The sequence below is a fragment of the Populus alba genome, chromosome 16 (assembly GCF_005239225.2).
Source record: "Populus alba chromosome 16, ASM523922v2, whole genome shotgun sequence".
NCBI lineage: Eukaryota > Viridiplantae > Streptophyta > Magnoliopsida > Malpighiales > Salicaceae > Populus > Populus alba.
The window spans coordinates 873704-1017882 of NC_133299.1; the positions used below are offsets into that span (position 1 = coordinate 873704).

The 144179-nt window shown below is 33.7% G+C and overlaps 5 protein-coding genes, 1 long non-coding RNA gene and 5 pseudogenes across 8 annotated transcripts in view; all 11 read right to left on the reverse strand.

Annotated features, from left to right (window-relative positions):
* Window positions 1–502: 502 nt before the first annotated feature.
* On the reverse strand, window positions 503–4544 carry LOC118030952 (inositol monophosphatase 3-like; annotated as a pseudogene).
* Window positions 4545–5892: 1348 nt separating this feature from the next.
* LOC118030953 (uncharacterized) lies at window positions 5893–8076 on the reverse strand. Its single transcript, XR_012168132.1, has 2 exons — window positions 7545–8076; window positions 5893–6806 (listed from the first exon to the last, which is right to left on the reverse strand). It is a non-coding gene; the product is annotated as an uncharacterized lncRNA (long non-coding RNA).
* A 1400-nt stretch (window positions 8077–9476) lies between these two features.
* LOC118030949 (probable LRR receptor-like serine/threonine-protein kinase At1g53440) lies at window positions 9477–19641 on the reverse strand (annotated as a pseudogene).
* An 11462-nt stretch (window positions 19642–31103) lies between these two features.
* Window positions 31104–111857, reverse strand: LOC118030946 (probable LRR receptor-like serine/threonine-protein kinase At1g53440; annotated as a pseudogene).
* LOC118030947 (inositol monophosphatase 3) lies at window positions 48382–52376 on the reverse strand. The gene is made up of 12 exons (XM_035035216.2): window positions 52128–52376; window positions 51951–52006; window positions 51815–51865; window positions 51101–51181; window positions 50863–50966; window positions 50674–50758; window positions 50160–50214; window positions 50014–50057; window positions 49354–49422; window positions 49165–49265; window positions 49036–49092; window positions 48382–48770 (listed from the first exon to the last, which is right to left on the reverse strand). Exons 1-12 carry the CDS (start codon window positions 52138–52140, stop codon window positions 48674–48676), a joined length of 813 nt encoding a protein of 270 aa, XP_034891107.1. The 5' UTR covers window positions 52141–52376; the 3' UTR covers window positions 48382–48673.
* LOC118030920 (uncharacterized) lies at window positions 53556–56496 on the reverse strand. Its single transcript, XM_035035193.2, has 6 exons — window positions 56479–56496; window positions 55887–56034; window positions 55722–55852; window positions 54854–54913; window positions 53991–54059; window positions 53556–53829 (listed from the first exon to the last, which is right to left on the reverse strand). The coding sequence occupies exons 1-6, from the start codon at window positions 56494–56496 to the stop codon at window positions 53755–53757; spliced, it is 501 nt and encodes a 166-aa protein (XP_034891084.1). The 3' UTR covers window positions 53556–53754.
* On the reverse strand, window positions 57889–61598 carry LOC118030950 (probable LRR receptor-like serine/threonine-protein kinase At1g53440; annotated as a pseudogene).
* On the reverse strand, window positions 62452–70068 carry LOC118030951 (uncharacterized). Of its 3 annotated transcripts, none has more exons than XM_073405123.1 (12): window positions 69910–70068; window positions 69275–69416; window positions 69095–69169; window positions 68936–69007; window positions 65311–65385; window positions 63576–63647; window positions 63397–63468; window positions 63234–63305; window positions 63034–63114; window positions 62880–62951; window positions 62656–62730; window positions 62452–62582 (listed from the first exon to the last, which is right to left on the reverse strand). In XM_073405123.1, exons 1-12 carry the CDS (start codon window positions 70031–70033, stop codon window positions 62504–62506), a joined length of 1011 nt encoding a protein of 336 aa, XP_073261224.1. In that variant the 5' UTR covers window positions 70034–70068; the 3' UTR covers window positions 62452–62503. The 3 variants fall into 3 exon arrangements, with proteins under 3 accessions (XP_073261224.1, XP_073261226.1, XP_073261225.1); XM_073405125.1 differs by having other exon boundaries at window positions 62453–62582; window positions 69275–69411; window positions 69910–70007; XM_073405124.1 differs by lacking the exon at window positions 69910–70068 and adding an exon at window positions 69572–69592 and having other exon boundaries at window positions 62453–62582; window positions 69275–69411.
* Window positions 85536–93302, reverse strand: LOC118030919 (probable LRR receptor-like serine/threonine-protein kinase At1g53430). The gene is made up of 10 exons (XM_035035192.1): window positions 93251–93302; window positions 92685–93046; window positions 92396–92615; window positions 92166–92294; window positions 91963–92084; window positions 91742–91875; window positions 87450–87529; window positions 86526–86760; window positions 86291–86441; window positions 85536–85965 (listed from the first exon to the last, which is right to left on the reverse strand). Exons 1-10 carry the CDS (start codon window positions 93300–93302, stop codon window positions 85687–85689), a joined length of 1764 nt encoding a protein of 587 aa, XP_034891083.1. The 3' UTR covers window positions 85536–85686.
* An 11449-nt stretch (window positions 111858–123306) lies between the features above and the next one.
* LOC118030945 (probable LRR receptor-like serine/threonine-protein kinase At1g53440) lies at window positions 123307–129672 on the reverse strand (annotated as a pseudogene).
* An 11133-nt stretch (window positions 129673–140805) lies between these two features.
* Window positions 140806–144179, reverse strand: part of LOC118030918 (probable leucine-rich repeat receptor-like serine/threonine-protein kinase At3g14840) — a 3761-nt gene continuing 387 nt past the window's right edge. Inside the window, exons 2-5 of the mRNA XM_035035191.2 lie at window positions 143629–143770; window positions 143449–143523; window positions 143290–143361; window positions 140806–141079 (exon numbers count right to left, since the gene is read on the reverse strand). Of these exons, the coding sequence (XP_034891082.2) occupies window positions 141001–141079; window positions 143290–143361; window positions 143449–143523; window positions 143629–143770 (368 nt within the window). The 3' untranslated portion in view covers window positions 140806–141000. The remainder of the gene's footprint in view (window positions 141080–143289; window positions 143362–143448; window positions 143524–143628; window positions 143771–144179) is intronic.

The following is a 144179-nucleotide window of genomic DNA, read 5'->3' on the forward strand; positions in this document are numbered from 1 at the left end:
CATGAACCTTTAAAATAATTCATAAATTCAATCAAAGAATTCCCTGTCTGCATTTTTGCTGCAGTCAGCTGTGGTCACTTTTTTGCCAATTCTGGCTGCAGAGAACTTTGCAGCTACGACGAAAAGATGCAAAATTCTTTTTTGGAATTCAGTTCTGTTTAGAGAAGAATCAAGCTAATAGGTTCAGGTACCACTGGGAGAGACAGAAAGAAGCAGCTATGGTTCAACAAGGCATGATCCTTGCTCAATGAGAAGTGTAGAAAAACTGGTATATCAACCACACAATCTGTGTAACATGGTGGTCTGCATGATCAACAATGGTAGTTGTCTTCTCAATTAGAGTATACATATAAGTAGGCATTGTTTAAAAACCACAACAAATTGGAAGACTCGTTATTGATGCTGCCACTCTCTCAGTTAAAGATGTTTCTTTAAGCCTTTAATGACGATATCGACTGAGCTCATCTGACTTTGCTATAAGAACAAAGGATATTGAATTGTCTCATTCTGATTGCTGCAAAACCTCAACAAATGCTTTCCTTCAAAAGCGGGTTTTGAAGCTGCGACTCTTTGAGTAGTGATGTCAAAATCTTTACCAGATCTGTAGCCGAAAGAGCAACCATCAAAATATCAGAACACGCATTATATTCTCAACAAAATGTGAGCATATGCTTATGTTCTTAATATCTTTGACCTATTGCTTGCCCGGATGACAGAGTTGAGGATGTCACAAGACGACGATTAAATCATGTTGACATTCGATAAACACTGTTCTTTCATGTCCATGCATGGGACTATCCTCTCTATATCCCACACTACCCCCACCTAAGTTGTGGAAGGGATGAAATATAAATAGCATCACTTACGGGTCATAAACGATTCCTCCAGCTTCTTTGACAATCACAGCACCACCTGCCACATCCCTGAGTTCAAGAGTAGATTATATCCATCATGCGTCCAGATGAACTTTTCTTGCGTCAATCACAAATACGTACCACGGGCCTCCATATCCGGTTTCATAAAACAAATCAATCCTTCCACATGCAAACTCCGCAAAGATTCAATGCACAGGAGCCCAGTCATCCTAAGGGATCTCACCTGATAACAAGATAATCAGATATGAATTTTAAGAAAACCAACACATTTTACCAAAGCACATAACTTCCACAGCATGTTCTGGTCTCACCTTGAAAAGTAAGCTGTTAATTCTGTTCGTTAGTGGCATCCACAGTAGACTTGTCACGTTTTGTTCCAGCCTGCTCTTAGAAGAATTTAGTTTGGTCAGTTTCCTAACATGATTCCTTATGAAACATAAAGGAGTGGACTTGAAGTAGAAAGGAGTTTTAACCAGATTCCACACAGAGCATAACAGGGGTGAACTTTTAAAGCACTCCTTTTGCAGGGTATTTGCAAGGGCAACATGGTAAAAACTAAATACATTCACAACGCATAGATCTGCATTTCAAATACAGGGAGTTGGATTTCTAGAGTCTACGAACAATATTTTAATATAAACGAGAAGGGTTAGCATGCCAGAAAAATCAATCCAGGGTTAAAAACAAGCTACCCTTACTCAGCACTTAACATTTCTGACACTATCTGGAGTTAAGACTGAAATTGATTGTGCCCAAGGCAATTTTAACACCCTTCAAACCGATCCAATAAGAAACCAATTGGAGATGTACAGTTAGAAGGATAGAATTGTACCAAAAAAATATGAGACAGTAGGGCACCAATTCATCTCAGGTTTCAAAAACTGATTCCGGTTATATTTCAGTTTAAGCTATCTAAACTGAAAAGCAATCTCAGTTTGCAAGTTTGGTCAGACAAAAATGATGCTGAAAAAGCATACCTCTGTTGCAAGAAGAGATTTTCACAAGCTCACTTTGAGATGATACTGCAATCGAAACACAAGTACATAAGCTGCTTAAGTTTCATGGAAAGATTAGCATGCAAAAGTATCAAAATATAGAAACTGACAATAGTCAACTCAGAGACACCTTTTATGGGTTTTCCATTCAGAAATGCACCTTTTCCATGGACGCCTGTAAAAAGCTGCATTTATAAATCTAAAATCTTTTAGCAAATTACTGGATCACATTTCAAATTCTATAAAATTTTGACAGAACATTAACTTCGATGTTAAATGGGACAATATACGACCACATATCTGAAGTGAAAGCAAGAAGTGTTCAAGAAGGCAGACAAAAGTTTGATGGACTAACTGCTTAGATATAGCTAGATACTCGTTTTCCCGATATTTAAATACTGGCAGACTCAACATCATAAAGCAGACATTTATCTGAGTAGAGGACCATGAAGCTGAAAGCTAGTGGTCACTGGCCAGTGTTCATTTTGTGAGGAAAGATGCCTAACATCCAGCATACATGTAGAAGATCACCACGCTATATGAAAGGAGGTAAAACGGTGCATGTTCTACATAAAATTTTAATCATTTAAAGTTCAAAAGTAATATCTGGCCACCTAAAAACTAACATGCAATATATAAAAATCTCACCTCTTCCATTATTGGGTTGTAAACAACACCTACTGTAGGAACTTTTCCAATTGTAAGACCGATAGAAATGCACACAAAGGGGAACCTACATCCAAACATGTTGCGACAAATTAAAGTGATGTTTACATGTATAAAAACAAGAGGAAATTGCCTTCACTAAACAATGTTAAAAAAAAAAAAATTGCATTTTACCCATGGACAAAGTTGGTTGTTCCATCAAGAGGATCAACTATCCATGTCGGTTCATCAGTCAGTTCCGTAATACCACAGGCAGCAGTAGTTTTCTTCCCCAATGAACTGAGAAAACCAGCAAAAGAGAACTTTCAAGAGAAAAACAGAGGCACTTTTTTAGGAGACAATATTCCCCGTACAGATCAATAATGCTCAAATTCATCACCTACAAAGTAGAAAAATACTAAAGTAAGTTGTTAACCTTATGTTAGGGGTGCTGCTGTTTGAGATAATTAAAAATAAGATCCTCACAAGCCTTGTCAGTCTCAGTAACTAAATCCACCTGCAATTGAGAAATAAAATAAACAATTGTCAGTAATTACACGCATATAGTGAAGTATGTTTAGCCACAGCACTTTTATCCGGGCTAAATTAACACAAATGGGTTGGCAACTTCTAATTTTTTAATTTCCTCCTCTGCTCCACAGTTATGATGATACAGTCCAATTAACAAAGGAAATATGCTAGCATTACAAAAATAGCAAAAGCACTTTCAATTTTTTTTTACAAACTCGATGACCTCAGCGTGAAGATCAAAACTTGTTTCCCAGCAGCTTTACAAACAAGGATTTTAGCACCTCATGCACGATGAAATTCAATTACCGTTAGCTTTACAGACGTTGATGCTAAATTCAATTGCCATTTTAAAGCTCCCCCGGCATGTTAAATTCAATTCCCAGTTTTGTTACAAAACAAGATCACCTCAATGCCAAGATTAAAACTTTATTTCCATTAGCTTTACAAACTGGGATCTTAAAGTCCCCCTTGCATTCTAAATTCAATTTGCAAGCAGATATAATCAATCACTGATCTGAATTCAAGATTATTTAGCAGCATTTGATCAACAATTCTCCTTTTCTTTAGGGGAAAAAAAATTGCTAAGCACTACACAGACTCTAACATTCAAGATCACATGATGCAACAAGAATGTCCAAGATAAGACTACCCTGATTAACGACCAACAAGAAAAAGAGATACAAAAAGAACCCAAGAAAAGCAAAGATGGGTACCAGGCCTTTATGCTCCACATGCTTGGTCTGGTAGAATCCTTCACGGATTATCTACAAGGCACACAAGAAATGGAAAATGAGACTAAATTTGAGACCCCTAAAAAAGGAAAAACAAAATCTAAAATTTATATCTCACCTCTCCAGCTCTCTTTGCTGCCTCAACAGCAGTCTGCAAGAACTCTGAAAGAGAATCTAAAACATCCCAAATAAAAAACAAAATGCAAAAATCATCAAGATCCCATACTGAAAATGAACCAAGAAATCAAAAACAAAACGAGAAAGAATGCAATAAAAAAAACTTGATGGGGTCCTACCATTCTGTGCCATGTTTTAAAATTTGTATGTAGAAAGAAGAGAGTGACAGAGGGAAGTAGATTGTGGTGGAGGTGATGGTGATGAAAGGCTCTGTGTCTCGAGTTTTTTTACGTCTAAAAGGAAGCAGCAGGCAAACCACAAAATGGACCGTTTGATTTCTGTTTTTTTCTCTCTTTATACATATATATGCTGAAGAATCTGCCTTTTCACCCAGTCTGTGTACTTTTTGCATCAAATTCCTGGTGAAAAAGGAAGTCCTTTAATGGTGCCTTTTGAGTCCTTTTAACCCTTTTTTATGGCTATTCTTCCCCTACGTCATATTGTTACTCTTGAGTTTTCCTATGAAATTAAGAAAATATTAACATCCAAATGATGGGGAAAGAGATTTGCTCAATTTTGAATGATGGAGGGCATCATTGGTGAGCCTAGGAAGATAGGGACCAAATTGAAACCTCCCTAATAACTTGGGGTATATTTGTAGTTTTCCTAGAACAAAAAATACCTAAAATCTTACATTTTTTTTAAAAAAAATAAATAAATAAAACCCAGCATCAAACTCAGTGATTGCTGATGAAAGCATTAAAATCAGATACCGTGAGAATACGAAATGAATATGGTGGAAAGTCAATTCGGATGATAAAGGCATCTCTTTTTTATGGCAATAAAAACATAGTTACAGTAACCAATCGAGGATCAACTTACTTGAAGGTTAATGTTATGGAGTAATCTATATTAATAAATAAAGTTTGAAATAACATTATTTTTTTATCAAAAAAAAAAAAAAGGGTTGTTCCATTCCACCTATTTAACTCGGATTACGAGGTTAGCCTATGTACTGAACCGGGTCTTAGAAGTAGGATAAAAAGTGAAAGCAGCAGAGAACATTCTGGTTTTGGAATTGAAGTAGATGCTTGGAATATGCTGGAGATGTTCACTCGTGAGTCGTGACTCACACATGGAAGCCTCATCTTTAATAATAAAGAAAATGACTCCTTTCCTAGCAAGAAGAAAAGAATTTTGGTGTGAATTCTCTACCCTGTGGCCCACCAAACGAAGCTTCCTATCATATCATCCTCAGTAGGTTCTGCTGAGGAATGTCCTTTGATACTCTGTATACGGTCAAATGGCGTCACGGAGGACCCCTAATGGCGGTGGGAATCTAGTAACATGCGACTGCTGCCTACTCTCCTCACTTGAGACTTGGTTCAGACTCCTACCATCGACAAGAGTTATAGCTACTTTACGTCCGCACTCCCTCGAACAAGGAATCGTAACTTGTACACAAGTCTGTGTACATATGGAGAGGGAGACCTATATGGCTTCAAGTAGGTTACCATGGGGAATGAACATACGGTGAAGCTGAATAATGACGGCTTCCAATAGAGGACATGGTTCACAAAAACATGAACATGCTCTCTAACAGGGTTCCTAAAAGCCGAGTATTGGATTGAACTCGATTCATGTCTCTTTATTTCTCTCTTCCTTTCAATACATGTAATTTTACCACAGATCGCTATGAGAGCTACAATTTATGTAAAATAATTACAATAAACAACCAAGCTCTTTCGTGACTACTCTCTAGGCTCACATATCGTGTCATCACAACTGCATTAGAACGATCCAATAATATATCTCCCAACAGCTGTCACAATTAAAGAAGCCTTTTTAATAAATAGTACAATTATCAATGACAATAACAAAGCACATTTTAATGAAAGCATTTTCCTAGGTTCAGATGCCTAGAGAATTGCTTCATTGAATGTTCTAATGATATATGAGCGGGATATAATTAAGTTTCCCTACCTTGACAGCTTGTCGTCTTGTAATGTAATTGGTGGATTCTAGCAGCTTCGAATTAAATTCAGCAAAAAACTGAAGTCCATACAAAGTTAGACAATGTCAAGCTCTGACCAACATTTAGCAAGCATGGCCGCAACAGGAAATAAAGACACATTTAGAATGTTGCAATTCATGTTTTTGTCATAGATATGTAGCTACCAACATGCAGTTTAAAAAAGCAAAGAAGAATGCTATAAAATTGAGGAGATAAAGCTGCTCAATTCATCAGAGAGTCAAGTAATAGCTTCTACTTTATATGCCCCATCATTGCAGAGCCACAATATCTTGATATTAATGCATTACCAGAAAAATAAATTTGCAAACCGTCTTTCTCTAATCTCACCAAAGGTTTTCCGGCTAACACTTTTGTTGGCCTTCAAATTCTTTGAAAAATCTATAGAGGATCAGGTATGCCCCATTATACAGTGTCAGTGCGTGCATAACTGAGGCAATATATGCGCACATATGTATCTACAGGAATATAGGATTTGAATTTAGGTGTTAAAAAAAAACCTTTAGAGCTTAAAACCTTTACATTGCTTTTATAGGATTTTGGTTTAGATTCTGCTTTATGTCTCCATCATTGCACAGTCACGATATCGTGTTATTAATGCATCACCAGATAATTAAATCTGCACATCATCTTTCTCCAATCTCAGCCACAAGTTTTCTCACCAAAATACTCGTCTGCCTACAAATTCTTTAGAAAACAAGAGGATTGGGCATGCCTATCAACCACCTTGTGTGTGTGGGATGACCTAAGGCATACATAGCAGAAACAAGTATAAACCTGTACAAGTATGCATCTAAACATAAGTGACAGCAGAACTCACCCAATCATAGTTCTTAGAAAGAAATTCAGCTACTGTAGATTTATGGCTTGTCAATAGTCCCTGCAACAAAACAATATAAAAGTCTCAGATTCACACTTCAACTAATAGCAAATACAAGGCCGAAACATAAAAACTTCATAAACATGCAATAAAGACAAATAATACAATTGTCAAATTCGAATTCCACAAATAAAATGCTTGACAGAAGCTTCAAAACCCTAATGCATGTTCATCGCAATCTTACATCTACACTCACCAAAATTCAACAACACTAATCTAATTCTTTTATTGTGAACAAACTAGTTGAAACAAATCAATGACACATATAGCGCCACAGATCACACCAAATTCACAAACCTACAATCAAAGTTTCCACTTTTAATCACTCCCTTGACTACTAAAGCTACTAAAAAGCTAAAACCTTTACACCCAACCAACTGCCAGTAATATCAGATTCCTCTCACAGCACACCCAACCACATTCAAGTTAAACTTGGCCAGCAAACTAACCTCTTTGCAATCACATTAGCACTCAGCAAATTAACTATTTCTTCCTATCTATGTAAATATCACAGCATATTATAGCATACTCTAATCCAAACCTCAATCAGACATCAAGAATCACCCTAAAAAACGCAATTTTTTCATAAAGATTGAACCTTTCTCATCCAAAGCAAAAAAAGAAAAGCAACCCAGACCCCAAACAATCTCAAATCAATCAAAATCCACCTAATTAAAAGAAAATAACAGAAAAAGAACACATAAAATATATAGAAATGATAAGAAAGAGACTGCCAACCTTCTCTTCTCGTTTTGAATCTGATAAAGAAGCTGAACTCTGATCGGCATAGATTAAAAGATCGCGAGTCTGTCTAACTATATCGACAGGAGTCCTCCGCACTGGATGTCCCGATTTCGAATTACTCAACAGCCCAGAATATCCCTTTGTCGCTACTGCCGCTGCCGGCGCCGGTGATTGTGGCGGTGGCGATACTCTCCTCACCACTACCTCCTCCCGGGCTGCTGCTGCTGCGGCAGCTGGTTTTGACACGCAGATTCCTATCTTTCCTCCCTTTATAAACCCCACAAAAACACAAGAAAGCGATTTTGCCTTCTATCTACGAAAAGGGTTCACGGTTTACTTGATTTCAGCCACCAATTTTGCTTTTGGATTATTGGGTTTTTATGGGATCTTGGTCAAAATGTGTGCTTGATTCGACGGTTATGGTTTTTTGGGCTCTGCATAAACAGATTGCCAGTCGTTACCGTGTCACTAACCGCTAAATACTTACAGTACAGTGCTATTTTTTCTTACGTCTTCATTTTCTCTATTATTATTATTATTATAAAAAAAATTACAAATTCACTATGACCGTCTCACAAAAGCACTGTTTATTATAGTTTTAAAAAATAATATTTTAATAAAAAATCCAAAAAATTAAAATTCATCAACGGTGTGATAGTTAGTTAAACAGGTCAGCTGATTTTTTTTTTTTCCAACTCGAATGGCTCCATTCATAGATTAGATTAACTGGGTCTAAGCTGATTTATCGGGTAGTCTAGGTTGTAAAACAATTTTGATCATAGTTCTAGATCATGAATTTAATAAATTAATTTAATTATATATATTATTATTTCAATTTTAAAAAAAAATTGTCATTTTAAAAAAGATTTTCAAAGTCAGTTTTTATCTGGCATTTAGGTTAATATTTGACCTGTCAAATTCATTATATTATATTAAATTAACTCTAACATGATTTTGATTTTAAATTTGAATTAAATAAAAAGAATTCAAAACTAAATCATTTCTCTAAATTTAATAATATTATCAGAATATTACTCGTTGCCTATTTTTTATACATTTTTTTTTTGTTCGGCTAGTAGCATAACGTAATTATCCAGTAATCGATCTAATCCATTTTAAAAAAATTTTAATATTAACAGCTATATGTGCAGGGAATATCAAGGGGTAAGTTCAGATTGTAATAAAAGGGACTTATTCCATTCAAACTTCTTAGGTTTGGAAACAATCATTGGCAAATTTATTTTTAATTAGTCTTATTCATAAAAGTATCCTAAGACAATCATTTAGCTTCGACATTGATGCAATATTTATATCAAAAAAGTCTCTTTAGATGTTTAATTTTATGTATCGTAATTTTATTTGTATTTATTTTAGTTATACAAAAAATAAAGTATACCTTTTAGATCTACCTATGTATCTAACTGGTCCAAGTTTAAGAGTTTTTCATAAATAGACAGTACAATGCTACTACTTGGATTACCCTATAGGTTGATCTGAAATCTAATTAATTCAGAATTTGGAGCGGTTTAAATTAAATAAATAAATAATTCAGTTGATTTGATAAAAAAAAAAATTTAAGTTAACTTATTGATCGGTCAACACCCGGCCCTCAATTTTTTTTTAAAAAAATTATAAAAAAAAAATATTATTTTTATCATATTAAAAAAAAAGATTTGAGAATTGATTCAGGATGATCTTTTTTAACTCATAACCTCCTGTATCTTATCCCGGTCAACTTCTATATCAAGTTTTACAATTAATGTTAGATTTATTGATCCTAACAGAATTATTTTAGATCCCAATATCCAAATAAATTATGTGATCCACTATATTTAATATTAAAATTGTAGTTGCGTAAATTTAATGAGTTTGTAAAGTAGATAATACCATAAAATTATCCTTTATATAGGCTATATATAAAAGATACCAAATAATAATATTATTCAATTCACGAAATTACCAGCAGCCATAACAACACAAATAAATCATAGCAAACAAAGCAAACACACATATTTTCTCATGGAGTCTCTCACGCACACATCACTGTTCTCTTGTCACCACCACATAATTAGACCAAAGTAATTACAAAATAAAGAAGAGAAGGCAAAAGGTTTTCATCATCAAACTTAACATTACCAATTATCTAAGAAAATAGATCCATTTCCAACTGCCTGGAAATCGTTCCGTACAGTCCTCCAATATTTACTGATCGAGTAGCATTGCCTTCGGAAATCTGTTGAGGGCTTTTCTCACTTTCAAGTACACTGACGACTTCGGACATTTTAGGCCTGAGAGTAGGAGATGGATTAACGCACTTCATTGCCACGTGCAAAACAATGAGAGCCTGCCTTTTGTCGTAATTGGATTCTAATTTCTGGTCCACCAATTCAATGATTTTTCCCTTATCGTTCAAAACAGCAGCCTGCAATTGAAAAGCAAGATTAGCTTAGCTCCCAGTATTAATGAAATAATCAAGTAATTATTACTTATTATTTTCTAATCAATTAAAAAAATCAAGGAATTAAATAACTCTAAGCAATCAAGAAATTATTTCTATCATCCAGTTAAAGGAGATGATCAAGCATATTTTTTATAATTTATTTTATTCTATTTACTTATAGGTATTGTTATATGACTATATAAACTCCATATGAGTTGAATGTAACATATATATTAAATTATCGAATAATAATATATATCCTCTCATATTCTTTTTTTTTTTTTGGTATCACAGCAGGTTGATTATATACTACTCTAAATATTAGCTTTTGTTTTTTTGATGGACAATTTTATGCCATCAATCCAATAATTTTAAAACACTTTGTTTTCAAACTCTTCATTATCTATCAAATATTTAATTTACTATTCCTTTTCAATGATAAATCAACTCATATAAGGAAAAAGCTTGTTTAGAATCACAAGTCATCTAATGTTGGCAGAACATGTTTGGTTTGAAAAAAAAAAAAAAAAAACTAAGAGGGTTTATCCTGTCAAATACACTTACTTTATCCAGAAGAAACTTAGCTTCTTGATTGGGTGTATATTCTGCACTAACTGTCCCGCTAACTATTTCGAGTAGGACAACTCCGAAACTGTAAACATCAGCTTTAACAGTATCTATTGCTTTTCCCATTGAATACTCAGGTGCCATGTAAACTCTGCAATAGAAGATTAATTATTGGTTAATTAGCTCTTAATTAAAAGAATGAAAGTAGTTGTCGATCAATGATCATAATACTTACCGCGACTCTTTTGCTTCGATGGTCATAAATGGATCTTCCTCACCACAAAGCGTTGCCAATCCAAAGGCAGACAACTTGGCCGTAAGAGAGTTATCAAGCATAATATTACTAGGCTCCATGTTTCCATGAACAATCTCTTTCTCTTCATGTAAATACTTCAAACCTCTTGCTATTCCCAGACAGATACCAAATCTAGCTTTCCAATCAAGTTTTGTCGTGGAATTTGGTTCTACAAATCAAGGTTATTGATATTAAGTTATTGATATTTGCAAGTACACAATCCTTGTACTAACAGAAGATTTAAATATACAATTAGAAGCTCTCACAAACATTAAGTGACGGAATTCTATTTACTCCTATGTTATAGTTCTCAACAATTATATGAATTTCGCAAGGCAATGCATTAGGTGAAAATTAAGATAAAACTTGAGAATCGAAAGAGCAGGATGAAAATTGGTTGATGGCAGTATTACCGAACAACGCACGTTGAAGGGAGCCTTTCTCCATATATTTATATACTAGCAGATGTAGGTCTTTATTTGAATAGCCATCCCATAATTGAACAAGATTCTCATGTTTCAAAGATTTCAGTTTGGGGATTTCCCCTTGTAATTCATCTTTTCCTTGTTGCTTTGAATTACGAGGAGAAATCTTCATCACTGCTAATTTTCTCTTGTTCGGCAATTCAGCCTGCATACACGTGAAATCAATTTACCAGAACTCTGAAAGAAAAAAGTGCATGTTGAGGAACAAATGTTTCAAAAAAGAAAATCTGACCTCGTATACTATTCCAAAGCGTCCCCCGCCAATCTTCATTTTGGGGCTAAATTTTCGAGTAGCATCGATTATTTCTTTGGGGGTGAAACGTTCTCCATCTCCTTATCTCTTTTATCTCCTTGATCTCCTTGATCTCCTTGATCTCTTGATCTCGTTGATCTCGTTGATCTCTTTATCTCCTTCACTTCATCTCCTTGATCTGCTTGATCTGCTTGATTGCTTGATCTGCTTGATCTGCTTCACTGCTAGTTCGAACGGTATAGTTTTATCTATTTGAAGAAAACATCAAAGTAAGAATTCTTAAGGTTGTATGGTGCATAATGATTTTAGATTAGCATAGAGAGGTACCATTCAAATCGCTTTGCTGCAGCAAGCCCATTATTTTTTTTCCACATGTAAGCCGACAGAAGTAGAGAAGCAAATACTGAACCTGCAATAATCCCTGCAATTTGTGAAGGAGATAGTTTCTTGCCGCCAACTTTGAAGTCTGTACACAAATAGTGGAAGACAGAAAGAATAAATTATTTATCCAGATAAAGTGTACCAGAAATCTTCGCGCAACAAAATTAAGAGAATGCAACTCTTTACTTGCAGTTACGGAAATGCCTGACACAAGGGGTCCATTTAGAGACAGTGCAGCAGGTGAATTGAAAAATCTTGGCTCCAGGAAAGTTCCTTTGCCAGCCCGGAAAAAATGGATAGTCAATAGATGATCATCTCCTACATATGCTGAGAAATCTTTGCTCCATGTCTTATTGGTGCCGCTGGCCATTTCTTTTATGTTGAAGTCTTTTAGTGTTCTGTTCCCCTATATCAAACAGTGGAGGTTTAACGATGGAAATTTTTTAAAGAAGCTGCAGAAAAATATAGCGGTTACCTGTATATATACATCAAAAACACGTTTCCCTAAATTCGAATAATCTTCATCACTTTGGTAAACAGTTTCAGCGAAGTAAAGTTTCACAGTGTAATTTCCTTTAAATAAACAGAAGCCGTAATATGTCAGAGAAAGAGGGCAGAGGCGAGTTGAGCTGTATAACGGTGTCGCAGCAGAATCACAAACTCCACAATCCACGTTTTTTATGTAATCACTGGAATCGTAAGTTTTCGATCCGAAGTCTCCAGAACAAGAATAAGCCCAATTTTTTCTTGGAGCTGAATAATAATTTGATGTTGCACTATCTGCTTCAAACTCTTTCCTATCAAAAACTGTGCCTTCTCCTCCACAATTTATATATAAGGAATCGTCTGCAAAAAATGATAATTAGTACAGAAAATCTGTCCTGCGCTAAATTAAGAGCTTCTCAATAGAACTTACACTTTGGTTTTCCCCGACATTTATCTGTCAAATCACGTATAGAATTCCTAGAAATAGCAAACAACATTTGTAAGAAATAGCTCAGGATTATTTGCTCTAAATTAATTGCACCATATGGAGGATATTACCATACCTGTTTGGTTCACTGCTTGAGTAGGAACAAAATGCAAGCAGTTGGTGCACATGATACAAAATGATCAGAAGTTGGAATTTCATAGACAACAATATTCTTGCAAGTGAAAAAAAAGGAGGAAGAAAATGAAGTAGCCGTTATTACATGTTCAGCTTTCCTTCTCCTTTCTTCGGACCATCACGTGGAATTTCAAAATTATTATATGACAAGTCCCTGCAACATTATTGTTTACATATCAAGATTTTATTGAGGAAACCTACAAAAGGGAAAACAACCCATCTGAGCAAAGAGCACAAAGCCATAACATACGCCTTGTCTTCAATGTTATCAGTAACCCAGGAAGGTACGGTGCCATTAAGCATATTTCCTGTGAGAAACCTAAACAAAACAAACCAGTATGAAAACCATCCCATGTACTTTTTAACAGAGTGGCAGAACGATCTTATTATAAGACATCGAGTTCAAGGAATCTCTTTTTCATACATCTTACTTAAATTCAGCTTTTCCATGGAATCTGGTATTCCACCCGTTAAGTTGTTAAAGCTCAAGTCTCTGCAGGATCAATAAAATGAAAGCAAACGTTATCCTACATATTTGATATATAGTTGTGCTATGGTCAATTATTGCATAGTTGATTCTGTAAACACATAGTCAAAATCATCAACACTTCCTATGCATGGCCTAAAGGCCTAATCAAAATCAAAATAGAGCGGATGAAACAAAGTAGCCATGAGAGAACTACAAATCTTTTACAAAAGAGGAAATGAAACTTACAGGTATTTTAACCTTGACCAATCACCAATGTACGGGGGGATTTCACCACTTATTGAGCAATTCCTTATCACCCTACACAAACCATTGAAGAAGTTGGTGTTTGGATTTATCCAATGCATCCATATCATTAAGAGTCACGTACATAAATATTGACAAAACAATATAAAAACACACTTCACATTGTTATGCCTACATCCAGGATAAATTTACCATAGTCGTTAATTAATATATATATTTTAAATTCTCAAACCTGAATCCCAGATACAACTAGTCTTCACAGCATGTAATAGCTCATACAAAAAACTCAAGATAATATAAAGAAAAATAGGCCTAAAAAAAATATAATCCAAATTCTACAACAATAACGCTCCCAGACAAATATAATTCCAAGTGTGCATGGTTTTTATTATTCAATGTGAAATTAATCTTTATACCATATCCACAATTCTACAACGACTATAGTAAATTCCAGAAAAACTCACAGGTATCTTATTCCCGTCATATTTGCATTTTTTGGGAAAGGGAAACCGGCCGAGCTTCTTACATCACTAACAAACCTGGAAGAAAAACCAGCCAGAATAAAACATGCATTTATTTCAACCATCCAGGTTAAAATTATAGAACACTTACAAGTATTGGAGATTTGACATGTTAAAAAGAAGTTCAAGAGGCAGCTGTCCTTCAAAATCATTCCCGGAGAGGGACCTGAAATCAGTACACACAAAGACAAATTATTGAATGATATTCATCGACAGTTTCTCTGCTCAAATGGTTGGAGGTAGACATTCAGCATTGAGAAATCAGCTCAATCAACTAATATTGTATGATTACAGAAAGTACAAGTAATTTCTTACAGGTAAGAGAGTCCATTCCAATTCGCAATGAACTTTGGAACTTGACCGGTCAAACGGTTCCCAGCTACGCTACTGCAGCCATAGTTAGTTACTTTTCCTTGGAACAATAATTAAACAGATTGTTGGTTGAAAGAACATGATTAGTTGCACTTACAACCACCGCAATTGATCCCAAGTACTAAAGTTGGCGTAATTTCCCGGCAGTTCTCCACTCAAATTGTTGGAGCCCACATCTCTACAACAACAAATCAAAAGGATTGTAATCCACCTTTTTTCTGTTTTATTTCTCCTCTTTCTATCTTCCGTGGTTTTACAAGGTGGTATGATATTATTATTCTTCTTCTTGAAACTTACAAATGATTTAGATATTTCAATTCTCCAAGTTGTGGTGGAAGCTGACCAGTGAGTTCATTGAAGCCCAAGTCCCTAATTAAATAAGAGATATGAACCAAACCAAACTAAATAAGTAAAAGGAAATTCAAGGAGAATGAAAGAGCGAGCGAGCGAGTTTCTATACATATATCGGAGACTAGAGAGGTTGCCCAATTCTTCAGGGATTTGATCTGATAACTTATTACTTGACAAACTCCTGAAAACACCCACAAGAATAAGAGCACAAAACTTGCATCAGCAATGGAAAAAAAATTTAATTAACATTATATGATACTGAAGAAATTGTGATTGGATGACACGTACATATGTTTAAGTTTCGTCAAATTCCCCATAGATAAAGGTATGGAGCCACTGAGGAAGTTTCTCGAGAGACGGCTATGCAAATAAGTTCATTATTACTCAAATAAGAACCAATAATATAAATTTTATGAAGACAAACTAAGAACTGAAATTAGTTATTATAAATTATCCTAAAGCTAAGCAGCTCTTTGCTCATAACCATGCATATATCCAAACAAGCATTAACACAATTAAGCAATTAGCCAAACAAGGCTACTATCCTAATTACATAAGAGAAGAGAACCAAACAGAACTAAGAAGTTAATTTTTGTGACCATTAACCATAGTTATAAAACCTGACCCGGGGTTGACCCAGCCAAAAAGTCGAGTCTCGGGTTACACGGGTTGACCCGGGTCGAATTAACCCGAAAAAAACAATATTTAAAATTTTCATATTTCATTTGAAATTTTTTAAAAACAATCAATTTGAATATAAGTTATACATGTTATAAATAATAAAATTTAAAATATTATTTCAAAATATTTTTTATCCTACATTGAAAAAACATGACTTAATTTTTTCTTATAAACATATAGTATATTTACTAAAAGACTTCAAATCCGACATTAAAATAATAAAGTATTTTTTTAGTATTTATATACTAAAATTTGAAAATGGTTAATAACCAACTAAAAAAATAAAATAAAAAAAGAGGAGTCTCTAACTAGGAGAAAAAACACATTTGGAAAAAAAAAAAAAGGATCTCAACTGGGTTTTGTCGAGTTTTTGCTCATTCCGGTCTTTTATCTTACCCGGACCGGTTCAACAACCGAGTCAATCAGGTCCCGGATCGACTAGCAAGTCTAGTCCGGTTTTAATAACTATACCATTAACACCTTCCCATGAACATTTATAAGTATCAAGACCTCATACGGCTTGCCCTTATTTTAATTTCTAACAAAGCTAATTTTACTGAAAATGTTTCCCCAAAAATTCTATTAAAAAATCTTTACATTTACAACTACAAGTATAATCTATCAATTGTCTATTCAGTAACTTCTTCTTTAATTTAATGAAGCAAATTTGAGTTCTTAACTCAAATTTTCACCATTATAATATAATTATGTAGTCCTAAACACTATATTCTCCGAATAAAAATGAGATCTTAACTATTATTTAATGGAATATAATTTAAAAGAAGTGGATTTTAGAAAACAAAAATTAATGTTAGATTTGTATATATATACTCTGAAAATGCATGCTGAGACTATAATTTCATAGAATAACAGAAGTTACAAATTGTATGCTATTTTCTTACCATTATATATTATTTTTTAAGAGAACAGCAATGGTATAAAATCAAACCCAAATATCCAAGATGTTCTCCTATAATTCATATAAAAATGGATGTTCTTCGATACCCAAGTCAAACGTTTTGGTTAGTGCCATTTTTTTTTTAAAAAAAATAAAATTATGATGGATAGTTTGCTTTTAACTATATTAGAAATAATAATTTAGTTTTGAAGCATGAAATCTAAATCCTTAATTAGGAAAAAAGTGAGGATCTTTAAAAATTGGACATGGAATGTTTCTGGAAAAAAAATCAATATTAATAAAATACATATAAACACATACAAGAATAAGAGCACAAAACTTGCATCAACAATGAAAAAGGAATTTATTTGAAACTGAAGATGATACTTACATTAACTATATGATACTGAAGAGACAGTGATTGCATGATACTTACAGATATTGGAGGGACGACGTCAAATTCCCCAAGGATGGAGGTATGGAGCCACTGAGGAAGTTTGTGGAGAGATCGCTATGCATATGTGTTACCATATAAGTTTATTATTACTCAAATAAGAACCAGTAATTTAACTTTTATGAACACGCACTAAGAACTGAAATTAGTTATTGTATATGATCCAAAAGCTAAGCTGCTCTTTTGCACATAATTATGCAGACAGCCATTAAGAAAGTTTTCGGAGAGATCGCTATGCATATGGGAAGTGGGAAGACATTCACCGTACATTAATGGAAATATAACGAAAGATTACAAACATCGAATCAATGCAAATTTCTTTGCTAGTATTTTTGGGAGGGCACTTATTTTTTATTATTTTTTTTACCTTTTCAAACACCATCTAAATTATACTTGTAATATATTTTTCCTCTTTAATGAAACAATATAAAAAAAATTATACTCGTATTTAATTTAACATATCTACATATATTACTATTAAATATTAAAAGATTATAAAATTATTTAGGATAATTATATATATATATATATGCCTTTTGAATTAACTATTGAAATTAATTATTTTAAATAAAGACTTTAATTTAATAATTAATGATCAACATCTGTTGTATTCTATCCGACCTTGGATTGCATCTGATGCAGCCATTGATAGGTTGTGATGGATCATAATTTCGAGATTGCCTTTACGGGCTTGATCCGAACAATGCTTTGATTTCTTTGCTGGTATTTTTGGGAGTATGGTTGGAATTCATCTACACGCTGACCAGTTTAATTGTTTATTTATATGTAAATTGACCCAGGATAAAAAAGATTCATTATCGGGTCTTCTCCTTTGAATGTTGCCTCTGGAATAACAAAATTAGTTAACACACGACTATGTCTTTTGTGATGTGCAATTTTTATGTTCGTCGTTTGTTATGTTATGTATAAATTGTTTTTTGTTTTTCAAAAATCAATTCAGGATAAAAAGATTTTTTGTCGGGTCTTATTCTTTTGTCTATCACGTAATAAAATCAATTAATAAAAGACTTAATTTGTCATGTTTCTACAGTTTAATTTTGATGGCATCATTTCTCCAAGAACAGGATTTATTTTTAATCATGTCTTGAAGTTTTTTGTCGTTTATACAAAATCAACCCAATTAATAAAAGACTTTAATTGTGTGGTTTTCCTGGGATGTTGCATTAACAATAGGCGAGTATTGATTAATGCACAATGCCTATTTAATTTCTATAAACAAAATGTTATAATTTGGATTCTATGTGTCCTTGACAATACCCTTCCAATATACTATTCCGATTATTTAGTCAAACAGTTGTCTAGTCAAACATAATCTAAGCATAGGAGTTGATCGCCCATAGTGACAATATTATTTTTAATTGTAAATATAAATATTTTAAGACATTAATATTATTTTTTAATTATAAATATTAATTTATCATTTGAATTTTCTCGTCTAGTTTGAATGTGTGTTAATAATTATTTATTGTTTTATTATATATTTTTTGGATCCAATAAATAAATTTGGGCCGTATCCATGCAATCCCACACAGGTCTGTTAAAAATAAATAGTGTTTTTCGTAACTATTTCAATAAATGTTACCTTTTAATTATAAAAGTAAATATTTTATGATATTAATATTATTTTTTAATTATAAATATTAATTTATAATTTTTAATTATAAACATTCATCAAAGTGGAGATTAGGTCATATTAATACTCCTTTCATTATAGAATTCTCTAACCATTAAATTATCTACCCGAACTTTTATATCGATTCTTTTATTCACGAAATAACACCTTTTTTAAAACATCTCGCCAGGGCCTAGACTTCTAGCTAGACAATAGATGTCAGACTTCTAGCTAGACAATAGCTTCCTCATATGTCATGTACTTCTAAACTTAAATATGTCTTCCTGCAATAAAACTAGTTTAAGAGACACTTAACACTATTAAGCATATATTTAGGCTCTAATTATAATTTAAAGTCTAAGAGTTAAATTTCAATATTTAAAAAGTTAATTTGATCAAATTAGGAGGTTTAAGTGAAAAAATAAGGGTTAAATTGAAGTTTTTCAAATTCTAAATTAAAAATTCTAATTTGTAGGGTTTAGCTTAAATGATATGTGGTTCAACTACTATGCATCCTTTTCTTTAATAATTTTTGTTGATCTAATAAATACTTTTAAATAAATGAATATAGTGGCAGAAACTATATTCTTCTATAGGCACTTTTGTTGTCCAAACTGCTGTAGTGGCAGTATATGATCATGGTACTGGATCACTTACAGACGGTTGAGTGAACTCAAGTTCCCCAAGATGGGAGGGATGCTACCATGAAGTTGATTCTTGGACAAATCACTGTTATGGTAATAGGATAATTATCAATGAATTGAAGTCAGCATAACTACTTCGAATTATTATCATCATATGTCATATGATACTCACATTGCATTTAGGTGAACGAGACGAGCCAAGGCTTCAGCATTTATTTCTCCAGTTAAGTCCTGGTCTGGGAGCGTTCTACCACCCAAAAATGGCGTCAACATAGAAACCAGTGAGTTTTAAAGAGGATGTATTGCCTTACAAAAATAAAAGAAAATTGGATGAAGTTGATGAGGAACTTACAGTTGGGTGACGTGACAAATTGCTGTTCTGCTCTCGTGCAATCGCATTTGATGTATTCAAAATTAGAGGAACAAGCCGAGCGTGAGATATTTGGATGAAAACCCCACTCTAACTTTATCAGCAAGTCTTCCAAAGCCTTTTCTGCCAAACGTTTTCAACAATGAAACATCATTTTTTTTAGCAAAATTCAAACAGGTAGTATGCATTAATTAGGTTGTTATTAAAAATCTCATTAATGATGTAAATTGAACTAATGCAAATTGAACTGTCAACAACAAGCATGAAATCGTGTGTACCTTCATCTTCAGGCAATTAAGGCATGTCATATAAATTTGTTGCTTTACAGACTACATAGCCAAATTGACAAAGAAGAAGAACGGCAAGAGAGGAAACAAGCTTAGGAAAGAGCTTAAGATAAAGCTTAGCCATTACTATAGTTTGCAATGCGACATGCATGGAATCTACACAAAAAAAGCCCTCTTTGTTCATAACTTATTATTAATTGGGTCATCTGAAAGAGAAGATATTGAAGGAAAAGCTCATATTTAACAGATAAACAAATTTTCTTCCTTCTTTTGTATATAGGAGGAAAAGGATATATATGTAGATGGAAAAGTATATCGTGCGTGTGTACCTTCATCTGCAGGCAACGTGGCGTTTCTGTCAGAGGAATTTGTTGATTGACAGGCTACATAGCCAAATTGACAAAGAAGAAGAACGGCAAGAAAGCAAACAAGCTTAGGAAAGAGCTTAGCCATTACTACTTTAGCTTGCAATGCGCTTCCCTTGAGACGACATACATTCTTTATAAAGATATTGTTTTACCGTTCAAACAGTTATTAACTCTGAATCAATTACCTCACATTACCAAATTGTCCCTGTCCAAATATCAAAATACCCGAGAAAAGTAACTTGCAATACATTCTTTTTACATTGATTTTTGGAACCAAGATTGATACATAATTAATTCTAGTGGTTGCCGGAAATAATTTTGGTTGTTTTGTCTTAATTATGTGCTATAAAAGAATGAAAAAAACCTGATATTTTTTGCTTAAAAAATCAGATGTTTTTTAATTAAAATAAACAATTTATAAAGTGAAAGGTAATTATTCAGATTGTTTCATAAACTGGATAAATAAAGTGGATTGATGAAAAAATATTTTGTTTATCAAAATAAAAACAATGTTATTTTAACTAAAATAACTTGAATTAACTGGGTTATTTCAGAAATTAATTTCTTAATTTAAACCATTTTTCGAGTTAGTTTTTTATTTTGAATCAATAACAACAATCATTCTACACCTACACACTCGGAAAAAATAAATTTTTAACCGATGACTCAACTTTTAAGTAGTAAAATAAAAGAATTATCACTTAAATTTGAATGAGAATTTTATATAAAAAAACTCTTCTATGCCCAGCTAAAGGCTCTGCTGAATGATTGAACCCGTGGAATCTAAACATTGAGAAGTAATAATGCATCTTTAAAATTTATGGTCAAGTCTTTGTTTATGTTCAGCATCTTTCGTCAATCTTTTCCATTTAAAAAATCCAAAAGCTGATAGCTTACCCTTCATTTCTTGGGTCCAATCGGAAAGTGAACATTGACAAGTAATAATGTATCTTTAAGATTTATGGTCAAGTCTTTGTTTATGTTAAGCATCTTTTGTTACCATTGTCAAGTAATAATAATAACCACCGTCAGTCCAGGTAAAGAGCATTCTGTAATGCTGCTTTGAAAACCAAAAATTGAATGTTATTTTCAGGATATAAATTTCATTGGATCTACTTTCGTATAAAAAACAAACAAACAAGGACTTTATTTCATGTGGATATAAATTTCAGCTCAAATATTATAGCTCAACCATTTTGTATTCAGAATATATTATTTATGCTATTCTCACATGAAAAGTCTTGGCTGTAAAATTCTTGAAAGGAGAACAATACACAGTTATCTTCTAAGAAGTACTTTTTATCAAAGTAGAAAACGTGCAATAAACACGTTTTATTTTCAACAATATAAAAGTGATCTCAAATTACATTACGTAGGTCACACAAGATAAATCGGAATTTCTTTGTAAGTTCCTGCTGCCCCTACTGCCCCAAAGTCCTCACCGGATTCACTGAAACCATCACGTGATGGCCTGCCCACGTCAAAAAGATTATAATTATTGATATATATTCAGGTTTGTTATCCTGAAAAAATCAAGAAAATTAGGAGACAAAGATTCCTTAATTTTTATTACTAGAAACTTTAACTAGTTTCGGAGATCAAGTACGAGAACTAATTGCGTAAATGAAAGATATTAGCATCCCAATTACGTCCTATTTAAAATAACCTGTATTGTTTGATTGTTTGATAAAATCTAAGATATTATCGTGTTTTCTATTTATTGATTTGTCTAAGGTTTTAAAGAAAAGTCTTCATAGATAAGAAAGTTCTTATCTTATCAGGTAAAACCTAACTGTTATAACGTCAATAAAAAGAGCTACTTTTTTATTATTGAAAAGATAGTTTACGTATAAATTCGTAATCCCGGATACTAAAGAAAACAAAATATGTTTTTGGGTATTTTTGAAATATTGGCAAATCCTACTAATTTTGGTGTGATAATCTAGGCGTTATTTACTTAATTATCTGCAAATCCTATGTTTCATGCTTGCTCTAAACATGTTAATGTTAACTACCGTTTTGTCTGAGATAGGGTTGCGAAGAAAGAGATTCAAATTCGTTTTATCCCCTCTTACAATCAACTTGCAGATGCTCTTACTAAGTCGCTTCTTACTACTCCATTTACTACCTTTCGATTCAAGTTTCAGTCGATCCTCCGCTCTCAGCTTGAGGGAGTATATTATAGAATGTACCTATATAAAAAATATTATAGTCATATTCTTGTGTTGTAATCACCACCATTACTATTGTATATTGCCCTACACATATAAATAGAAAAGGTTCGTCAACCAATAGATTAAGCCTCCTAATTATTCTTAATTATACACATCTTTTGTTATGTATAATTTTTATATTTGTGGTTTGTTATGTTGTTATAAATTGTCTTTTTATTCATAAATCAACCTAGAATAAGAAGATCATTTGTTGGGTTTTATTAATTGGATGTTGCGAATCACGTAAACTTAATTTTTCATATTCATGCAATTTAATTTTGATGGCACCAGATTTACTTTTAATTGTGTCTTGTATTTTTTGGTTGTTTATACAAAATTGACCTAAGGATTGGAAGACTTTAATTTTGTGCTTTCCCTCGAATGTTGCATTAAGGATAGTCGAGTCAATTAATGCTTATTTTCTATATACAAAATTTCATTTTCATATTGTGCTATAATCTGGATTTGTGAGCTTGGGAATTCCCTCAGCAATACCCTTTCAAAATACTATTCTAGTTATCAAGTCAATCATATTCTAACTAGGAAAATCACGACAACATTGTTTTTAATTATAAATGTAAATATTTTAAAACATTAATATTATTTTTTTAATTATAATTATTATTTATAAATATTTATTCATCATTTGAATTTTCTACGTCTGGTTTGAATGTGTGTGAATGATTGTTTACTTGTTTTAAGAAATATCTTCTTGATACAGGAAGTGAATTTGGGATAAACCCTATGTAGACCTATTTTTCATATTCATTTCAACCTATATTATCTAGAGCGTGCTCAAGCCCTTCAGTTGCTCACAATTCTGCAAGTCCAATGTACATCTTTAGTCAATCTCTTAGCATAACAAATGTTTTTAATTTTTAAAACAAGTAACAAAGCAATTTACATTAAAGTAGGAAGTATATAGTAATTTTTATTTTGTTATTATATAATACCCTTAATAATAATCTCTGGAAAACTAATTAGGATTTCCTTAATTGCCAGGAAGCTAAATGACATATCACTGAGATGTCATTTTTAATAGAGGTAAACTATTTGCAAGACATCAGCATGCTTAGGTAAGCTAAGTGACGCGATATCGTTTAGTTGTGGGCATGGGGACAGCTTGTCGAATATTGAAAGAATCCTTAGGTGGTTTGATTTGTGCTCCTGTCAGAAAGTTTACTTCACAGAAGACCCCTAGCTGATCTGGAATTCAGTAAAGGAATGGCTGCTGTTCTGAGATGTCAATCCTACATATGAAATATCCAGGCCTACCAGTAGGGGCCACTTCAAGACTCCTTACGACATGGAAACCAGCGCTGGATAAAACCAAAAATGATGTGATTTTAGGAAAACAAAATTATTTAATGGAATATCTAGGCCTACCAGTAGGGGCCAATTATTTAATGGAATATAATTTAAAAGATGTGATTTCAGGAAAGCAAAATGTTAGATTTGTAAATATATATTCTGACGATGCACGCTAGCTGACAACTCAAGTAGCTATGCATCTGGGACTCAATAATTGCATCCCCAAAGATATATATATAGTCGAAGCTAAATAACTACAGCCCAAAGACCGAATCTCCGAGGCAGAAGCTAAATGTATCAATTACAGGGATTCTTGAATCGAGTTACATAGAATATCTTATTTTTGTTAGTTTTATTTTAAAAATTGTAGTATATTTAAAATAAAGAATATGTTTGGACAAATGACTGCAACAAAATAAACAGCAGCAGTAGTAAATAACCATGGTACTGGATCACTTACAGAGAGTAGAGTGAAGGCAAGCTCCCCATGGTGACGTCAGGGGATGCTTCCATAAAGTTGATTGTTATCCATCAGTTGAGGTCAGCATGATTGCTTCGAATTGTCATCATCACATGTCATATGGCTTCAGCGTGGATTTGTCCGTCCAATTCGCGGTTTGAGAGTTCTCCGCCACCCAAAAAAGGCGTTAACATAGAAACCAGTGAGTTTTAGAGAGGACGCATTCCCTTACAAAAATAAAAGAGAATTGGATGAAGTTGATGAGGAACTTACGTGACAAACGTGTTGTTCTCATAAGTGCAACTGCATTTGACTTCATCGGTAGGACGGTAAAAAAAAACAAAAAACAAGGTTTTTTATATCTATTTATCATTCATTATAATTTATTTTTTATTTTCTCAAATTTTGATTTTTTTTTATTTTTCGATTTCTCAATTATAATCTATGGAATAGATTATAACCTAAGAGTGAAAAACAACTTTTTTTTTTTTTACTAGTACAAATGGGGGTCACACTATAAAACAAGGGAGAAATTAGTTAGAGAGGATTAGCATAAAAAAAATTACTAAACATTCTATCTTAAAAAACCAAAAAAGAGAGTAAAAATACCATGACCCATCACACCCTCCAGTACACCTACATTTAAATAAAAATAACAAGACCAACTCATCATCTTCATGCTCCCACTGTCACCACTAAAGAAAAAAGAAAACCCAAATTCCCATAAAAAAAATTATGCCCTCCACTGCTGTAAAACATTCAAAACTTCATAACTAGCCATCGATCCTTTTCTCTCTATCAAGCAGCAAAAAAAACAAAAAAACAAAAAAAAAAACACGACAAACCCAGTGGCGAAGGGAGGGGGGGCTGGCAGGGGCCTAGCCCCTGCAAGAATATACCCTCCCTTATAAATATTTATAATTTTAATAAAAATAACTGAAATTTTTTCTTAACCTCTCTAATTTATAATTTGGCCCCTCCTAATTATTGTTTTGTGCTCCACCCTTGGACAGACCCCTTCCTTTTATCTCTCTTTCTCTCACGAAGAAAAAAAGGCCACACCCTCTCTACACAAGTGCCTAAATAGATTAACTAAAGAATTCATGAGCACTTTTGATAATTAAATATTTTTGAAATTCTTAAAGAAATGATCATATCTCTTATTTAAATAGGTGATTTTTCATTAAGATTATTTTATTATATTCTATTTGGTATTTCAATAAATAAAAAAAAAGAGAGTAAAAAACCATGACCCTCACACCATCCGGTACACACGCTTTTAAATAAAAACAACAATACCAACTCATAATCTTCAAGCTCCCACTGTAACCACTAAAGAAAAAAGAAAACCCAAATTCCCTTAAAAAAAAAAAAAATGCCCTCCACTACGGTAAAACATTCAAACCTCCATAACTAGCCATCATTTTCTCTCTATCAAGCAACAAAAAAAAAAAAAAAAACACGAAAGACCCCTCCCTTTTATCTCTCTATATCAACATGCTTATACACAAAGCTCTCCTCCACTCAAATATCCCAACTAAACCAATATAATTTTATATTATTTTAAACTCATAAAATCCATTAGATTTTATTAATTTTATCAAATTTCATCAAGTTTAACTAATTTTACTAATTTTTTAATTTTTAATTTTAATTTTATTTTATATATTAGATTCATATAATTTTACTAGCCAACTTAAAATTTAAATGAGAATTTTATATTAAAAACTTTTCTATGCCCAGCTAATGGCTCTGCTAAATGAGTTGACACATCATGAAATGAATTGATTTAGTGACGTTGTCAGAAAAATAATAATGTAAATGATTGAACCCATGGAAAAGTAAAAATGCATTTGTAAAATTTATGGTCAAGTCTTTTGTTTATCTTTGTCCGTGTTCAGCATCAATGATTGGACCCACGGCATGTGAACCGTGGGAAGTAATAAAGGTGATATGCCTTCTTTGATTGAACCTTGGGATCTTTAAGATTTATGGTCAAGTGATCTTTGTTCAGTATATTGTGTTTATCTTTTGCATTTATGTAACATTGATCAAGGCCAAAAGCTGACAGCATACCCTACATGTAACATTGAGAAGTAATAATGCATCTTTAAGATTTATGGCAAGTCTTTGTTCATGTAATTCAGCATCTTTTGTTTCATACACCATGGATGATGAGCAAGACTCGATTGATTTGGCCGATGACGTGGACACCTATGGTGGTGGGGAAGAAGAAGAAGAAGAAGAAGAAGACGTTGCAGATGATAAGGATAGAGCAGGTGTGTTTCAATCAGCCACAAGGACTTTTGGGGACGGCAGCATCGGGTTGGAAAAATCAGATCTGGCAAGGGATGGAGACAATTATCAGGTGGTGTGCTGCCTCAATCAGAAGATTTTCATAATTTTCATAATTTTTAAATAATTGATAACGTGTAAGTTTAAGATTAATTTCACTATTGTGTTTTAATTTTTTCTATAACCATGAATTAATTATTTTAATTTGATTAGTTACTAGTTAAGTGGTGCATAAATAATGTTTTTTTAAAATGCTAAAATCATATTTAGATTAGTCCAATGATTTAGAAAGGTTTATTCACTTTGATTTACTAAGATTAATTTCATTTTTTATTTTATTTTAAAGTATTATAAATTTTATCATCTTTAATCCACATTGAGAAAATATAACTTGTAATTAAAACAAGATTCTAATAATATTTTATTAATTAAACATGATTTTTTTAATATACATATTTTTGATACTTAACCTTTAGGCTATGTTTGTATAACATCATAATTTAAAAAATCTTTAAAAATTAAATAAGTGACTAAGCTTTCATACATACCTGCATACATACGTACATAATTGACTAAGCTTTCATATGTACAGTAGGTGCCACAAGATTATAAACCGTGTTATACATTAACTATGGTTTGTTGTATGCTTAAACAAGGGATGTAATGAACTAAGAAAAAAGAAGAAGCTGAAGAACACACTAAATCATGATAATTTGTATCCCTAAATCGCCATACCTTATCTAATATTGAAGAGTGTCCAAAAGATTAAATTGTTTGATAAATTCCCAAGAATAGTTTTATACTATTTCACTGACAAAAGAACGTATAATTATACCCTATTTCCGACCCAGACAATGAAGTAATTAAAAAGAAATTACGTAGACAGTAGATATGTGCCATTGAGTTATTGGTCCAGATAGAAAGCCTATCAAGCATGTTGACCCAGGTAGGAAGCCCATTAAACATGTTGTTTGTTAAAAATCTAAGCAGGAAACTTTAATTAACCCATTAGCAACAATGGTTTACAAGCCATACAACTTATTCACAGTCTTTGAAATGTTTCAGGTTACTAGTTACAAGCCCAAGCAGAATCCAATACTTTAATATTTTTTTAATGTAGATGATAATAATTTTTTTTTAAAGAGTTGAGTTGAATCTTTTTTATTAAAACATGTTTATTTTTGTGTTTTAAAAATTTAATTTTTAAGATTTAATATTTTAATCTATTGATTTCTCAAGTTTTATTTTTAGATGTCATTAATAATTTTTTATTGATTTATTAATGCACATAATTTTTAGTTATATATATATATATATATATATATATATATATATATATATATATATATATATGTTCATAGACTTTTTGATTTGTTATAATTTTTTAACAATCAAAATGCATTAAAAAAACATGTGTAGATAAGTTTTTATAAAAAATAAAAAAAATTTACCAGCACAAATAAATAGCTAGTATCTTTTTATATTCTCTCTCTCCCTCTCTCTCTCTCTCTCTCTCTCTCTCTCTCTCTCTATATATATATATATATATATATATATATATAAAACAACTATCATCATGACTAGATTCCATAAATTACTAAATAAACAAACATTGAATACTTAATTCGATAATTGATTTAGAAAAAATTATAAATAATCTAAAGTTATACCCGAGGTGTTGAACTAAAAATAATATTAATTCAGTAAAGTCCAATTAATTCATCTAGAGTTTTAATGATTTTATTAATTCAATTAAACTAAATCAGGTCAATTTAAAGGATTTTCTGTAACAAAAACAAAATTATGTTATTTTAACTAAAATAACTCAAATTAACAGGGATATCTCACAAATTAATTTGAGAATTTAAAATATTTTTCGAGTTAGTTTTTGATTTCAATCGATAACTTCAATCATTCTACACCTACACACTTTCGGAAAAAAATAATAATATTCATTTTTCTCTGGAAAAAGTAATAACATATCTCAACCTGTAGATTACTCCTATTTGCCTAGCAAAACCAAGTGCATGGAAAACTATCAGTAACAAAAATACAAGGCATATTCCTTCTGCTTCTTCTTCTCCTTCTTCTGGTTCGTTGAATCTAACTTTCTATCCAGAACAACGATCACTTTTCTAAAGAGCCAAATTAATACACTAAATGAAAACAATCACTTTTTTTAAAGAGCCAAACTAATGTAATTATTTCTTCTGGATAAGGATTAACAACCTAAAAAACGAAATTTGGACATGTTATTGGGTCCATACGCCGGGAACCACGTTCCCCAGGTCTCTTCTTGGGGTCCATCGGCCGGGGACCACCGCATCGATTACCACGACGGTTATGGCCGTGGAGAGGAGCGAGAGGGTGAGTGCGTGTCGTTTCACGGTAACAGTTTTGCCTGTTTCAGGGGTTCGAGGGATTGTGGAGAGCGGATGAGGGAGAGTGATTTACTGTGGTGTGGTATTTATAGGGGGATTTGATTTTGACGCAGTGCGAATTTATTGTCTGGAGCACCGACATGGGGGCCATACTGGTTGAAAAACAATTTTGGAAAGTAGCATAAAGAGAATTGTTTTTTGGTTTTTCTTTTTCTAAAAATAACACAGCAAAAGTGTTTTTGCAATAGAGGTTTCTCTTAAAATAATTTTTTAATTAAAAAAAAATTAATCAATAATTTCAAATTAATGTGTAAAAAAAACTTAAGGCGTTATTAATATAGATGCATATTTAAAGCAATGTGCAATAAAAAGTAACAAAAACAGCTTTAAATATACATCCTATTATTTAATTAAAAATGGCTGATATGCTGCATTATTTTTAAACAGTGTGAGAGTTTTTCTAACATGACTTAGTTAATTTAACTGGTTCAAATATAACCTAATCGTGACTAGTAAAAAAGTTTGAAGATAAAAAAAAAAAGAAATTGATAGAAAAAATAGAATGAAAATTTTCATTGTAAGATTTTATTTACAATTTACATATCAAAGATATTCAATTCATACTGGGATAAAGATATATTTTTAAAAAATATATATTGTTGATAGCTAAATTTGTCCCTATAATGTTTCTCTAATTTTTCCTTGCATCTTTAATTTGATCAATCTTATCTTTAAATACATTATACAATTCTAATAATTTATCATTCGGCAGGAGATGTTTAGACAAGTCTACTAAAATTAGTTGTGAAATTGATAATAAATGTAATTTTGACATGTTGATTTAAAAATCTCATAAATACAAAATTAACATATTTAAAGAATAAAATAAATCTTTAATTTTAAGATAAATCATCAAAGAATAGAAAAAAAAAAAAATATAAATATAGGAAAATAGATACAATGATTGCTAGAGAGCATAAATGATCGCTAGAGAGCATAATTATGATGTAGATGGAAACAACACAGCATTAACAACAAGTATAAGTAAAATAAAATTCTACTAAATAGGGTTAATATACAAAAACTTTCAATTCAAAATCTTATTACTTAATATTTTCTTTCTAGTATTCTCTTGAAATTCAAGCTAACCAACTTTGTTTTGTCCCTTTCTATATCTAAGCTCTTCACCGGCTTCGCCGGATCTTGCTAAGACAAACCTTGGATGTTGATGGAGAAAATCCTGCTAGAAACAAGAAGTTGGCAGAGGCAGAATCGGCATCTGTCCTGCCTGCTCGAAAGCCTGTCTTAGCAATCCTGCTTTAGATTGCTAATAAAAAGGATTTATTCCATTCAAACTTCTTAGGTTTGGAAACAATCTTTGGCAAATTTATTTTTAATTAGTCTTATTCATAAAAGTATCCTAAGACAATCATTTAGCTTCGACATTGATGCAATATTTATACCAAAAAAGTCTCTTTAGACGTTTAATGTTTATGTCTTGTAAATTTATTTGTATTTATTTTCGTTATACAAAAAAGTAAAGTATACCTTTTATATCTACCTATGTATCTAACTGGTCCAAGTTTTAAGAGTTTTTCATAAATAGACAGTACAATACTACTACGTGGATTGAGCCTATGGGTTGATATGAAATATAATTAATTTAGAATCTGGAGCGGTTTAAATTAAATAAATAAATAATTTAGTTGATTTGATAAAAAAAATTTAAGTTGATCTACAGATCAATCAACACCCGGCTCTCAATTTCTACAATTTTTTTTATAAAAAAATATTGTTTTTATTGTATTAAAAAAAACATTTGAAAATTGACTCAGGATGATCTTTTTAACTCATAACCTTTATTTTATCTTGATCAACTCTATATCAAGTTTTACAACTATGTTAGATTTATTAATCCTTACAGAATTATTTTGGATCCATATCCAATATAAAAAGGTGATCCAATATTTAATATTAAAATTGTAGTTGCATAAATCTAATGAGTTTGTAAAGTAGATAATATCATAAAATTATCTTTATACAGGCTATATATAAAGGATGACAAATAATAATATTATTCAATTCACGATATTACCAGCAGTCGTAACAGCACAAATAAATCATAGCAAACAAAGCAAACACACATATTTTCTCATGGAGTCTCTCACGCACACATCAATGTTCTCTTGACACCACCAGATAATTAGACAGAAGGTTTTCATCACCAAACATAACATTACCAATTGGCTAAGAAATTGGCTCTATTTCCAACACCCTGGAACACGCACCGCATAGTCCTCCAATACTTGCTGATGGAGTATCATCGCCTTCAGAAATCTCATCAATTCTTTTCTCACCTTCAAGTACACTAACAATTTCGGATATTTTAGGCCTGAGAGTAGGAGACAGATTAACACACTTCATTGCTAACAGCAAAACAGTGAGAGCCTCCTTCCTGTTGTAACTGGATGCTAATTTCTTGTCCACCAAGTCTAGAATTCTTCCCTTATCGTGCAAAACACCAGCCTGCAATTACAAAGCAAGATTGGCTTAGCTCCGAGTATTAAGGAAATAATCAAGTAAATATTCTTGATTATTTTATATTCAATAAAAAACAAATCAAGGAATTAAATAATTCTAGGTATTCAAGAATTTTTTCAGTCATCCAATTAAAAGATACAATCAACTATATTTCCTATATTTTATTTTATTTCATATAGGTTGAATATAACACATATCAAATTATTGAATAATAATATCTTTTTTTATTTTAAATTTCTTCCTAGTATTAGAGCGATCTCTAAATATTAGTTTTTGTATTTTCATGAGTTGAATGTAACACAAATATCAAGTTATTTGATGTTGACAGAATATGTTTGTTTGATAATAACTATGGAAAAAAAAAAAGGGTTTATCCTGTAAGATCCACCTACTTTATCCAGAAGAAACTCAGCTTCTTGGTTTGGTGTGTAATCTGCACTAACTTTCCCGCTAACTATTTCAAGTAGGACAATTCCGAAACTGTAAACATCAGCTTTAACAGTTATTGCTTTTCCCATTGAATACTCAGGTGCCATGTAAACTCTGCAAGAAGAGATTATTTATTGGTTAGATCTTAATTAAAAGAATGAAAGTAGTTGTCAATCAATGATCATAATACTTACCGCGACCCTTTTGCTTTGATGGTCATAAATGGATCTTCCTCATCACAAAGCGTTGCCAATCCAAAGTCAGACAACTTGGCCGTAAGAGAGTTATCAAGCAAAATATTACTAGGTTTTATGTTTCCATGAACAATCTTGAACCTTTTCTCTTCATGTAAATACTTCAAACCTCTCGCTATTCCCAGACAGATACCCAAATCTAGCTTTCCAATCAAGTTTTGTCGTGGAATTTGGTTCTACAAATCAAGGTTAATGATATTAAGTTATTGATATTTGCAAAGTACACTATCCTTGTACTAACAGAAGATTTAAATATACAATTACATGAGTTTCACAAGGCAATGCATTAGGTGAAAGAGCAGGATGAAAATCGGGTGATGGCAGTATTACCGAACAACGCATGGTGAAGGGAGCCTTTATGCATATAGTCATATACTAGCAGATGCAGGTCTTTAATAGAATAGCCATCCAACAATTGAACAAGATTCTCATGATGCAAAGATTTTCATGTTGAAGATTTCCCTTTGTAATTCATCTTTTCCTTGTTGCTTTGAATGAGGAGAAATCTTCTTCACTGCTAATTTTATCTCATTCGGCAATTCAGCCTGTATACACGTGAAATCAATTTACCAGAACTCTGAAAGAAAAAAGTGCATGTTGAAGAACAAATGTTTCAGAAAAGAAAATCTAACCTTGTATACTATTCCAAAGCGTCCCCTGCCAATCTCCATTTTGGGGCTGAATTTTCGAGTAGCATCGATTATTTGTTTGAGGGTGAAAGATTTTCCTTGGACCTCAATGGTTATTTCTATTTGAAGAAAAAATCAAAGTAAGAATTCTTAAGGTAGTGTGGTGCATAATGATTTTAGATTAGCATGGAGAGGTACCATCCAACTCGCTTTTCCGCAGCCAGCCCATTTTCCACATGAAAGCCAACAGAAGTAGAGGAGCAAATACTGAACCTGCAGTAATCCCTGCAATTTGTGAAGGAGATAGTCCATTGCCACCAACTTTGAACTCTGGATACAAATAGTGGAAGACACCAAGAATTTTTTTTTGTAACCAGATAAAGTGTAACAGAAATCTTTGCTCAACAAAAATAAAAGAAATGCAACTCTTTACTTGCAGTTACGGAAATGCCTGCCACAAGGGGTCCATTCAGAGACAGGGCAGCAACAGGTGCATTGGAAAAATATGGATCCAGGAAAGATCCTTTTCCAGCCCGGAAAAAATGGATAGTCAATAGATGATCATCTCCTACATATGCTGGGAAATCTTGGCTCCATGTCTTATTGGTGCCGCTGGCCATTTCTTTTATGTTGAAGTCTTTTAGTGTTCTGTTCCCCTATATCAAACAGTGGAGGTTTAACGATGGAAATTTTTTAAAGAAGCTGCAGAAAAATATAGCGGTTACCTGTATATATACATCAAAAACACGTTTCCCTAAATTCGAATAATCTTCATCACTTTGGTAAACAGTTTCAGCGAAGTAAAGTTTCACAGTGTAATTTCCTTTAAATAAACAGAAGCCGTAATATGTCAGAGAAAGAGGGCAGAGGCGAGTTGAGGTGTATAACTGTGTCGCAGCAGAATCACAAACTCCACAATCCACGTTTTTTTATGTAATCACTGGAATCGTAAGTTTTCGATCCGAAGTCTCCAGAACAAGAATAAGCCCAATTTTTTCTTGGAGCTGAATAATAATTTGATGTTGCACTATCTGCTTCAAACTCTTTCCCATCAAAAACTGTGCCTCCTCCTCCACAATTTATATATAAGGAATCGTCTGCAAAAAATGATAATCAGTACAGAAAATCTGTCCTGCGCAAAATTAAGAGCTTCTCAATAGAGCTTACACTTTGGTTTTCGCCGACATTTATCTGTCAAATTACGTATAGAATTCCTAGAAATAGCAAACAACATTTGTAAGAAATAGCTCAGGATTATTTGTTCTAAATTAATTGCACCATATGGAGGATATTACCATACCTGTTTGGTTCACTGCTTGAGTAGGAACAACATATATGCAAGCAGTTGGTGCACATGATACAAAATGATCAGAAGTTGGAATTTCATAGACAACAATATTCTTGCAAGTGAAAAAAAAGGAGGAAGAAAATGAAGTTGCCGTTATTACATGTTCAGCTTTCCTTCTCCTTTCTTCGGACCATCACGTGGAATTTCAAAATTATTATATGACAAGTCCCTGCAACATTATTGTTTACATATCAAGATTTTATTGAGGCAATCTACAAAAGGGAAAACAATCTATCTGAGCAAAGAGCACAAAGCCATAACATACGCCTTGTCTTCAATGGTATCAGGAACCCATGAAGGTACTGTGCCATTAAGCATATTTCCTGTGAGAAACCTAAACAAAACAAACCAGTATGAAAACCATCCCATGTACTTTTTAATAGAGTGGAAAAACGAACTTATTATATATAAGACGGATTGATCGAGTTCTTTTGCATACATCTTAGTTAAAGTCAGGTTTTTCATGGAATCTGGTATTCCACCGTTAAGTTGTTAAAGCTCAAGTCCCTGCAGGATAAAAAAAATGAAAGCAATTAATCGTTATCTTTAATAATTTCATAAAAAAATAATGGAAAGTTTAGTTTGATTTGATTTGTTTTTAGTTTTTAGGTTAAAAATATTCAAGCTCGCTATTGACTTTTTTATTTTTATTTTTTGACAACTTGATATTTTCACTTAAAGTGGAAAATTCTAAAATGAGAACGAAGTGTATGGGAAAGGTTCTTCTTTTACTGGATCACACCACACCTGAGAGAAGTTTTATATATACAAGTTTTTTACAACAGGATTATTCAATTGACTCTAATTAAGTTGATAATCAAAAGGGCGCGCCATCGGATCATCCTTTTAAAAGCTTTTTAATCTTCAATGATAATGAAGTGGTACTATTAATCAAAAAACATGCTATCAAATCAAATCTTAGACGAACTATTTTCAACAGCATACAACTTGTTTACTCTAAAAATTGGCTCATTAAGGTTTTAAGATATTCCTTTTGTGTTCTAGGGGAAAATATTAAAAATTAGATTTTTAAAGATTAATAATATAGACCCTAATTTTCTAATCATTAAAAAGATTGATTCTGTAAACACATAATTGATTGTTTAATACCTTCTAATGAATAATGCATGGCCTAAAGGTCCAAAACAAATTACCAAATCTTTTACAAAAAAGGAAATGAAACTTACAGGTATGTTAACTTTGCCCAATTACCAATGTACCGGGGGATTTCACCACTTATTGAGCAATTCCTTATCACCCTACACAAACCATTGAAGAAGTTGGTGTTGGGATTTATCCAATGCATGCATACATATCTTTAAGAGCCTAACATACATAAATGTTGTAACTTCATGATTCTGTTATGCCTATATATAGTCGTAATATATATATATTAAATTCTCAAACCTGAATCCCAGATACAACTGGTCTTCATAGCATGTAATAGCTCATAAAAAAACTCAAGATCATATAAAGAAAAATAGGCCTAAAAATATATTTATGTAAAAGATCGGTCATAATCCAAATTCTACAACAATAACGCTCCCAGACAAATATAATTCTAAGTGTAAATGGTTTTTATTATTCAATTTGAATTCATGCCATATCTCAAAACATTTTGGCTTTGCCAATTTGAAATTAGAAAAAAGTTAATGCATGTGAGTATGCAAATTGCGCAAATACATTGCACATTAAAGAAAAGCAAATTTCAAGTTAGTTATTATGTGATTTTCGAGTGTGAGCTTTAAAGAAAAGAAAAGGAAGGAAAAACTCACAGGTATCTTATTTTTTTCATATTTGCATTTTCTGGGAAAGGCAAACCGGAGCTATTTACATCACTAACAAACCTGGAAGAAAAACAATCCAGAATAAAACATGCATTTATTTCAACTTGTTAAATTAAATTATAGAGCACTTACAAGTATTGGAGATTTGACATGTTAAAAAGAGGTTCAAGAGGAAGCTCTCCTTCAAAATCATTTCCGGAGAGGGACCTGTGTTCAGTACACAAAAACACAAATTATTGAATGATATTCTTCGATCATCGACAGTTTCTCAATCAAATAATATTACAGAAAGTACAAGTAATTTCTTACAGGTAATAGAGTCCAGTCCAATTCGCAACGAACCTTGGTACTTGACCGGTCAAACGGTTCCCAGCTACGTTACTGCAGCCATAGTTAGTTGCTTTTCCTTGGAACAATAATTAAACAGATTGTTGGTTGAAATAACATGATGAGTTGCACTTACAACCACCGCAATTGATCCCAAGTACTAAAGTCGGCGTAATTTCCCGGCAGTTCTCCACTCAAATTGTTGGAGCCCACATCTCTACAACAACAAATCAAAAGGATTGTAATCCACCTTTTTTCTGTTTTATTTCTCCTCTTTCTATCTTCCGTGGTTTTACAAGGTGGTATGATATTATTATTCTTCTTCTTGAAACTTACAAATGATATAGAGATTTCAATTCTCCAAGTTCTGGTGGAAGCTGACCAGTGAGTTCATTGAAGCCCAAGTACCTAATTAAATAAGAGATATGAACCAAACTCAATAAGTTAAAAGGAAATTCAAGGAGAATGAAAGAGCGAGCGAGCGAGTTTCTATACATTATTTCGAGATTAGAGAGGTTGCCCAATTCTTTAGGGATTTGACTTGATAACTTATTATACGACAAACTCCTGAAAACACTCACAAGAATAAGAGCACAAAACTTGCATCAGAAATGGAAAAAGAATTTAATTTACATTATATGATATTGAAGAAACTGTGATTGGATGACACGTACAGATATCCGAGAGATGACAAATTCCCCAAAGATGAAGGTATGGAGCCATCGAGGAAGTTTCTCGAGAGACGGCTATGCATATGTATTACCATATCAGTTCATTATTAGTCAAATAAGAACCAATAATTTAAATTTTATGAAGACAAACTAAGAACTGAAATTAGTTATTATATATGATCCAAAAGCTAAGCAGCTCTTTGCTCATAATCACGCAGACAACCAAACAAGCATTAGCAAAGTTAAGCAATTAGCCAAACAAGGCTACTATCCTAATTACATAGGAGAAAAGAACCAAACAGGACTCATAAATTTATTTTTGTGACCATTAATCATAGTTATCATACCATTAACTTTAGTTATAAGACCCGATCCAGGGTTGACCTAGCCAAGAAGTTGAGTCTCGGGTTATACGGGTTGACCCGGGTCAATCCGAATTAACCCGGAAAAATTAAAAAAATATTTAAAATTTTAATATTTCACATGAAAAATTTTAAAAACAATCAATGTGAATATAAGTTATACACGTTATAAATAATGAAGTTTAAAAATATTATTTCCAAAATAATTTTTATCTCACATTAAAAAAATATGACTTAAAAGATTTCAAATCTCACATTGAAAAAATAAAGCATTCTTTTAGTATTTATATACTAAAATTTAAAAATGGTTAATAATCAACTGAAAAATATATAAAAAAGAGGGATCTCTAACTAGAAAAAAAAACACATTTGAGGAAAAAAAAAAAGGGGTCTCAACTAGGTTTTGCCGAGTTTTTGCTCATTTCGGTCTTTTATCTTACCTAGACCAATTTAGCAAAAAAGTCAATCAGGTTCTGGATCGACTAGCAAATCCGGTCCGGGTTTAATAAATATATCATTAAACACCTTGCCATGAAAATTTATAAGTATTGAGACCCCAAACGGCTTGCCCTTATTTTCATTTCTAACAAAGCTAATTTTACTTGAAAATGTTTCCCCAAAAATTCTATTAAAAAATCTTAACTATTACAACTATAAGTTTAATCTATCAATTGCCTATTCAGTAACTTCTTATTTAATTTAAAGAAGGAAATTCACCATTATAATATAATTATGTAGTCCTAAACACTTTATTCTCCTAATGAAAACGAGATCTTAACTATTATTTGATGGAATATAATTTTAAAAGAAGTGATTTTAGAAAAAAAAAATGTTAGATATAATTTCATAGAACTCTTAAAAACAGAAGTTACTAATTGTATGCTCTTTTCTTACCATAATATATTATTTTTTAAAAGAAACAGCAATGGTATAAAATCAACCCCAAATATCCAAGATGTTCTCCTATAATTCATATAATGGATAGTTTTGGTTAGTGCCATGCATTTGTTTTTTGTTTTTTTTGTTTTTTTAAATCGATGATGGATAGTTTGCTTTTAACTATATTAGAAATAATAAATTTAGTTTTGAAGCATGACATCTAAATACTTGATTAGGAAAGAAATGAGAATCTTTAAAAAATGGACATGGAATGTTTATGAATAAAAGTCAATATTAATAAAATACATATAAACACCCACAAGAATAAGCGCACAAAACTTGCATCAGCAATGGAAAAAGAATTTATTTGACACTGAAGATGATACTTAATTATAACTATATGATACTGAAGAGACTGTATTTGACACAAGAGGCTGTGATTGCATGATACTTACAGATATTGGAGGGACGACAAATTCCCCAAGGATGAAGGTATGGAGCCTTTGAGGAAGTTTGTAGAGAGATCGTTGTGCATATGTATTACCATATAAGCTCATTATTCCTCACTAAGAACCAATAATATAAATTTTATGAAGACACACTAAGAACTGAAATTAGTTATTGTATATGATCCAAAAGCTAAGCAACTCTTTGCTCATAACTATATATTAATGGAAGTGGGAAGAATTTCACAGTACATTAATGGAAATATAACAAAAGATTACAAACATTAAATAATGAATCAATGCAGATTTCTTTATCAGCTCCCTTGTGTCTAGATGACACTTATTTTATTTTATTTTACTTTTTTCGAACACACATCTAAATTATATTTGTAAAATACCTTTTTCCTCTTTAAAGAAACAACAGAAAAAATAAATTGCACTCATATTTAATTTAACATATCTACATATATTAACATTAAAGATTAAAATATTATAAAATTATTTGGGATAATTAAATTTGAGATGAAAAAGATATATATATATATATAGTCGAAGCTAAATAACTACAGCCCAAAGACCGAATATCCGAGGCAGAAGCAAAATATATCAATTATAGGGATTCTGAATCTTATTTTTGTTAATTTTATTTTAAAATAAAGAATATTTATGAACAAATCACAGCAACAAAATAAACTGGAATAGTAGTATAGAAGGCAAGCTCCCCATGGTGACAGGGATGCTACCATGAAGTTGATTCTTGGACAAATCACTGTTTTGGTAACAGGATTGTTATCAATTAGTTGAGCACAGCATACTGATTCGAATGATTATCATCACATGTCGTATGATACTCACATTGTTTCTAGGAAAACGAGACTAGTCAAGGCTGCAGCGTGGATTCGTCCGGTTAATTCGCGGTTTGAGAGATCTCTACCACCCAAAAATGGCGTCAACATAGCAACCAGTGAGTTTTAGAGAGGATGCATTGCCTAACAAAAATAAAAGAAAATTGGATGAAGTTGATGAGGAACTTACAGGCCGGTGACGTGACAAACTGTGCTGTTCTCATAAGTGCAATTGCATGTGATGCCTAGAAAATTATTGTCACAAGGCGAGCCTGAGAATTGTTGAGAAGTATACCACCCTAACGTGGTCATCAATCCATCCAAAGCCTTTGCTGCCAAACGTTTTTCAACAAAGAAACACATATTTTGTTTAGCAAGATTCAAACAGGTAGCATACCTGATACCTTCATGATCAAAACCATATATATTTTAGCTTCCACAACCTCAAGCTACCTCTAGCTAGCTTCAAATCCGAACTAAAAGGAAAAAAAAAAAAGAAGAAGAAAAAAACTTGTGCTAATTTATTGTCAATTGACTATACAAATCCATCTAGATTTGCTTACTAAAATCCTCGTAAAAATCAATTCATCCTGAACCAATCACTTCACTTGATAGTTATAGGAAAAGATGGAGAAGCAGAAAATATCTAAGATATGCAGTACGTAGGCTATATAGCAAGATAAAACTAAAGCACTACGGAACTCTCTGCCAGGCTGTGGAAGCACTAGCTAGAGAGTGCAAATAAAAGAGAGAAATGGCAGTATCTTGAGAGTGTCTAGTGATATGCATTAACTAATCAGGCGCGTGTAGGAATAGAGAAAACATATATAGTGTGGATGTTAACACCATACTTGGCGCGTGTCGTAGTTTATTACTTAGTTCAAAGATTAGTTTATGTTTTTATCCACCACAGCTTCCCAAGTTGAGCAAAGCCTTGCACCCAACATTCCATTCTTCTTCGGAGCAATGTTTAAGCATAAGGTTGGTTATTAGCTCAAGTACTGTTCTCTCTTCTTTCTCTTGTTAGCTTGGATCAGTTTCTTGCAAACATGAGTGAGTTTATATTCTTAAGAATTTCACATCGATCTATGGTTAGGATTTACATTCATCCAAAGATGGTTGCTATTCAAAATCTGAAAGAGAAGAGGATCTGCTTGGATAGGGATCAGAAGATATTGAAGGAAAAGCTCAAAGTTAACAGATAAACAAATTTTCTTCCTTCTTTTGTATATAGGAGGAAAAGGATATATATGTAGATGGAAAAGTATATCGTGCGTGTGTACCTTCATCTGCAGGCAACGTTGCTTTTCTGCTTGGAATAAATACACCTGTTGGTTGACAGGCTACATAGCCAAATTGACAAAGCAGAAGAACGGCAAGAAAGGAAACAAGCTTAGGAAAGAGCTTAGCCATTACTACTTTAGCTTGCAATGCGCTTCCCTTGAGACGACATACATATTCTTTATAAAGATATTGTTTTACCGTTCAAACAGTTATTAACTCTGAATCAATTACCTCACATTACCATATTGCCCTGTCCAAATATCAAAATACCCGAGAAAAGTAACTTGCAATATTATGCATGGAGGCCTAACAATTTTGGTTCAAGTAAATTGCAAAATGATTCCAAAGCAGCATTTTTTTTAATTGATTATCTCGTAGTCTTTAAAACGGTTTAAAATTTGCATATTTGAATTCAATTCAATGTCTGAGATTTGAATTCATTCATGCATAATTAAAGGGTAGTAATTATTCGAATATAATATATAATTATGAGTTATTATGCATTATTAATCCAACACTATTTTTGTATCTATTATCCTCTCCCGAGTAATGTGAGCTTGTGTTTTATGTCTTTTATCTCACAATTCATAGAAAAATATCCATCACACTTTTTTTTTTATATATATATATATATATAATAATGGAGAGAATTATATATAAAAGCAGCCCATCAATTAAGTGGAGCTGAAAAGATAAGACAGAATACAAAGAATCTGAAAAGAAGAAAAACAAAATATTTATGTGCCTCACAACTAACCCCCAGTCTTCACTCATGATAGTACAATAAGCACGTACTTCTTCCACTTTGGACCACAAGCTGTCACTGAGGCTGTACAGAAGCCCACAAAATTGTGGTAAGAAAAAGGCGGCGACGGAATGAAGAAGTCAAGAAGGTTCCTCGAAGCTATTCTTCTCCCTCCCGCCAGGGCCTATCCTAGTAGGGCCCCCTTTCGTGGAATAGCAGCTACCACTACCAATCAACCAGAAGATAATTCAGCAGATTCCAGCAGCTTTCTGAAAATACAGAGTTCCTGCCCATGAGTTGCAACGAAATCACCACTACCAGCTACACTTGGTTTGCTTCACACAAAATATGAGAGAAAATCACAGGACACAGCTTGCTTTTTCTGAGATTTACTTTAATTATAGCAATTAAAAGTTGCGCAGACATAGTGGTGTAGCCATAATATTTTAAATGAGGGATAAATTACTTATAAATATTTAATATTATATATTATATAGATACGTGTTATATGAAAAAAATGTACTAATTAATTTAAGATTTTAAAATAAAAAAAACTTACATTATAATTGTTCTCTTCAAGATTTTATATTTTAAAAACTGCTTCATAATAATTTTATTTTTAATCTCATTAAAAATATCTTTCTCAAATATATACAACAAACTTTTATTTATCTATTTCTAAATTTTTCAAGAATTATAATAGTTTGTGGTAATAATTCTATGCTGATATATGATATATAGCATCTAAAATCATAACTTAAAAGAATTGTCATAAATTAATGTTATTCTTGTTAACTTGTTTTGTACAAGTATATTAAAAATAAATATTAAATATATTTTTTTAATTTATTTATTATTTCTCTAATTTTTTTTAGTTGTCTGTACTTCACTTTTAATCACTTGTAAATTCATCACCTTTATTTTTCACATAAAATTTATAGCAAAATACTTATCAATTCATCAAAACTTATTTTAATTCATATTCATTAGCATATAATATTACTTATACATATATTAATTCAACAAATCTATAAATTATTATAAAAATTTAAATATTTTTAATAACTAATTAATATAAGAAAAAGAAGCTAACAAGTAGCTAACAAAGAAAATTATTTTGAAAAAAAATAAAATAAAGGACCAATTAGCTTCTCTTGCACCCATGTGGCTCCGTAGATATTTGTTTAAGGTATATTGTGCTCCAATCTTAATTAGTTTATGAAAACTACAAACAATAATGAATGGGTATCAGCATACAAAACCTTTTACCGTTTATGTTAATTTGATAAGATATTTATTGCTGACTAATTTCTCCTTTATACATTGCTGTTATCAAAGAATCACTATAAACTTAAAAGCTTAAAGTTTTAATTATAATTTTATATTATTACTAGATCTTTTCAAGTGAACATTTATCATTATATATTTTGTTTTATATTAATATGTTTTTTGTGGAATTGATTATTATTTTTTTGACATTGATAAAAGAATTATAATGTAAATGATTGGAATCACGGAATCTGAAGTAAAAATGCATCTTTTAAAATTGATGGTGAAGTCTTTGTTCGTGTTCAGCATCAATGTTTTGCCTCGTCAAGCAGATAAAGATTAATAAAGCTAAAGCATATCAGTACGAAGACCGCAAGTTGATCATAGATATCTCTACATTTCTTGGGTCCAATATGTGAACCTTGAGAGGTAATAAAGACTTGACATGGTTTTCTATAATAGGTTAAGCCTCCTAATTATTTTTAATTTTTTCTATGCCCATCCAACGGCTCTGCTAAATTGCTTGATACATCATAAAATGACTTGATTTTGTAATGTATATGATTGAACCCACGCAATCTAAACATTGAAAAGTAAAAAGGAATCTTTAAAATTTGGTCAAGTCTTTGTTCGTGTTCAACATCAATGATTGGACCCACGAAATGTGAGCCTTGAGAAGTAATAAAGACTTGACATGGTTTTCTATAATAGGTTAAGCCTCCTAATTATTTTAATTTTTTTCTATGCCCATCCAACAGCTCTGCTAAATTGTTTGATGCATCATAAAATGACTTGATTTTGTAATGTATATGATTGAACCCATGGAATCTGAACATTGAAAAGTAAAAAAGAATCTTTAAAATTTATGGTCAAGTCTTTGTTCGTGTTCAACATCAATGATTGGACCCACTTAATGTGAGCCTTGAGAAGTAATAAAGAGTTGGCATGGTTTTCTATAATAGGTTAAGCCTCTTAATTATTTTTAAGTTTTTCTATGCCCATTCAACGACTCTGCTAAATTGCTTGATACATCATAAAATAACTTGATTTTGTAATGTATATGATTGAACCCATGGAATTTGAACATTGAAAAGTAAAAAAGAATCTTTAAAATTTATGGTCAAGTCTTTGTTCGTGTTTAGCATCAATGATTGAACCCCCGGAATGTGAGCCTTGAGAAGTAATAAAGACTTGACATGGTTTTCTGCCTCCTAATTATTTTTATTTTTTTTATGCCCATCCAACGGCTCTGCTAAATTGCTTGATATATCATAAAATGACTTGATTTTATAATGTATATGATTGAACCCATGCAATCTGAACATTGAAAAGTAAAAAAAAAATCTTCAAAATTTATGGTCAAGTCTTTGTTCCAATTCAGCATCAATGAAAGACTTGACATGGTTTTCTGTCTTTTCTATGCCCCGCTAGCGGCTATGCTAAATGGATTGATTTTTTGATGTTATCAGAAAAATAATAATCAACATGATCGAACCCATGGAATCTGAACATTGAGAAGTAAGAAATAATGCATCTTTAAGATTTATAGTCAAGTCTTTGTTCATGTAATTCAGCATCTTTTGTGTTCCATATTATGTCGATCAAAATTGCATTGTCAAGCAGAGAAAAAATAATAAAGCTAAAGCACCACCACAAGTTGATATATTACTTTTTTTTATATATATATAGGTACTCTACACCGAGGTATTGTTTAAACTATATTTTATTTCAACAAAAAAAATAATATAGCCTTCTGCGCTTGTAATTGCTACACCATTTTGTATTCAGAATATATTATTTATGCTATTCTCCCATGAAAAGTCTTGGCTGTGATATTAATACACCAATTGCTGGCTCTATTTCATACACCATTGGAAGACTTGGTTAATTTGGTCGATGACGTGGACACCTATGGTGATGGGGAAGAAGACGTTGCGGATGATGAGGACTTTTGGGGACAGCAGCAACGGGTTGGAAAAATCAGATCTGGCAAAGGATGGAGACAATTATCATGTATTGATATTCAAATACTCGAAAAACAAATTAGGTGGTGTGCTGCCTCAATCAGAAGATTTGAATAACTTTCATAATAATTTTTTAATATCATGAATTAATTATTTGAATTTGATTAGTTACTAAGTGGTGCATAAATAATGTTTTAAAATACTAAAATCATATTTAGATTAGTCCAACGATTTAGAAAGGTTTATTCACCTTAATTTACATTAAAATTTATCTTCATTTTTATTATTATTTTAAAGTATTATAAGTTTTATCAATTTTAATTCACATAGAGAAAATATAATTTTTAATTAAAATAAAATTCTAATAATATTTTATTAATTAAACATGAATTGTTTTTATATATTAATTTTCGATACTTAACCTTTAGGCTATGCATGTTTGTATAACATCATAATTTAAATAATCTTTAAAAATTAAATAAGTGAATAAGCGTTCATGCATGCATTTTTTCTCAGGGCAAACATGATTATTTACCATAAGAAACTCAGCCAGTATAATTAATTAGAAGAGAGAAATTCTCCATCTAATAAAAAGAATGAACTTACGCCTTCGACCACATGTTTTCCTCCGCATCTCATCACAGAGATTTGTTAGACATGCTTCAAGAATATCACTCTTATTGCAGAAAATTATGGTACCACATACCTAGTCGGGTGTCTGAAAAGCACCAAGATCATGAAATTAAACCAAGAAAATTTTTAAATATCAATGAGAAATATTTAGGAGTGATTTATTAAAGTCAATAAATTTGTCAAAAAGAAAGCAAAATGGATAGGAGTTTGGTCCGTCCCTTACATGTTTACATACTGCATTCCCAAGCATGTTATATTTTCACATGTCACGTTGAAGTTATTGTATGAAAGATCCCTGCAAGTTAACAATTCATAAAATTGATTTGAAATTGATCTTTATGAATTGGCAATTTAACAATTCATAAATTACACTAAATTGGGATTAATTAATTAAATTGATTGGTCTTTTTGATAAAATTCTCTTAATCTTTCTCATCTCCCAGAGTTCACTAAATATATTGAAATTGCAAGTGCAATTTTTACAAAAGCAGTGTTTTTTTTTTTTTTTTTTATGAGTCTTTCACCTTCTCTTACATGCTTTTCCAAAATTCTTTTTTTCCAAAATATCTTTTTATAACATGTCATTTATTAAATAAATAAAACAACTACTATCATGACTAGATTCCATAAATTACTAAATAAATAAAGATTGAATCTTATAATATAGTTATTAAATATAAATTGATAAATTGATCTAGAAAAACTTATAATCTAAAACCTTACCCGAGCTGAAATTCATGTTAAACTAAAAAGAAATATTGATTAGGTGAAGTCAAATTGATTCACCTATATTTTTAATAATTTTATTAACTTGATTAAACTAAATATGGCTAATTTAAAGAATTTTCTTTAATAAAATAAAAGAATGTTGTTTTACTTAAAAATAACTTAAATTAACTTGGATATCTCTCAAATTAATTTGATAATTTAAACCATTTTTCGAGTTAGTTTCCGATTTCAAATCGATAACTACAATCATTCTACACCTATATATAATTTTATTAATATATATATAAATGTTTTGTTTTTGTGTATACGGCCTAGTCTCTCCAAAAAAAAAATCATCATATCATATTTTCATACAACAAAGAAAATTTCAAAAAATATACGTATTAGCATGCACTTTGGCTTTAACAACAAGTTTGTTAGAGCCATGAGAACTAGGCCAATATTTCAAAAATTCTAAAAAATATTTGTCTTTTTTTAGTAACTGGGATTACGAATTTATACGTAAAACGTATTCCTGATATTAAAAATATAATTTTCAAATAGACGTTAGAACAGTTAGGTTTTTAATCGAAAATATAAGGACCTCCTTACTAAGGAGGATTTTTCTTGAACCATAAACAAACTAACAACTGGAAATACAATAACACCTTAGCTTTTTATCAGACAATTAAACAATGCAGCTTACTTTAGGTAAGACGTATTTGGGGTGCTAATACCTTTTCTTTACGCAATCAATCCCCGTACCCGATCTCTAAGACCAGTTAGGGTTTCTAGTGACTAAAATGCTAGATGGCGACTCCCATTCCATTTTCCACCGATAAACAACAAGAATTTCTTGTCTCCCCATATTTGCCATATAGATAGATATTACATTTAGATTTGAAATGGAACAATTTTTGCCGCGACGCCGCACACGTGCAACAATCTACATGAGTGAATCCACTAGATAAACATACCAAGCTTAAGATTGACAAAAGTACACAAATGAAACGTCTAGATCCTACACTGCCCATAATTTCGAAATCTGGAACTTTACTGGGGAAATATGGAAATCTATTGAGCTTTAAGATATATAGAAACTAAGGACTCTTATCAAGGCAGAGCACTAGGGTGCCCCTAGTAATCAATAGCAGAACAATAGAAACCAAAATCCATGAAGAGGGATGAATAAGGAAGTGAAATCAAAATCCAAGATTGCATAATATAGCAAGAGCAAGCAAAGAAGTTGGCGCTTTTCAGTTACAGATACGGAAGAAATCTAAATCCTCAGTAGCAATGTATAGAATTGAACAAGAAAGACAAATCTAAAGTAGCCAAAAGCAATACAAGCAATACAAGATGGGAAATACTTGTGAGGAGGACAAGGTAAATATGTTATATTTTGGAATGCTAAAAGGGCTTTCAGTTCAAATAAAGAGGAGTCAAAGCACAAGCTGGTGCGAACTGGAACTTTACTAGGGAAATATTGAAATATATTTTAATCACGAAAAAAATATATTTTAATCATCTAATAATTTTAATCATCTAATCAAATATATTTTTTTGTAGTTTATTTTATTCTATTTTTTTTTTATGTTTCTTGTTATATGATTATATAAATCTTGCTTGAGTTGAGTATAACATATATTTCAAATTATTAAATAGTAAATATACTTTTCTATTTTGTTTGATAATAACAAAAAAAAAAAAATTATTCATCCACTTACTTTATTCAAAAGAAACTTTTGATTTTGATGTGTATTCTGCAGTAACTGTCACGCTAACTATTTTGAGTAGGACAACTCCGAAACTGTAAACATCAGCTTCAACAGTTTTTTAATTTTATTAAAATTGTTTTTTCTAATATATAAATAGCATAAAATAGTTGTGATACTTTTTATTGGAAAAATATTGAGTAATAAAAATTAGAATTAAAATTAATTGAAACTTTTTCTGCAAAATACTGTATTTCTGTGTTTGTTGTCTTCCTTGTTTCTTGTTTCCGTCTGCATCATGAACCTTTCAAATAATTCATAAATTCAATCAAGAATTCCCTGTCTGCATTTTGCTGCAGTCAGCTGTGGTCACTTTTTGCCAACTCTGGCTGTAGAGAACTTTGCAGCTACGACGAAAGATGCAAAATTCTTATTTGGAATTCAGATCTGTTTAGAGAAGAATCAAGCTAATAGGTTCAGGTAACACTGGGAGAGACAGAAAAAAGCAGCTATGGCTCAACAAGGCATGATCCTTGCTCAATGAGAAGTGAAAAAAACTGGCATACAAACCACACAATCTGTGTAACATGGTGGTCTGCATGATCAACAATGGTAGTTGTCTTCTCAATTAGAGTATACATATAAGTAGGCATTGTTTAAAAACCACAGCAAATTGATGTTGCCATTCTCTCAGTTAGAGATGCTTCTTTAAGCCTTAATGACGATTTCGACTGAGCTCATCACCAGATACTTACTGTCTATAAGAACAAAGGATATTGAATTGTCTCATTCTGATTGCTGCAAAACCTCAACAAATGCTTCCTTCAAAAGCAGGTTTGAAGCTGCGACTCTTTGAGAAGTGATGTCAAAATCTTTACCAGATCTGTAGCCGAAATAGCAACCATCAAAATATTAGAACACGCATTATATTCTCAACAAAATGTGAGCATGTGCTTATATTCTTAATATCTTTGACCTATTGCTTGCCCAGATGACAGAGTTGAGGATGTCACAAGACGACGAATAAATCATGTTGACATTTGATAAACACTGTTCTTTCATGTCCATGCATGGGACTATCCTCTCTATATCCCACACTACCCCCAGCTAAGTTGTGGAAGGGATGAAATATAAATAGCATCACTTACGGGTCATAAACGATTCCTCCAGCTTCTTTGACAATCACAGCACCACCTGCCACATCCCTGAGTTCAAGAGTAGATTATATCAATCATGCGTCCAGATGAACTTTTCTTGCATCAATCACAAATACGTACCACGGGCCTCCATATCCGGTTTCGTAAAACAAATCAATCCTTCCACATGCAACTCCGCAAAGATTCAATGCACAGGAGCCAGTCATCCTAAGGGATCTCACCTGATAACAAGATAATCAGATATGAATTTTAAGAACACCAACACATTTTACCAAAGCACATAGCTTCCACAGCATGTTCTGGTCTCACCTTGAAAAGTAAGCTGTTAATTCTGTTCGTAGTGGCATCCACAGTAGACTTGTCACGTTTTGTTCCAGCCTGCTCTTAGAAGAATTTAGTTTGGTCAGTTCCTAACACGATTCCTTATGAAACATAAAGGAGTGGGTTTGAAGTAGAAAGGAGTTTTAACCAGATTCCACACAGAGCATAACAGGGGTGAACTTAAAGCACTCCTTTTGCAGGGTATTTGTAAGTGCAACGTGGTAAAAACTAAATACATTCACAACGCATAGATCTGCATTTCAAATACAGGGAGTTGGATTTCTAGAGTCTACGAACAATATTTTAATATAAACGAGAAGGGTTAGCATGCCAGAAAAATCAATCCAGGGTTAAAACAAGCTACCCTTACTCAGCACTTAACATTTCTGACACTATCTGGAGTTAAGACTGAAATTGATTGTGCCCAAGGCAATTTTAACACCCTTCAAACCGATCCGATAAGAAATCAATTGGAGATGTACAGTTAGAAGGATAGAATTGTACCAAAAAAATATGAGACAGTAGGGCACCAATTCATCTCAGGTTTCAAAAATGATTCCCGGTTATCATTTCAGTTTAAGCTATCTAAACCGAAAAGCATCTCAGTTTGCAAGTTTGGGCAGACAAAAATGATGCTGAAAAGCATACCTCTGTTGCAAGAAGCGATTTTACAAGCTCACTTTGAGATGATACTGCAATCGAAACACAAGTACACAGTTGCTTAAGTGTCATGGAAAGATTAGCATGCAAAAGTATCAAAATATGGAAACTGACAATAGTCAACTCAGAGACACCTTTTATGGGTTTTCCATTCAGAAATGCACCTTTTCCATGGACGCCTGTAAAAAGCTGCATTTATAAATCCAAAATCTTTTAGCAAATTACTGGATCACATTCAAATTCTATAAAATTTTGACAGAACATTAACTTCGATGTTAAATGGGACAATATACGACCACATATCTGTAGTGAAAGCAAGAAGTGTTCAAGAAGGCAGACAAAAGTTTGATGGACTAACTGCTTAGATATAGCTAGATACTCATTTTCCCGATATTTAAATACTGGCAGACTCAACATCATAAAGCAGACATTCATCTGAGTAGAGGACCATGCAGCTGAAAACTAGTGGTCACTGGTCAGTGTTCATTTTGTGAGGAAAGATGCACTAACATCCAGCATACATGTAGAAGATCACCAGGCTATATGAAAGGAGGTAAACTCTGCATGTTCTACATAAAATTTTAATCATTTATAGTTCAAAGGAATATCTGGCCACCTAAAACGAACATGCAATTTATAAAATCTCACCTCTTCCATTATTGGGTTGTAAACAACACCTACTGTAGGAACTTTTCCAATTGTAAGACCAATAGAAATGCACACGAAGGGGAACCTACATCCAAACATGTTGAGACAAATTAAAGTGATGTTACATGTATAAAAACAAGAGGAAATTGCCTTCACTAAACAATGTTAAAAAAAAAATATTGCATTTACCCATGGACAAAGTTGGTTGTTCCATCAAGAGGATCAACTATCCATGTCGGTTCATCAGTCAGTTCCGTAATACCACAGGCAGCAGTAGTTTCTTCCCCAATGAACTAAGAAAACCAGCAAAAGAGAACTTTCAAGAGAAAAACAGAGGCACTTTTTAGGAGACAATATTCCCCGTACAGATCAATAATCCTCAAATTCATCACCTACAAAGTAGAAAATACTAAAGTAAGTTGTTAACCTTATGTGAGGGGTGCTGCTGTTTGAGATAATTAAAAATAAGATCCTCACAAGCCTTGTCAGTCTCAGTAACTAAATCCACCTGCAATTGAGAAATAAAATAAACAATTGTCAGTAATTACACGCATATAGTGAAGTGTGTTTAGCCACAGCACTTTTATCCTCTGCTCCACAGTTATGTTGATACAGTCCACTTTCAATTTTTTTACAAACTCGATGACCTCAGCCTCAGCGTGAAGATAAAAACCTTGTTTCCCAGCAGCTTTACAAACAAGGATTTTAGCACCTCATGCACGATGAATTCAATTACCGTTAGCTTTACAGACGTTGATGCTAAATTCAATTGCCATTTTAAAGCTCCCCCGGCATGTTAAATTCAATTCCCAGTTTTGTTACAAAACAAGATCCCCTCAATGCCAAGATTAAAACTTTATTTCCATTAGCTTTACAAACTGGGATCTTAAAGCTCCCCCTTGCATTCTAAATTCAATTTCCAATCAGATATAATCAATCACTGATCTGAATTCAAGATTATTTAGCAGCATTTGATCAACAATTCTCCTTTCTTTAGGGGAAAAAAATTGCTAAGCACTACACAAACTCTACATTCAAGATCACATGATGCAACAAGAATGTCCAAGATAAGACTACCTTGATTAACGACCAAAAAGAAAAAGAGAGATAAAAAGAACCCAAGAAAAGCAAAGATGGGTACCAGGCCTTTATGCTCCACATGCTTGGTCTGGTAGAATCCTTCACGGATTATCTACAAAGCACACAAGAAATGGAAAATGAGACTAAATTTGAGACCCCTAAAAAAGGAAAAACAAAATCTAAAATTTATAACTCACCTCTCCAGCTCTCTTTGCTGCCTCAACAGCAGTCTGCAAGAACTCTGAAAGAGAATCTAAAACATCCCAAATAAAAAACAAAATGCAAAAATCATCAAGATCCCACACTGAAAATGAACCAAGAAATCAAAAACAAAACGAGAAAGAATGCAATAAAAAAACTTGATGGGGTCCTACCATTCTGTGCCATGTTTTAAAATTTGTATATAGAAAGAAGAGAGTGACAGAGGGAAGTAGATTGTGGTGGAGGTGATGGTGATGAAAAGCTCTGTGTCTTGAGTTTTTTTACGTCTAAAAGGAAGCAGCAGGCAAACCACAAAATGGACCGTTTGATTTCTGTTTTTTTCTCTCTTTATTCATATATATGCTGAAGAATCTGCCTTTTCACCCAGTCTGTGTACTTTTTGCATCAAATTCCTTGTGAAAAAGGAAGTCCTTTAATGGTGCCTTTTGAGTCCTTTTAACCCTTTTTTATGGCTACTCTTTCCTGACGTCATATTGTTACTCTGGAGTTATCATATGAAATTAAGAAAATATTAACATCCAAATGATGGGGAAAGAGTTTTGCTCAATTTTGAATGATGGAGGGCATCATTGGTGAGCCTAGGAAGATAGGGACCAAATTGAAACCTCCCTAATAACTGGGGGTATATTTGTAGTTTTCCTAGAACGAAAATACCTAAAATCTTACATTTCTTTAAAAAAAAAAAAAAAAAAAAAAACTAGCATCAAACTCAGTGATTGCTGATGAAAGCATTAAAATCAGATACCGTGAGAATACGAAATGATTATGGTGGAAAGTAAATTCGGATGATAAAGGCATCTCCTTTTTATGGCAATAAAAACATAGTTACAGTAACGAATCGAGGATCAACTTAGTTGAAGGTTAATGTTACCAGTTGGATGGATTAATCTATATTAATAAATAAAATTTGAAATAACATTATTTTTTTTATAAAAAAAAATAGGTTGTTCCACCTATTTAACTCGGATTATGAGGTTAGCCTATATACTGAACCGGATCTTAGAAGTGGGATAAAAAGTGATAGCAGCAGAGAACATTCTGGTTTTGGAATTGAAGTAGATGCTTGGAATATGCTGGTGATGTTCACTCGTGAGTCGTGACTCACACATGGAAGCCTCATCTTTAATAATAAAGAAAATGACTCCTTTCCTGGCAAGAAGAAAAGCATTTTGGTGTGAATTCTCTACCCTGTGGCCCACCAAACGAAGCTTCCTATCATATCCTCCTCAGGAGGTTCTGCTGAGGAATGTCCTTTGATACTCTGTATACGGTCAAATGGTGTCATGGAGGACCCCTAATGGCGGTGGGAATTTAGTAACATGCGACTGCTGCCTCTTCTCCTCACTTGAGACCAGGTTCAGACTAATACCATTGACTAGAGTTATAGCTACTTTACGTCCGCACTCCCTCGAACAAGGACTCGTAACTTGTACATATGAAGTATGTGTACATATGGAGAGGGAGACCTATATGGCTTCAAGTGGGTTACCATGGGGAATGAACATACGGTGAAGCTGAATAATGACGGCTTCCAATTGAGGACATGGTTCACAAAAACATGAACATGCTCTCTAACGGGGTTCCTAAAAGCCGAGTATTGGATTGAACTCGATTCTTGTCTCTTTATTTCTCTCTTCCTTTCAATACATGTAATTTTACCACAGATCGATGGATAATGATATTGTCATCAGGTTTGGGCTATGAGAGCTACAATTTATGTAAAATGATTACAATAAACAACCAAGCTCTTTCATGACTACTCTTTAGGCTCAAGGGCAGCTATTTATCCCTTGAGCTCACATATCGTGTCATCACAACTGCATTAGAACGATCCAATAATATATCTCCCATCAGCTGTCACAATTAAAGAAGCCTTTTTAATAATTAGTACAATTATCAATAGCAATAACAAAGCACATTTTAATGAAAGCCTTTTCCTAGGTTCAGATGCCTAGAGAATTGCTTCATTGAATGTTCTAATGATATATGAGCGGGATATAATTAAGCTTCCCTACCTTGACAGCTTGTCGTCTTGTAATGTAATTGGTGGATTCTAGCAGCTTCGAATTAAATTCAGCAAAAAACTGAAGTCCATACAAAGTTAGACAATGTCAAGCTCTGACCAACATTTAGCAAGCATGGCCACAACAGGAAATAAAGACACATTTAGAATGTTGCAATTCATGTTTTTGTCATAGATATGTAGCTACCAACATGCAGTTTAAAAAAGCAAAGAAGAATGCTATAAAAATGAGGAGATAAAGCTGCTCAATTCATCAGAGAGTCGAGTAATAGATTCTACTTTATATGCCCCATCATTGCAGAGCCACAATATTTTGAGATTAATGCATTACCAGAAAAATAAATTTGCAAACCGTCTCTCTCTAATCTCACCAAAGGTTTTCCGGCTAACACTTTTGTTGGCCTTCAAATTCTTTGAAAAAACTATGGAGGATCAGGTATGCCCCATTATACAGTGTCAGTGCGTGCATAACTGAGGCAATATATGCGCACATATGTATCTATAGGTATATAGGATTTGAATTTGGGTGTTAAAAAAAAACCATTAGAGCTTAAAACCTTTACTTTTATAGGATTTTGGTTTAGATTCTGCTTTATGTCTCCATCATTGCACAGTCACGATATCGTGTTATTAATGCATCACCAGATAATTAAATCTGCACATCATCTTTCTCTAATCTCAGCCACAAAATTTTCTCACCAAAATACTCGTCTGCCTACAAAATTCTTTAGACAAGAGGATTGGGCATGCCTATCAACCACCTTGTGTGTGTGGGATGACCTAAGGCATCCATAGCAGAAACAAGTATAAACCTGTACAAGTATGCATCTAAACATAAGTGACAGCAGAACTCACCCAATCATAGTTCTTAGAAAGAAATTCAGCTACTGTAGATTTATGTCTTGTCAATAGTTCCTGCAACAAAACAATATAAAAGTCTCAGATTCACACTTCAACTATAATAGCAAATACAAGGCCGAAACATAAAAACTTTATAAACATGCAATAAAGACAAATAAAATTTTTAGAAAATACTTCAACTCCCTGATATTTTTAGCTAACTCTGCCATCTGTATTAGAAAATACAATTGTCAAATTCGAATTCCACAAATAAAATGCTTGACAGAAGCTTCAAAACCCTAATGCATGTTCATCGCAATCTTACATCTACACTCACCAAAATTCAACAACACTAATCTAATTCTTTTATTGTGAACAAACTAGTTGAAACAAATCAATGACACATATAGCGCCACAGATCACACTTAATTCACAAACCTACAATCAAAGTTTCCACTTTTACTCCCTTGACTACTAAAGCTACTAAAAGGCTAAAACCTTTACACCCAACCAACTGCCAGTAATATCAGATTCCTCTAACAGCACACCCAACCACATTCAAGTTAAACTTGGCCAGCAAACTAACCTATTTGCAATCACATTAGCACTCAGCAAATTAACTATTTCTTCCTATCTATGTAAATATCACAGCATATTATAGCATACTCTAATCCAAACCTCAATCAGACATCAAGAATCACCCTAAAAAACGCAATTTTTTCATAAAGATTGAACCTTTCTCATCCAAAGCAAAAAAAGAAAAGCAACCCAGACCCCAAACAATCTCAAATCAATCAAAATCCACCTAATTAAAAGAAAATAACAGAAAAAGAACACAAGCACTCATAAAATATATAGAAATGATAAGAAAGAGACTGCCAACCTTCTCTTCTCGTTTTGAATCTGATAAAGAAGCTGAACTCTGATCAGCATAGATTAAAAGATCGCGAGTCTGTCTAACTATATCGACAGGAGTCCTCGCTTTGACAGTCCCTTCATCCTCTTCGAGATTTCCTCAACAGCACTGGATGTCCCGATTTCGAATTACTCAACAGCCCAGAATGTCCCTTTGTCGCTACTGCCGCTGCCCGCGCCGGTGATTGTGGCGGTGGCGATACTCTCCTCACCACTACCTCCTCCCGGGCTGCTGCTGCTGCGGCAGCTGGTTTTGACACGCAGACTCCTATCTTTCCTCCCTTTATAAACCCCACAAAAACACAAGAAAGCGATTTTGCCTTCTATCTACGAAAAGGGTTCACGGTTTACTTGATTTCAGCCACCAATTTTGCTTTTGGATTATTGGGTTTTTATGGGATCTTGGTCAAAATGTGTGCTTGATTCGACGGTTATGGTTTTTTGGGCTTGCATAAACAGATTATACCGTGTCAAACCGCTAAATACTTACAGTACAGTGCTATTTTTTCTTACGTATTCATTTTCTCTATTATTATTATTACTATAAAAAAAAAATTACAAAAGAGGGGAATTCACTATGACCGTCTCACAAAAGCATTGTTTATTATAGTTTTAAAAATAATATTTTAATAAAAAATCCAAAACAATAAAATTCATCATCGGTGTGATAGTTAGTTAAACAGGTCAGCTAAAGTTTCAAGGTCAGCTGATTTTTTTTTTCCAACTCGAATGGCTCCAGTCATAGATTAGATTAACTGGGTCTAAGTTGATTTATCGGGTAGTCTAGGTTTTAAAACAATATTGTTCATAGTTCTAGATCATGAATTTAATAAATTAATTTAATTATATATATTATTATTTCAATTTTAAAAAAAAATTGTCATTTTAAAAAAGATTTTCAAAGTCAGTTTTTATCTGGCATTTAGGTTAATATTTGACCTGTCAAATTCACTCTATTAGAGGGTCATTTCCAAAAAACCAAGTAAGGGAGGAACGAAGTTACTTCCCCACCAGATGGTTCGACAACTGATGATGAGACAACGAGTATTAAATTAAATCTAACATGGTTTTGATTTTAAATTTGAATTAAATAAAAAGAATTCAAAACTAAATCATTTCTCTAAATTTAATAATATTATCAGAATATTACTCGTTGCCTAAACATTTTTTTATACCTTAATTTTTTTTTGTTCGGCTAGTAGCATAACGTAATATCCAGTAATCGATCTAATCCATTTTAAAAAATTTAATATTAACAGCTATATGTGCAGGGAATATCATGGGGTAAGTTCAGATTGTAATAAAAGGGACTTATTCCATTCAAACTTCTTAGGTTTGGAAACAATCATTGGCAAATTTATTTTTAATTAGTCTTATTCATAAAAAGTATCCTAAGACAATCATTTTAGCTTCGACATTGATGCAATATTTATACCAAAAAAGTCTCTTTAAACGATTAATGTTTATGTATAGTAAATTTATTTGTATTTATTTTCGTTATACAAAAAAGTAAAGTATACCTTTTACATCTACCTATGTATCTAACTGGTCCAAGTTTAAGAGTTTTTCATAAATAGACAGTACAATACTATTACTTGGATTGAGCCTATGGGTTGATCTAAAAATCTAATTAATTCAGAATTTGGAGCGGTTTAAATTAAATAAATAAATAATTTAATTGATTTGATAAAAAAAAATTTAAGTTAACCTACTGATCGGTAAATACTCGGCCCTCAATTTCTAGAAATTTTTTTATAAAAAAATATTATTTTTATCATATTAAAAAAAAACATTTGAGAATTGACTTATAATGATTTTTCTAACTCATAACTTATATCTTATTCGGATCAACTTTATATAAGTTTTACAATTAAGTTAGATTTATTGATCCCTACATAATTATTTTGGATCCCTATCCAATATAAAATGTGATCCAATATTTAATATTAAAATTGTAGTTGCGTAAATCTAATGAGTTTGTAAAGTAGATAATATCATAAGATTATGCTTTATATAGGCTATATAAAATTATCCTTTATATAGGCTATATATAAAGGATGGCAATAATAATAATATTACCAGCATTCAATTACAACAAAGCAAACACACATATTTTTCATGGAGTCTCTTACACACACATCAATATTCTCTTGTCACCACCACATAATTAAACCAAAGTAATTACAAAATAAAGAAGAGGAGGCAAAAGGTTTTCATCATCAAACTTAACATTACCAATTATCTAAGAAAATAGATCTATTTCCATCAGCTTGGAAATCGTTCCGTACAGTCCTCCAATATTTACTGATAGAGTAGCATTGCTTTGGGAAATCTGTTGAGGGCTTTTCTCACATTCAAGTACATTGACGACTTCGGACATTTTAGGCCTTAGAGTAGGAAACGGATTAACGCACTTCATTGCCAAGTGCAAAACAATGAGAGCCTGCCTTTTGTCGTAATTGGATTCTAATTTCTGGTCCACCAATTCAATGATTCTTCCCTTATCGTTCAAAACACCTGCCTGCAATTGAAAAGCAAGATTAGCTTAGCTCCCAGTATTAATGAAATAATCAAGTAATTATTACTTATTATTTTCTAATCAATTAAAAAAATCAAGGAATTAAATAACTCTAAGCAATCAAGAAATTATTTCTATCATCCAATTAAAGGAGATGATCAAGCATATTTTTTATAATTTATTTTATTCTATTTACTTATAGGTCTTGTTATATGACTATATAAACTCCACATGAGTTGAATGTAACACATATATTAAATTATCGAATAATAATATATATCCTTTTATATTTTAAATTTCTTTTTGGTATCAGAGCAGGTTGATCATATATAGCTTTTGTTTTTTAATATTTTTTGCTCATGATAAATTATTTCAAGATCTTTTGATTTTTTTTTTGATGGACAATTTTATGCCATCAATCCAATAATTTTAAAACACTTTGTTTTAAAACTCTTCATATAATATCAAATATTTATTTAATTTACTATTCTTCTTTTTCAATGATATAAATCATAAGAGAACTTCTTCTGTGATTAGAATTCACAAGTCATCTAATGTTGGCAGAACATGTTTGGTTTGAAAAAAAAAAAAAAAACTAAGAGGGTTTATCCTGTCAAATACACTTACTTTATCCAGAAGAAACTTAGCTTCTTGATTGGGTGTATATTCTGCACTAACTGTCCCGCTAACTATTTCGAGTAGGACAACTCCGAAACTGTAAACATCAGCTTTAACAGTATCTATTGCTTTTCCCATTGAATACTCAGGTGCCATGTAAACTCTGCAATAGGAGATTAATTATTGGTTAATTAGCTCTTAATTAAAAGAATGAAAGTAGTTGTCGATCAATGATCATAATACTTACCGCGACTCTTTTGCTTCGATGGTCATAAATGGATCTTCCTCATCACAAAGCGTTGCCAATCCAAAGGCAGACAACTTGGCCGTAAGAGAGTTATCAAGCATAATATTACTAGGCTCTATGTTTCCATGAACAATCTCTTCCTCTTCATGTAAATACTTCAAACCTCTTGCTATTCCCAGACAGATACCAAATCTAGCTTTCCAATCAAGTTTTGTTGTGGAATTTGGTTCTACAAATCAAGGTTATTGATATTAAGTTATTGATATTTGCAAGTACACAATCCTTGTACTAACAGAAGATTTAAATATACAATTAGAAGCTCTCACAAACATTAAGTGACGGAATTCTATTTACTCCTATGTTATAGTTCTCAACAATTATATGAATTTCGCAAGGCAATGCATTAGGTGAAAATTAAGATAAAACTTGAGAATCGAAAGAGCAGGATGAAAATTGGTTGATGGCAGTATTACCGAACAACGCACGTTGAAGGGAGCCTTTCTCCATATATTTATATACTAGCAGATGCAGGTCTTTATTTGAATAGCCATCCCATAATTGAACAAGATTCTCATGTTTCAAAGATTTCAGTTGGGATTTTCCCCTTGTAATTCATCTTTTCCTTGTTGCTTTGAATTACGAGGAGAAATCTTCATCAACTGCTAATTTTTTCTCTTTGTTCGGCAATTCAGCCTGCATACACGTGAAATCAATTACCAGAACTCTGAAAGAAAAAAGTGCATGTTGAGGAACAAATGTTTCAAAAAAGAAAATCTGACCTCGTATACTATTCCAAAGCGTCCCCCGCCAATCTTCATTTTGGGGCTAAATTTTCGAGTACCATCGATTATTTTGTTTGGGGTGAAATCTCTCCATCTCCTTGATCCTTGACCTCCTGGGACCTTTATAGTTTTATCTATTTGAAGAAAAACATCAAAAGTAAGAATTCTTAAGGTTGTATGGTGCATAATGATTTTAGATTAGCATAGAGAGGTACCATTCAAATCGCTTTGCTGCAGCCAGCCCATTTTCCACATGTAAGCCGACAGAAGTAGAGAAGCAAATACTGAACCTGCAATAATCCCTGCAATTTGTGAAGGAGATAGTTTCTTGCCGCCAACTTTGAAGTCTGTACACAAATAGTGGAAGACAGAAAGAATAAATTATTTATCCAGATAAAGTGTACCAGAAATCTTTCGCTCAACAAAATTAAGAGAATGCAACTCTTTACTTGCAGTTACGGAAATGCCTGACACAAGGGGTCCATTTAGAGACAGTGCAGCAGGTGAATTGAAAAATCTTGGCTCCAGGAAAGTTCCTTTGCCAGCCCGGAAAAAATGGATAGTCAATAGATGATCATCTCCTACATATGCTGGGAAATCTTGGCTCCATGTCTTATTGGTGCCGCTGGCCATTTCTTTTATGTTGAAGTCTTTTAGTGTTCTGTTCCCCTATATCAAACAGTGGAGGTTTAACGATGGAAATTTTTTAAAGAAGCTGCAGAAAAATATAGCGGTTACCTGTATATATACATCAAAAACACGTTTCCCTAAATTCGAATAATCTTCATCACTTTGGTAAACAGTTTCAGCGAAGTAAAGTTTCACAGTGTAATTTCCTTTAAATAAACAGAAGCCGTAATATGTCAGAGAAAGAGGGCAGAGGCGAGTTGAGCTGTATAACGGTGTCGCAGCAGAATCACAAACTCCACAATCCACGTTTTTTATGTAATCACTGGAATCGTAAGTTTTCGATCCGAAGTCTCCAGAACAAGAATAAGCCCAATTTTTTCTTGGAGCTGAATAATAATTTGATGTTGCACTATCTGCTTCAAACTCTTTCCTATCAAAAAACTGTGCCTTCTCCTCCACAATTTATATATAAGGAATCGTCTGCAAAAAAATGATAATTAGTACAGAAAATCTGTCCTGCGCTAAATTAAGAGCTTCTCAATAGAACTTACACTTTGGTTTTCCCCGACATTTATCTGTCAAATCACGTATAGAATTCCTAGAAATAGCAAACAACATTTGTAAGAAATAGCTCAGGATTATTTGCTCTAAATTAATTGCACCATATGGAGGATATTACCATACCTGTTTGGTTCACTGCTTGAGTAGGAACAAAATGCAAGCAGTTGGTGCACATGATACAAAATGATCAGAAGTTGGGATTTCATAGACAACAATATTCTTGCAAGTGAAAAAAAAGGAGGAAGAAAATGAAGTTGCCGTTATTACATGTTCAGCTTTCCTTCTCCTTTCTTCGGACCATCACGTGGAATTTCAAAATTATTATATGACAAGTCCCTGCAACATTATTGTTTACATATCAAGATTTAATTGAGGAAATCTACAAAAGGGAAAACAACCCATCTGAGCAAAGAGCACAAAGCCATAACATACGCCTTGTCTTCAATGTTATCAGTAACCCAGGAAGGTACGGTGCCATTAAGCATATTTTCCTGTGAGAAACCTAAACAAAAACAAACCAGTATGAAAAACCATCCCATGTACTTTTTAACAGAGTGGCAGAACGATCTTATTATAAGACATCGAGTTCAAGGAATCTCTTTTCATACATCTTACTTAAATTCAGCTTTTCCATGGAATCTGGTATTCCACCCGTTAAGTTGTTAAAGCTCAAGTCTCTGCAGGATCAATAAAATGAAAGCAAACGTTATCCTACATATTTTGATATATAGTTGTGCTATGGTCAATTATTGCATAGTTGATTCTGTAAAACACATAGTCAAAATCATCAACACTTCCTATGCATGGCCTAAAGGCCCTAATCAAAATCAAAATAGAGCGGATGAAACAAAGTAGCCATGAGAGAACTACAAATCTTTTTACAAAAGAGGAAATGAAACTTACAGGTATTTTTAACCTTGACCAATCACCAATGTACGGGGGGATTTCACCACTTATTGAGCAATTCCTTATCCACCCTACACAAACCATTGAAGAAGTTGGTGTTTGGATTTATCCAATGCATCCATATCATTAAGATTCACGTACATAAATATTGACAAAACAATATAAAACACAACATTGTGACTTCACGATTCTGTTATGCCTACATCCAGGATAAATTTACTATAGTCGTTAATTAATATATATATTTTAAATTCTCAAACCTGAATCCCAGATACAACTAGTCTTCACAGCATGTAATAGCTCATACAAAAAACTCAAGATAATATAAAGAAAAATAGGCCTAAAAAAAATATAATCCAAATTCTACAACAATAACGCTCCCAGACAAATATAATTCCAAGTGTGCGTGGTTTTTATTATTCAATGTGAAATTAATCTTTATACCATATCCACAATTCTACAACGACTATAGTAAATTCCAGAAAAACTCACAGGTATCTTATTCCCGTCATATTTGCATATTTTGGGAAAGGGAAACCGGCCGAGCTTCTTACATCACTAACAAACCTGGAAGAAAAACCAGCCAGAATAAAACATGCATTTATTTCAACCATCCAGGTTAAAATTATAGAACACTTACAAGTATTGGAGATTTGGCATGTTAAAAAGAAGTTCAAGAGGCAGCTGTCCTTCAAAATCATTCCCGGAGAGGGACCTGAAATCAGTACACACAAAGACAAATTATTGAATGATATTCATCGACAGTTTCTCTGCTCAAATGGTTGGAGGTAGACATTCAGCATTGAGAAATCAGCTCAATCAACTAATATTGTATGATTACAGAAAGTACAAGTAATTTCTTACAGGTAAGAGAGTCCATTCCAATTCGCAATGAACTTTGGAACTTGACCGGTCAAACGGTTCCCAGCTACGCTACTGCAGCCATAGTTAGTTACTTTTCCTTGGAACAATAATTAAACAGATTGTTGGTTGAAAGAACATGATTAGTTGCACTTACAACCACCGCAATTGATCCCAAGTACTAAAGTTGGCGTAATTTCCCGGCAGTTCTCCACTCAAATTGTTGGAGCCCACATCTCTACAACAACAAATCAAAAGGATTGTAATCCACCTTTTTTCTGTTTTATTTCTCCTCTTTCTATCTTCCGTGGTTTTACAAGGTGGTATGATATTATTATTCTTCTTCTTGAAACTTACAAATGATTTAGATATTTCAATTCTCCAAGTTGTGGTGGAAGCTGACCAGTGAGTTCATTGAAGCCCAAGTCCCTAATTAAATAAGAGATATGAACCAAACCAAACTAAATAAGTAAAAGGAAATTCAAGGAGAATGAAAGAGCGAGCGAGCGAGTTTCTATACATATATCGGAGACTAGAGAGGTTGCCCAATTCTTCAGGGATTTGATCTGATAACTTATTACTTGACAAACTCCTGAAAACACCCACAAGAATAAGAGCACAAAACTTGCATCAGCAATGGAAAAAAAATTTAATTAACATTATATGATACTGAAGAAATTGTGATTGGATGACACGTACATATGTTTAAGTTTCGTCAAATTCCCCATAGATAAAGGTATGGAGCCACTGAGGAAGTTTCTCGAGAGACGGCTATGCAAATAAGTTCATTATTACTCAAATAAGAACCAATAATATAAATTTTATGAAGACAAACTAAGAACTGAAATTAGTTATTATAAATTATCCTAAAGCTAAGCAGCTCTTTGCTCATAACCATGCATATATCCAAACAAGCATTAACACAATTAAGCAATTAGCCAAACAAGGCTACTATCCTAATTACATAAGAGAAGAGAACCAAACAGAACTAAGAAGTTAATTTTTGTGACCATTAACCATAGTTATAAAACCTGACCCGGGGTTGACCCAGCCAAAAAGTCGAGTCTCGGGTTACACGGGTTGACCCGGGTCAACCCGAATTAACCCGAAAAAACAATATTTAAAATTTTCATATTTCATTTGAAATTTTTTAAAAACAATCAATTTGAATATAAGTTATACATGTTATAAATAATAAAATTTAAAATATTATTTCAAAATATTTTTTATCCTACATTGAAAAAACATGACTTAATTTTTTCTTATAAACATATAGTATATTTACTAAAAGACTTCAAATCCGACATTAAAATAATAAAGTATTTTTTTAGTATTTATATACTAAAATTTGAAAATGGTTAATAACCAACTAAAAAAATAAAATAAAAAAAGAGGAGTCTCTAACTAGGAGAAAAAACACATTTGGAAAGAAAAAAAAAAAAGGATCTCAACTGGGTTTTGTCGAGTTTTTTGCTCATTCCGGTCTTTTATCTTACCCGGACCGGTTCAACAACCGAGTCAATCAGGTCCCGGATCGACTAGCAAGTCTAGTCCGGTTTTAATAACTATACCATTAACACCTTGCCATGAACATTTATAAGTATCAAGACCCCATACGGCTTGCCCTTATTTTAATTTCTAACAAAGCTAATTTTACTGAAAATGTTTCCCCAAAAATTCTATTAAAAAATCTTTACATTTACAAGTACAAGTATAATCTATCAATTGTCTATTCAGTAACTTCTTCTTTAATTTAATGAAGCAAATTTGAGTTCTTAACTCAAATTTTCACCATTATAATATAATTATGTAGTCCTAAACACTATATTCTCCGAATAAAAATGAGATCTTAACTATTATTTAATGGAATATAATTTAAAAGAAGTGATTTTAGAAAACAAAAATTAATGTTAGATTTGTATATATATACTCTGAAAATGCATGCTGAGACTATAATTTCATAGAATAACAGAAGTTACAAATTGTATGCTCTTTTCTTACCATTATATATTATTTTTTAAGAGAACAGCAATGGTATAAAATCAAACCCAAATATCCAAGATGTTCTCCTATAATTCATATAAAAATGGATGTTCTTCGATACCCAAGTCAAACGTTTTGGTTAGTGCCATTTTTTTTTAAAAAAAAAAAACAATTATGATGGATGGTTTGCTTTTAACTATATTAGAAATAATAATTTAGTTTTGAAGCATGAAATCTAAATCCTTAATTAGGAAAAAAGTGAGGATCTTTAAAAATTGGACATGGAATGTTTCTGGAAAAAAAATCAATATTAATAAAATACATATAAACACATACAAGAATAAGAGCACAAAACTTGCATCAACAATGAAAAAGGAATTTATTTGACACTGAAGATGATACTTACATTAACTATATGATACTGAAGAGACAGTGATTGCATGATACTTACAGATATTGGAGGGACGACGTCAAATTCCCCAAGGATGGAGGTATGGAGCCACTGAGGAAGTTTGTGGAGAGATCGCTATGCATATGTGTTACCATATAAGTTTATTATTACTCAAATAAGAACCAATAATTTAACTTTTATGAACACGCACTAAGAACTGAAATTAGTTATTGTATATGATCCAAAAGCTAAGCTGCTCTTTTGCACATAATTATGCAGACAGCCATTAAGAAAGTTTTCGGAGAGATCGCTATGCATATGGGAAGTGGGAAGACATTCACCGTACATTAATGGAAATATAACGAAAGATTACAAACATCGAATCAATGCAAATTTCTTTGCTAGTATTTTTGGGAGGGCACTTATTTTTTATTATTTTTTTTACCTTTTCAAACACACATCTAAATTATACTTGTAATATATTTTTCCTCTTTAATGAAACAATATAAAAAAAATTATACTCGTATTTAATTTAACATATCTACATATATTACTATTAATTATTAAAAGTTATAAAATTATTTGGGATAATTATATATATATATATATATGCCTTTTGAATTAACTATTGAAATTAATTATTTTAAATAAAGACTTTATTTTAATAATTAATGATCAACATCTGTTGTATTCTATCCGACCTTGGATTGCATCTGATGCAGCCATTGATAGGTTGTGATGGATCATAATTTCGAGATTGCCTTTACGGGCTTGATCCGAACAATGCTTTGATTTCTTTGCTGGTATTTTTGGGAGTATGGTTGGAATTCATCTACACGCTGACCAGTTTAATTGTTTATTTATATGTAAATTGACCCAGGATAAAAAGGATTCATTATCGGGTCTTCTCCTTTGAATGTTGCCTCTGGAATAACAAAATTAGTTAACACACGACTATGTCTTTTGTGATGTGCAATTTTTATGTTCGTCGTTTGCAGTGGCGAAGCCAGAGTTTTATAAATGAGGGGGCAAATTATTAACAAATATTATATTACGTGGACATGCATTAGAAATCAATTCAAAACAAATATACTAACTCATATAAAGCAAAATTAATTTAAAAATACTTTTAAAATAAGAAAACTTACATTATAATTGTTCTTTTTGAGTTTTCATAATAACAAAATTCAGTTGAGTTACATAATAATTGTAAATTTTTCACATAAAATTCATAGTAAAATACATATTAATTCATCAAAATCCATTTCACACCCCATTACTATGTAACATGCTATATATAATGCATGAATATGGATCAAGATTGATAGTCTAAATTTATCATGACAAATCATTTTTAAAAACAAAAAAAAAATTGTTTTTTTCTTTTCTTTTTTAAGAAAAAACCAACATGCACTAATTAAAATCAAGCTTGTACGCACGTGTTAATTCTTCTCCAGCAAAACACAAATTGTCTGATGAAAACAAAAAAGACAAAAAAAAAAACAAAAAAAATATGAATTATTTAATCATAAAAAGGAAATTAACATCATAAAAAGGACCAATCTCAAGCTAAAACAATTTTAACTCTGTAAATATTAATCTTTACTTGTTGACAACAATTTGAATATTTGCTTGTTCATCTCGTGAAAAAGTTTAGTTTCATATCATGATCAATTCAATTAGAAATGATATAACCTTTAATTAATTCAAAACAATCAAATAAATACCTATTGTTCAAAATCTTGCAGTCTAATCCATTACCATTTATCTTTAACTGATTCAAAATATTATATATATCAAAACCTCTAAATTATTATAAACTCTAACATTTTCAATAACTAATTATAAAAAATAAAACTAAAATTAAATAATAAAACAAATAAAAAATGAAAATTTGTTACCTAAAGTTGCATAATTGACTTGACAAAAAAATTTGTATAAGGAAGAGAGCAACTAAAAAAGAGTAAAAAAGCTCTTGAATAGTTAGCGGAAAAAAGAAAGAAAAGAAAAAGAAAAAATTTGGGGAAATGAGAAATGAGCTAGGGTGTTGCATATATATATTATATATATTATTTATTATATTAAGACACAAGTCAACAATAATAACTATGTATCAACCCCTCACCATATTATTATATTAATATTCTAATGTACTCCGTATCAGATTTCTCTAATTCCAAAGAAATTGCATTCAAATATGTGCAGTAAAAATACTTCAGATTTTTCGTTTTTCCCTTATCCTTGACGGCTCAATACGGGTCAAATATTTTAGAAAAAATTAAGGGGGCAATTGCCCCCTTTTGCTTCTACGTGGCTCCGCCACTGGTCGTTTGTTATGTTATGTATAAATTGTTTTTTGTTTTTCAAAAATCAATTCAGGATAAAAAGATTTTTTGTCGGGTCTTATTCTTTTGTCTATCACGTAATAAAATCAATTAATAAAAGACTTAATTTGTCATGTTTCTACAGTTTAATTTTGATGGCATCATTTCTCCAAGAACAGGATTTATTTTTAATCATGTCTTGAAGTTTTTTGTCGTTTATACAAAATCAACCCAATTAATAAAAGACTTTAATTGTGTGGTTTTCCTGGGATGTTGCATTAACAATAGGCGAGTATTGATTAATGCACAATGCCTATTTAATTTCTATAAACAAAATGTTATAATTTGGATTCTATGTGTCCTTGACAATACCCTTCCAATATACTATTCCGATTATTTAGTCAAACAGTTGTCTAGTCAAACATAATCTAAGCATAGGAGTTGATCGCCCATAGTGACAATATTATTTTTAATTGTAAATATAAATATTTTAAGACATTAATATTATTTTTTAATTATAAATATTAATTTATCATTTGAATTTTTTCATCTAGTTTGAATGTGTGTTAATAATTATTTATTGTTTTATTATATATATTTTTTGGATCCAATAAATAAATTTGGGCCGTATCCATGCAATCCCCACACAGGCCTGTTAAAAATAAATAGTGTTTTTCGTAACTATTTCAATAAATGTTATCTTTTAATTATAAAAGTAAATATTTTATGATATTAATATTATTTTTTAATTATAAATATTAATTTATAATTTTTAATTATAAACATTCATCAAAGTGGAGATTAGGTCATATTAATACTCCTTTCATTATAGAATTCTCTAACCATTAAATTATCTACCCGAACTTTTTATATCGATTCTTTTATTCACGAAATAACACCTTTTTTAAAACATCTCGCCAGGGCCTAGACTTCTAGCTAGACAATAGCTTCCTCATATGTCATGTACTTCTAAACTTAAATATGTCTTCCTGCAATAAAACTAGTTTAAGAGACACTTAACACTATTAAGCATATATTTAGGCTCTAATTATAATTTAAAGTCTAAGAGTTAAATTTCAATATTTAAAAAGTTAATTTGATCAAATTAGGGGGTTAAGTGAAAAAATAAGGGTTAAATTGAAGTTTTTCAAATTCTAAATTAAAAATTCTAATTTGTAGGGTTTAGCTTAAATGATATGTGGTTCAACTACTATACATCCTTTTCTTTAATAATTTTTGTTGATCTAATAAATACTTTTAAATAAATGAATATAGTGGCAGAAACTATATTCTTCTATAGGCACTTTTGTTGTCCAAACTGCTGTAGTGGCAGTATATGATCATGGTACTGGATCACTTACAGACGGTTGAGTGAACTCAAGTTCCCCAAGATGGGAGGGATGCTACCATGAAGTTGATTCTTGGACAAATCACTGTTATGGTAATAGGATAATTATCAATGAATTGAAGTCAGCATAACTACTTCGAATTATTATCAGCATATGTCATATGATACTCACATTGCATTTAGGTGAACGAGACGAGCCAAGGCTTCAGCATTTATTTCTCCAGTTAAGTCCTGGTCTGGGAGCGTTCTACCACCCAAAAATGGCGTCAACATAGAAACCAGTGAGTTTTAAAGAGGATGTATTGCCTTACAAAAATGAAAGAAAATTGGATGAAGTTGATGAGGAACTTACAGGCCGGTGACGTGACAAACTGTGCTGTTCTCGTCAGTGCAATCGCATTTGATGTATTCAAAATTAGAGGAACAAGCCGAGCGTGAGATATTTGGATGAAAACCCCACTCTAACTTTATCAGCAAGTCTTCCAAAGCCTTTTCTGCCAAACGTTTTCAACAATGAAACATCATTTTTTTTAGCAAAATTCAAACAGGTAGTATGCATTAATTAGGTTGTTATTAAAAATCTCATTAATGATGTAAATTGAACTAATGCAAATTGAACTGTCAACAACAAGCATGAAATCGTGTGTACCTTCATCTTCAGGCAATTAAGGCATGTCATATAAATTTGTTGCTTTACAGACTACATAGCCAAATTGACAAAGAAGAAGAACGGCAAGAGAGGAAACAAGCTTAGGAAAGAGCTTAAGATAAAGCTTAGCCATTACTATAGTTTGCAATGCGACATGCATGGAATCTACACAAAAAAAGCCCTCTTTGTTCATAACTTATTATTAATTGGGTCATCTGAAAGAGAAGATATTGAAGGAAAAGCTCATATTTAACAGATAAACAAATTTTCTTCCTTCTTTTGTATATAGGAGGAAAAGGATATATATGTAGATGGAAAAGTATATCGTGCGTGTGTACCTTCATCTGCAGGCAACGTGGCGTTTCTGTCAGAGGAATTTGTTGATTGACAGGCTACATAGCCAAATTGACAAAGAAGAAGAACGGCAAGAAAGCAAACAAGCTTAGGAAAGAGCTTAGCCATTACTACTTTAGCTTGCAATGCGCTTCCCTTGAGACGACATACATTCTTTATAAAGATATTGTTTTACCGTTCAAACAGTTATTAACTCTGAATCAATTACCTCACATTACCAAATTGTCCCTGTCCAAATATCAAAATACCCGAGAAAAGTAACTTGCAATACATTCTTTTTACATTGATTTTTGGAACCAAGATTGATACATAATTAATTCTAGTGGTTGCCGGAAATAATTTTGGTTGTTTTGTCTTAATTATGTGCTATTAAAGAATGAAAAAAACCTGATATTTTTTGCTTAAAAAATCAGATGTTTTTTAATTAAAATAAACAATTTATAAAGTGAAAGGTAATTATTCAGATTGTTTATTCATAAACTGGATAAATAAAGTGGATTGATGAAAAAATATTTTGTTTATCAAAAATAAAAACAATGTTATTTTAACTAAAATAACTTGAATTAACTGGTTTATCTCAGAAATTAATTTCTTAATTTAAACCATTTTTCGAGTTAGTTTTTTATTTTGAATCAATAACAACAATCATTCTACACCTACACACTCGGAAAAAATAAATTTTTAACTGATGACTCAACTTTTAAGTAGTAAAATAAAAGAATTATCACTTAAATTTGAATGAGAATTTTATATAAAAAAACTCTTCTATGCCCAGCTAAAGGCTCTGCTGAATGATTGAACCCGTGGAATCTAAACATTGAGAAGTAATAATGCATCTTTAAAATTTATGGTCAAGTCTTTGTTTATGTTCAGCATCTTTCGTCAATCTTTTCCATTTAAAAAATCCAAAAGCTGATAGCTTACCCTTCATTAATTTCTTGGGTCCAATCGGAAAGTGAACATTGACAAGTAATAATGCATCTTTAAGATTTATGGTCAAGTCTTTGTTTATGTTAAGCATCTTTTGTTACCATTGTCAAGTAATAATAATAACCACCGTCAGTCCAGGTAAAGAGCATTCTGTAATGCTGCTTTGAAAACCAAAAATTGAATGTTATTTTCAAGATATAAATTTCATTGGATCTACTTTCGTATAAAAAACAAACAAACAAGGACTTTATTTCATGTGGATATAAATTTCAGCTCAAATATTATAGCCTTCTGCACTTGTAATAGCTCAACCATTTTCTATTCAGAATATATTATTTATGCTATTCTCCCATGAAAAGTCTCTTGGCTGTAAAATTCTTGAAAGGAGAACTATACACAGTTATCTTCTAACAAGTACTTTTTATCAAAGTAGAAAACATGCAAGAAACACGTTTTATTTTCAACAATATAAAAGTGATCTCAAATTACATTACGTAGGTCACACAAGATAAATCGGAATTTCTTCGTAAGTTCCTGCTGCCCCAAATTAAGTCCTCCCTGGATTCACGGAAACCATCACGTGATGGCTGTACACGTCAAAAAAATTATAATTATTGATGATATATTCAGGTTCGTTATCCTAAAAAAATCAGGAAAATCACGAGATAAGAATTCCTTATCTTTTATCGAGGTATAGACAGAATGGAAGTCATCACTTTATATTTTAATCACTAAAAACTCCAATTAGTTTTGAAAATCAAATACAAGAACTAGTTGTATAAATGAAAGATATTAGTACTCCAATTATGTTTTATTTAGGATAATCTACATTATTTAATTATTTGATCAAATCTAAAGCATTGTTATGTGTTTCTATTTGTTGGTTTGTCTAAGGTTTTAGAAAAAAGCCTTCCTAAATGAGAATGTTCTTATCTTATCGTGTAAAACCTAACCGTTCTAACATTAATAAAAAGAGCTATATTTTTAATATCGGGAAGACATTTTACATATAAATTTGTAATCCCAGATACTAAAGAAAACAAAATATGTTTTTGGGTATTTAATATTAGCAGATCCTATTAACTTTGATATGATAATCTAGGCGCTACTTTCTTATCTGCAAATCCTATCTTTCATGCTCGTACTAAACATGTTGAGGTTGACTATCATTTTGTACGAGATAGGGTTGCGAAGGAAAAGATTCAGATTCGCTTTATTCCCTCTCATAATCAATTTATCATTTATTTTTATCACATTAATGTTTTATCTTAAAGATCTTTGTTAAAAAATAATTATAAATAAAGCTTGAACACTAAATATGAGTGGATCTCGTATCCTCAAATATACTTACTAATCATTTAAAACAAATTTCTAATAACATCTCACAAGAATAAAATCGGTATATAAAAACTTAAAGATTCATGGAAAGATAATTATTTAGCTTGAACCTTCTTAATAAAATACTATTAGATTTACTCGATTAATTAGTGAATATATTGTCTTTAACTATTTAACTTTTAATGCAATCAAAGACAATAATATTTATATAGTTTTCTATATAAAGATTTCATTTGATTCTCATAGTTTTGTTTATTTTGACCCTAAACAACTCTAGAATTCATGAGCACTTTTAATAATTAAATATTTTTTAAATTCTTAAAGAAATGATTATATCTCTCATTTAAATAGGTGATCTTTCATTAAGATTATTCTATTATATTTCATTTGGTATTTCAATAATAATAATAAAAGAGTAAAACACTTATGACCCTCACACCATCCAGTACACACACTTTTAAATAAAACACAACAAGAACTCATAATCTTCAAGCTCCCACTGTCACTACTAAAGAAAAAAGAAAACCCAAATTCCCTTAAAAAAATTATGCCCTCCATTACTACTGTCGCACGTCACCCGTGCGGCGATTCAGGCGATTTTTGTTCCTTTGCTTGATTTGGGATCTTGAGAGTCGTCACCTAGTATTTAGTCAGATGTTACTAGAAAACCCGGATTTACTGGTCATAATCAGAGATTCGAGGGTAAGAAACTGGTTGTGGCTAGGGAAGGTATCAGCACCCCCAGCGCTACCTACCCGAGGTAAGCTGCTCCGTGGTTTGATGTGATTTGAAAATTTGAGATATTAATCAAATTCTAAGGCTTTAATAAATCAGTTATTAAATCCCAGAAATATATATAGAAACTTGTTCTTATATTTTCATGGAAAATACAACATGATTTTATTTGTCCTTTAAGATATTTAACCATATTCAAATTAAACATCTAATTACTTTTTCTTTCTTTTTGTATTTTCTAATTCAAAAATATACATAAAAGAAAAAATTACAAACACACACACACCCATCTCTTTTTTTATTATTTTTCTTATACATCCCCTTTTTACATGTACAAAAAAAATAACAAAAATATCAAATACAATTTAAAAATTACAAAATAAACCCAAAAAAAAATCCAGAAACTGTTGGAAAGCCTTCTGGGATCTGCTGTAATCGTGGCGGCGCGTCCTCCCACGCGCCACCGTAACTGGCGGCGCGTGGGTTCTCGCGCCGCCGCTGGAAAGTCCAGCAAGCAGGGGGCTCTAGAACGGTTTCCCCTTCTCTTCTGTTCCCAGCCCGTGGTGGCTTACACCGTGACCTGCAACGAAAAAAAAAACCACAAGCAGTCGGTTTTATTTTGTTTCCTTTATTTTCAGATCTGCGCCTCTTTCCATTTTTCTCCGTTTCGGATCTGCTTCTCTCTGGTTGCAGTTCCGGCCATTGATTCTCGGTCGGAGATGAGGCCGCTTCTATAGGCACCGCTGGAGGAAGGACGCTGCTGCCGGTGAGGAAGACCGTGGGTCTGAAGAGACGGGGAACGGCCCTGCCCGTTCTCTGGTCGAGGAAGATGGGGCTGTTTGTTGAGGGCGAGGCTGTTCTGTGTTGAGAGGGAAGGACTGATCTGGGGTTCGGGTGAAGGCTCGTTTTTGACAGAGGACGAGGGGGACTTACCCGGCTGAAGGGAGGAAGAAGCTGGAAATCAAAAGCCCCCCCAAAGCAGGGGTTTCTCTAGATTTTCTTTCTCAAGGGAGGGAGGCGGCTGTAGCTTGGCCAGGAGAGCTGGCGGCTGACGCTCTTCTGGGTTTTGTGAGGGAGAGGGGCCAGCCGGTTCAACAGGGAAAGAGGGGAGACCAAATGGAGCTGGAAAATCAAAAGAAGGCAGGCGACGCTGGGTTCTTTCTTTTTCCAAGGGAGAGGCGGCCTGCTCCTCCTTTTTTTTCAAAAAAGAGAGGTCAGCGCTGTGGCTGAGGAAGAAAATCGTCTGGGGCGGCTCTCGGGGAGAAAAAGGGTTTTTTTTATATAAAGGGAGCCTTAGTCGGGCCAACGGAGAAGGAAGCTGGCGTTGGGGGATGGGGTTCTCTCCTCTCTCTGTTTTTGGCCAACGGAAGGGAATGGCAGCAGCTGCTTGGTGCTGGGAGAAGAAGATCAAAGGGGAGGGGGGCCGGTTTTTTTTTTCGAAGGAGAAGGGGCGGCTGCAGATGGGTTTTTTAGGTTTAGTTTTTTTTCTTTTTGTTTCCCCCCAAAATTTCCTTCCCCCATGCCTGTGAATTTTTCTCCCGTGTAAAAATTTTCTCCTCCATTTTATTATCACTGTAGCTTAGTATTTATAGGATCATTGTTGTTAAGTTTTCAAAATAGTCCCCAATATTTCCGTTCTTTCTTTTCTTTTCTTTTTTTTTTTTTTTAAATTTTGATTTTTTTTATTTTTTTTATTTTTGAAAGCAAGTAATATCAATGTCGACTCAACAAGAAAAATCAATGATTGTAAAATTAACGCGTTAAAAGTTAAACGCGTTCAAAACCTTTGAAAAATTAAATTCTTTTGAGATGAAGTTGAAAATACAAAAAACAATGCAAATACATCAAAAATATATTTTTTAGGTTTTTCTTTGTTATTTTACTGTTTTTGATTTTTCTGAAAATTTATCAAAAATATAAATTAAAAATTGAATAGCAACAACTGTAAAACGTTCAAACCTCCATAACTAGCCATCCTTTTCTCTCTATCCAGCGACAAAAAAATAAAAACAAAAAACACGACAGACCCCTCCCTTTCATCTCTCTTTCTCTCACGAAGAAAAAAAGGCCACACACACCATCATGAAATGAATTGATTTTGTGATGTTGTCAGAAAAATAATAATGTAAAATGATTGAACCCATGGAAAAGTAAAAATGCATTTTTAAAATGTATGGTCAAGTCTTTTGTTTATCTTTGTCCGTGTTCAGCATCAATGATTGGACCCACGGCATGTGAACCGTGGGAAGTAATAAAGGTAATATGCCTTCTATGATTGAACCTTGGGATCTTTAAGATTTATGGTCACGTCTTTGTTCAGTATATTGTGTTTATCTTTTGCATTTAATAAAGCTAAAGCATCAGTACGTATGATCAAGGCCAAAAGCTGACAGCATACCCTACATGTAACATTGAGAAGTAATAATGCATCTTTAAGATTTATGCTCAAGTCTTTGTTCATGTAATTCAGCATCTTTTGTTTCATACACCACGGATGATGAGCAAGACTCGATTGATTTGGCCGATGACGTGGACACCTATGGTGGCGGGGAAGAAGAAGAAGACGTTGCAGATGATAAGGATAGAGCAGGCGTGTATCAGTCACAAGGACTTTTGGGGACGGCAGCATCGGGTTGGAAAAATCAGATCTGGCAAAGGGTGGAGACAATTATCAGGTGGTGGGCTGCCTCAATCAGAAGATTTTCATAATTTTCATAATTTTTTAATAATTGATAACGTGTAAGTTTAAGATTAATTTCACTATTGTGTTTTAATTTTTTTTATAATCATGAATTAATTATTTTAATTTGATTAGTTACTAGTTAGTGGTGCATAAATAATTTTTTTAAATGCTAAAATCATATTTAGATTAGTCCAATGATTTAGAAAGGTTTTTTCACTTTGATTTACTAAGATTAATTTCATTTTTTATTTTATTTTAAAGTATTATAAATTTTATCATCTTTAATCCACATTGAGAAAATATAACTTGTAATTAAAACAAGATTCTAATAATATTGTATTAATTAAACATGATTTTTTTTAATATACATATTTTTGATACTTAACCTTTAGGCTATGTTTGTATAACATCATAATTTAAAAAATCTTTAAAACTTAAGAGGGCATATTATAGAATGTATTTATATAGAAAATATTATAGTCATACTCTTGTGTTGTAATCACCATCATTACTATTGTATTTTTCCTTACATATATAAATAGAAAAGGTTGCAAATCAATAGGTTAAGCCTTCTAATTATTCTCAACTATACACATCTTTTGTTATGAGTAATTTTTATATTTGTGGTTTGTTATGTTGTTATAAATTGTCTTTTCATTCGTATATCAACCTAGAATGAAAAGATTATTTGTTGGGTTTTATTAATTGGATGTTGCTTATCACATAAACTTAATTTTTCATATTCATGCAATTTAATTTTGATGGCACCATTTCTCAAAGAACGAGATTTACTTTTAATTGTGTCTTGTATTTTTTGGTTGTTTATACAAAATTGACCTAAGGATTGTAAGACTTTAATTTTGTGCTTTCCCTTGAATGTTGCATTAAGGATAGTTGAGTCGATTAATGCTTATTTTTTATATGCAAAATGTTATTTTTATATTGTGTTTTTTTGAGAAATATTTTCATATTGTGTTATAAGCTGGATTTGTGAGCTTAGAAATTCTCTCATCAATACCTTTTCAGAATACTATTCTAGTTATCTAGTCAATCATAATCTAACCAGGAAAATCACGACAACATTGTTTTTAATTATAAATGTAAATATTTTAAAACATTAATATTATTTTTTTAATTATAATTATTATTTATAAATAGTTATTCATCATTTGAATTTTCTATGTCTAATTTGAACGTGTGAATGATTGTTTACTTGTTTTAAGATATATTTTCTTGATACAATAAGTGAATTTGAGATAAATTCTATGTAGACTTATTTTTCATATTCATTTCGATCTATATTATAACATTAGGGATTAGGTCATTTTTAAATCACTCTCTTAGTTTAGTTTTAAAATAAAAACATATCACTTTAGACAATCTCTTAGCATAATAAATATTTTAAATTTTTAAAACAAGTAACAAAGCAATTTACATTAAAATAGGAAGTATATAGTAATTTTATTTTTTTTATTATACAATACCCTTAATAATAATATCTGGAAAGCTAATTAGAATTTCCTTAATTACCAGAAACTAAATGACATATCACTGAGATGTCCTTTTCAATAGAGGTAAACTATTTGCAAGACATCAGCATGCTTAGGTAAGCTAAGTGACGCGATATCGTTTAGTTGTGGGCATGGGGACAGCTTGTCGAATATTAAAAGAATCCTTAGGTGGTTTGATCTGTGCTCCTGTCAGAAAGTTTGCTTCACAGAAGACCCCTAGCTGATCTGGAATTCAGTAAAGGAATGGCTGCTGTTCTGAGATGTCAATCCTACCTATGAAATATCCAGGCCTACCAGTAGGGGCCACTTCAAGACTCCTTGCGACATGGAAACCAGCGCTGGATAAAACAAAAAAATGATGTGCTTTTAGGAAAACAAAATTATTTAATGGAATATCTAGGCCTACCAGTAGGGGCCAATTATTTAATGGAATATAATTTAAAAAATGTGATTTCAGGAAAGCAAAATGTTAGATTTGCAAATATATATTCTGACGATGCACGCTAGCTGACAACTCAAGTAGCTATGCATCTGGGACTCAATAATTGCATCCCCAAAGATATATATATATATATATATATATATATATATATATATATTGTCGAAGCTAAATAACTACAGCCCAAAGACCGAATATCCGAGGCAGAAGCTAAATGTATCAATCATAGGGATTCTTGAATCGAGTTACAGAATATCTTATTTTTGTTAGTTTTATTTTAAAAATTGTAGTATATTTAAAATAAAGAATATGTTTGGACAAATGACTGCAACAAAATAAACAGCAGCAGTAGTAAATAATCATGGTACTGGATCCCTTACAGAGAGTAGAGTGAAGGCAAGCTGCCCATGGTGACGTCAGGGATGCTGCCATAAAGTTGATTGTTATACATTAGTTGAGGTCAGCATGATTGCTACGAATTATCATCATCACATGTCATATGGCTTCAGCGGGGATTTGTCCGTCTAATTCGCGGTTTGAGAGTTCTCTACCACCCAAAATAGGCGTCAACATAGAAACCAGTGAGTTTTAGAGAGGATGCATTGCCTTACAAAGATAAAAGAAAAATTGGATGAAGTTGATGAGGAGCTTACAGGCTGGTGACGTGACAAACTGTGTTGTTCTCATAAGTGCAATTGCATTTGACTTCATCGGTAGGACGGTAAAAAAATCAAAAACAAGGTTTTTTATATCAATTTATCATTTATTTTTATCACATTAATGTTTTATCTTAAAGATCTTTGTTAAAAAATAATTATAAATAAAACTTGAACACTAAATAAGAGTGGATCTCGTATCCTCAAATATACTTACTAATCATTTAAAACAAATTTATGATAACATCTCACAAGAATAAAATCGGTATATAAAAACTTGAAAATTCATGGAAAAAATAATTATTTAGCTTGAATCTTCTTAATAAAATACTATCAGATTTACTCGATTAATTAGTAAATATATTGTCTTTAACTATTTAGCTTTTAATGCAATCAAAGACAATAATATTTATATAGTTTTCTATATAAAGATTTTATTTGATTCTCATAATTTTATTTATTTTTACCCTAAACAACTCTAGAATTCATGAGCACTTTTAATAATTAAATATTTTTTAAATTCTTAAAGAAATGATTATATCTCTCATTTAAATAGGTGATTTTTAATTAAGGTTATTCTATTATATTTCATTTGGTATTTCAATAATAATAATAAAAAAAAAAAAAGTAAAACACTCATGACCCTCACACCATCCAGTACACACACTTTTAAATAAAAACAACAAGAACAACTCATAATCTTCAAGCTCCCACTGTCACCACTAAAGAAAAAAGAAAACCCAAATTCCCTTAAAAAAATTATGCCCTCCACTACTGTAAAACATTCAAACCCCCATAACTAGCCATCCTTTTCTCTCTATCAAGCAACAAAAAAATAAAAACAAAAAACACGACAGACCCCTCCCTTTCATCTCTCACGAAGAAAAAAAGGCCACGCCATCATGAAATGAATTGATTTTGTGACGTTGTCAGAAAAATAATAATGTAAATGATTGAACGGATGGAAAAAGTAAAAATGCATTTTTAAAATTTATGGTCAAGTCTTTTGTTTATCTGTGTCCGTGTTCAGCATCAATGATTGGACCCACGGCATGTGAACCGTGGGAAGTAATAAAGGTGATATGCCTTCTATGATTGAACCTTGGGATCTTTAAGATTTATGGTAAGTCTTTGTTTAGTATATTGTGTTTATCTTTTGCATTTACTAAAGCTTAAGCATCAGTACGTACGATCTAGGCCAAAAGCTGACAGCATACCCTACATCAAGGGCGGAGCCTTGTACAAGGCTCAGGTGGACTGTAGCCTAGGTAACAAATAATGTTTTACCCAATAAATAAATAAAAGGAGTATACGTTTGAACAATTAAACCTTTATGATTTGTGAGGCTTTCTAAACACAAAATTATATAAAGAAAAGGAGTATAGACAAAAGTAAGGACACACTAATATAATTACAACATGTGGAAAATAATTATTTTTATACTTAATTAATTGTAAAATATGTTTTGTTTCATTAATGGTGTTTGTGGTAGTGATTACTTTTTAAAATATTTTTTATTTAAAAATATATCAAAAAAATTAAAAAAAAAATCAGTTTTAATATCAGCACATCAAAACAATCTGAAAACACTAAAAAAATTAATTTGAAGCAAAAACCAAATTTATTTTTTTAAAAAATATTTTTGAAACCCAAAAATAAACTAACTATATATCACCAAAGAGGGTTGAAGCATGAAAAATTTGGGTTAAAAATAATAATAATTGCGATTAATTGTGTTCCACATATGAATGCTTCGTATAAAAAGGTTACAGATCATTCATATCAATAACAAGGTTCAGTGACTGTTAACCAATGTTATCATTATAATATATTTAACTCAACAATAGATTTTTAATTGAAAGAATTAAATTTTAGATTCAGTAATGGGATAGTGGAACATGTTAAAATTATGCTTAGTAATAAAATAAAAGAGGAGTTCTTAGTAGATTCTTTGATGATTTACATTGAATGAGAGCTTGTTGAAGATATTGATTCGGATTCGATCATAGATGAATTATATTCTACAAAACATCGAAAGGTGCAACTTTGATGGTATGATTTATTTTTATTTTGAATTTTAAATGCTTTAAATTTTATGTTTTATATATTTTGTGTTATGTATTTGAATTAAAACTTTACTGTTAATCTAGCAAATTTATATATTCGAGTGAATAATTGATTTTAAAAATTAATTATATGTATTTATATCATAGCCTAGGATAGTAAAAATTCCTGGCTCCGCCCTTGCCCTACATGTAACATTGAGAAGTAATAATGCATCTTTAAGATTTATGGCAAGTCTTTGTTCATGTAATTCAGCATCTTTTGTTTCATACACCATGGATGATGAGCAAGACTCGATTGATTTGGCCGATGACGTGGACACCTACGGTGGTGGGGAAGAAGAAGAAGAAGACGTTGCAGATGATAAGGATAGAGCAGGTGTGTTTCAATCAGCCACAAGGACTTTTGGGGACGGCAGCATCGGGTTGGAAAATTCAGATCTGGCAAGGGTTGGAGACAATTATCAGGTGGTGTGCTGCCTCAATCAGAAGATTTTCATAATTTTCATAATTTTTAAATAATTGATAACGTGTAAGTTTAAGATTAATTTCACTATTGTGTTTTAATTTTTTCTACAATCATGAATTAATTATTTTAATTTGATTAGTTACTAGTTAGTGGTGCATAAATAATGTTTTTTAAAATGCTAAAATCATATTTAGATTAGTCCAATGATTTAGAAAGGTTTATTCACTTTGATTTATATTAAAATTTATCTTCATTTTTATTTTATTTTAAAGTATTAATAAATTTTATCATCTTTAATCCACATTGATAAAATATAACTTGTAATTAAAACAAGATTCTAATAATATTTTATTAATTAAACATGAATTTTTTTAATATACATATTTTTGATACTTAACCTTTAGGCTATGTTTGTATAACATCATAATTTAAAAAATCTTTAAAAATTAAGTGACTAAGCTTTCATACATACCTGCATACATACATACATATATAATTGACTAAGCTTTCATACGTACAGTAGGTGCCACAAGATTATAAACCGTGTTATACATTAACTATGGTTTGTTGTATGCTTAATCAAGGGATGTAATGAACTAAGAAAAAAAGCTGAAGAACACACTAAATCATGATAATTTGTATCCCTAAATCGCCATACCTTATCTAATATCGAAGAGTGTCCAAAAGGTTAATTGTTTGATAAATTCCCAAAGAATAGTTTTTATACTATTTCACTGACATAATTATACCCTATTTCCGACCTAGGCAATGGAGTAATTAAAAAAGAAATTATGTAGACAATTGTAGATAAGCTTGTATTAATTAGATGTTAATCTAGTATCTTACGCTGTAGAATAGATATGTGCCATCGAGTTATTCATCCAGGTAGGAAGCCCATTAAACATGTTGTTTGTTAAAAAATCTAAGCAGGAAACTTCAACCCATTAGCAACAATGGTTTAAAAGCCATACAACTTATTCAGTCTCTGAAATGTTTCAGGTTACTAGTTACAAGCCCAAGCAAAATCCAATACTTTAATATATTTTTTTATATAATAAAAAAAATTTAATTAAATTTTTTTTATATTATATAATTTTTTTTTCATTTGAGGTTGAGTTGAATTTTTTTTATTAAAGCATGTTTGTTTTTATATTTTAAAAATTCAATTTTTCAAGATTCAATATTTTAATTATATTTATCTATTGATTTTTCAAATTTTGTTTTTAGATGTCATTAATAATTTTTTATTGATTTATTAATGCACATAAATTCTTAGTTATGTTACTATATATGTGCATAAATTTTTTGATTTGTTATAATTTTTGAACAATCAAAATACATTGAAAAAACATATATAAATAAGTTTTTATAAAAAATAAAAAAATTTACCAGACTGAGCACAAATGAATAGCTAGTATCTTTTTTATAATATCTCTCTCTCTCTATATATATATATATATAACAACTATCATCATGACTAGATTCCATAAATTACTAAATAAACAAACATTGAATACTTAATTCGATAATTGATTTAGAAAAAATTATATATAATCTAAAATTTTACCCGAGGTGTTGAACTAAAAAAAATATTAAATTCAGTCTAGAGTTTTAATGATTTTATTAATTCAATTAAACTAAATGATCAGGTCAATTTAAAGGATTTTCTGTAACAAAAACAAAATTATATTATTTTAACTAAAATAACTCAAATTAACGGGGATATCTCACAAATTAATTTGAGAATTTAAAATATTTTTCGAGTTAGTTTTTGATTTCAAATCGATAACTTCAATCATTCTACATCTACACACTGTCGGAAAAAAATAATGATATTCATTTTTCTCTGGAAAAAGTAATAACATAACTCAACCTGTAGATTACTCCTATTTGCCTAGCAAAACCAAGTGCATGGAAAACTATCAGTAACAAAAATACAAGCCATATTCCTTCTGCCTCTTCTTCTCCTTCTTCTGGTTCGTTGAATCTAACTTTCTATCCAGAACAACGATCACTTTTCTAAAGAGCCAAATTAATATACCAAATGAAAACAATCGCTTTTTTTAAAGAGCCAAATTAATGTAATTATTTCTTCTGGATAAGGATTAACAACCTAAAAAACAAAATTTGGACATGTTATCGGGGTCCATACGCCGGGAACCACGTTCCCCAGGTCTCTTCTCGGGGTCCATCGGCCGGGGACCACCGCATCGATTACCACGACGGTTATGGCCGTGGAGAGGAGCGAGAGGGTGAGTGCGTGTCGTTTCACGGTAACAGTTTTGCCTGTTTCAGGGGTTCGAGGGATTGTGGAGAGCGGATGAGGGAGAGTAATTTACTGTGGTGTGGTATTTATAGGGGGATTTGATTTTGACGCAGTGCGAATTTTTTGTCTGGAGCACCGACATGGGGGCCATATTGGTTGAAAACAATTTTGGAAAGTAGCATAAAGAGAATTGTTTTTTGGTTTTTCTTTTTCTAAAAATAACACAGCAAAAGTGTTTTTTCCAATAGAGGTTTCTCTTAAAATAATTTTTTAATTAAAAAAAAAACTAATCAATGATTTCAAATTAATGTGTAAAAAAAACTTAAGGCGTTATTAATATAGATGCATATTTAAAGCAACGTGCAATAAAAAGTAATAAAAACGGCTTTAAATATACATTCTATTATTTAATTAAAAAATGGCCGGTATGCTGCATTATGTTTTAGTTTTGATGATGATGAATGATAAAAATAAGGCCTGATACGAGTGTTTAAATTTTAATTTAAAATATGATTCAAATAAAAATATTTTATTTTTTTATTACTAAAACATGATCCAAATATAAATATTTTTTAAAATCAAGAACAAAATAAATTTTTAGATAAAAATTAAATATCCAGAAAACATATGGGATATGGGCTGTATTACAGGAGAAAGTATAATCAAGATAACTAAAAGCACTTTGCAAATTTAAGACTAATCATGAAGTTTCTTTGTTTTTCACATTTTGTTCCTTTCTCTTTCAATTTAGATTTTGAACTTAACAAAAAATATTTAGATAGTAGATAATTATTTGATATTATTATTAAAATTCAGGCTAGTAGATCAATTTTAAACCCTCTCAATTAATTTTAAACAGTGTGAGAGTTTTTCCAACATGACTTAGTCAATTTAATTGGTTCAAATATAACCTAATCGTGACTAGTAAAAAAATTTGAAGATAAAATTGAAAAAAAATAAAATTGATAGAAAAAAAAGGATGAAAATTTTCATTGTAAGATTTATTTACAATTTACATATCAAAGATAATCAATTCATACTGGGATAAGATATATTTTTTAAAAAATATATTGTTGATAGCTAAATTTGTCCCTATAATGTTTCTCTAATTTTTCCTTGCATCTTTAATTTGATCAATCTTATCTTTAAATACATTATACAGTTCTAATAATTTATCATTCGGCAGGAGATGTTTTAGACAAGTCCACTAAAATTAGTTGTGAAATTGATAATAAATGTAATTTTGACATGTTGATTTAAAAATCTCATAAATACAAAATTAACATATTTAAAGAATAAAATAAATCTCTAATTTTAAGTTAAATCATCAAAGAATAGCAAAAAACAAAAATATAAATATAAGAAAATAGATACAATGATCGCTAGAAAGCATAAATAATCGCTAGAAAGCATAATTATGATGTAGATAGAAACAACATAACATTAACAACAATTATAAGCAAAATAAATTCTATTAAATAGGATTAATATAAAAAACTCTCAATTCAAAATCTTATTTCTTAATATTTTCTTTCTAGTATTCTCCTGAAATTCAAGCTAACCATCTTTGTTTTGTCCCTTTCTATACCTAAGCTCTTCACCGGCTTCGCCGGATCTTGCTAAGACAAACCTTGGATGTTGATGGAGAAAATCCTGCTAGAAACAAGAAGTTGGCAGAGGCAGAATCGGCATCTGTCCTGCCTGCTCGAAAGCCTGTCTTAGCAATCCTGCTTTAGATTGCTAATAAAAAGGACTTATTCCATTCAAACTTCTTAGGTTTGGAAACAATCTTTGGCAAATTTATTTTTAATTAGTCTTATTCATAAAAGTATCCTAAAACAATCATTTAGCTTCGACATTGATGCAATATTTATACCAAAAAAGTCTCTTTAGACGTTTAATGTTTATGTATTGTAAATTTATTTGTATTTATTTTCGTTATACAAAAAAGTAAGGCATACCTTTTATATCTACCTATGTATCTAACTGGTCCAAGTTTAAGAGTTTTTCATAAATAGACAATACAATACTACTACGTGGATTGAGCCTATGGGTTGATATGAAATATTATTAATTTACAATCTGGAGCGGTTTAAATTAAATAAATAAATAATTTAGTTGATTTGATAAAAAAAATTAAGTTGATCTACAGATCAATCAACACCTGGCTCTCAATTTCTAGAATTTTTTTTATAAAAAAATATTGCTTTTATTGTATTAAAAAAAACATTTGAAAATTGATTCAGGATGATCTTTTTAACTCATAACCTGTATTTTATCTTGATCAACTCTATATCAAGTTTTACAACTATGTTAGATTTATTAATCCTTACGAAATTATTTTGGATCCATATCCAACATAAAAATGTGATTCAATATTTAATATTAAAATTGTAGTTGCATCAATCTAATGAGTTTGTAAAGTAGATAATATCATAAAATTATTCTTTATACAGGCTATATATAAAGGATGGCAAATAATAATATTATTCAATTCACGAAATTACCAGCAGCCATAACAGCAGACAAAGCAAACACATATATTTTCTCATGGAGTTTCTCACACACACATCAATGTTCTCTTGACACCACCACATAATTAGACCCAAGTAATTACAAAATAAAAAAGAGGCAGAAGGTTTTCATCACCAAACTTAACATTACCAATTAGCTAAGAAATTGGCTCTATTTCCAACACCCTGGAACACGCACCGCACAGTCCTCCAATATTTGCTGATGGAGTATCATCGCCTTCGGAAATCTCATCGATTCTCTTCTCACCTTCAAGTACACTGACGACTTCAGATATTTTAGGCCTGAGAGTAGGAGACAGATTAACGCACTTCATTGCTAACAGCAAAACAATGAGAGCCTGCTTCCTGTCGTAACTGGATGCTAATTTCTTGTCCACCAGGTTAAGGATTCTTCCCTTATCGTTCAAAACACCAGCCTGCAATTACAAAGCAAGATTGGCTTAGCTTCGAGTATTAAGGAAATAATCATGTAAATATTCCTGATTATTTTCTATTCAATAAAAAATAAATAGGTAATCAAGAAATTATTTCAATCATCCAATTAAAGGATACAATCAACTATATTTTCTATAATTTATTTTATTTTATTTACTTATGTGTCTTGTTATATAATTATATAAACTTCATATAAGTTGAATATAACACATATCGAGTCATTTGATGTTGACAGAACATGTTTGGTTTTATAATAACTATGAAAAAAAAAAAACTAAAATAGTTTATCCTGTAAAATCCACTTACTTTATCCAGAAGAAACTCAGCTTCTTGATTTGGTGTGTAATCTGCACTAACTTTCCCGCTAACTATTTCGAGCAGGACAATTCCGAAACTGTAAACATCAGCTTTAACAGTTATTGCTTTTCCCATTGAATACTCAGGTGCCATGTAAACTCTGCAATAAGAGATTATTTATTGGTTAATTAGATCTTAATTTAAAGAATGAAAGTAGTTGTCAATCAATGATCATAATACTTACCGCGACCCTTTTGCTTTGATGGTCATAAATGGATCTTCCTCATCACAAAGCGTTGCCAATCCAAAGTCAGACAACTTGGCCGTAAGAGAGTTATCAAGCAAAATATTACTAGGTTTTATGTTTCCATGAACAATCTTGAACCTTCTCTCTTCATGTAAATACTTCAAACCTCTTGCTATTCCCCGACAGATATCAAATCTAGTTTTCCAATCGAGTTTTGTCGTGGAATTTGATTCTACAAATCAAGATTATTGATATTAAGTTATTGATATTTGCAAGTACACTATCCTTGTACTAACAGAAGATTCAAATATACAATTAGAAGCTCTCACAAACATTAAGTAACGGAATTCTATTACTACTGTACGTGTTTAGTTCTCAACAATTATATGAATTTCACAAGGTGTGAAGATAGGTGGAGGTGCCCACCTTGCCCACTTGACCAACTTGGCCACTTGCCCACTTGGCCAAGTTGGCCACTTGCTCTTCCATGGATGCTTGCCTATAAATAGGCAAGCATCCAAGCATTATAGATATGCCAAGTGAAGAGAGAAATAAGAGATAGTGAAGAGAGAAATAAGAGAGAGTGAAGAGGGAAAATAATACCACTAAATTGTGAGGTATTTGTGAGAGAGTAAGTGAGGTGTTTTCTCCTAGTAATAGAGAGATTCTTAGTTGTTCTCCTATTATAGAGAGAGGTTGTAATTTCTACATTACTAGTAAAATCCTTCTATACTTGCCCGTGGACGTAGCCTAATTGGGTGAACCACGTAAATTCTTGTGTGTCTCATTTCTCATTTAAGCCTTTTATCTTGTCGGGTTTGCATGTCAGTATCCTAACACAAGGCAATGCATTAGGTGAAAATTAAGATAAAACTTGAGAACCGAAAGAGCAGGATGAAAATCGGGTGACGGCAGTATTACCAAACAACGCATGGTGAAGGGAGCCTTTATGCATGTAGTCATATATTAGCAGATGCAAGTCTTTAATAGAATAGCCATCCAACAATTTGTTGAATTAAACTCAACCTCTAGATGGTCAAGGAAGGCAACCACCAGCTGCCACCGACCAGCCACCAACCGACCAGCCGCCAGCCACCAGCCGCAGCCGCCAGCCGCCCCCACAGCTGCCACAGCCGCCAGCCGCCTTCACACTTGAAGGTTGAATTTTCTTGTTTTGATTTCGTGTATAAATAGAGTGCTCACTTATGTTATATGTGTGGAGAGAATTGAGAGGAACACTAGTAAGAGAATAGAGAGAGAGAGAGGGCGTGTAATTGTTAAGCTTTTGTGTTGTAATTGTAAGCTTCGGTTTTGTGTAATAAAACAGTGTGTTTTATCCCCTCTGAGTGTTTCAAAGCCACCACCAGCGGTTTCTCCCACCAACAATTGGTATCAGAGCCCCGTTCGTCGGAAAACAGAAGAGTTTTGGGGTATATCCGAATTTTCAAAGTTGTCAAAAACAAGTTTTGATCATTCCACAGTGTAGAGCTCATCAAGACGAACTCACTGCCGCAAAAATCAGCCAAATCGGAGTTCGGGGTAGCCCACACGCGCCTCCTGAATATTCAGCCAGATCGCCCACGCGCATCCCACGCGCCCCGAGGTTGAAGACGACTGAGCCACACGCGCGCCATATTTGAGCCGCACCGAGCCGTATACGCCGAGCCACAAGCCGAGCCGTACCTCGCGCCGAGCCGAGCCGCGTTCCAGCCTCAGCCGAGCCGAAGGAATATTCCCCGAATATTCCACAGAATATTCCCCAGAATATTCCCAGAATATTCCCGGTTCAACCCAGCGAACCGCCCGCCGTACAGAATTGGTTTTTTGACCGGTTCACCCATTGTCTGACCCGATTTGAACAAAGTCAGACCGGTTCCCTACTATTTGGACCATTCCGGATCGATCTACAGTGTCCGTTTGGCCAAATTCGGCTTCCAGAAGGCGATATAGTCATTAAAAGAGCAAAATGACTACAGAAGGTACACATACACTCATTCCAAAGCTGACCAAAGACAACTATGATAGTTGGTGCATCAGATTGAAGGCATTCCTTGGGTCACAAGAGTGTTTGGATATTGTACAAACTGGTTATGATGAACCAGAGTCCAAAGAAAGAGAAGATGCTTTACAAGAGGCTCAGAAACAAGCCTTGAAAGTCAACAGAAAGAAAGACAACAAAGCCAAGACCATCATCTACCAAGGTCTTGATGAAGATATGTTCGAGATCATAGCTTCCGCTGAAACATCACATGATATATGGGAGGCTCTCCAACAGAAATACAAAGGTGCTGACAGAATCAAGAAGATTCGTCTTCAATCTTTGCGAGGTGAATTTGAGTTATTGCAAATGAAGTCCTCGGAGTCTATTTCTGATTATCACACAAGGATTATGGTGATAGTCAACCAGATGAGGAGAAATGGAGAAGCCATCATCGATGCTCGAATCACTGAAAAAATTTTGAGATCCCTAGATCCAAAATTCGATTTTGTTGTTGTCGCAATTGAAGAGTCCAAAGATGTGGACAAGTTGACGGTTGATGAGCTTATGAGTTCTTTGCAAGCTCATGAGCAGAAGATTGTAAAGCGAAATGGAGATAAGGCAATTGAGCATGCCTTACAAGCAAAGCTGTCTCTCAAAGACAGATATGAGCAAGGGGAGACTTCAACAAGTGGTGGATATACCACTCAAGGAGGAAGTCAACAATCCAGAGGAGAATTCCAGAGATTCCAAGGAAGAGGTTTTTGGAATACAAGCTTTAGAGGAAGAGGTGGTAGAAACACCACCAGAGGAGGCCGAGGACAACAAGCATTCACTCCCAGAGGAAGAGGAGGCGGTTACAATAACCGTGACAAGAGGAATATCAAATGTTATAGTTGCAATCAGTTTGGGCACTATAGCGCTGAATGCCGATGGAAAGCTCCGTTGGAGATACGTGAGCAAGCTAACTATGTAGAGAAGGATGACAGAGAAGAAACTGCATTTCTTGTCCAACAAGGACTTGATAAGAAAAAGGAGGGCATATGGTATCTAGATACTGGAGCCAGCAATCACATGTGCGGCTACCGAGAGTTATTTAGTAATCTAGATGAGACCAAGCAAGGTCTAGTTACTTTTGGAGATACCACAAAGGTTCCATTCAAAGGTAAAGGCAACATCCCAGTCAAGATGAAGAATGGCGATTCCAGCTACATCGCCGATGTCTATTATGTCCCAGCCATAAAACAGAACCTAATCAGCTTAGGTCAACTTTTGGAGAGAGGCTATACTTTTTACTCGGAGAATTGTCATCTGGCAATTAGAGACAACAATTGGAGATTAATGGCCTACGTGAAAATGTCCAAGAATAGGATGTTTCCTTTGAACATCCAGTATGATGCAGCAAGGTGTTTGAGCGCCATCACCAACAGTGAAGAATGGCTTTGGCACCTGAGGCTTGGACATCTGAATTTCACGAGTCTGAAGATGCTAGCAAGCAAGAAGATGGTCAAAGGTTTGCCTCACATTGATCATCCAGATGAAGTCTGTGAGAGTTGTGTCCTCAGCAAACATCACAGATCCAGTTTTGCTAAAGAAGTCAACTGGAGAGCAAAGAGGCCACTGGAGTTAGTACACACAGATGTGTGTGGCCCAATCACGCCTATGTCGACTGGACAAAATAGGTACTTCCTCACTTTTACTGATGATTTTAGTAGAAAAACGTGGATATACTTTCTGAAGAGGAAGTCAGAAGTATTCAATTGTTTTAAAGATTTTAAAGCAATTGTGGAGAAGCAAACTGGTTATACGATCAGAACAGTGAGATCTGATCAAGGAGGAGAATATACAGCCAATGACTTTGAAGCCTATTGTACACAACAAGGCATCGGACATCAAACAACGCCAGCTTATACACCACAGCTGAATGGTGTAGCAGAAAGGAAGAATCGCACGATTCTTGACATGGCAAGAAGTCTGCTCAAAGCAAAGAAATTGCCCAAGCAATACTGGGCTGAAGCTGTATCATGTGCAGTGTATCTGTTAAATCGCTGCCCGACCAGAAGTTTGCAAGGTGTTACTCCAGAAGAAGCATGGAGTGGTCACAAACCAAGTGTTGCTCATCTACGAGTCTTTGGTTGTGTGGCATATGCAAAGATCCCAGATGCAAGAAGGAGAAAGCTCGATGATAAGAGCGAGAAATGCATCTTTGTCGGATATGGTGAAAGAAGGATGGGATACAGGCTGTATAATCCCATCACGAAGAAGGTGATTACGAGTAGAGATGTTATCTTTGAAGAAGATAAATCTTGGGAATGGAATGGTGATCAAGAAGCAATCAAATGGATCAATCTTGATTTGATCCTTGAAGGTGAAGAAGTACCAACAGTACTTGTCGAAGAACCGATTGTACCTGCAGAAGAACCGATTGTGCCAGCAGCTGAACCACAAAGTCCAGTGTTTATACCAGCAGTTGAACCACAAAGTCCGGTACACAGTTTTCCTGTATTCAACAGGAGGAACACACCAGGAGCATCATCATCAACACCACCATCAGCATCCTCGTCAGAAGGACCAAGAAAGATGCGAAACCTTGAAGAGTTGTACGATACCACTCAGGTCATAGAAGATACAACTTTGTTTTGTTTCTTTGCAGATAGTGACCCACTAAGCTTCGATGAAGCTATCACAGACGAGAAGTGGATAGAAGCAATGGATGAAGAAATACATGCCATTGAGAAGAATGATACCTGGAAGCTGACTTATCTACCAGAAAAGAAGAAAGCAATAGGTGTCAAAAGGGTCTACAAGCAGAGAGAAGGCATTGAAGAGAGAAGTGTTCATGCTTGGCATGATATCTCTCGATTGAGTTTAAAGGGGAGATTTGTTGAATTAAACTCAACCTCTAGATGGTCAAGGAAGGCAACCACCAGCTGCCACCGACCAGCCACCAACCGACCAGCCGCCAGCCGCCCCCACAGCTGCCACAGCCGCCAGCCGCCTTCACACTTGAAGGTTGAATTTTCTTGTTTTGATTTCGTGTATAAATAGAGTGCTCACTTATGTTATATGTGTGGAGAGAATTGAGAGGAACACTAGTAAGAGAATAGAGAGAGAGAGGGCGTGTAATTGTTAAGCTTTTGTGTTGTAATTGTAAGCTTCGGTTTTGTGTAATAAAACAGTGTGTTTTATCCCCTCTGAGTGTTTCAAAGCCACCACCAGCGGTTTCTCCCACCAACACAATTGAACAAGATTCTCATGATGCAAAGATTTCAGGTTGAAGATTTCCCTTTGTAATTCATCTTTTCCATGTTGCTTTGAATGGGGAGAAATCTTCTTCACTGCTAATTTTATCTCATTCGGCAATTCAGCCTGTATACACGTGAAATCAATTTACCAGAACTCTGAAAGAAAAAAGTGCATGTTGAGGAACAAATGTTTCAGAAAAGAAAATCTGACCTTGTATACTATTCCAAAGCGTCCCCTGCCAATCTCCATTTTGGGGCTAAATTTTCGAGTAGCATCGATTATTTGTTTGAGGGTGAAAGATTTTCCATCTCCTTGGACCTCAATGGTTATTTCTATTTGAAGAAAACATCAAAGTAAGAATTCTTAAGGTAGTGTATGGTGCATAATGATTTTAGATTAGCATGGAGAGGTACCATCCAACTCGCTTTTCCGCAGCCAGCCCATTTTCCACATGAAAGCCAACAGAAGTAAAGGAGCAAATACTGAACCTGCAGTAATCCCTGCAATTTGTGAAGGAGATAGTCCCGTGCCAACTTTGAAGTCTGGATACAAATAGTGGAAGACAGAAAGAAAAAAATATTTATCCAGATAAAGGGTAGCAGAAATATTTGCTCAACAAAATTAAGAGCACGCAATTCCTTACTTGCAGTTACGGAAATGCCTGACACAAGGGGTCCATTCAGATACAGGGCTGCGGTTGTAAAGGGAAAACCTGGAATCTGAAAAGTTCCTTTTCCAGCCCAGAAAAAATGGATAGTCAATAGATGATCATCTCCTACATATGCTGGGAAATTTTGAGTCCATGTCTTATTGGTGCCGGTGGCGTTTTCTTTTATGTTGAAATCTTTTAGTGTTCTGTTCCCCTATATCAAACAGTGGAGGTTTAACGATGGGAATTTTTGAAAGAAGCTGCAGAAAAATATAACGGTTACCTGTATATATACATCAAAAACACGTTTCCCTAAATTCGAGTAATCTTCATCATTTTGATAAACAGTTTCAGCGAAGTAAAGCTTTACAGTGTAATGTCCTTTAAATAAACAGAAGCCGTAATATGTCAGAGAAAGAGGGCAGAGGCGACTTGAATTGTATAACTGTGTCTCAGAAGAACCACAAATTCCGTTTTTTATGTAATGACTGGAACCGTTAGCTTCCGAACCAAAGTCTCCAGAACATGAATAAGCCCAATTTCCCTTTGGGGCTTCATGGTAATTTGATGCCAAATCGTCTGCTTCAAACACTTTCTCATCAAAAACTGTGTCTCCTCCTCCACAATTTATATATAAGGCATCGTCTGTAAAAAATGATAATCAGTACAGAAAATCTGTCCTGCGCAAAATTATAGAGCTTCTCAATAGAACTTACACTTTGGTTTTCCCCGACATTTATTTATCAACTTTAATATAGAATTCCTATAAATAGCAAACAACATTTGTAAGAAATAGCTCAGGATTATTTGTTCTAAATTAATTGCACCATATGGAGGATATTACCATACCTGTTTGGTTCACTGCTTGAGTAGGAACAACATGCAAGCAGTTGGTGCACATGATACAAAATGATCAGAAGTTGGAATTTCATAGACAACAATATTCTTGCAAGTGAAAAAAAAGGAAGAAGAAAATGAAGTTGCCGTTACTACATGTTCAGCTTTCCTTCTCCTTTCTGACCATCATCAAAATTATTATATGACAAGTCCCTGCAACATTATTGTTTACATATCAAGATTTAATTGAGGCAATCTACAAAAGGGAAGACAACCTATCTGAGCAAAGAGCACAAGGCCATAACATACGCCGTGTCCTTAATTTTACGAGGAAGCCAGGGAGGTACTGTGCCACTAAGCATATTTCCTGTGAGAAACCTAAACAAAACAAACCAATATGAAAACCATCACTTGTTTTTTAATAGAGTGGCAAAACGAACTTATTATAAGATGGATTGATCGAGTTCTTTTGCATACATCTTAGTTAAATTCAGGTTTTTCATGGAATCTGGTATTCCACCCGATAAGTTGTTAAAGCTCAAGTCTCTGCAGGATCAAAAAAATGAAAGCAATTAATCGTTATCTTTAATAATTTAATAAAAAAAATAATGGAACGTTTAGTTTGATTTGATTTGTTTTTAGTTTTTAGGTTAAAATATTCAAGCTCGCTATTGACTTTTTAATTTTTTAATTTTTTGACAACTTGATATTTTCACTTAAAGTGGAAAATTCTAAAATGAGAACGAAGTGTATGGGAAAGGTTCTTCTTTTACTGGATCACACCACACATGAGAGTAGTTTTATATACAACAGGATTAAGTTGATAATCAAAAGGGCCATCGGATCATCCTTTCAAAAGCTTTTTAATCTTCAATGATAATCAAAAAACAAGCTATCAAATCAAGTCTTAGACGAACTACTCTCATGATCATTATAATTCACACACGCAAGATAGTCTATTAAATTACAAAGATTGCAGCAGGCATCCTTTGGGAGAAGAAGCTGAAATCCTCCCCTCCCATGGTTACCGGGAATAGCTGAACATTGGGTTCTCCAAAAACCTCAAGAAACCACAAGAAACCTCAAGAAACCACGGAGCATCACCGTGGAATTAGATCGGGCTCCCCCGATCTGCTCTGTTTCTTCCCCCGATCTGCTCTGTTTTCTTCTCCCTACAGATCTGAGCTTCACCTCTCTTCCCCCGATCTCATCTGCGGGCTCCACCAAACCAGCCTCTCAGCCACCGTCACCTCCATCTTCGAACCAACAGAGCCGCCAGTCACTTGTAAAGGAGAAGAAGAAGGGTATTTGTTCAAGAAAATTGTGCAGTTGTGAAATCTAGGAGATCCAGGCAGTCGACCCCCCCTTCCTCTGACTTTTGGCCACGATCCCCAACTGAACTAAGGAAGGTGGCCGAAGGGAAGAAGAGGGTGACTTGAAAGGTGCACGCCGATCTCCCATCCATGGCAGTGGTGGACGACTCAGCCAGTGTAGAAATGAAGGAGGAAGATGGAAGTTGTTGATCATGCCATCCACATGTATTATCTTCGTCAGATTTGAAGAAAAGTGAGGAGAGAATTATAAACAAAATGCTCCCAAGCCACTACCCTCCACTGCCCACCAAACTTACCACCATCCACCCCTCTCCCCTTACCACCGTAGAAAAACCAGACCAACATGTTCACATCATGCCGCAATCATCTACTGTAACATTTCCGTTTTCTCAAAATCCAAATCACCCTGCTACCTTTACACGTAAACCTTCTTCTACCCCTGTCATACCCTCTGCACCTAACACCAAAAGAATTGGCCTGTCAACACTTGACACTGCCCATCCTATCCTGCAACCTCTCAAACTGTTTTTTGAAAGATTCCCTTCCTGGGTTGATTATCATGATCTCAAAAAAGCTTTCCTTAAGTTTGGAAGGGTTTCTAAGTTGTTCATCTCCAAGCGAAAAACTACTCTAGGACGACGCTTTGGATTTGTGGACATTCTATCTTCCATGTCTGTTAATGACCTCTGTGATCACGCCAGTAGCCTTTGGTTTGACACTTACAAATTAAGAGTAAATCCAGCTAAACATAGCCCCTCTACTCCTGCCTTGACACCAACAAAAACCTTGACACCAACAAAAACCCTTCCCAAACCTGCTCCACTATATCCACCTAAGCTTTTGTTTAGAGATAACAGATCTTTTATTGAGGTATTAACGTCCACAAAAACCTGCAGTGGTCAGTGATGAGAGGAGAAAAATAATCTACAACTCTACAGCTGAGGATAAGGAATGGCTTAGTAGGAGCTTGGTGGGGACAATCCTGCCAAATGCTGATGTAGCATCAATGGAGGAAATGGTATTAAAATCAGTGGAGAATGCTGTGAGCTTCAGATTCCTAGGAGCTAGCCAGGTGATTGTGACTTTTGAGGATCAGTTAACTGCGCGTAAGGAACAAAATAATGCAAGCTCTTTTCTGTACTCTCTTCTCAGTAACCTTAGGCAGTGGGAAGCAAGGATATGCGCCTATGACAGGTTCGCTTGGATATCCATATTTGGGCTACCGATGGAAGGTTGGAATAGGAATTGTATTGATGCTCTTCTACAAAGTTGGGGAAATATTGTTGGTTATGACACGTCTTGTGTTAGCCAAGGATCCATATCGGGTATAAGAGTTTTTATCAGAACCAGTAAGCTGGAACCTCTACAGGACCAAGTGTTGCTGAACCTTGATGGCATCCAGGTGGAGGTGTCCTTGATAGAAATCAAAGGCACACATATCCCATCTTTTACAACAATCAAGCATTCCATGGATGTCTCACATTACACAGCATCGGGGCTCTCTGATGATGATGAGGACGAGCACGGTGATGCTTCGATGAGAGCAACATTGTCCCACAGAACTACAGGACAAAGTGCAGAATTTGAATTTGATCACATTGCTGCGTTGGGCATCAACAATTCGTTTGACAAAGCACTCACTGAACAGGTCATGCCACCTATGTATTTATATCCAGAACTCACGGAGCCATGCAAACAAGCAGCCTTAGCCAAGGAGAGTGTGTACGAAGTTGACAACTGTTTAGCCCTGGTTCGATATGACGTGGCTGCAGCTGATTATAGGATCGTCGTTGGGCAGCCTGTTGTCTGTCTCTCTGAAGTACAAGAATTGGATCAGGTGGGAGGCTTCTCTGAGCATGAGAAAACGGGCCGAAAGCAAAGACAGAAACAACACTTTATAGGCCCAACAACAACAGCTACTTCAACAGACACTGGGCCATCTTTTACAAACTTCATACAACCAATTGTTGACCCATCTGATCTTTGCATTCTTGAATCAAAGAATAAGAAATCGCAGAAACACAGAGCCAAGAGGATTAAACGCAAAACAAGTTCTCTTTCGAGAAGGAAATCACACAAACTAGCACACCACAGACAAAAGCAACCTGAGACAGTAATCATAGAGTATTCAGTGTCGGACAATGGCATTAAGAACAGAAACGCAATTATCTGTTGTGGGAAGGAACATGTGGGTGATGATGAGGCCAATAGCTCACACTATCAATCCCCTGCAGCTCATGGTAACCAAGTTGCTGACTCTTTACGATCCGGCTCTTGGGAGGAAGCTAATGCTTGCTGGGAAGTTGGAAAAGCTATCCTTCAGGTGCATGATGATAATCACCTGATGACACAAACTATACAGGGACTCATAGATAATGAGCAGGAGGAGTGGCTACGAAGGAATAATGAGTAAGTCAATTTTATCCAGTCTGATGGTATGGTTCTTACATCCATTTTATGGGTAGTATTGTTGTTTGGAATGTTTGTGGTTTAGGGAGCAGAGTAAAAAAAAGATGTGTGAGGAATTTGGGTAGGAAATTGTCAATTGATGTTTTGGGTATTTTAGAAACAAAATTAGAAAATATTCATGACAGTATTATTAGCTCTATCTGGGGTCGGCGTGCTAGAGACTGGTATGCAGTCCCCTCTATAGGCCTTTCTGGGGGGATTTTATGTATATGGAATCCAGCTTCTTTTTGTGTATCTAGATGCTCAATTGCTCTGAATGGGCGTATTTTACATGTAGAAGGCACTTTTTCTCGTTATAATTTGGATTGCTTGGTATCCTTTATTTATGCTCCGATTGATGGTACCCTGAAGAAAGAATTATGGGACTACTTGATTACTTTCAAAGATAGTGTTAGCACTCCATGGTGTCTTGCTGGTGACTTCAATGAAACTTTGTCATCCTCGGATCGTAAAGGTGGTTCAAAAGTATCTGCTGCTATGTCAAGATTCAAGCAGTGTATTGATAGTTGCGAACTTCTTGATCTCCCCTTAAATGGAAAAAGATTTACTTGGTCTAGAGGTAACGCAGCAAGTCGAATTGACAGAATTTTCGTATCGGGTGATTGGCTGCAGCTTCTTCCAGCCTCTACTTTATTCGGTCTCCCAAGGTTTCTCTTCTGACCATAGACCCCTGCAGCTGTTATTAGACTACAAGAATTGGGGACCAAAACCATTCCGGTTTATGGAACTGTTGGTGGCTGATGGCTGACTTCAGGAAGATGATACAAAGTTTCTGGAACTCAATTTCAGTCTCATCAACTGGTAGAGGGAACATGGTCTCAGCTTTCAAGATGTTAAAGGAGAGATGTAAGCACTGGAACAAAGAAGTTGTGGGCAACATGTCTAACCAAATCAAGGAGCTGGAGTCAGAAGCTGACTCCCTTGACAATCTCAAAGAATGCAGAGACCTGTCAGCTGATGAATTAATTAGAAGCAATGTCATTGTCTCCAAACTTCGAACTCTGTATATAATGCAAGAGTCTATCTGGCATCAGAAGTCAAGGGTGCAGTGGTGCAAGCTTGGGGACAAGAACACACGTTTTTTTCATTTAGCTGCAACAATAAGACAGAAACGAAACCTGATTTCATCACTGGAAGTTAATGGAAATATGTTGTCTAAGCCTGCCGAGATGAAGATAGCTGTCTTCAACTTCTTCCGTGATTTATACTCCCATCATGACTGTCATAACCCAATTTTGGGTTATTCCCCAAATTTCACTTTTTTGAAAATAAAAAATAAAAAAAATAAAATAAAGGCCGGCAATGTGGAGAAAGCTGATAAAAAAGAACCGCAAAAATAGGCAAAAATCGAAGGTCAAATTAAATGCAAATTCGAAGGTCAAATTAAATGATTATTGGATGAATTTGCATAAAAATTAAGTTCAATGACATAATTAAATTTTTAATGGGCCAATTTGATTTAATCATGGGCCAAATTAAATTTTAATTATGTTTAAGAATTAATTTAGGTCCAATTGAAGGATTTAATTAAGTGCAAGGACTTAATTATACTTTAAACGGGTCAAATTAATTTGGGGGCTTAATTGGTGAAAAATTAAGTTTGGGAGCTTAATTTGGACTGAATTGAAAAGATTGAAATTTTAAGACCAAATTTAATTTTTACCAAGTCAATTGAACACAAAAAATTGAGGGACCAATTTGGAAACCCGAAAAAATGTTTTGCCTATAAATAGCAGTTTTTAACTCATTTTGGGGGGGGGGGGGTTCATTTTGTAATTTTGGAAGAACCCTAAAAAAACTAACTTTTCTTTCTACCCTGCTGAAACCAGCCGCCGGCCCCCTGCTGGTTTTGATTTTTGCTCCCAACAGCCGGTTCCACCATCCTCCCTCACCTGGCCGAACTCCAGCTCCCCTAGCAGCCACACGCCGGACCAAAACAAGAGGCTTCCCCCTTCGATCTCCATCCAGCCATTTCTCCCCTCTCGCCAGCCAAAGTTTTCGCGTCCCTTCAGCCCCAAAACAAACCGAAAAACTGGCCCCCGACCTTTAACCAAAGCCAACCAGCTAGCTCCCTCCTTCGATTGAGTTCCCCATCTCCCCGTCATCTGCCTCTTGCAGCCAAACCAACCTCCTCTACAGCCGGTTTTCACTGCTTCCTCATAACCAAGACAGCCCGGTCATCAACACAGACCCACCAACAGCACCACTCTCCTTTCCCCACGGAGAACCAGCCACAACTCTTCTCCCCGCGGGTTTGATTTATTTTTCTCTTCTTTCCCACAGCTTCCAGCTCCGGCGCCTCCCAGGTCACGATCTCCTCCTCAGCCACGGCTGTTTCTCCTTCGGTTTCCTTCCACAGCAGCGACGACCGAACAGATCCAGCGCCGGGGCAACACCGTCATCATCTCCTTCAACCGGTGGCAGACCCACGATCCCCTCTTCCATCGCAGCAACGCCCGGCGAGCCACCCAACACTCCGCTGTCTGAAGAACGAAGGAGCAGCCACCGGGAATAGAAGGATTTGATTGCAGATCTAAAAAAGGAAAAAACGAAACTGATCTAAAAAAAAACAACAAAGTAAAACCGACTGCTCTGTGTGTTTTTCTTGTGTTTGCAGGTGACCGGACCCTCACCGCCAGCTGAAAATTGAAGAGGAGAAGAAGCCGCTCCAGGCGCCTCTGTTTTTTTGGTTTCCAGCAGCGGCGCGTGAACCCACGCGCCGCCAGTGACGGTGGTGCGTGGATCCACGCGCCGACACTGTTCATGCAGCCCCAGAAGTCCTTCCCTGCAATTCCTGGAGTGTTGGGGGACTATTTTGTAAATTTTAAGTTATTTAATGTAATTTTTATTTAGTTTTTGAATTTGTATTTTTGTAAATGTAAATGTAAATGTAAAAAAAGAAAAGAAAAGAAAAGAAAATAATAATAAAAAAGAGTGTGTGTGTGTGCTTGTGTTCTTTTTTTTATTTATGTCATTGAATTTTAAAAATAAAAAAGGACAAAAAGAAACAAGTGTTTAATTTTGCATGCACAAATATCTAAGGATAAATAAAGTTATGTTGGATTTTTTCATGAAAATGTAAGAACATGTTTTTACATATATTCTGGGAATTAATAACTGATTTATCAAAGCCTTAGAATTGGGCTAAAAATATTATTTTTAAAATTACATCAAGCTCACGAAGCTTGAATGTGGTGCGTGTATTTTGTTTATGAATTTTTTATGATAAGACAGCAAAGAACAAAGAAGGATTTAATATTTTGATCGGATCAAAGGTGTAGAAGTACAAACTTGTACGAAAGTTGTATTTCTAAATTCTGATGAAAAGACAAAATTTTTAAAACTTCTTTAACACATCAAAGCCACGAAGCAGCTTACCTCAGGTAGGGTGTGTTAGGGGTGCTAACACCTTCCCTAACCACAATCAGTCCCTTACCCGTGAATCTCTGACCATGACTAGTCCACCAGGGTTTCCTAGTAACCTCAATTAAAATACTAGGTGGCGACTCCTAACGAACCAATTCAAGCAATACAACAACGAGACATAAAATCGCCAGCCGATGCCGCGCGCGCGGGGTTTTTCGACGTGCGACAGAATGGCGACTCCACTGGGGAGGTACTGTTTCTAACAATATTGGACTAAGCTTTGTGTATTTGATGTGTTTAAATTTTGCTATTTTTGTCTTGCTTTATTTTATGCATGCTTTTTATAGAATTGTTTCATGCATCACTTGTATTTATTTTTGAAAGCACACACAAGCTTCTAAGTTAGGTGGGAAGTAGTAGTCTACCTCATGACTTTCAGTCGGGGTTCAGATTTGTGAAACATCCAACTATGAGCTGAGTGTTTACTCGGTAATGGCGGTCACATGGTGCCCCAACCATTCCTTGTAAACCCCTATACTACCTTCACGTGAGGTCGTCACTGGGCAGTTCATAGACCCTTTTGAGACCAGATAGAAAACCTACCCATGTTCACACAATAAATAGAACCTGTCCTTAGGTTGTATGTGCTGTCATTTATTTGCATCGGGGCGAACCCTTCTTGGAGCATCTTGAACTCAAGATTTTTGGGTGACACAATGGCCGTCACTTCAAAAATTTTCATTGTAGAGTTTGGGCAAAAATCATGATTCTTGTTCCATCATACAAGAGTTACGACCATGTTGTCACCCCTCGAAGGGCGAGTTCATCATATAGACTTCATGTTCATACATTTGTCATGCATGCATCAGAATAAAAAGTAGGTCCCCTACGAGGCTACAACACCCAGTTTTGAGTGGAAAAAACTTTGGAGATAAAGAACGTGCTCACCGTGACGCCAATTTCCAAGAAAAGTTAGAGTCTCTGAAAGTAAGTATGGCTTGCCTCACTAGCTTACTCGAGCAAACACTTAGAAATGCCTCTAGTGAAGGTCCTTCCAATCGGCCAGTCATTTTTGTTCAAAGCCCCAACAAAAACTCAACCCGAAGAAATTGGGGGCCAACATGATCAAGAGCCTCAACATAATCTGAAGGGGAATTGCATGACCCAACAGAATGGAGCCTGTTCTTTTTCTGCCAAAATAACTACCTCTGTTCGAACATGCCTCCAAAAACTTGAATTTTTGTTTCAACCTATTCCAGTTTTTGTTGGTAATTTGGCTCAAAATTCCACAAGACTTTCCATGTCCATTGAGCCTTTCTTGTGTTTTCCTGTGTTCATCACATGCCTTCATTTTTGTTGTTTCATGCAAATAACACATTGAGCATAACTTTTAAGCATGAAACCATCGCGCCCAAAATCTTGTGGTGCGTTTCCCCTTTCTTCCAAAACTATGCATGCTTTCACAAGAATTTTTAGGAATTCAAAGTTTAGTACAAAAACAGAAATCATGTTGATGTTTGTCTGAAACAAACGAGTTCTGGAAATTCAGGTGATTCCTTAGAGAGGTAACCGTACACCTAGAAAACCCAAAAAAAAAAAAAAAAAAACACCATGAAGTGACTCCAAAAGCTGAGTTTTGATTGCATGAATAATGAGAAATCACTGCATACTCGCATGAAAGCAAGGCTTACCGATCCTAAATGCATGCATTTGAGATGAAGAAAGGCCATCTTTGATAATCATTTCACAAGGCTGAAATATATCCCTTGCAGTCCCCTTTTGAGCCTAATAAATTTTTCTTGAAAAATAACCTTGGCTAGGATCACACCCCACACTGGGGGGCAACTGCAAAAAAATCCATAATGATTGAATGTGTCCAAATAACTCTTGGGGGCATGAAAAAGTCTTTAACGATGAAAGTGCCCAAACAATATTGGGGGGCATAAAAGAAAATTCTCAATCATCAAAGGTGCCCATACAAAGCTGGAGGGCATAAAAAAAAATCCAAAGGATCCAAAAAATTTTGAGCAAAAAAACAAGGCTAATGCAATGATGCTCAAAATCAAATGAAGAAAAAAAAAACAAAGAGAAAGAGCCCAACCCAACGCTGGGGGGCACCGTGGACCATTTTACAAATCAATTCCAAGGTCCAGAAATGTATGAACAAAAGAGTTTGAGATATAAGCACCAGTGATCCTTAGTCTTAAAGTCCCTTAAACACCTTTTGAGCCTACAAATATCCTTTTCTTCATAACCAATAGCCCAAGCCTACATTACGTGCCTAATGAAGCCCTTTCTGATCAAAGGCAAGCAATTTGGATTGATAGGCAATGCTTTCTCATACGAAATAAAATCATTATTCATGCAAATAAAATGAATGCTTTCACAAACGGTTCTCAATAACCCTCAAATTGAAATTCAAACCTTTTGTGACCAATTAGATGTCACTTTGTGTTTCTTCAAATTTTCACCAATGGTTCTCAATAACCCACAAATTGAAATTTCAACCTTTTGTGACCAACCAAATGTCACTTCATGTTTTTCACCAAAAATCAAAAACAAAAAAAACAAAAAAGTTTTCATCACTTCTGAAAACCTCTACATAGGAATCACTTGAATGTCTTCAGAATGAGTTTGCTTTGAATCGATGTCAAAATGATTTATGTATCTGGAATAGCTTTGAAATTCCAAAAATCCTGCATGAAATCAACTCCTTGTCAAACCTTCCTTCACATAGCCTCATCCCCAAACCCGAATTGAATACTTGGGGGCATGATCAAGCTAGGGGGCAATCAAAAACATCTATTAGAGCCGGCTCCATGATTCCCTTTCGAAGAAATTATTGGGCAAAATTGGCAACCCTTGAGATAAAAGGGGCGGAGAACAAAGAAGAATGATGGCATCAAGTCTTTCCTAGAGGCCAAGAACGTAAGATATTTCTCGAGTAAGCAAGGGGGACAAAAGCCATGAAAGCTTACTATCAGAGACTCAAACTTTTGAAAAGGAGAACTCCATGAAGAAAAGGGGACCTATACTTCTCAGGTAAGTATACATGCATATTGATCATGATGCATTACTTTCATCCTTGACAGATCGGTGTCTCACCATCACCTCTTTTTTAGTGTGCCTTCGAGCCCTAACCTTTTAGGTAGTGTGTTTTCCAACCCTACCTCCTTCTGAGGGCGTCTTTTAGCCATCACCTTTAGGTAGTGTGTTTTCTAACCCTACCTCTTTTTTAGTGTGCCTTCGAGCCCTAACCTTTTAGGTAGTGTGTTTTCCAACCCTACCTCTTTTTGAGTGCCCCTTGGAGCACTCACCTCTTAGGTAGTGTGTTTTCTAGCCCTACCTCTTTTCTTTTAGGGTGCCTTCGAGCCCTAACCCTCTTAGGTAGTGTGTTTTCCAACCCTGCCTTTTCTTGAGAGCTCCTTCGAGCCCTCACCTCTTTGGTAATGAGTTTTCCAACCTTGCCTTTTCTCGAGAGCTCTTTCGAGCCCTAACATCTTAGGTAGTGCGTTTAACCATACCTCTTTTTAAGTGCGCCTTAGGGCCATCAACCACCTTAGGTAGTGCGTTTAACCATACCTCTTTTTAAGTGCGCCTTAGGGCCATCAACCACCTTAGGTAGTGCGTTTAACCCTATCTCCTTTTAAGTGCGTCTTAGGGCCATCAACCACCTTAGGTAGTGTGTTTTCTAACCTTGCCTCTTTTTAAGTGCGCCTTAGGGCCATCAACCTCTCGGGTAGTGTGTTTTTCAACCCTACCTCCTTTAGAGTGCGCCTTCGAGCCTTAACCTTTAGGTAGTGTGTTTTCCAACCCTGCCTCTTTTTAAGTGCGCCTTAGGGCCATTAACCACCTTAGGTAGTGCGTTTTCCAACCTTACCTCCTTACCTCTTTTCGAGTGCACCTTTGAGCCCTCGATCACCTATAGGTAGTGCGTTTTCCAACCTTACCTCCTTTTAAATGCTCCTTCAAGCCCTCATCCCTTAGGTAGTGCGTTTTCCAACCCTATCTCCTTTTAAGTGCGCCTTAGGGCCATCAACCACTTTAGGTAGTGCGTTTTCCAACCTTACCTCCTTTCGAGTGCACCTTTGAGCCCTCACCATTTTAGGTAGTGCGTTTTCAAACCTTACCTCCCTTCGAGTGCATCTTCAAGACCTCACCTCTCGGGCAGTGTGTTTTTTAACCCTACCTCCTTTAGAGTGCGCCTTCGAGCCCTAACCTCTTAGGTAGTGTGTTTTCCAACCTTGCCTCTCTTTTTTGAGAGCTCCTCCGAGCCCTCACCTCTTGTGTAGTGTGCTTTCTAGCCCTATTTACCTCCTTTAGAGTGCGCCTTGGAGCACTCACCTCTTAGGTAGTGTGTTTTTCTAACCCTACCTCCTTTCGAGTGTGCTCTTCAGCCCTCGTTCCCCATCGAGTCCTATCATGTCGTCCCTTTCAGACATTTTACCTTTTCGCCCGGGCAGGTCACCGATTATAATCAGACCTCTTTCAAAACTCTTTTCATCTTCCCTTTGGGTCGTTTGCCCATAACAACAAAACCACTTTGAAAAATCTCTGCATTTTTCACCACTTTGAAAAATCTTTGCATTTCTCACCACTTTGAAAAATCTTTGTATTTTTCACTGCTTTGAAAAATCTTTGCATTTTTCATCATTTTGAGAAATCCTTACATTTCTCCCCACCTTCAAACTTTTTCAATTTGGGCCGGTTGCCCATAACAATAAAACTATTTTGAGAAATCTTTGCATTTCTCACCACCTCCAAAATTTTTCACCATCTTGAGAAATCTTCGCATTTCTCTACTACTTTGAAAAATCTTTGCATTTTTCATCACTTTCCATCTTGGGCCGGTTGCCCATTACAACAAAACCACTTTGAAAAATCTTTGCATCTTTCACCACTTTGAGAAATCTTCGCATTTCTCACCACTTTGAAAAATCTTTGCATTTTTCATCATTTTGAGAAATCTTTGCATTTCTCACCACTTTGAAAAATCTTTGCATTTTTCACCTCTTTGAAAAAATCTTTGTATTTTTCAAAACCTTTCATCTGGGCCGGTTGCCCATTACAACAAAACCACTTTGAAAAATCTTTGCATTTTTCATCATTTTGAGAAATCTCCTTGAAAAAATCTCTGCATTTTTCACCTCTTTTGAAAAATCTTTGTATTTTTCAAACCTTTCCATCTTGGGCCGGTTGCTCATTACAACAAAACCACTTTGAAAAATCTTTGCATTTTTCACCATTTTGAGAAATCTTTGCATTTCTCACCACTTTGAAAAATCTCTGTATTTTTCACCACTTTAAAACATCTTCGTGTTTTTCACCCGGGTAGGTCACCCATGACAATTCGACCATTTCAAAAAAACAAAAAAAAAAAAAAAAAAAAAAAATCTTCCTTTTTGTTTCTTCTTTACAACGCTTATTATCTAAAGTCTCTTACAAAACTTTCTTTCATAAGCATTGTAAAGAGGGGGGCAACTGTCATAAACCCAATTTTGGGTTATTCCCCAAATTTCACTTTTTTTGAAAAATAAAAAATAAAAAAAATAAAATAAAGGCCGGCAATGTGGAGAAAGCTGATAAAAAAAAAACCGCAAAAATAGGCAAAAATCGAAGGTCAAATTAAATGCAAATTCGAAGGTCAAATTAAATGATTATTGGATGAATTTGCATAAAAATTAAGTTCAATGACATAATTAAATTTTTAATGGGCCAATTTGATTTAATCATGGGCCAAATTAAATTTTAATTATGTTTAAGAATTAATTTAGGTCCAATTGAAGGATTTAATTAAGTGCAAGGACTTAATTATACTTTAAAACGGGTCAAAATTAATTTGGGGGCTTAATTGGTGAAAAATTAAGTTTGGGAGCTTAATTTGGACTGAATTGAAAAGATTGAAATTTTAAGACCAAATTTAATTTTTACCAAGTCAATTGAACACAAAAAATTGAGGGACCAATTTGGAAACCCGAAAAAATGTTTTGCCTATAAATAGCAGTTTTTAACTCATTTTGGGGGGGGGGGTTCATTTTGTAATTTTGGAAGAACCCTAAAAAACTAAACTTTTCTTCTACCCTGCTGAAACCAGCCGCCGGCCCCCCTGCTGGTTTTGATTTTTGCTCCCAACAGCCGGTTCCACCATCCTCCCTCACCTGGCCGAACTCCAGCTCCCCTAGCAGCCACACGCCGGACCAAAACAAGAGGCTTCCCCCTTCGATCTCCATCCAGCCATTTCTCCCCTCTCGCCAGCCAAAGTTTTCGCGTCCCTTCAGCCCCAAAACAAACCGAAAAACTGGCCCCCGACCTTTAACCAAAGCCAACCAGCTAGCTCCCTCCTTCGATTGAGTTCCCCATCTCCCCGTCATCTGCCTCTTGCAGCCAAACCAACCTCCTCTACAGCCGGTTTTCACTGCTTCCTCATAACCAAGACAGCCCGGTCATCAACACAGACCCACCAGCAGCACCACTCTCCTTTCCCCACGGAGAACCAGCCACAACTCTTCTCCCCGCGGGTTTGATTTATTTTTCTCTTCTTTCCCACAGCTTCCAGCTCCGGCGCCTCCCAGGTCACGATCTCCTCCTCAGCCATGGCTGTTTCTCCTTCGGTTTCCTTCCACAGCAGCGACGACCGAACAGATCCAGCGCCGGGGCAACACCGTCATCATCTCCTTCAACCGGTGGCAGACCCACGATCCCCTCTTCCATCGCAGCAACGCCCGGCGAGCCACCCAACACTCCGCTGTCTGAAGAACGAAGGAGCAGCCACCGGGAATAGAAGGATTTGATTGCAGATCTAAAAAAGGAAAAAACGAAACTGATCTAAAAAAAAACAACAAAGTAAAACCGACTGCTCTGTGTGTTTTTCTTGTGTTTGCAGGTGACCGGACCCTCACCGCCGGCTGAAAATTGAAGAGGAGAAGAAGCCGCTCCAGGCGCCTCTGTTTTTTTGGTTTCCAGCAGCGGCGCGTGAACCCACGCGCCGCCAGTGACGGTGGTGCGTGGATCCACGCGCCGACACTGTTCATGCAGCCCCAGAAGTCCTTCCCTGCAATTCCTGGAGTGTTGGGGGACTATTTTGTAAATTTTAAGTTATTTAATGTAATTTTTATTTAGTTTTTGAATTTGTATTTTTGTAAATGTAAATGTAAATGTAAATGTAAATGTAAAAAAAGAAAAGAAAAGAAAAAGAAAATAATAATAAAAAAGAGTGTGTGTGTGTGCTTGTGTTCTTTTTTTTATTTATGTCATTGAATTTTAAAAATAAAAAGGACAAAAAGAAACAAGTGTTTAATTTTGCATGCACAAATATCTAAGGATAAATAAAGTTATGTTGGATTTTTTCATGAAAATGTAAGAACATGTTTTTACATATATTCTGGGAATTAATAACTGATTTATCAAAGCCTTAGAATTGGGCTAAAAATATTATTTTTAAAATTACATCAAGCTCACGAAGCTTGAATGTGGTGCGTGTATTTTGTTTATGAATTTTTTATGATAAGACAGCAAAGAACAAAGAAGGATTTAATATTTTGATCGGATCAAAGGTGTAGAAGTACAAACTTGTACGAAAGTTGTATTTCTAAATTCTGATGAAAAGACAAAATTTTTAAAACTTCTTTAACACATCAAAGCCACGAAGCAGCTTACCTCAGGTAGGGTGTGTTAGGGGTGCTAACACCTTCCCTAACCACAATCAGTCCCTTACCCGTGAATCTCTGACCATGACTAGTCCACCAGGGTTTCCTAGTAACCTCAATTAAAATACTAGGTGGCGACTCCTAACGAACCAATTCAAGCAATACAACAACGAGACATAAAATCGCCAGCCGATGCCGCGCGCGCGGGATTTTTCGACGTGCGACAATGACAGACCACGACCTTCATGTTATCATCTGGAATTTCAAAAGTTGAAGCCCTCATCCTCGGTTGCTCTGGAATGCCCGTTCTCTACAGAGGAAATCAAAGCTGCGGTTTGGGATTGTGAAGGAAATAAGGCACCAGGTCCTGATGGTATTAATTTTACCTTTATTAAGAAAGCTTGGAGTACTATAGGCGGGGACATCACCCGTATGGTTGAAGACTTTTATCAATCTAACCTTCTCCCTTCAGGCATCAACAACTCCTTTGTTACACTCATTCCTAAGATAAATTGTGCTGCAAAGTTGGCGGACTTTAGACCTATCAGTTTGGTGGGAAGCTTATATAAGATTATATCAAAGTTGCTGGCAATCAGATTGAAACATGTTATGCCAGAAGTTATTACAGACAATCAAACTGCTTTCATCAAAGGTAGGCAAATACTTGACAGTGTATTGATTGCAAATGAGGCTATTGCTTACATCAAGGAAAACCATGGTAAAGCTTATCTTTTCAAACTTGACTTTCATAAAGCATTTGATTCTGTCATATGGGAATACATTAACGAAGTTATGGCTAGTATGGGCTTTGGATCCAGATGGAGAGGGTGGATTATGCAATGTATTTCTACAGCAAAGATGTCTGTTCTTGTTAATGGCTCTCCCACAGAGGAATTCAGCTTGGAAAAAGGATTACGCCAAGGAGATCCGCTCTCTCCTTTTCTCTTTAATCTTGCCGTCCAGGGGTTGAGTTGTATGCTGCAGCGTGGTTGTGATATGGAATTGATTGAAGGTCTGAATTTCAGCAGTTCTGGTCCTGCATTATCTCACTTGCAGTTTGCGGATGATACCCTTATATTCAGTTCAGCTTCCCTATCCAGTTTACAGAACATAAAGCATATCCTTTTATGCTTTGAACTTATATCAGGGCTGAAAGTTAACTTCTACAAAAGCAGTATTATTGGCGTGGGTATTGAAGATCATGTATGCCGCCACTCAGCGCAGATTCTTAGGTGCAAGCAGGAACTACTCCCAATCACATATCTTGGTCTTCCCATCGGTGCAAATATGAACAGAGTTTCAATGTGGAAGCCTATTATCAGCAAAATTAGCAGCAGGTTGGCTGCATGGAAAGGCAGATTTCTATCTATTGGAGGTAGATTGTGTCTACTTAAATCTGTTCTAAGTAACTTGCCCATCTACTATCTATCTTTATTTCCCATGCCAGCAACAGTTGCAACAACAATTGAGAGAAAGTTCAGATCTTTTCTATGGTCTGGAAAAGAGGAAAGCAGGAAATTATGCAATGTCAGCTGGTCAACAGTTTCTCTCCCGAAAAGGATAGGGGGTCTTGGGATTGGGTCTTTAAGGGATAAAAATACAGCATTGCTGTATAAATGGCAATGGAGGTTGGGTTCGGAGGAATCAAGCCTATGGAAGGAAGTGATCAAATTCATACACAACACAAACAGCTCCAGTTTCCTGCCACAAACCCCTCTTTCAGGAACTGGCAGCACATGGACGCGTATGATTAACCATTGTATTAAAGATAACAGATTGCAAGAGATTGTGTCCCATCAATCTATGGTTCTTATTGGTAATGGCAAGAGAACAACGTTTTGGCATGATATTTGGGTTGCCAATCACTGTCTTGCAAATCGTTTCCCTACTCTTTACCGTTTATCCAATGATAAAGATGCCAGCATTGACAAGATGGGAATGTGGGATGGTTTTGAATGGATATGGCTCTTTTCCTGGTCAAGGCCTTTGAGGGGTCGAAACATTGGTTTGTTAGAACAATTATATATCGTTCTCTCAAAGGTGCATTTAGACAGCGAATCAGAGGATAGACTAATATGGAAGGACAACAAATCAGGAAGATTTTCAGTTAAATCTCTATGTGGGCTGCTAAGCCCAACTCACTATTCTACCAATGGCTTCTCTTTTGCTGGAATCTGGAAAGGTGTAGTCCCTCCTAAAGTGGAGATCTTCTGTTGGATGGCTATTATTAACAGACTCAACACCCGAGGTGTGCTGGTTAGAAGAGGTGTTTTGGATAGCTCACACTCCAACTGCCCTATTTGTCAAGTTGAGGAAGAGTCGGTTGATCACTTACTTCTACATTGCCATAATCATTGGATCATCTGGTCTAAAATCATCAAGTGGTGGGGATTATCATGGTGCTGCCCTAAGAATTTGTCATGCTTATTCTCTCAGTGGACTGTCATGGTTCAGGGTAAATTTCAGAAAAAAAGCATGGCTGATGTTTGTTTTTCTCAGTGGTATGGTCCCTTTGGCTTCTTCGAAAATGACCTGATATTTCGACAAAAGTCACCGAACTATGATTCAGTCTTCTTCCTTATCATCGCTCGGCTGTGCTTATGGGTTGAAAGCACTTCATCCTGACTTTCCTTACTCCCCTCTAGATATGTTAAGATCGTCAGCAGGTCTGATCCGCTGGTCCAATGTTCAGATTTATAGAACTGGTGTTATATGGTCTCCTCCTCCCATTGGTAGATTCAAGTGGAACGTGGATGGCTCCTCTCTTGGAAAGCCTGGTCTCTCAGGTATAGGTGGTGCCCTGCGCAATCACCAAGGTCATCTCCTTGGTATTTTTTCTCTTCAAGTAGGGATTCTAGACTCGAACATAGCTGAGCTGAGAGCTGTTGTCAAAGCTATTGAGCTTTCAGCCTCAAAGTGTTTCCTTCATCATAAGCATATAATTATTGAATCTGATTCTGCCAATGTAATCAGCTGGATGCATAATCCTCACAACAGGCCGTGGATGCATAGAGACCTCTTCTCCATAGTTCAGAAATTGACTAGTCTGTTTGGTTCAATTACTTTTTCTCATGTGTACCGTGAGAGCAATAGTCTGGCAGATTGTATGGCTAAGCAAGGAGTGCACAGATCCAGTGATTTCATTGCTTGGTTATGATTCATCTCTCAGATTATGTCTATCAGACTATATGTGCATCTCTTCAGAGGTTTACATTCTCGTGAAAATTAAATTGGAGACTCTTGGGCGCTTCTCTTGGTTTTGCAGTAATGGTTTTCTTGTGTTGATTATATTGTTGCTTTCTTAGTCTATTTCTGATGTTTTGTCCTCTTTGTTTGGACTTTGCTTTGATTGACATTTTCTGCAAAATTGATATGCGGCAGGCTTTGTAATTTTTTGTCTAGCCAGGCTATGGCGTTTAATGAAACCATATACTTCTAAAAAAAAAAAAAGTCTTAGACGAACTATTTTCAACAGCATACAATTTGTTTACTCTAAAAATTGGCTCATTAAGGTTTTAAGATATTCCTTTTGTGTTCTAGCTAGGGGAAAATATTAAAAATTAGATTTTTAAAGATTAACAATATAGACCCTAATGTTCTAATCATTAAAAAGATTGATTCTGAAAACACATAATCAAAATCATCAACACTTCTAATGAATAATGCATGGCCTAAAGGCCCTAAACAAATTAAATAGCCATGACAGAACTACAAATCCTTTACAAAAGAGGAAATGAAACTTACAGGTATTTTAACGATGACCAATCACCAATGTACTGGGGGATTTGACCACTTATTGAGCAATTCCTTGTCACCCTACACAAATCATTGAAGAAGTTGTGTTGGGATTTATCCAATGCATACATATCATTAAGAGTCACGTACATAAATATTGAGAATATCATAGCTGACAAAAAAAATAAAAAATTTAAAACACAACATTGTGACTTCATCAATAACGCTCCTAGACAAATATAATTCCAAGTGTATATATGGTTTTTATTATTCAATGTGAAATTAATCTTTATACCACAATTTGAATTCATGCCATAGCTTATTGGCTTACTCCTCATCCATTGACCGATTAGGTGGTAAGGAGGCAAATTAAGTAATATAGCAATGTTAAAGTTTGCTGTACTAAGGAAGTTTCCGGCGTTCTTATTTTCTTTTCTTTTTTCCTTTTTAATTACAAATCTCAAGTTAGTTATGCATGTGAGCTTTTGCCCTTAGTGTGAGCTTTAAAGAAAAGCAAAGGAAGGAAAAACTCACAGGTATCTTATTCCCGTCATATTTGCATTATTTGGGAAACGAAAACCGGAGCTATTTACATCACTAACAAACCTGGAAGAAAAACCATCCAGAATAAAAACATACATTTATTTCAACCTGTGAAAATTATAGAACACTTACAAGTATTCGAGATTTGACATGTTAAAAAGAAAATCAAGAGGCAGATTTGACATGTTAAAATCATTTCCGGAGAGGGACCTGTGTTCAGTACACAAAAACACAAATTATTGAATGATATTCTTCGATCATCGACAGTTTCTCAATCAAATAATATTGCTTACTTTCACATGTGTATGATTACAGAAAGTGCAAGTAATTTCTTACAGGTAATAGAGTTCAGTCCACTTCGCAATGAACCTTGGTATTTGACCGGTCAAACGGTTCCCAGCTACGCTACTGCAGCATGAAATAATTAATTAAGGGACCACTACACTAAACAGATTGTTGGTTGAAATAACATGATGAGTTGCACTTACAACTGCTGCAATCCCACAAAGTTGGCGTAATTTTCCGGCAGTTCTCCACTCAAATTGTTGGAGGTCAACCCTCTACAACAATAAATCAAAAGGATTGTAATCCACCCTTTTTCTATTTTATTTCTCATCTTACTATCTTCCGTGGTTTTACAAGGTGGTATGATATTATTATTCCCAATCTTCCAAGTTTTTGAAACTTACAAAGCATATAGAGATCCCAATCTTCCAAGTTCTGGTGGAAGCTGACCAGTGAGTTCATTGAAGCCCAAGGCCCTAATTAAATAAGAGATAAGAACAAAACCAAACTCAATAAGTTAAGAGGAGAATGAAAGAGTGAGTGAGCGAGTTTCTATACATCATTTTGAGATTAGAGAGGTCGCCCAATTCTTTAGGGATTTGACCTGATAACATATTATACGCCAAACTCCTGAAAACACCCACAAGAATAAGAGCACAAAACTTGCATCAGCAATGGAACAAGAATTTAATTGACATTATATGATATTGAAGAGACTATGATTGGATGACACGTACAGATATTCGAGGGACGACAAATCCCCCAAAGATGAAGGTATGGAGCCATTGAGGAAGTTTCTCGAGAGACGGCTATGCATATTTATTATCATATAAGTTCATTAATACTCAAATAAGAATCAATAATTTAAATTTTATGAAGACACACTAAGAGTTGAAATTAGTTCTTATATATGATTCAAAAGCTAAGCAGCTCTTTGCTCATAACCATGCAGACAGCCAAACAAGCATCAACACGGTTAAGCAATTAGCCAAACAAGGCTTTTATCCTAATTACAAAAGAGAAAAGAACCAAACAGAACTCAGAAGTTGATTTTTGTGACCATTAACACCTTGACATGAACATTTATAAGTATAAGTCCCCAAACGGCTTGCCCTTATTTTCATTTCTAACAAAGCTAAATTCTATTAAAAAATCTTAACTATTACAGCTACAAGTTTAATCGATCAATTGTCTATTCAGTAACTTCTTCTTTAATTTAAAGAAGGAAAATTTGAGTTCTTAACTCAAATTTTCACCATTATAATATAATTATGTAGTCCTAAACACTTTTTTCTCCGAATGAAAATGAGATCTTAACTATTATTTGATGGAATATAATTTAAAAGAAGTGATTTTAGAAAGAAAAAAAATGTTAGATATAATTTCATAGAACTCTTAAAAACAGAAGTTACTAATTGTATGCTCTTTTCTTACCATTATATATTATTTTTTAAAAGAACAACAATGGTATAAAATCAACCCCAAATATCCAAAGATGCTCTCCTATAATTCATATGATGGATAGTTTTGGTTAATTAGTGCCATTTTAAAAAAAAAAAAATTGATGATGGATAGTTTGCTTTTAACTATATAGTTTTGAAGCATGAAATCTAAATACTTGATTAGGAAAAAAAAATAAAAATCTTTAAAAATTGGACATGGAATGTTTCTGAATAAAAGTCAATATTAATAAAATACAATAAACGCCCACAAGAATAAAAGCACAAAACTTGCATCAGCAATGAAAAAAGAATTTAATTAACTAACATTGAAGATGATACTTATAACTATATGATATTGAAGAGTGCATGATACTTACAGATATTTGAGGGACGACAAATTCCCCAATGATGGAGGTATGGAGCCATTGAGGAAGTTTGTGGAGAGATCGCTATGCATATGTATTACCATATAAGTTCATCATTACTCAAATAAGAACCAATAATATAAATTTTATGAAGATACGCTAAGAACTGAAATTAGTTATTGTATATGATCCAAAAGCTAATAAGCTGCTCTTTGCACATAACTATGCAGATAGCCAATAAAAAAGTTTTCGGAGAGATCGCTATGCATATGAGAAGTGGGAAGACATTCACAGACCATTAATGGAAATATAACAAAAGATTACAAACATTAAATGATAACTCAATACATATTTCTTTACCAGCTCCCTTGTTTCTAGAGGGCGCTTAATTTTATTTTTTTTACCTTTTCAAACACACATCTAAATTATACTTGTAATTATATATTTTTACTCTGTAATGAAATAATAGAAAAAAATTATACTAATATTTAATTGATCATATCTACATATATTAATATTAAAGATTAAAATATTATAAAATTATTTGGGATAATTATATTTGAGATGAATATATATATATATGCTTTTTTAATTAACAATTGAAATTAATTTTTTTAAATAAACACTTTAATTTAATAAATTTATTAATTAATGATCAACATCTAATGTATTTTTTTATGCAATACGACCTTGGATCACAATTTTAAGATTGCCTTTACAGACTTGATCCAAGGAATGCTACCCAGTTTAATTGTTTTTTTTTATCTATAAATTAACATAGGAAAAGAAGATTTATTATCAAGTCTTATTCTTTAAATGTTATCTATCAAATAATAGAATTAATACATATTTTTTATATTCATTGTCTTTTTATTCATAAATCAACTTTGGATAAGAATAATTAATTTTTATTGGGTTCTATTCTTTGGATGTTGTCTATCACATAATAGAATCAATTAATACATAACTTAATTTTTGTCACCATTTCTCCAAGAACAGGATTTATTTTTTAATTGTGTCTTGTATTTTTTGGTTGTTTATACAAAATTGACCTAAGGATTGTAAGTCTTTAATTTTTGTGTTTTTCCATGAATGTTGCATTAAGGATAGACAAGTTGATTAATGTACAATGCCTATTTTCTATATACAAAATATTATTTTCATATTTTATTATAATTTGGATCTGAGTTTGGGAATTTCCTTGGTAATACCCTTTCAAGATACTATTTCAGTTATCTAGTCAACCATAGTCTAAGCAGTGGAATTACCTATAGTGACAACATTATTTTTAATTATAAATGTAAATGATTTAAAAATATTAATATTATTTTTTTAATTATAATTATTATTTATTAATATTTATTCATCATTTGAATTTTCTATGTCTAGTTTGAATGTCTGTGAATGATTATTTACTTGTTTTAAGATACATTTTCTTGATATGTTAAATAAATTTGGGATGAACGTGCTCAAGCCCTTCAATTGCTCACAATCCTACAAGTCCAATACACAAGTCCAAGCCCTTCGATTCACAATCCTACAGTTTATATTTTAAATTCTCTAACCGTTATATTATGCAGCTGGAACTCAATAATTGCATCCTCAAAGGCTATGTGTATCTAGTCGAAGCTAAATAACTACAGCCCAAAGACCGAATATCCGAGGCAGAAGCTAAATATATCAATTATAGGGATTCTTGAATCCAGTTACATAGAAAATCTTAATTTTATTTTATATATTGTAGTTTATTTAAAATAAAGAATATTTTTGGACAAATCACTGCAACAAAATAAACTGCAGTAGTAGTATATGACCATGGTACTTACAGACGGTAGAGTGATGAAGGCAAGTTCCCCATGGTGACAGGGATGCTACCATAAAGTTGATTGTTGGACAAATCACTGTTATTAACGTAATAGGATTGTTATCAATTAGTTGAGATCAGCATACTGATTCGAATGATTATCATCACATGTCATATGATACTCACATTACTTTTAGGAAATTGAGACTAGCCAAGGCTGTAGCGTTGATTTGTCCGTCTAATTCGAGGTTTGAGAGATCTCTACCTCCCAAAAATGGCGTCAGTACCATAGAAACCAGTGAGTTTTAAAGAGGATGTATTGTCCTAATAAAAGAAAATTGGATGAAGTTGATGAGGAACTTACAGGTCGGTGACGTGACAAACTGCGTTGTTCTGATAAGTGCAATTGCATTCGATGCCTCGATAATCACAAGGCGAGCTTAGTGGCAAATCCCCCCCTAACGTGGTCATGAAGGCAGCCAAAGCCGTTGCTGCCAAACGTTTTAAACAAAGAAACACATATTTTGTTTAGCAAGATTCAAACAGGCCTAGCTACTTCTACCTAGCTTCAAATCCGAACTAAAAGAAGAAAAAAACTAGTGCTAATTTTATGGATGTGTGAATTGACTCCATATAATTCCATGTTGAAAATCCATCTAGATTTCCTTACCACCTCCGTTGTTTATAAAATCCTCGTAAAAATCACTTCATCCTTAACCAATCACTTCGCTTGATAGTTATAGGAAAAGATGGAGAAGCAGGAAATATCTAAGATATGCAGTACGTAGGCTAGCACTACGGAACTCTCTGCCAGGCTGTGGAAGCACTAGCTAGAGAGTGCAAATGGAAGAGAGAAATAGCAGTATCTTGTGCATAAGGCTTTTCGTTGTTTGGGTCACAAAGATTAAGACCCTTCCTTCCAGCTCAAGATCAGTTTCTTGCAAACATGAGTGAGTTTATAGTCTAAACAGTTAATTGAGTTTATATTCTTGAAAACAAATTTTCTTCCTTCTTTTGTATATAGCAGGAAAAGGATATATATGTAGATGGAAAAGTATATCGTGCGTGTGTACCTTCCTCTTCAGGCAACTTTGCTTTACAGGCTACATAGCCAAATTGACGAAGAAGAAGAAGAACGGCAAGAGAGGAAACAAGCTTAGGAAAGAGCTTAGCCATTACTACTTTAGCTTGCAATGCGCTTCCCTTGAGATGACATACATTCTTTATATAGATATTGTTTTACCGTTCAAACAGTTACTAACTCTGAATCAATTACCTCACATTACCAAATTGTCCCTGTCCAAATATCAAAATACCCAAGAAAAGTAACTTGCAATATTATGCATGGAGGCCTAACAATTTTGGTTCAAGTAAATTGCAAAATGATTCCCTGTGATCCAAAGCTTTTTTTTTTTAAATTGTGACAAACAACGGTGTAAAATTTGCATATTTGAATTCAATTCAATGTCTAAGATTTGAATTCATTCATGCATAATATACGGAATTATTCGAATATAATATATAATTATGAATTATTAATTTGAATTGAAGAGAAAAATCTAATTTGTGACTCAAATGTACGGTACAAAATTTTACAAACATCATGATCTATCATTTGTTGGGTTTGGATTTTGAGCAAAAGCTCTGATAACACTTACTTAGATTTACAAGCAACATTGATGGAAAGGAAAAAAAATGCTGACCTTTAATTATAAAAAACAAATACAACAATTATGCAAAAATGAATTTGAAACTATATTGTTGTTTACAAGCAACATTGATGGACATCTTGTTGTCTAAAAATTAATAAATAGTGATCTGGATAAGTGAACCTAAAGTAAATTTAGATTAGATGTTTGTTTAGTTTAACTGCAAGGTAATTAAAGCATGTAATAGTAATCTGGATACTAAACCTAAGATTTCATTTTAAGGATTTATTGCTTATTAGTCTTTCAAAATTCTAGCAATACCATCTTAATTACCACCTTAATTAATTGCATTACATATCAATATTATCCAAAAATAAAAATAAAAAACTCAAAAGCTATTTTATAATGAAAGGTCAGCATTTTTTTAATATTTTTGAAATTCTCAAAGAAATAACCATATTTTTTACTTAAATAGGTGATCTTTTATTTAGATTATTCTATTATATTCCACTTGATATTTCAATGAAATGAAATCTTTGGGAATTATTCCATGTAAACCTTTTTTGATAATGTCACCGTTCAAGAGAGCTAATTTTATAATCATTTGATGCATTTCAAGTTTGTTAATAGTTGCGATGACTATTGTCATAACATAATTTCTTACCCCTATATTTTTGAAAAAATAAAAATATTAAAAATATGTTTTCAACATGTTATGGCCAACTTTTGGTTATTTTATAATTTTTGATCATTTCTTTTTCATATTTACAAATTTTTCAAAAAACAATTAATTAAAAATAAAAAATCAAACAAAAGGTTTTGAATTTTTTTTAAAAAGAGAACACATTTTGATTTTTAAAAATTGAATTTCCCAAAAAACAAAAAAGAGGGAGAATATATTTTCTTTAAAAAAAAAGGAGGGGAATTTTAGGTGACATTAGAAAGTCTCAAAAATATAAGAAGATGATGGAAGTGTGTGTAATAGATTAGCACCTAAGAGTGAAAAGAACATTTGTTTTACTACTATAATGGTGCAGTTGGGAATTCCTCAAAAATTTGAATTTGTTTTTATTTAAAATTATTTTTTTATGTTTTTAAATCATTTTAATGTGTTGATGTCAAAATAATTTTTAAAAAATAAATATAGCAGGGCAAATATTTAGGCATGTAAGTCTGTGGTGTTTATTGTAGAATTGTTTTTTTTTATAAAAAAAGTAGATATGTATGCCGTTATTGATCTTCAACCTCATGTTCACAAGAATTCAAAGAGGATCTCTATTCATTAAAATAAATTTTTAACTGATGACTCAACTTTTAAGTAGTAAACTAAAAAGAATTATCACTTAAATCTTTATGAGAATTTTATATTAAGAAATTATTTGTGTAGCGTTAATCCGAAGAATAATCAAACATTGTCAAATTTAAGATGAAAACTGTTATTCTTAGAATTTTGCAAAACAAGTATGATTATGATAAAGTACTATCAAGACGTTAAGGAAAGCAAAATCCAAAGGCAATTGAAATGTGAATGGAAAAGCGTCAGACAGAAGATAGTGAAAAACAAAGAAAAAGCAAGCTGTCAGCACATGCCTTTGGAATCTCAAATGTGTATCACATGAAGTTCTTAATTCCATTGAAGATTTGTAGTGGTGACTAATTTGTTAGATAATTACCCTCTCCATTTTGTATATGTTCTTCACTACCGCTTATGAATAGGCAGCAGGAAATTGTAACAAAACAAGATTGAAAACAGAATCACACTGTCAGCACTCATGCCCAGCTAATTAACGGCTCTGCTAAACGATTTGATACATCATAAATCAATGATTGAACCCATGGAATCTGAACATTGAGAAGTAAGTAATAATGCATCTTTAAAATTTATGGTCTAGTCTTTGTTCATGTAATTCAGCATCTTTTGTTTATCTTTTGCATTTAATTAAGCTAAAGCACCAGTACGTATGAAGGCCAAAAGCTGATAGCTTATCCTTCATTTCTTGGGTCCAGTCAGAAAGTGAATATATATTGAGAAGTAATAATGCATCTTTACAATTTATGGTCAAGTCTTTGTTCATGTTCAGCATCTTTTGGTACCATTATGTCGATCTTTTGCTTCCATTATGTCGATCTTTTGCAATGTCGAGCAGAGAAAGATTAATAAAAGCTAAAGCATCAATATGAAGGCCAAAAACTGATAGCTTAACCCCCAATTCTTGGGTCCAATCAGAAAGTGAACATTGATAAGTAATAATGCATCTTTACAATTTCTGGTCAAGTCTTTGTTCATGTAATTCAGCACTAAAACCATTAATTAGCAATGTAATAATATTTTATTTTAATCATATAACAATACAATACGGGACAGTTGATTGATTTTACTTACAATATAACACAACAAATCATAGTATAGTGTAGCAGTGTATACTCAGATAACAGAACATATAACCAAGAATCATGATTGGTAACCTTTAAGATGTATATAACTTAATTGGTCAGATCTTGAGTTTACTCTTTAAAAATTATCTGTTTGAGTCTTATAAACTTTAGGGCAACTGAAAACTTACATGATTGTTAATTTCAGAATTATAGGATTAATCGAGATGCACGTAAGCTAATTCAGATCCTCACGTTAATAAAAACAAAAAAAAAATAACGTTTCGTCATTTATATACAGTTATCTTCTAAAGAGTAGATTAGCGCTCTAACATTTTATCTTCTAAAAAGTATTTTTTATCAAAATAGCAAAAAGTTACAATCAACACGTTTTATTTTCAACAAAATCAGTCACTGATTGATATTCAAATACTAGCAAAATAAATTAGGTGGTGTGCTGCTTCAATCATAAGGTTTGACTAATTTTCATAATTTTTTAATAATTAATAACGTGTAAGTTTAAGATTAATTTCACTATTGTATTTTAATTTTTTTTATTATCATGAATTAATTATTTGAATTTGATTAGTTACGTACTAAGTGGTGCATAAATAATGTTTTTAAAATGCTAAAATCATATTTAGATTATTCCAACGATTTAGAAAGGTTTATTCACTTTAATTTATATTAAAAATTTATCTTATTTTTTATTATTATTTTAAAGTATTATTAATTTTATCAATTTTAATTCACACTGAGAAAAATATAATTTGTAATTAAAACAAGATTCTAATAATATTTCATTAATTAATTAAACGTCATGATTTGTTTTTTTAAAATATTTTCAATACTGAACCCTTAGGCTATGTTTTTATAACATCATAATTTAAATAATCATTAAAAATTAAATAAGTGACTAAGCTTTCATATATATTGTCGCACGTGTGTCCTCGCAGCGAAAACATCCACCGTCAAATATTATCTATTGTGAAAAATATGAGGAGACAAGGAATTCTTGTATTTTATTAGTGGAAAAATAGAATGGGAGTCGCCACCTAGTATTTTGGTCACTAGAAACCCTAATTAGTCTCAGAGATCGGATGCGGGGACTGGTTGCGTAAAGGGAAGGTATTAGCACCCTAAATACGCCTTACCCAAGGTAGGCTGCATTATTTTATTGTCTGATAAAATCTAAAGTCTTGTCGTGTTTTCTTGTTTTTGGTTCGTCTGTAATTTAAGAAAAGTTCTTCCTGGTAAGAAGATTCTTATCTTATCAGGTAAAACCTAACTGTTCTAACGTCAACAAAAAAATTTAATATCCAGAATACGTCTTACGTATAAGCTCGCAACCCCAGATATTAAAAGAAAACAAAATAATTTTTTTTGGAATTTTTGAAATATTGACTTAGTTCTCGCGACTTTAATAAACTGGTTATTAAAGCCAAAATGCATGCTAATACATATTTTTGAAATTTTCTTTATTGTATGAAAATACAATATGATTTTTTTTATTTTTTATTTTTTATTTTTAAGAGACTTGGCCGTATGCATGAAAACAAAACATTTTATTTTATTTTATTAAAATGGTTTTTTTTTACAAAAACCAGATATTTAATACCGGATTTATATCTTTACAGTATAAAAATACAAACTAATATTGATCAAAATGACATAAAATATTTGCGAGAATCACAGATTTTTTTAAAAAAAAATTAAAGAATTTTTTTTATTTTCAGGCTGGGCCCAACCCAGCCCATGTAGCTGGGTTGGACCCAGTCACCCGTGCATGGTCACTGACCAAAGCCAGTGACCCAAAACATGCACGTGTAAAATTTTATGCGTGCATGAAATAGAAGGATTTTTATTACCTTCGCTGTTTAAAGTGCAGAAGGATTCTTGTAGTTTCTAGCGTTTTCTCTCTGTTTCTGTTTTTTAGACTAACATGCGTCAATTCTTGTACAGACAGAGAAAGGAAATAAGCATACCTGGTTCTGAAGAAAGTGGAGCCGATGGTGGCAGCGGCTTACTCTGTTGTTTCCTTCGTTCTGGAAAAGAAAGAGCAGATGGTGGCTCCACTCCTTTGTTGGTGTTGAGTTTTCTGCTGGTCCTCTGTTCCTCTGTTGGTTTCGCCTCCTCCCTGTTTTCTCTCTTATCCTGCTCACTCCCTCTGCCTCTCTCTTCTCTACACTCTATTCTCTCTGTTTTTTTTCTGCTGTCCTCCTCCTGTTTTCTCTTCTTCTCCCCTCTCGTTCCCCCATTTTCTTTCTGCCCTGCTCTTCCTTCTTTGTTCTTCTTTTCTCTCTTTTTTTTCTGCTGTCTCGTTCTTTCCCCCCCTTTTCCCTCGGGTCCTTCTCCCTTTTATATATATATAATTAATGAAGACGTTCAGGACCATTATTACAGTGGTAACGGTAGAGAAATAGTAGCTGTGAAACGTTCCCCATAATCTATGGCATTTGTTACTGAAACGGTTCCTGTCTGCTGAATTGGTGGAGAAGACAATGAATAGTGCCTCTGAAACGGTACCGTTTTGCAACTTCAAATGATATTTCTGATTTGGTCCATGGATGTTTTTACAATTTTGTAATGGAACCCTGGATAAATTTTAATTGGATCCCATTATTTTAGAGCGTTTTCTGGTTTGGTTTTTAGTTTCGAGTTGTTTCAATCAAGTCTCTAATTGGCCATCAAACTTTAATAATTATACAATCAAGTCTAATCCAAGGAAATAAAAACCTGTTTTGTATACAAATGAAGTCTGCTAGTCTACTCAGCATGTAATTATAAAAAGCAAAACACACCAGAGAGTAAGTAGCTAGGATTGAGAGAAAAAACAGAAAGGGAAGAAAGAATCCCTTGAGTATTTATTTTGAGTTGGGCTTAAATTGTTAGGGTTAGAAAATTTATATATAAAAATATATATACATTATCATAAAATCTAATGATAATATTATTCAATTCACAAAATTACCAGCAACCATAATAACAGCACAAATAAATCATAGCAGACAAATCAAACACACATATTTTCTTATGAAGTCTCTGACGCGCACATCAATGTTCTCTTATCACCACCACATAATTAGACCAAAGTAATTATAAAATAAAGAAGAAGAGGCAAAAGGTTTTCATCATCAAACTTAACATTACCAATTATCTAAGAAAATGGATCTATTTCCAACACCCTGGAAACCGCACCATACAGTCCTCCAATATTTACTGATAGAGTAGCATCGCCTTCGGAAATCTGTTGAGGGCTTAGTACACTGATGACTTCGGACATTTTAGGCCTAAGAGTAGGAGACGGATTAACGCACTTCATTGCCAAGTGCAAAACAATGAGAGCCTGCCTTTTGTCGTAATTAGATTCTAATTTCTGGTCCACCAATTCAATGATTCTTCCCTTATCGTTCAAAACAGCAGCCTGCAATTGAAAAGCAAGATTAGCTTAGCTCCCAGTATTAATGAAATAATCAAGTAATTATGACTTATTATTTCCTAATCAATTAAAAAAAATCAAGGAATTAAATAACTCTAAGCAATCAAGAAATTATTTCTATCATCCAGTTAAAGGAGATCATCAAGCATATTTTTTATAATTTATTTTATTCTATTTACTTATAGGTCTTGTTATATAACTTTATAAACTCCACGTGAGTTGAATGTAAAACATATATTAAATTATCGAATAATAATATCCTCTTATATTCTAAATTTCTTTTTGGTATCAGAGTAGATTGATCATATACTGCTATAAATATTAGCTTTTGCTTTTTTGATGTATAATTTTATGCCATCAATCCGATCATTTTTAAAACATTTTGTTTTTAAACTCTTTATTATCTATCAAATATTTAATTTACTATTCCTTTTCAATGATAAATCAACTCATGATAAGGAGAAATTATTTCAAGATCATGTGGATGATCAAATAACATCCAAAGAATTAAAAAAAAGAAGAAAAAGGAGGTACAACAAAGTCCAACAAGAGAATTGAGATTCTACATCAAGAGAAAGACATGCAAAAAGGAAAAAAGAAAAAGAAAAAAAGAAGAGAGACTTAGTACAAGCTGATATGTTTTTGCACAAGAGATAGTATAAAAGAGACCACCTATAATAATAAATAAAGAAAAAAAAAAGAAAAAGAAGAGAGACTTAGTGCAAGTTGATATGTTTTTGCACAAGAGATACTATAAAAGAGACCACCTATAATAATAATAATAAAAAAAAAGAAAAAAGAAAAAAAAAAAGATAGTTCTTCCTAACAAAAGAGATAGAAAATGGCTAAGAAGCCATGATAAGAAGAATATATTAGTTTGACTAAGAGTGAGTCAAAATAAAATAAGCACTTGAAAAATCAAATTTTGAAAAGAAATGTTTGGCTAGAGAAGTATAGCAACAATCATAAGAGAATAATAATAATAATAAAAAAAAAACTAATAATAGCTATGTTTAGAAATACAATTATTAAAGATAAGCATATAATGACAATAAAAGTTGTGCATGTCAAACTCAAGAAAAATAAAATTATCATGAGTTTGAGGGGATGTGTTAAGAAAATAATCAATAAAAAAAAAAAAAAAAAGAGATCAAGGAATTGAACAACTCTAGGTAATCAAGAAATAAATTTAATCATCTAATCAAAAAATATTTTTCTATAGTTTATTTTATTCTATTTTATTTTTATGTTTCTTTTTATAAGATTATATAAATCTTGCTTGAGTTGAGTATAACATATATTTCAAATTATTAAATAATAATATACTTTTCTATTATAAATTTTTTATGTGAGCTTGTTGTAGAATTCACAAGTCATCTAATGTTGGCAAAACATGTTTGGTTTGATAAAATAAAATAAAATAAAAGGGTTTATCCTGTCAGATACACTTACTTTATCTAGAAGAAACTTAGCTTCTTCTTGATTGGGTGTATATTCTGCACTAACTGTCCCGCTAACTATTTCGAGTAAGACAACTCCGAAACTGTAAACATCAGCTTTAAAAGTATCTATTGCTTTTCCCATTAAGTACTCAGGTGCCATGTAAACTCTGCAATAGGAGATTAATTATTGGTTAATTAGCTCTTAATTAAAAGAATGAAAGTAGTTGTCAATCAATGACCATAATACTTACCGCGACTCTTTTTCTTCGTTGGTCATAAATGGATCTTCCTCATCACAAAGCGTTGCCAATCCAAAGGCAGACAACTTGGCCGTAAGAGAGTCATCAAGCATAATATTACTAGGCTCTATGTTTCCATGAACAATCCTTTTCTCTTCATGTAAATACTTCAAACCTCTTGCTATTCCCAGACAGATATCAAATCTAGCTTTCCAATCAAGTTCTGTCGTGGAATTTGGTTCTACAAATCAAGATTATTGATATTAAGTTATTGATATTTGCAAGTACACAATCCTTGTACTAACAGAAGATTTAAATATACAATTAGAAGCTCTCACAAACATTAAGTGACGGAATTCTATTTACTCCTGTGTTATAGTTCTCAACAATTACATGAATTTCGCAAGGCAATGCATTAGGTGAAAATTAAGATAAAACTTGGGAACCGAAAGAGCAGGATGAAAATTGGTTGATGGCAGTATTACCGAACAACGCACGTTGAAGGGAGCCTTTCTCCATATATTTATATACTAGCAGATGCAGGTCTTTATTTGAATAGCCATCCCATAATTGAACAAGATTCTCATGTTTCAAAGATTTCAGGTTGGAGATTTCCCCTTGTAATTCAACTTTTCCTTGTTGCTTTGAACGAGGAGAAATCTTCATCAATGCTAATTTTTTCTCGTTCGGCAATTCAGCCTGCATACACGTGAAATCAACTTACCAGAACTCTGAAAGAAAAAAGTGCATGTTGAGGAACAAATGTTTCAAAACAGAAAATCTGACCTCGTATACTATTCCAAAGCGTCCCCTGCCAATCTCCATTTTGGGGCTAAATTTTCGAGTACCATTGATTATTTGTTTGAGGGTGAAAGGTTCTCCATCTCCTTGATCTCCTGGGACCTGTATAGTTATATCTATTTGAAGAAAACATCAAAGTAAGAATTCTTAAGGTTGTATGGTGCATAATGATTTTAGATTAGCATAGAGAGGTACCATTCAAATCGCTTTGCTGCAGCCAGCCCATTTTCCACATGTAAGCCGACAGAAGTAGAGAAGCAAATACTGAACCTGCAATAATCCCTGCAATTTGTGAAGGAGATAGTTTCTTGCCGCCAACTTTGAAGTCTGTACACAAATAGTGGAAGACAGAAAGAATAAATTATTTATCCAGATAAAGCGTAACAGAAATCTTTGCTCAACAAAATTAAGAGAATGCAACTCTTTACTTGCAGTTACGGAAATGCCTGACACAAGGGGTCCATTTAGAGACAGTGCAGCAGGTGAATTGAAAAATCTTGGCTCCAGGAAAGTTCCTTTGCCAGCCCGGAAAAAATGGATAGTCAATAGTTGATCATCTCCTACATATGCTGGGAAATCTTGGCTCCATGTCTTATTGGTGCCGCTGGCCATTTCTTTTATGTTGAAGTCTTTTAGTGTTCTGTTCCCCTATATCAAACAGTGGAGGTTTAACGATGGAAATTTTTTAAAGAAGCTGCAGAAAAATATAGCGGTTACCTGTATATATACATCAAAAACACGTTTCCCTAAATTCGAATAATCTTCATCACTTTGGTAAACAGTTTCAGCGAAGTAAAGTTTCACAGTGTAATTTCCTTTAAAATAACAGAAGCCGTAATATGTCAGAGAAAGAGGCAGAGGCGAGTTTGAGCTGTATAACGGTGTCGCAGCAGAATCACAAACTCCACAATCCACGTTTTTTATGTAATCACTGGAATCGTAAGTTTTCGATCCGAAGTCTCCAGAACAAGAATAAGCCCAATTTTTTTCTTGGAGCTGAATAATAATTTGATGTTGCACTATCTGCTTCAAACTCTTTCCCATCAAAAACGGTGCCTTCTCCTCCACAATTTATATATAAGGAATCGTCTGCAAAAAATGATAATTAGTACAGAAAATCTGTCCTGCGCTAAATTAAGAGCTTCTCAATAGAACTTACACTTTGGTTTTCGCCGACATTTATCTGTCAAATCACGTATAGAATTCCTAGAAATAGAAAACAACATTTGTAAGAAATAGCTCAGGATTATTTGCTCTAAATTAATTGCACCATATGGAGGATATTACCATACCTGTTTGGTTCACTGCTTGAGTAGGAACAAAATGCAAGCAGTTGGTGCACATGATACAAAATGATCAGAAGTTGGGATTTCATAGACAACAATATTCTTGCAAGTGAAAAAAAAGGAGGAAGAAAATGAAGTTGCTGTTATTACATGTTCAGCTTTCCTTCTCCTTTCTTCGGACCATCACGTGGAATTTCAAAATTATTATATGACAAGTCCCTGCAACATTATTGTTTACATATCAAGATTTTATTGAGGAAACCTACAAAAGGGAAAACAACCCATCTGACCAAAGAGCACAAAGCCATAACATACGCCTTGTCTTCAATGTTATCAGTAACCCAGGAAGGTACGGTGCCATTAAGCATATTTCCTGTGAGAAACCTAAACAAAACAAACCAGTATGAAAACCATCCCATGTACTTTTTAACAGAGTGGCAGAACGAACTTATTATAAGACATCGAGTTCAAGGAATCTCTTTTGCATACATCTTACTTAAATTCAGCTTTTCCATGGAATCTGGTATTCCACCCGTTAAGTTGTTAAAGCTCAAGTCTCTGCAGGATCAATAAAATGAAAGCAAACGTTATCCTACATATTTGATATATAGTTGTGCTATGGTCAATTATTGCATAGTTGATTCTGTAAACACATAGTCAAAATCATCAACACTTCCTATGCATGGCCTAAAGGCCCTAATCAAAATCAAAATAGAGCGGATGAAACAAAGTAGCCATGAGAGAACTACAAATCTTTTACAAAAGAGGAAATGAAACTTACAGGTATTTTAACCTTGACCAATCACCAATGTACGGGGGGATTTCACCACTTATTGAGCAATTCCTTATCACCCTACACAAACCATTGAAGAAGTTGGTGTTTGGATTTATCCAATGCATCCATATCATTAAGATTCACGTACATAAATATTGACAAAACAATATAAAACACAACATTGTGACTTCACGATTCTGTTATGCCTACATCCAGGATAAATTTACTATAGTCGTTAATTAATATATATATTTTAAATTCTCAAAACCTGAATCCCAGATACAACTAGTCTTCACAGCATGTAATAGCTCATACAAAAAACTCAAGATAATATGAAGAAAAATAGGCCTAAAAAAAATATAATCCAAATTCTACAACAATAACGCTCCCAGACAAATATAATTCCAAGTGTGCATGGTTTTTTATTATTCAATGTGAAATTAATCTTTATACCATATCCACAATTCTACAACGACTATAGTAAATTCCAGAAAAAACTCACAGGTATCTTATTCCCGTCATATTTGCATATTTTGGGAAAGGGAAACCGGCCGAGCTTCTTACATCACTAACAAACCTGGAAGAAAAACCAGCCAGAATAAAACATGCATTTATTTCAACCATCCAGGTTAAAATTATAGAACACTTACAAGTATTGGAGATTTGGCATGTTAAAAAGAAGTTCAAGAGGCAGCTGTCCTTCAAAATCATTCCCGGAGAGGGACCTGAAATCAGTACACACAAAGACAAATTATTGAATGATATTCATCGACAGTTTTCTCTGCTCAAATGGTTGGAGGTAGACATTCAGCATTGAGAAATCAGCTCAATCAACTAATATTGTATGATTACAGAAAGTACAAGTAATTTCTTACAGGTAAGAGAGTCCATTCCAATTCGCAATGAACTTTGGAACTTGACCGGTCAAACGGTTCCCAGCTACGCTACTGCAGCCATAGTTAGTTACTTTTCCTTTGGAACAATAATTAAACAGATTGTTGGTTGAAAGAACATGATTAGTTGCACTTACAACCACCGCAATTGATCCCAAGTACTAAAGTTGGCGTAATTTCCCGGCAGTTCTCCACTCAAATTGTTGGAGCCCACATCTCTACAAACAACAAATCAAAAGGATTGTAATCCACCTTTTTTCTGTTTTATTTCTCCTCTTTCTATCTTCCGTGGTTTTTACAAGGTGGTATGATATTATTATTCTTCTTCTTGAAACTTACAAATGATTTAGATATTTCAATTCTCCAAGTTGTGGTGGAAGCTGACCAGTGAGTTCATTGAAGCCCAAGTCCCTAATTAAATAAAGAGATATGAACCAAACCAAACTAAATAAGTAAAAGGAAATTCAAGGAGAATGAAAGAGCGAGCGAGCGAGTTTCTATACATATATCGGAGACTAGAGAGGTTGCCCCAATTCTTCAGGGATTTGATCTGATAACTTATTACTTGACAAACTCCTGAAAACACCCACAAGAATAAGAGCACAAAACTTGCATCAGCAATGGAAAAAAAATTTAATTAACATTATATGATACTGAAGAAATTGTGATTGGATGACACGTACATATGTTTAAGTTTCGTCAAATTCCCCATAGATAAAGGTATGGAGCCACTGAGGAAGTTTCTCGAGAGACGGCTATGCAAATAAGTTCATTATTACTCAAATAAGAACCAATAATATTGTCGCACCCCCAAAAAATCTCAATTCATCAATTGCGAGTTCGACTGGCGAAATATTTTTTTTTTTTTTGGTTCTTTGGAGTCGCCACCTAGTATTTTGGTCACTAGGAACCTAACTGGTCTCAGAGATCGGGTACGGAGACTGGTTGCGTAAAGGGAAGGTATTAGCACCCCAAATACGCCCTACCTAAGGTAAGCTGCATTGTTTTATTGTCTGATAAAAACTAAAGTGTTGTTGTGTTTTCCTAGTCGTTGATCTGTCTATGGTTCAAGAAAAATCCTCCTCAGTAAGAAGGTCTTTTATCTTATCGGGTAAAAATCCTAACCGTTCTAACGTCCATACCAAAATTTATTAATAATACTTAGGAATACGTTTTACGTATAAATTCGTAATCCCAAATACTAAAATAAGACAAAAAAGATTTTTTTAGAATTTTTGAAATATTGGCCTAGTTCTCATGGCTTGAATAAAACTGGTTATTAAAGCCAAAATGCATGCTAATACATATATTGTTTTGAAAATTTTCTTTGTTTGTGTGAAAATAATCTTATAATATTTTATATATATATATTGGAGAGACTAGGCCGTGTTTTAAAAACAAAAAAACAATTTTTGGAAAATATTATTTTTTTTATGCTTTGACGGAAAATCGGGTATTTTTAATACTGAGCTTGTATCCTTACAGTTTATAAAAATACAACCCAATATTAATCCGCTTTGATAAAAAATATACAGAAAAATCAACAATATTTTTAGGAAAATTTTAGAAATTTTTTTGAAAGCAAAAACATTTTTTATTCTGAAAATCTTTTGATATTTTGACGAAAAACCGGGTATTTTTTTAACACTGGTTTTGTATTTTTTACGGTATAAAAAATACAAACCAAAATTAAACAACTTTGATAAAAAATATGGAGAAAAATCAACAATATTTTTTTTAAGATTTTTCAAAATATTTATTTTTTTTATTATTATATTTTATATATATTTACACACATATAATATAATATATAATATATAATATATAATATATAATATAAAATAAAAATTCGGCTGGGCCGGCCCAAATAAACGGGCCAGGCTCAGCCCAAAAAAATAAAAAAAAAACGGGCCGACCTCGGCCCAAAATTAAATTGGGCCGATGTCGGCCCAAAACTTCTATCGTCTGGGCCAAGACTGGCCCAGACTTGCAAGGCTGGGCCAGCATCGGGCTGGCCCAGCACCTTTGGCCCAACGGGGGGGAGAATTAATTTTCTTCCCCCCCGCCTCCTGCATGCATAACTCTGCATGCAGGAGGCAACGCCTGCAAACGAAGGAGAAGAAGAAAAGTTACCTGGCGTGGAGGAGGCGGTCGCTGGCGGTGCAGCGGTGGCGTGGCTCGTGGGCGGCGGCTCCGTGCGGTGCTGTGGCGGTTCCTAGCGTTCGGTTCGGTTCACTCTCTCTCTAATCCTCCCTTCCTCGGGTCTCTCTCTCTCTATTCCTCTCGGGGTCTCCTCCCTTTTTTTTTTCGGTTTTCTTCTCTATTTATAGGGGCAGAACCGTGGGGGACCATGGGGTGTAACGGCTGGTCGGCCAATATCTAAAGGTGGTGGGGGCGAGGAGAGAGAGAGGCGCGGGAAGATTTCGAATTTTTCTCTTCTTCTGTTCTGTTAAACGGGGGGGAAGGAGGAAGATGAACAGTGTCGTTCAAAAACGACACCGTTCTGATCTTCCTCTTTTTTTTTTTTTTTTTTTTAATATATGAAACGGCGTCGTTTTGGGTAAAACGCGCCGTTTTCATTTAATGGTTAAACTTCAAATCAGTCCCCCCAAAATTCGGTCCCCGCCCCTCTTGTTGGCCGCCTTTTTCACTTTGGTCCTTGGCCTCTGATTTATGCAATTGAGCCCCTAATTGATCAATAAACTTCCAATTTCTTCAATTAGGCCCCTGAACCGAATAATTGCAGCCCCTCCATTTACGCGCCTCTTCCAATTTGGTCCCTGGTTTCGGATTTTCTTATTTAAATCCCTAATTGGCCCTTAAACTTCAATATTTATGCAATTAAGCCCCTGATTTGACCCAAATAAATTCCTAAAAAATATATTTTGGTCCCAGAACTTAAATTTCTCCAAATTAAAGCCCAAAATTGACTTAAAAAAATCAATTTTTCTTGGAATCAAATCTTCTATAAATTCAAATAAAATCCAATTAAGTCCATAAAAATCCAATTTAAGCCCATAAAAAATCCAAATTTGGGCTTTTCTCCCTAAAATTCAAATTTTCCTTCTCAATAGGGCTTTCATCCTTCCAAGAATATACTGTCAAAAATTTAATCCTTGTATTTTAAATTCCTTGACCAATTTTTCTGACTTTTTCGGGCGCTTCTGCCTCTTTTGGCTATTTATTTTTATTTTTTTTTCAGGGGGACCCAAAAATGGGTTACAACAGATGCCCCCTCTTTATAATACTTACGGAGCATGGGTTTTGCGCAGTAAGTGTTATAAAGATAAACCCAAAACGGAACTCCCGAAACTGATCTGGTCAAAGCTTGATTGATCTGAAACTTTGTCCTTTATAACCATCCTCCTTGGCCCCAAAACTATGATCAAAAACTTAGTCATCTCGAGATCCTTTATTCCAGCGATCCTCTGAATTCTTACTTTAGTTTGATCAACATGGAAATCCATCCAAGATCCTATCTAGTGATCTTTTTTTAACCTGGAATCCCATCCGGCGATTCCTTTACTCATAACCAATACAAAAAAAAAAAGTGTATGTGGTCTCATTATGATGGGTGACCTGCCCGAGTGGAAAAGAGAAAGAGTGGTCTCATTATTACGGGTGACCTACCCGGGGGAAAGAATGGCCTTATTATTATGGGTGACCTACCCAGATAAAGAAAAAATGGAGAATGGTCTCATTCTTATGGGTGACCTACCCAGAAAATATGGTCTCATTGTGATGGGTGACCTAACCAGAAAAAGGAAGAGTGGTCTCATTCTTTGGGTGACCTACCCAGGGGAAGGAATGGCCTCATTCTTATGGGTGACCTACCCAGATAAACAAAAAATGAGAATGGTCTCATTTTTATGGGTGACCTACCCAGAAAATATGGTCTCATTGTGATGGGGTGACCTACCCAGAAAAGAAGAGTGGTCTCATTCTTTTGGTGACCTACCCAGGGGAAGGAAATGGCCTCATTCTTATGGGTGACCGGATACCAGATAAACAAAAAAATGGAGAATGGTTCTCATTCTTATGGGTGACCTGCCCAGAAAAGTATGGTCTCATTGTGATGGGTGACCTACCCAAGGAAAAATATGAAGTGCGGTCTCATTGTAATGTGACCTACCCAGAGAAATATCGGTCTCATTGTGATGGGTGACCTGCCAAGGAAAAAGGAAGAGTGGTCTTATTGTATGGGTGACGAACCCGAGAAAAAATGATAGTCCTCATTGTATGAGGTGACGAACCCAAGAAAAATATTGGTCTCATTGTATGGGTGACGAACCCAAGAAAAATGCTGGTCTCATTGTATGGGTGACCGACCCAAGAAAAATGATGGTCTCAATGTATGGGTGACCTACCCAGAAAAATAATGATGGTCTCATTGTATGGGTGACCTACCCCAGGGGGAAGAAAATCTTATTAAACTCCATGCTTTTTCTAAGAAATGGCTTTCAATATGAGGTCCCTTCTGGCGACCTTCCTTGATGAAATGTCGAAGTACGAGATCCCTTCTGGCGATCTCAAATAACTTGGAATCCCATCTGGCGATTCCGTTTATCAAAGCTGAAATATTAGGTCCCTTCTAGCGACCTTCATTGAAATATGAGATCCCTTCTGGCGATCTCCTTTAGCAAACAACTTGGAATCCATCTGGCGATTCCTTTTATACCAAAGCTGAAATTTGAGGTCCTTCTGGCGACCTCCATCGAAATACGAGATCCCTTCTGTCGATCTCAACAACTTGGAATCCCATTTGGCGATTCCTTTTTACCAAATGCTATCGATGTCGTTCTTCCTGCTGGCAGGGTTTGAAAACCATTATCTTCTCTTCTTGTTGTTCTAGAATCAACTCAATGATTCTTTCTTCGTCCATAATCTTGTTGGAATGCGTTAAGATCTCCTCCTGTAACGATCCAAAAAAACATATATGCAATGATTTATGATTAGATGCAATGCATGCATTTTATACCTGGTTTTGAAACATAGGTCCCAACCTCTTTCTTCTAGTTCATGAGACTCCCTCTTAAACATGAACTTGCTTTCGAAGTCCTATGCTAGATTTATCTCTCGTGCCCCTATTATATTCTTGAGAAGAAGTCTTTGACTTTCTTCAAGTAGTCCTTTTCTCAAAATGTATGACTTGTATTTGCCTCTTTGTCAATGCTTTTGTTCAAATGCTTTAGCTTGGATTTCAAATCTATAAGGCTTTTGTAAAAAATTTTCATAAAACATCTCGTCTTGCCCCCAGTGTAGGGGTGCGATCCTAGTCTGGGTTTTTATATAGAGAAGAAATTCATTTCGACTCAAAACAAAAACCACCAACAAAAAAACTCTTTAGAGAGTGAAAAGGACAAATGATGTATTTTTTTTCAAAAATGCACATTGTTTAGGATTGATAAACTCTATTTTTATCTTGAAAGAAAATTTACAGGTGATGTATCAATTCATTATGTATCCAGAGGTGAGGTTGTATTTCAAGGGTAGCTTTTCTTAATTTCATATTAAACCATTTTATGATACTTTGTTTGTAACCACTCAACTTGTTCCAAAGTGCATAATCTCATCATTTATTTAAAGAAAAGGAAAAGGTAGGCTCAAAGATAAACACAAAAATCTGGTTGATAAAATGAGCTCTGAATGCTTACTAGAGAAAATAAAGCAAAGACAAAAAGCATGCTAAGGCAAATAAAGTTGTTTTACATTTTGAAAACTACGAGAAGTTCTTGGGTCAACCCGTTCTAAAACTTCTTCTAGTGTGTGGAAAGTCAACCGAGGCAATGCTTCATCTTCCTTCCCCACTTGCGTTTCCTTCGATCTCGCCTTCTTCATTATTGACGACTCTTGACCAAGGTTTTCCAACCTTTATCCCCTATCACTTTTGTCATGACCAGGCAATGGATTTGAACTGATATTGGGTGTGTCTTCAAACGACACCCATCCTATCTTGATGAGCTTCAACAACTTGTTCCTGAAACCATAACAAGTTTCAAGACAATGCCCGGGAATACCAGCATGGTACTCGCAATTCAACTCGGGCTTATACCAAATGGGAAATAATGGCTGTAGTGGTAATGTAGGGATAGGAGCTATTTGTCCAATGCTCAGTAGTTTGGCATATATGTCCTTCAGAGGCATGGGTAATGGCGGTAATTGTTCTGAAATGTATCTTGTGTTTGGTCTTTGGTGGTTGTTTTGGGTGTTTGACTGGCTATTTGCTCGATTAGGGGAAAAAGGTTTGTTAAAGTTTATGTGGGCCACATGGGAGGTAGGTATTTGTGGGTTATATGAATCCGTTATCTTGTCACTGGACCCACCTTCGAAGTTGTTAACGGGACCTTTCAATTTTCTTCCGATAAAACCCTTTGTCTCCAATGGCTCAATTATGCGTCCAGCTTTAATCCCTTGCTCGATTCTTTCTGCTATGCGTACAACATCATAGAAATGTTGAGATGAGCTACCCATTAAATGCTCATAGTAGGGTGCCTTGAATGTGTTGGCGAACAAAGTCACCATCTCTGTTTCTATCAAAGAGGGTTGCACATGAATGGCCTCGTCCCTCCACCTTTGCGCATAAGCCCTTACTGATTCTTGGCTTCTTTTTTTCCATTGACATAAGGCTCGTTCGATCTGGAGCAATTTCAAATTGAACTTGTATTGCTTAGGAAAGCCTCAACTAAATCCTTCCATTTCTTGATCTTAGCATTATCCAGCCTCATGTACCAACTTAGTGCCGACCCTGATAGACTGTCTTGGAAAAAGTAGATCAATAACTTATCGTCATGAATCACCTCAGCCATCTTATTGCAATAAGATCGAAGGTGAGTGTTTGGGCATTCCAACCCAGTGTACTTTATAAACTCCGGTATCCTAAAATTTTTTTTGGTACCGTGATGTTTGGTACCAAGCATATTTCAGACGCTCGCATGGGGTCAAACCAGTCATTTCCCTCGACTGCTCTTAACCTTTCTTCCAAGGCTGATATCTTGTCATCTTTCATAAATCTGGTGGACCTATTATCGGGAGGCCTTTCCACAATGATGTGAGCTTGAGCGGGCTGAATGGGAATGGTAGGCGCAAAGTGCTGCCCCGTCACTGATTCTGCCCCCAAGTTCTGAGATGCCCCCGGAACATGAACTGATGGTGCTCATATAGGTGGTTGGGTAGGCGTTCCCTCCCCGTTCTTGACTCTTAAAAGTTGCTCAAGCAGATTGGTCAGTCGAGAAACTTCATTTTTCACAGATTCCAACTCGGTCTGGTAATGCGACTCTAATTGAGCTCTTTCTTCGTTTTCCATTCTAGATCTGGACCGGGTTTGGTGGACTCTGGATGTGGGACCTATGTTTCACGATCTGGAATGCATGTGATGCATAAGTGATGCGCGATGAGTATAATATTGCAAAAAGATACATAACCTAAGGACAAGCTCTATTTATTAAGTTAGAGTGGGTAGTTTTTCTATCTGGTCTTGAAGGGTCTCATATCTGCCCAGTGACGTTCTTCGTAAAGAAGTATGGGGGCGTTGCAAGGAACAGTTAAGACACGTATGTCCACCATTACCAAGCAGGCACTCAGATATGAGTTGGGTGTTTCACGCATTTAAACCCTGACCAATAGTCTTAGGGTAAATCGCTAATTCCCCCACTTAACTTTAAGGCTTGTGTGTGCTTCTCAAAATAAAAGCAAGTGATGCATGAGACAATTTTATACAATGCATAAATAATACGCGTAAAATAAAAAACAAATATGCAAATAAATAGAAAGGCATATTAACAATAAACATACAAAAACACAAACATATCAGACAAAAACAAAGCTTAGTCTACAAGGTCCCCAGCGGAGTCGCCATTCTGTCGCACCCCCAAAAAATCTCAATTCATCAATTGCGAGTTCGACTGGCGAAATATTTTTTTTTTTTTTTGGTTCTTTGGAGTCGCCACCTAGTATTTTGGTCACTAGGAACCTAACTGGTCTCAGAGATCGGGTACGGAGACTGGTTGCGTAAAGGGAAGGTATTAGCACCCCAAATACGCCCTACCTAAGGTAAGCTGCATTGTTTTATTGTCTGATAAAAACTAAAGTGTTGTTGTGTTTTCCTAGTCGTTGATCTGTCTATGGTTCAAGAAAAATCCTCCTCAGTAAGAAGGTCTTTTATCTTATCGGGTAAAAATCCTAACCGTTCTAACGTCCATACCAAAATTTTATTAATAATACTTAGGAATACGTTTTACGTATAAATTCGTAATCCCAAATACTAAAATAAGACAAAAAGATTTTTTTAGAATTTTTGAAATATTGGCCTAGTTCTCATGGCTTGAATAAACTGGTTATTAAAGCCAAAATGCATGCTAATACATATATTGTTTTGAAAATTTTCTTTGTTGTGTGAAAATAATCTTATAATATTTATATATATATTGGAGAGACTAGGCCGTGTTTTAAAACAAAAAACAATTTTTGGAAAATATTATTTTTTTATGCTTTGACGAAAATCGGGTATTTTTAATACTGAGCTTGTATCCTTACAGTATAAAAATACAACCCAATATTAATCCGCTTTGATAAAAATATACAGAAAAATCAACAATATTTTTAGGAAATTTTTAGAAATTTTTTTGAAAGCAAAAACATTTTTTTATTTCTGAAAATCTTTGATATTTTGACGAAAACCGGGTATTTTTTAACACTGGTTTTGTATTTTTACGGTATAAAAATACAAACCAAAATTAAACAACTTTGATAAAAATATGGAGAAAAATCAACAATATTTTTTTTAAGATTTTTCAAAATATTTATTTTTTTATTATTATATTTTATATATATTTACACACATATAATATAATATATAATATATAATATATATAATATATAATATAAAATAAAAATTCGGGCTGGGCCGGCCCAAATAAACGGGCCAGGCTCAGCCCAAAAAAATAAAAAAAAAACGGGCCGACCTCGGCCCAAATTAAATTGGGCCGATGTCGGCCCAAAACTTTCTATCGTCTGGGCCAGGACTGGCCCAGACTTGCAAGGCTGGGCCAGCATCGGGCTGGCCCAGCACCTTTGGCCCAACGGGGGGGGAGAATTAATTTTCTTCCCCCCGCCTCCTGCATGCATAACTCTGCATGCAGGAGGCAACGCCTGCAAACGAAGGAGAAGAAGAAAAGTTACCTGGCGTGGAGGAGGCGGTCGCTGGCGGTGCAGCGGTGGCGTGGCTCGTGGGCGGCGGCTCCGTGCGGTGCTGTGGCGGTTCCTAGCGTTCGGTTCGGTTCACTCTCTCTCTCCTCCCTTCTCGGGTCTCTCTCTCTCTATTCCTCTCGGGGTCTCCTCCCTTTTTTTTTTCGGTTTTCTTCTCTATTTATAGGGGCAGAACCGTGGGGGACCATGGGGTGTAACGGCTGGTCGGCCAATATCTAAAGGTGGTGGGGGCGAGGAGAGAGAGAGGCGCGGGAAGATTTTCGAATTTTTCTCTTCTTCTGTTCTGTTAAACGGGGGGAAGGAGGAAGATGAACAGTGTCGTTCAAAACGACACCGTTCTGATCTTCCTCTTTTTTTTTTTTTTTTTTTTTAATATATGAAACGGCGTCGTTTTGGGTAAAACGCGCCGTTTCATTTAAATGGTTAAACTTCAAATCAGTCCCCCAAATTCGGTCCCCGCCCCTCTTGTTGGCCGCCTTTTTCACTTTGGTCCTTGGCCTCTGATTTATGCAATTGAGCCCCTAATTGATCAATAAACTTCCAATTTCTTCAATTAGGCCCCTGAACCGAATAATTGCAGCCCCTCCATTTTACGCGCCTCTTCCAATTTGGTCCCTGGTTTCGGATTTTCTTATTTAAATCCCTAATTGGCCCTTAAACTTCAATATTTATGCAATTAAGCCCCTGATTTGACCCAATAAATTCCTAAAAAATATATTTTGGTCCCAGAACTTAAATTTCTCCAAATTAAAGCCCAAATTGACTTAAAAATCAATTTTTCTTGGAATCAAATCTTCTATAAATTCAAATAAAAATCCAATTAAGTCCATAAAAATCCAATTAAGCCCATAAAAATCCAAATTTGGGCTTTTCTCCCTAAAATTCAAATTTTCCTTCTCAATAGGGCTTTCATCCTTCAAGAATATACTGTCAAAAATTTAATCCTTGTATTTTTAAATTCCTTGACCAATTTTCTGACTTTTTCGGGCGCTTCTGCCTCTTTTGGCTATTTATTTTATTTTTTTTCAGGGGGACCCAAAAATGGGTTACAACAAATATAAATTTTATGAAGACAAACTAAGAACTGAAATTAGTTATTATAAATTATCCTAAAGCTAAGCAGCTCTTTGCTCATAACCATGCATATATCCAAACAAGCATTAACACAATTAAGCAATTAGCCAAACAAGGCTACTATCCTAATTACATAAGAGAAGAGAACCAAACAGAACTAAGAAGTTAATTTTTGTGACCATTAACCATAGTTATAAAACCTGACCCGGGGTTGACCCAGCCAAAAAGTCGAGTCTCGGGTTACACGGGTTGACCCGGGTCAACCCGAATTAACCCGAAAAAACAATATTTAAAATTTTCATATTTCATTTGAAATTTTTTAAAAACAATCAATTTGAATATAAGTTATACATGTTATAAATAATAAAATTTAAAATATTATTTCAAAATATTTTTTATCCTACATTGAAAAACATGACTTAATTTTTTCTTATAAACATATAGTATATTTACTAAAAGACTTCAAATCCGACATTAAAATAATAAAGTATTTTTTTAGTATTTATATACTAAAAATTTGAAAATGGTTAATAACCAACTAAAAAAATAAAATAAAAAAAGAGGAGTCTCTAACTAGGAGAGAAAAAACACATTTGGAAAAAAAAAAAAAAAGATCTCAACTGGGTTTTGTCGAGTTTTTGCTCATTCCGGTCTTTTATCTTACCCGGACCGGTTCAACAACCGAGTCAATCAGGTCCCAGATCGACTAGCAAGTCTAGTCCGGTTTTAATAACTATACCATTAACACCTTGCCATGAACATTTATAAGTATCAAGACCCCATACGGCTTGCCCTTATTTTAATTTCTAACAAAGCTAATTTTACTGAAAATGTTTCCCCAAAAATTCTATTAAAAAATCTTTACATTTACAAGTACAAGTATAATCTATCAATTGTCTATTCAGTAACTTCTTCTTTAATTTAATGAAGCAAATTTGAGTTCTTAACTCAAATTTTCACCATTATAATATAATTATGTAGTCCTAAACACTATATTCTCCGAATAAAAATGAGATCTTAACTATTATTTAATGGAATATAATTTAAAAGAAGTGATTTTAGAAAACAAAAATTAATGTTAGATTTGTATATATATACTCTGAAAATGCATGCTGAGACTATAATTTCATAGAATAACAGAAGTTACAAATTGTATGCTCTTTTCTTACCATTATATATTATTTTTTAAGAGAACAGCAATGGTATAAAATCAAACCCAAATATCCAAGATGTTCTCCTATAATTCATATAAAAATGGATGTTCTTCGATACCCAAGTCAAACGTTTTGGTTAGTGCCATTTTTTTTTTTAAAAAAAAAACAATTATGATGGATGGTTTGCTTTTAACTATATTATAAATAATAATTTAGTTTTGAAGCATGAAATCTAAATCCTTAATTAGGAAAAAAGTGAGGATCTTTAAAAATTGGACATGGAATGTTTCTGGAAAAAAAATCAATATTAATAAAATACATATAAACACATACAAGAATAAGAGCACAAAACTTGCATCAACAATGAAAAAGGAATTTATTTGACACTGAAGATGATACTTACATTAACTATATGATACTGAAGAGACAGTGATTGCATGATACTTACAGATATTGGAGGGACGACGTCAAATTCCCCAAGGATGGAGGTATGGAGCCACTGAGGAAGTTTGTGGAGAGATCCCTATGCATATGTGTTACCATATAAGTTTATTATTACTCAAATAAGAACCAATAATTTAACTTTTATGAACACGCACTAAGAACTGAAATTAGTTATTGTATATGATCCAAAAGCTAAGCTGCTCTTTTGCACATAATTATGCAGACAGCCATTAAAAAAGTTTTCGGAGAGATCGCTATGCATATGGGAAGTGGGAAGACATTCACCGTACATTAATGGAAATATAACGAAAGATTACAAACATCGAATCAATGCAAATTTCTTTGCTAGTATTTTTGGGAGGGCACTTATTTTTTATTATTTTTTTTACCTTTTCAAACACACATCTAAATTATACTTGTAATATATTTTTCCTCTTTAATGAAACAATATAAAAAAAATTATACTCGTATTTAATTTAACATATCTACATATATTACTATTAATTATTAAAAGTTATAAAATTATTTGGGATAATTATATATATATATATATGCCTTTTGAATTAACTATTGAAATTAATTATTTTAAATAAAGACTTTATTTTAATAATTAATGATCAACATCTGTTGTATTCTATCCGACCTTGGATTGCATCTGATGCAGCCATTGATAGGTTGTGATGGATCATAATTTCGAGATTGCCTTTGCGGGCTTGATCCGAACAATGCTTTGATTTCTTTGCTGGTATTTTTGGGAGTATGGTTAGAATTCATCTACACGCTGACCAGTTTAATTGTTTATTTATATGTAAATTGACCCAGGATAAAAAAGATTCATTATCGGGTCTTCTCCTTTGAATATTGCCTCTGGAATAACAAAATTAGTTAACACACGACTATGTCTTTTGTGATGTGCAATTTTTATGTTCGTCGTTTTGTTATGTTATGTATAAATTGTTTTTTGTTTTTCAAAAATCAATTCAGGATAAAAAGATTTTTTGTCGGGTCTTATTCTTTTTGTCTATCACGTAATAAAATCAATTAATAAAAGACTTAATTTGTCATGTTTCTACAGTTTAATTTTGATGGCATCATTTCTCCAAGAACAGGATTTATTTTTAATCATGTCTTGAAGTTTTTTGTCGTTTATACAAAATCAACCCAATTAATAAAAGACTTTAATTGTGTGGTTTTCCTGGGATGTTGCATTAACAATAGGCGAGTATTGATTAATGCACAATGCCTATTTAATTTCTATAAACAAAATGTTATAATTTGGATTCTATGTGTCCTTGACAATACCCTTCCAATATACTATTCCGATTATTTAGTCAAACAGTTGTCTAGTCAAACATAATCTAAGCATAGGAGTTGATCGCCCATAGTGACAATATTATTTTTAATTGTAAATATAAATATTTTAAGACATTAATATTATTTTTTAATTATAAATATTAATTTATCATTTGAATTTTCTCATCTAGTTTGAATGTGTGTTAATAATTATTTATTGTTTTATTATATATTTTTTTGGATCCAATAAATAAATTTGGGCCGTATCCATGCAATCCCACACATACCTGTTAAAAATAAATAGTGTTTTTCTTAACTATTTCAATCAATGTTATCTTTTAATTATAAAAGTAAATATTTTATGATATTAATATTATTTTTTAATTATAAATATTAATTTATAATTTTTAATTATAAACATTCATCAAAGTGGAGATTAGGTCATATTAATACTCCTTTCATTATAGAATTCTCTAACCATTAAATTATCTACCCGAACTTTTATATCGATTCTTTTATTCACGAAAATAACACCTTTTTTAAAACATCTCGCCAGGGCCTAGACTTCTAGCTAGACAATAGCTTCCTCATATGTCATGTACTTCTAAACTTAAATATGTCTTCCTGCAATAAAACTAGTTTAAGAGACACTTAACACTATTAAGCATTTATTTAGGCTCTAATTATAATTTAAAGTCTAAGAGTTAAATTTCAATATTTAAAAAGTTAATTTGATCAAATTAGGGGTTTAAGTGAAAAAATAAGGGTTAAATTGAAGTTTTTCAAATTCTAAATTAAAAATTCTAATTTGTAGGGTTTAGCTTAAATGATATGTGGTTCAACTACTATGCATCCTTTTCTTTAATAATTTTTGTTGATCTAATAAACACTTTTAAATAAATGAATATAGTGGCAGAAACTATATTCTTCTATAGGCACTTTTGTTGTCCAAACTGCTGTAGTGACAGTATATGATCATGGTACTGGATCACTTACAGACGGTTGAGTAAACTCAAGTTCCCCAAGATGGGAGGGATGCTACCATGAAGTTGATTCTTGGACAAATCACTGTTATGGTAATAGGATAATTATCAATGAATTGAAGTCAGCATAACTACTTCGAATTATTATCATCATATGTCATATGATACTCACATTGCATTTAGGTGAACGAGACGAGCCAAGGCTTCAGCATTTATTTCTCCAGTTAAGTCCTGGTCTGGGAGCGTTCTACCACCCAAAAATGGCGTCAACATAGAAACCAGTGAGTTTTAAAGAGGATGTATTGCCTTACAAAAATGAAAGAAAATTGGATGAAGTTGATGAGGAACTTACAGGCCGGTGACGTGACAAACTGTGCTGTTCTCGTCAGTGCAATCGCATTTGATGTATTCAAAATTAGAGGAACAAGCCGAGCGTGAGATATTTGGATGAAAACCCCACTCTAACTTTATCAGCAAGTCTTCCAAAGCCTTTTCTGCCAAACGTTTTCAACAATGAAACATCATTTTTTTTAGCAAAATTCAAACAGGTAGTATGCATTAATTAGGTTGTTATTAAAAATCTCATTAATGATGTAAATTGAACTAATGCAAATTGAACTGTCAACAACAAGCATGAAATCGTGTGTACCTTCATCTTCAGGCAATTAAGGCATGTCATATAAATTTGTTGCTTTACAGACTACATAGCCAAATTGACAAAGAAGAAGAACGGCAAGAGAGGAAACAAGCTTAGGAAAGAGCTTAAGATAAAGCTTAGCCATTACTATAGTTTGCAATGCGACATGCATGGAATCTACACAAAAAAAGCCCTCTTTGTTCATAACTTATTATTAATTGGGTCATCTGAAAGAGAAGATATTGAAGGAAAAGCTCATATTTAAC

Excerpts from the sequence above, each read along its gene's own strand:
- LOC118030947 (XM_035035216.2), bottom strand. Across the intron at positions 50,759-50,862 it reads ACAACCAACTTTGTCCATGG|GTTCCCCTTCGTGTGCATTT; the intron begins GTAAATGCAATA and ends GTTTGGATGTAG. Across the intron at positions 50,215-50,673 it reads ACAACCCAATAATGGAAGAG|CTTTTTACAGGCGTCCATGG; the intron begins GTGAGATTTTAT and ends TTATAAATGCAG.
- LOC118030920 (XM_035035193.2), bottom strand. Across the intron at positions 55,853-55,886 it reads GGGACATTCTGGGCTGTTGA|GAAATCTCGAAGAGGATGAA; the intron begins GTAATTCGAAAT and ends AGTGCTGTTGAG. Across the intron at positions 54,914-55,721 it reads ATTCAAAACGAGAAGAGAAG|GAACTATTGACAAGACATAA; the intron begins GTTGGCAGTCTC and ends GTTTTGTTGCAG.
- LOC118030951 (XM_073405123.1), bottom strand. The coding sequence starts at position 70,033 with ATGGCTAAGCTCTTTCCTAAGCTTGTTTGCTTTCTTGCCGTTCTTCTT. Across the intron at positions 65,386-68,935 it reads TTGAGTTCACTCAACCGTCT|CGATCTCTCCACAAACTTCC; the intron begins GTAAGTGATCCA and ends ACATATGCATAG. Across the intron at positions 63,469-63,575 it reads TTGACGAAACTTAAACATAT|GAGTTTGTCAAGTAATAAGT; the intron begins GTACGTGTCATC and ends GGGTGTTTTCAG.
- LOC118030919 (XM_035035192.1), bottom strand. The coding sequence starts at position 93,302 with ATGTGCACCAACTGCTTGCATGTTGTTCCTACTCAAGCAGTGAACCAA. Across the intron at positions 92,616-92,684 it reads TTTTTGATGTATATATACAG|GGGAACAGAACACTAAAAGA; the intron begins GTAACCGTTATA and ends TGTTTGATATAG. Across the intron at positions 86,761-87,449 it reads CCTTCACCATGCGTTGTTTG|AATCAAATTCCACGACAAAA; the intron begins GTAATACTGCCG and ends CTTGATTTGTAG.